This window comes from Diceros bicornis, chromosome 2, assembly GCF_020826845.1.
Source record: "Diceros bicornis minor isolate mBicDic1 chromosome 2, mDicBic1.mat.cur, whole genome shotgun sequence".
NCBI lineage: Eukaryota > Metazoa > Chordata > Mammalia > Perissodactyla > Rhinocerotidae > Diceros > Diceros bicornis.
This window is the reverse complement of record NC_080741.1, coordinates 40222804-40344699: the sequence shown is the minus strand read 5'-3', so window position 1 is coordinate 40344699 and position 121896 is coordinate 40222804. Positions and strand designations below refer to the sequence as shown.

At 36.5% G+C, this 121896-nt stretch overlaps 1 protein-coding gene across 4 annotated transcripts; it reads right to left on the bottom strand.

Annotated features, from left to right (window-relative positions):
• Positions 1–878: 878 nt before the first annotated feature.
• On the bottom strand, positions 879–117864 carry GOLGA4 (golgin A4). 4 transcript variants are annotated; one of them, XM_058554982.1, is made up of 25 exons: positions 117776–117864; positions 101297–101386; positions 89845–89910; positions 80815–81129; positions 77029–77076; positions 74532–74588; positions 68017–68115; positions 67515–67644; positions 66217–66404; positions 65846–65929; positions 63807–63954; positions 52839–53017; positions 49019–49147; positions 46570–46725; positions 40672–44915; positions 39990–40111; positions 39469–39599; positions 31519–31632; positions 29598–29618; positions 29348–29416; positions 26657–26732; positions 16051–16154; positions 11126–11212; positions 4382–4444; positions 879–1571 (listed from the first exon to the last, which is right to left on the bottom strand). In XM_058554982.1, exons 1-24 carry the CDS (start codon positions 117845–117847, stop codon positions 4415–4417), a joined length of 6759 nt encoding a protein of 2252 aa, XP_058410965.1. In that variant the 5' UTR covers positions 117848–117864; the 3' UTR covers positions 879–1571; positions 4382–4414. The 4 variants fall into 4 exon arrangements, with proteins under 4 accessions (XP_058410965.1, XP_058410974.1, XP_058410987.1 ...); XM_058554991.1 differs by lacking the exon at positions 4382–4444; XM_058555004.1 differs by lacking the exon at positions 65846–65929.
• Positions 117865–121896: the final 4032 nt, after the last annotated feature.

Here is a 121896-nt window from a genome sequence, read left to right as displayed (position 1 = left end):
ATATTATCTATGATTGTTTTTGTACTATAGTGACAGAGGTGAGAGGTTGCAACAGAGATTGTATGCTGGCCTATAAAGCCAAAAGTCTTTACTATCTGGCCCTTTATAGAAAAAGTTTGCTAACTCCTGCACTCTCTTTGATATGCCTGTCTCCATAAATGGGTTAAGCAGAAATTTTAGGAAGTTGTATACAAATTTCACTAAGGGTCCTCAATTTCTACTCTAGAAAAACATAAATAGGGTAAGAAGTCATGTCTGTTGTCAGAAACCTTTCAGTGGGACAAAATTTTGCCCCTTAAGTGAACTCTGATTTAAGAAAAAAAAATAAAAAGGTAAGAAGACCCTCTTCCCTTGCTGGAATAGTAGTCCTGAAAGGAGTCAGCTGTGGGTTATAGGAAGACCCGCTGGTCATCTACTCACCAGAGCTCCCCACTCTTTATCAAAATATAAGATATACCAGCAACGATAAGGTCTAGACTGTCTGAATAATTGAGATTCCTCCTTTAGGCCAAGGTTAGATAATACCTAGATATTGAATACTGTGTTTGTTAGAATATAAACTCTCTGAACAGTTCCCATCTCTTGGTGTCCAGAAATCTCTCTCTCACTAAATTTAAAAAGAATCACAGTATGGTCTACTCCAGAGAGAGGAGGCATCTCCAAGTTGGAAGAATCCTAAAACACACACCATGAAGTATTTCTTGTTTCCAAGCAACACTTCTAACTTGGTAATGCTAATTTTCAACATAAAAAAACCTTTCCAAATACTTAGCATTTAACTATCTTAGCAAATAGTTCCTTATTATATTCACCCAGATAGAACATAAATTAACTATTTTGAAATAGATTTCAACTTAGAAAAAAACACAATAAGCAAATTTTATATAGTAAATAAACTTTATTTATCTGTTCATCCGAGATGACATTGCCAACAGTCACAGATTTGCATACAATACAGTTATGTATTGACTATTTACAATTTACAGTAGTATTTTTTCCTTTGAAAAATATAAGTACAAAAGCTAAGTAAACAATGAGGTACTGCCGTTTGGATTTATCATAGGTCATAGCTTCAAGAACTAGTCTTTAGCAAATATTCAACAAATCAATCTGGATAAAATAGTCACTTAAATGCTCTAATTTATCAGAAAAAATCCACTAAGTTTCACCTCAAAATGTATTGCACAGTCTTAAAAAAAAAACAACCCTAAAAATAAATAGGAAAAGCAAGCAGTTCTTTAAAAAGAGGGACAAAAAGAATGGAAGAAAGGAACATTAAGTGAGCCCATAAATCAGGTTAAGTTATTCAAAATATCTTCAAACAACATAAAACCCTTCCCAACAAAAAAACTGAAGAAAAAAACTATCACCAGTTCTCCACTGATATAATCAATTTTAAAGGCAGTCTGCAATATATCTGTGGGCCAATGTCAGATTTTTCTTGGTCATTTAGCTACATAAGGGGCCCTGAATAACAGCTTCATTCTCAAAGAACAGCAAGTATGCACAGTTTTCCAAGCTTGCCCAATATCACTCTCCCCATTTCTTCAAGATGAAGACCGAAGCCATGACTAGAAAAGAAAAAGGAAAAGAGGATAAAGAAAGAAAAAAAAAAACTTATAAAGCCAACTTTTTGGGACATTTGTTTTTTCAAGTTAAAACAAAATTTTACAGGTATTCTATGGTCTGGGGACTTAAGTAGAAATATTCTAAATATTAAATCATAAAGGAATCTTCTAAAAATTAATGTTCTTGGAATGATCTGATGTATAGTTAATAATCCCAGAAAACAGTATTTTTGTGTGTGTGTGTGTGTGTGTGAGGAAGATCGGCCCTGAGCTAACATCTGCCAATCCTCCTCTTTTTTTGCTGAGGAAGACTGGCCCTGGGCTAACATTCATGCCCATCTTCCTCTACTTTATATGGGACGCCGCCACAGCATGGCTCAATAAGCGGTGTGTCGGTGTGCGCCCGGGGTTCCGAACCGGCGAACCCCAGGCCGCTGCAGCAGAGTGTGCGCACTTAACCGCTTGCGCAACTGGGCCAGCCCGGAAAACAGTATTTTTAAGTGAAATTTGGAACTGCAACCTTTCACCATGTGTTGAATGTTACCAGGTCAGAATTAGAGAAAGCCACAAGTAAACATGCTGATTGGCAGAATCTTGCAAGGATGCAGCTCTTCTGACTGGATTTAAACAGGGGAAAGAGTTCTTCCCCTTTCCCTAATGTGCTGATTTTTCTACATACTGCAATTATTGCAGGATGATATGCATGGCAGCAACGGAGAGATAGTATTTTGGTGTGAAAAGCTATGCTTCATCTGAAATTAACAAACAATTTTAAAAAACTTAAGATGCTATGAGAAAAGATGCTAAACCTTCCTAACAAGGTTTCTCTGATTAAAATGCTAAAAGTCAGTAGTCAGATCAAGTATGAGGTTAAAAATGCCATAAAAATAAATTATCAAAAAAGATTAATAGAGACAAATTATTCATACATATTTAGTGAAAAGAGAAACTTTTAAAGTCTTTTCAATTTGTAAATGGACAACAGAATCCACTACTCTGATGTACTTCCAATAGCATGTTATTTATAAAACTCAACAATCATATTGGTCCTAGAAGACTAAAGAAAATAAGAAAAAGATCTTCTGTTATATTTAAACTCTTTTGTCAGTTATTATTTTGAAACCTTCACTTGTGCTGTTGTGAGAAAATAAATTCATGCATGATTCAATAATGCTGCACGATGTCAGTGTCATGAAAGACACAAAAGGCTGGGAGAACTCTTCTAGTTTAAAAGAGACTAGAAACACATGACACTGAAATGCAACGTGCAATCTCTGAATGGATCCTGGAATTTAAAAAATTATGAAAGACTATTTGGAAAACTGGAAAAATGTGAATATTTTCTATATACTAGATAACAGTATTATGTTAATATCAAATTTCCTGAGAGTGATAATTGTATTGTGGGTATGTAGGAAAATGCCCTTGTTCTTAAAGACATTTGCTAAAGTATTTAGTTTATGTTTGCAAGTAACCGTCAAATGTTACAGAGGGAAAGAAAGGACAAGAATGAGAGCAAGTGAGAAAATTCGGCAAAATGTTAGTAACTATTGAATATAGATAAGGGTATATGGGTGTTCATTGTACTATTTTGCAAATCTTATGTTTAAAATTTTTCAAACTAAAAGTTGAGGAGACAATCAATCAACAGAAATGTTATATAATATACATTTCCAGTGATAAATGATAGTATTTAAATGTGATAATATAATAACAAGCATGATGCAGTATTTATAATATAAAAAAAGGAAAATGTTAAGACTTATTGGGTTAGATATGGATTTACATGACTAAAGATAGTTCTAGATAATCTCTAAGGCAAGTTAATTGATATATATTAAAATCAAAATGAGATGAATGTAGGCTTAAAGAACTTTTTAAGCTAAAAGGTTAAAAAAAGAAATGCTATATATTGGCATTTTAAACCTTGATACTGTCAGTTAAATACTAGCTGAATTTATAATCACAGAGAATCTTTATTTTAATTATAATCAAGCTCTATTAATTGCAATCCAGCTTATTTGTGATTTGTGAAAATTCTAGCACAGTCTGAGGCAAAGATGTAACCTAAATTTTTAGGGGGTGCTAAATCAAGCTAATAGAATGAATAATATGTGGAGGTGATGGGAGGGGTGATTAAATGGTGAAGACAGTCAACTGTGTTGAAACATTTTAGATGCCTCCACTTCACCGTAATAATATGTTAACTAGAAACAGCCACATGCAATTAAAGCAGACTGCCTAAGGGTCTGCTCAGGACAAATGTGTAATTTTGTTATACTATATGATCCCAGGAAGTAATAAAACTGCATTTATATTTAAATCAACTTCACTAGTTTTCATTATTTCAGACTAGCCTTGACTCTAAGTAGGTTTTACAATATTTTAAATTCTGGTTTCATGAAATCTATCACTTCACTATTATCTAGAAAATGATTTTTCATTTCTCCCTCACAATGTCTATGAACTTCAAAGACTATTCTTGGGGGAAAAAACCCACAAAGAAATATAAAATACACAAATATATTTTTGAATTCTTTAACGAAATTTCAAAGAGCAATTTTGAAACTTTCAACTACTATTTAAAGAACTAAAATTTCCTAAAATTATATAACTCTACTGGTGGTGGTGATTATTAATCTATATATTATTAATCTACAAAACATAATTAACAGAAAATATCTATATTAACCCATAGCTTAATCATATATTCATTACATAAAAGAGCAAAAGAATTCCAGCGAAATGGTTAGTATCATGCAATACATTTTATTTTTGCACAAAAGACAAAAGACATATTATTCTTCACTCACCACATGCTAACTAAGCACAGACTGATGGTTTACTCAGAAGATACCACTGCGAGGTGAAGTATACTACAAAGCCAGGAAGAAAAAAAGCTTATTGGGTTAGTTTTAAGACTTAATATAACACACAGCTCATATGTATATATGAACTTTGATTCAAAGTTAAAGATTAAACAGAATGTACTTAAATTTTTCTCAAATCTCCCCAAATTAAAAGAGCATAGGCAAAGTATAAGGAATCTGTAATACCTCCCTCCCAACCGAAGTAAATATAATACTATGTAGCTGAGATTTTACTTGCCAACTTTAATTTAAAAATTTAAACAACATAATTAAAGATGTACTTCACACTTGAAGTACATATTTATATGCTAGACTAATTAGGGTATGATTATTTGCTTTATAAAAGGATTTCTTTCATAATTTCATTAAAGTATCCATTAAAATTTGATTTACATAATCTCAGTTTACCATCAAAAGTTTTTGGGAAAATGTTGATGAATGTGAATACAGTAAGTCTAGATGTTGAACTGTCATTCCTAAAATATGTTACTTTATCACTGACTAACTCTCTTGTAACTCAAGAGTATATCAGGAATGGTTTCAGAAATAATAACCCACACCAAAATGTCCATTCAAAGGGACCCAATCGCAAACATAAGTTTTTACTTCTTAAATAAATTCTGGGACTTATTTAAGATGGCCAAAATCCAAGATTATTAATTAGCTTCCTGGTTTGCTTTAAAACAGCATTAGCAAGAATAGGGGTTGTTTATAAAATCTGAGTCTATTCTTAGATAGTGTGACCAACCTCAGAAGCATCATTCTATTTATCTTTTATATTTAATGAGCAGTTAGTAAGAAGCAGCAAAGTCAAAAGACAAACTAGAAAATAAATATTTGCAACACACACAACACAATAAGGTTAATATCCTGTTGAAAAACTTGCAGAAGTATGCAAAATATATACATATGGATGCTCGCTGTGTCTATGCTTGTAAGTACTGAAAAACTGGAAACAACCTAAGTGTCCCTGAATAGGAAATTGGTGAACTAAATTGTAGGACATCCATATAATCATACAATCAGCCATTAAAAAGAATAAGGTAGATTAATTTGTAATGAGGTGAAATAATATAAAACTATATTAAATGAAAAAAGCAAGCTGTTGTAGACTCTCATTTTTATAAAATAAATAATTAAGTGAAGGAATAATTGTAAATTTATATTTAGAAAGCTTAGAAAACCTAGGGATATTCACTACACTATTAACAAAGGTGATCTTGGTATGGTGGAAACCGCTGGGAAGCTAAAGATCATGAAGGCCTCACTTTCCATGTAATATGTTTCTGAACGTGTGCAATGTCTCTTTTTGCAATGATCACATATTAGGTAATTCTAACAAAATCAAGAGTTAAAACCACTTTTGGGATAACAAATATGTATTTTCCACGTGCAGTATTTTTCACTAGGCATCAGTTTTATTTGCATTTGTTTCCTGAATCTATCTTGCACGCATCTACTGAGCCTACACAAACGGAAAGGTAAATCTCTGCTGGAATGGAAAACTTTCATATCTAACAATGCTGAAAAGTTCTGACAATTTTATTTATTCAGAGGAGATTTTCAAAATCCCAACCAAAGGGAGAGAAATGAGAAACATTAACTTAAGTACAAGATTGTCTAGGGCAAAGACTGATCAAGAACTTGACACAACATGAAAGATCAGTGTGAAAGCAAAGCAAAAACAAAGTCAATAGAAGATTAATTTTTAAAAAGACTAGAGTGGATAGGGAATGAAAATAAGCCAAAGCTTTTTCACCAGAAAAGAAAAATCTCTTTTAATGCAGTCCTCAAGAAAATAGCTATCTTGGGCCCGCCCCGTGGCTTAGAGGTTAAGTGTGCATACTCCGCTGCTGGCGGCCGGGGTTCAGATCCTGGGCGCGCACCAACGCACCGCTTCTCCGGCCATGCTGAGGCAGCGTCCCACATACAGCAACTAGAAGGATGTGCAGCTATGACATACAACTATCTACTGGGGCTTTGAGGCAAAAAATAAATAAATAAATAAAATTATAAAAAAAAATAAAAAGAAAATAGCTATCTAGGTTAAACGTGTCATTAGGTTTGCTAGCACTCTAAAGAGAAAAACGTTATTTATTCTAGGAACACCATTTTTTTTTTTTTGAGGAAGATTAGTCCTGAGCTAACATCTGTTGTCAATCCTCCTCTTTTTGCTGAGGAAGGTTAGCCTTGGGCTAACATCCGTGCCCATCTTCCTCTACTTTATATGGGACGCCACCACAGCATGGCTTGATAAGCCGCGTGTAGGTCCGGGCCTAGGATCCGAACCTGAGAACCCCGGGCTGCTGAAGTGGAGCGCATGAATTTAACCGCTACGCCACTGGGCTGGCCCCTCTAGGAACACTTTTTAAAGGCGATTTCTATATAACTAAAGAACCTCTCAATTCCAAGAGATGATTTAGCACCTGATTAAAATAAACTTTCTTAAGGGAATTATCCTAAGTACTAAATAACACTCTCCTTTAAAAAAATCTGATGGTGTATTTCTAAGGCAGTTTTATTCGGCAAAAACAATTAGACAAGCCAAAAACGTTTGTATTCACTCTTGCTCCTATCCTGCTACTCAAACATACAGTCTACTCTGGCCATCTAAACTGCCTAAACCATCACAAAATGAAATATCAAACACAATAAGCTAAAAACTGAGAGAGGAGGAAAAAGGCTACTCTAGGGAAGACAGAGGCATACACATTTAGTGTGTGCATTTGCTTCTTAACTTCTGCCTATTGTATATAAAGCGATTTTTTTCCACTTGAAACAAATCTAAAACTTTAAAATTTACAATTAATTCAATACTTTAGAAGGAAAGAAACCTTACGGATAGAATAATCCAACATGCTCAGGTTACCAACGAGGGCCAGAAATCTGAAAAATGTTTGCTTAAGGTCATACCAGGGGTTGAACTGTTGAGATGTAGGCTCTCATCATAGCAATGCTGCATACGGTTGGCACCCCAAGGCACTGGAAGTGGAGATGGGGATGATGTTTTTTGAGCTGATACCATTCCCATAAATGACCTGTCCTACTGAGGTCTTTAATATTTATCTTACACACAGTAATATTAGTTCATCTTTCTAAGTCTCACTTTCTAGGAAAGACTAGTTCTACACATCGCTACATAGTGGCCAAGTAATCATCACCACCACGCCTACCATTATCACAAAAACCCAGCGGAGGCACTATACTCTGGTTCTCCAACAACCCTAAAAGATGATGTTAGTTTTGTGAAGAAACAGAGGCTTTTACACTTGCCTGAATCTCCACTACACGTTAAAAAGGACTAGGATTCCTTCTCTAGATGCCACAATCCTCAAATAAACCAGACTTTAATTATGCTTTATAATTTAATCTTACTTGACAGATAATGGTTTCTCATCTACAAAAGATAATCTGGAAATTAGGTTAAACTCTAAACCACTTATTAAGTAATAACTATTGTATTCTGTAATGGGGTCTTTCAAATAAAGAGTATAAAACTCACTGAGGGGAGGAGAGATATAGTAAAGAGGGGATATATTGAAAAGCACCTTACCAGCAGTCATGGAAAGTTTTTGATCAACGCCACCAAGCAAATGTATAACCATCAGAGTCATAAAGCAAAGTTTTTAGAATATATTCCTCCTATAATACCTGCTAAATAATGCAAACACTGACGTGGGCTGCACACTGTCAGCACAAAGTGCAATCCAACTCTCTCTCAAGCATCCCAAATATTAATGGATGGGGAGGCAGTTTCACAATGTGTTTGGGGTTTGTTTTGATTTACTTATACCAGCTTTTCACCCTCCAAAGCTAAAATAACAAAACACTCAAAGTTGCTGATTTTAAGAGAAGGGAAACTAGCTGCACATTCACAATAAATTACAGAAAAGATCCATCTGGAACATACACTCAAAGCTAATGTGACTAAATGGCTTTTTAAATGATTTAATAAACTAAAAATCTTTCTTTTCTATACATTTATATATCTATTGGAAAGACATTTTATATATTTATATTGAAAATATATTTACCTGTATTTCTACTGGATATTTTAACTATCTTTCTATTAGAAAAAGAGAAGTCACTGTTCTTTGCAGTGTTTTGCTCTAATCAGCTATAGCTCATCGGACAGGCGTATGAAATGAATTATAACTTCTTTAAGAGACTTGTTCAAAGACAGTGATTCTTATTGCTCATTTTATGAATGATAGCAATCTTATGGTAAATGTGACTCTTGCTTCAACTTTCTCATTGCTGATCTTAATTTTCCATCACGTACAGAAACAATCATGAGTCACTCTATCAAGTAACGAGAATCTCCTTATACTGCCAAAAGGTGACTCAAATTGATTTATAAGCCATCTTTGGGATCTCCCTTGCTTCATGCTCATTATAACTTATTTCATATTTTCTAAGCATCTGTTTTTATTAAATTATATAACTTAGGTATAACTTTTATTCATGTATGAATGAATGGATGCCACCTCTTTCCCCTAAAATTAAAAGTTCCACAAGGTTAACAACCATATCTGCCATGTCTTCAATTTTCCTGTATTCACCATAACAAGGAGAACAGGAAGGTGATTGTTGACTGAACTCGTTTATTAGGCAAAAGATAATGATAGATCACACTTTGCTTAAAGTAGTAGTGGAAAGAGTGGTACTTTCTTTCTGGACAGGTCAGCCTCTGGGATAAGGGAGGGCTATTTCAAGAAGGATCAGTCACCATTTCATTTCTATCTAGAATGAAAACCATTTTATTCAGAAATAAAGAGTGTAATGTTTTTCAAAGATTTCTTTATAGTTAAATTAAAAAAAAAAAGAAATATTTCCATCTGCTTTAAAAGGCTTTATACTGTTCACTATTTACAGGTAGCAATTCAATTCATTTCCTTCAAGGCAAACCAATGTAAGACCGCACGTGTGTGTGGGGTGAGGGGAATGTTTTGCCATAGCAGTGATTTAGGATGAATCTATACTGTAGAGTAAATCCTGATAAAATGTAGCCCAACAGTAAGAGGAGAGTTTGCTATACTCCAACATCAAGATGATAAAGAGGCCATGGGAGAATGAACAAAGATAATAAAAGCTTTTTTAGATCTTTTAAAAATATTTTCTTAAACTGGACCATAAGACAGAATTGTGTCAACAGGCTCAAAATGCACTGGAGATTTTTATTTTCACAACGACACAGTTATTTTACTCAGTGAAGAGGAAAACTACTCTGAATGACTACATGCTTATAGAATTAGATGTTTGCTATAATTTAAAACATTTTCTCTATTGATGAAGGGTATACATTACAGTGATATACTTCTTTATCAATAATATTTATAACCAGAAACAACTATAGAGGTACAGCAACGCTGTTTAGGCCACTAGATACCAGGGAGGAATGCTTTACAAAAAACAATTAAATGCTAACCAAAATAACTGCAATTGTCCCAGAAAATATACAATAAGTCTATAATACAATACACAGTGGAGTCTTGGGACAAAGGTCAGGGATTCTGGGATGACCTTAGAGGAAGCCAGGAAGAGGAGGTCAGAATGTGCCTGAGGCACTGGGATTCCTGCAGGACAGACTCTGTGCAATGAGTCAGAGGAAAGGAACTTCATAAATGGCTGATAAGTGCTGGGGGTACTTAGCCTAGAAAGGAAAAGCCTTCCATCTAGGCCATCTACAGATTTTTGGTTGAGTTCCATGGGTTAGAACCAGAACAAATTGGTGACCACTACAGAAAGGGAGATTTGAGCTCAAGATAAGCAAGAACTTTTGTAAGAAACACAAATAGTCTGTCAAGATAAGATGGGATGCTTTGGGAGGTAATTATTTATTGACTTAATCCTTCTTACTGGAGATACTCAGACACAGGCTAACCCATCACTAAGGAGAAGATCTTTGCTTGCTTTAGTGAGACGAGAGAAGAGAACAGCAGTACTGGGATCATGAAATAGGTAAAGAAATCGTGGGAGGAGGTAGAGGGTACTGCAGGGTACTAGCAAAACAAGAAAAGGAAACAGAAAGAGAAAGCTGGGGGCAAGGCATGAAACTTCACAAGTTTCACACTCTGCTTAGAATGGATCTTCTTACTAAATTACTGGCCCAGGGTAAAAAGAAGCTAGGCATGGGGAGTTCTGCATAATTTATGACGTATGTATTTGTTTCATTTCAATCACAGCTGACTTTGCACAAAGGTTTCTAATTATTCAGTTATCTACATTTCTCTTGTAGGGAATGTCAAAAGCTCAAAAATGCTTAAATTCTTTCACTCAGAATCATTGTATTAGGAAATTAATTGAAATAAAATAAAGAATTATAATCTATAAAACATCATGATATAATTTGGTTTAAAAAACATTGCTACTGGATATACCAGAACAAATGCCTTTTCTGTCCTTTCCATAGATAGCCCACGTTCTGGAAATCCCATACAGCATAGATGGGTGTCAACCTCACATACGCTATTGAATAAGACTGTTCTTTCCTTGAGAGCACCCATTCATATTTGCCCTTGGTTAAATCTTCTTAATGTAGATTTACTCTCATTTTTCAGGCTATAGTACAATAAAGATTAAAATTTTTAAATTTCTTTTACTAACTCAAAGTGTTTGTAAATGAGACAGAAAGGAAATAGATGAGATAAAGTCATCTTCTACCTGTAGCCTACTTTTAAAGCTTACCATTAGCCGAGCATCTTCTCTTTCCAAAATTTTCTGAGTCTGATCATCAGGGAACTTCAGTACAGTGGTTATAACCTTTGCCATGGTCTACAAGAAAAACAACAGATGATCACTAATAGACAGTAAAGCAGATGAAGTCTCACCCCATTGTGACATGTTCTGCTGGTGGGATTCTTTAGTGCTCTCAATGGAAGCCACAACCAAAGAAGTATGATGTGAAGGTATTAGTCAAGAACATAACAGTCAACACTAGAATTTCAATTTAAAAGGACTCCTCACAATGTCTGGGTTGATATTATTTTAAGAAGATGCATATACAATAGCATGAAGCTATATGAAGTCCTAATGCTCTTAGCCCTTTGTCTTATTAAGATGAAACTTCATTACTCATTCATTTTATGAGGCTTTTTATTTGTAGGAATCTATCTAGTTAAGTGATGTATTGCCAAAACACATGCTCTAAATAATCAGGATCAGATACTCCCAAGTTCAGCTTTAAGTAAATCACATCATATATCTCATAAACATGGGCTACTGCATGAACATGAACATGCTTAGTAGATATTTTTTAAGACATGCAGCACATCAGCCTAATAGAAATACAAATTACATTTTAAATAAACACAAGATGTTTTGCTTGGTAGAAAACATGATGAATCAAAACATTACACATGGTGGCTTGCAAAACAATATAAATTGTGCAGATCTAAATAAATATACCGTAAGTCAGACTGTCACCCATAAGCTTGTGGAAAATTCTCCTCAAAGGCTGAAATTCCCTATTTTGTATCAAGATGAGATGTTTTGAGGAAGACAGAGAGGAAAGAAGATACCACTTATGAAATAAGTAGGATAACAAGTTCAGTGCTTACATACAAATTCAGGTGGTGGTGCTCTCCTGAGGATTCCTACAGAGGATGGGAGCATCACCCAGAGAATTGACTCTACTATTCTTTGTTCGTAGTTACCAGACTATGCGTGTGTGTAGGGGGTGGAGGGGTGGACTGGAGAAGGTCACTGAGGAAAAGCTAGATACAGTAGAGTTAACTAAAAATGTTGGAAATTCACATCATTAGAAAAAAGTATAATTATTTCCAGGAAGAAAAGGAACTAAAATTTTTTAAATTCCTATTATGTGCTAAGCCTGGGCAAGGCACTTGACATATATCTAATGCTTATTTCAACTAATAGATCAACCAATACTGTTCCTCAACCACAAACCCCACACACGGCAAAATTTTTAGTTTCAGCCTCCTTCCTTCCTTTTATCTTTGCCTCTGCCATTCTGACGATAAAAAAATACCATTTAAAACAACTTAGTTCTTGAAAAATTCCAAAGGAATTTTACAAAAATTCTTATCCTTTAACTTATATTGTCTAGACAGAACAGAATCTTCTGTGCTAAACCAAGTCTAGAAACCAAGCATATATGTGGCATGAAATGGCAAGAGAAATATGAAGTAGTAACTATTTCAGTATTCTTTTTATTAATACTCTGAAGAAGTTTTAAATGGTTTCTGGTAAACTATCTAAGAAGACTATTTTAAGGAAGTAACAAAAATCTAAAATTCAGGGATTCACAATTATAGGGAGTATTTCTTTAATTTCAATAGCTTATAAAGTTCAAAGTACTCAAAGTCCATTTATATTCACTATGAAAACACATACACATGCATGTACAAGCATGTCTGTCAAAAAAGGAACTGGGGCTAGTTATTTCTTCACATTTCTAGACAACGTTAAACAGGAAACCCACCTCTAAATTCATCAGCACTCCAGAATTTGCAGCTGATTACTCAGTAAAGCCTTAAAGCTCTTTCCTGGCTTGACAGAAAACACTTTAATGGAGAAGACCAGGCTCTTTGCCATACCTTGGGAAAGAAATCAGACTGTCTACTCTACATACAATATCCTTAGGCCCTGGGAAGTAAGAAGTTTAAATGAGCTATTTGGTTTAGAAGTGGCCTCTCCTGCCAGATTTTCTTTACAGAGAGGCTTCAATAAAGGTTAGGATGAGAAACACTTTCTATTGAAAAGGAGAACAGACTGAATTTTAGTATCAATAATAGCATGGAGGATCAAAATCCAAGAAAAGTGCAAGAAGAAAGAAGGGGAGCTTAACTTCATACTATAAGAATGTGTGTCCTATATGTGGTCTTCTTAAAAAATCATCTGCCTCATAAAATAAGGAACACTGTCTGCAAAAGCAGATGAAGAAACACAGGTGGGATGACATACAGATCCTGCGGACAAGCAACAACTGCAGATGGTGATCAAATCACAAAGGCCACAATATACTCTGGCTCATTCTAAAACCACAACCTGGTCTCCATTTCAAATTCTTTGTTAATGTATAGAAATTGGACAAATCAGCAAAAGATATGTCTAAAAACAGCTCTGATCTTGTCAACCCCTGCTCAAAAATTTTCAGGGCTACCCCCAATACCTACAGGTAAAACTCTGAAAACATTCCAGGCCCTCCACACTCTGTGCAGCCCCAAGCAGAGTCACTTCCACCTCACAGATCCAGTGTTTTAGCTGGACCAGACTACTTGTCATTCCAAAACCCATACTCAGTTTTCTGCCTTGGACCTTCTGTCTGGGCTTTCCCTCCTGTCTGAGCTCATCTATCAAAATCTAAGCTTCCCTTTAAAGCCCTGTATACACACTTGCTTCTCCATGATGTCCTCCTTGACTCTCCCACTAGTAAATATGAGGACTGTGCCTCTCTTAACAGCCATTACTACGTTCTGCATTACATTATGCTTAACTGAGAAGAGCTCCACTTTCCTACTACATGGTAAACTCCTTAAAGCTAGCGATGGTGTCAAATTTCAAAGCCCTACCCATCATGGTGATAAACAAAGGGCCACACGTAGTAAGTGCTCAATAAATATGCAGTAAATTAAACTGAATATCTGCTACCAATTTTCAATACTTAAAATGTGAGAGCAGAATGATAGACTACTCTTCATTTTTAGTAACCAGAAAAGTACACTGAATGCTGAAGATAAAGACCAGAGAGAGCACTCCTCAACATGGATTCCAGTCAAGTATTAGATGGGGCTGCCTAGGCCTCCAGGACATCCCTTTTAGCAGTCTCCCAAGTCATACCCTAAAATTAACTGCAGAGCCCTGAAAGCACAAGCTTAGACCTGGCTGAACTGACACCGTCCCAGAACGCATGTTACACTTGTTCTGGGTCTTCCCTCAGAAGGATTCAAACTCTGTAGAGATCTCATCCCACATACGTTCGCAACCTCCAGAAGAAACAGATTGAGACAGTCAATTTCTTCATTTCACAGATCAAGAAAAGGTTAAATAATTTATTTAGCAAGAACACTGGGATCACAGCTTTAGATTCACAAATGAACCAAAGTAGCTCAAGTTCTGAAAGGCTTTTTTTAAAGAAATGCCTTCCCCCCTTCCCTGCAATAACAAGGTATCTTTAAACTATCTACTCTATCTCAAATACTGGTTGCTATTCAACAGACATAATAAGAAAAAGATGTATTTCATTAGCTTTGTTTTAAAAAGATAAGGAGAAAATTAGATTTAGCTATCCTTTGAATTTAAAAAAAGTCCTTAAGAAAAAAAGACACTGAATTAACTGTGAATTAGTATATCCCTCCTGTGATACATATTCAGTATCACCTTGGATATTACTTTAATTTGAAACTATTTGATACAATGAAATGAGATTTCTATAGATATCAAGGATTCAAATGACTTCTACCCCTGTAACTCCTGGTGCTTAGTTGAATCTACAATCCATAAATTCATAATATTCTTTTAAGAGATTTTCTGGGCCAGCCCCGTAACTTAGCGGTTAAGTGCACACACTGCGCTGCTGGCGGCCCAGGTTCGGATCCCAGGCGCGCAGCGATGCACCGCTTCTCCGGCCATGCTGAGGCCGTGTCCCACATACAGCAACTAGAAGGATGTGCAGCTATGACATACAACTACCTACTGGGGCTTTGTGGGGAAAAAAAAATAAATAAATAAATAAAATTAAAGAGATTTTCTTATGCTCTTACTTTTTAGGTTTTAAATATATTTGCCAAATCAATCCCTGAACTGGCTTCGCACCCTATGACTCAGTAACCCCCACAGACCCATAAGTTAAAACACTGATTGTTTCTAAGAAAAGAAAACTTATTACCCCATTCTCAGCCAAGGTATACAGACAACGTAGAAGTTTATGAAAGTGAAAAGTTGAAACAATGTCAGAAACAGAAATTGCTTTAAATGAAAAATTTTGTTTGAGGAAAGGCTCATGAATTTCCCTAAATGCATTCAATTTAATTAAGACATATTTACCAAATGTCCAATATAAGGTTCTTTTAAAAACACTGCAAAGGATACAAATAAGAATAAGACAAGAATCTATACTCAAGTAACTTACAATAAATTTAACATTCTAGAAAACAAATTAGCCAAGCATTATTACTTACATGTGTGGTAATTTTTAATGATCAATATTCCGTATGTAAAGAAATAATTTTATTACAGTGATTAAAGTAAAATATTTCTAAATATCCCTAAGTAGTCATTCTTAATTACGACCATTTCCAATACTATCCACGTTTTCCTAAAGTCTCCATGAAAATGAAATATATCCACCTAACTTTAAGATCTTTAGTCAAAAATAAAAATAGCCACATACTTCACTAAGTATTAAGTTAATAAAATTATAATTTTTAGTATTTACCCTCATCCAACAGTACTTTTTAAATTAACATTTTATAAGTGTAACAAATACAAGCAAGGTCTGCTAATTCACTTTTGTAAACTAAGAGCAATAACACAATTACCTCTTGCCTACTATTAGCATGTATAGTCTGCTAATAGTAAACACATGGCATCAATATGTGTATTCCTTTTAAATTAAGTCACATGCCTAATCACCAGAAAATGATTTATACCTTAGTCTCACGACCCATCATATACTCAAAAAGCACTTTTCGCAAATACTCAAACTCGGTAGGTTCTCCAAAGAGCGAGACATCAGTATGGTACAAACTGCCACCTGTCAAATAAAAAAAAAGATCAAATTGTAAAGACAAAACTAGATAAACTACCTATTACTTAGAAAATAGACAAACCGAAAAACAATCAAAGGAACAAACAGAGGCATCACTCTTGTATTAATCATATCGTACTATATGGTATTGTATTGTATATACACTAAGCATACCAATTGGTCTTTTCCTTGGAAGAGAAAACAAGAACTATTATAGCAATTTTATTTCTCACATCTTTTTCTCCTCCTCCTCCTCCTTCTTCTGGCATGACAATTTTAAAAGACTTCTTAAGGAACACAAAGATTCCTTAAAACTTGTATTTCTCTTCTAAACATCATGTGGCTGGCTTCATATATTCCACAATGAATAAAATTAACAATCATTTTTATTTTATTAAGAATTCAGTTTCTCAGAATATAGTTTTTCTAGTATTCCAAATCTAAAAGCAATTACATTTAAATCAAATTATCAAAACTATTTTGAAACACAGGATAGATAAAATAACGTCAAAATGCATGAAATATTAATGTCATTACAGTGGTTTTCAAATATTTTGATTCAACATCTTAAAAAGACTGCCATAAAAAGTTATAGTTCATCTGTTAATCAAGCTCCATTTCAATCTAAAATAAACACAGTTCAAGTATATGAAGTCACATTATGACAAACTTTGATCTGAATAAATTCATATTTATGTATTATGTAAAGTCTATACTTACATCCACTTCCAATATAGTATGGTAAACTAGGTAATCTGAAAAGCCCTCTGCTACCAAGAAACATCTGAATGTTGCATAAAACATGCTAAGATCATAGGAAATGCCCACAGGGGTAGAGGAACAGAGGAAAATGAAACCACAGAAGTACTGGGAAGCCAGATGGGAAACTGAGGATGCCTGGGGGGTAAAAGCCCATACTGAGAATTTCTGGCAAGAAACCAGAGACTAGGCTTTGGGCCCCTACAAAGTAGGAGAGCAAAAACACAGACTCTGATATAAAGCAGAGCAACTGCCTACCTGAAAGGGAACTTATTAGGAAACCTGTCTCTGCCTCTGCTCCAAGTGGAAAGAAACCCAAAGGTTCCTCTGAGAATGTGTGATGATAGATCTACTCTTAGGGTCCAGGGTACAAAGTTACAATACTCTTTCAGGCAAGGAATTCTAAAGCTAAGAAAATAAACTCGTTGAAGGCTGGTTATGCCCCTGGAATGTAATAGAAGCAAAAACATTTTTTTTTCCCAGAGAGAAAGAGAAAGAGAGAAAGAAATATTTAAAAGAAAGGTTAAGAGATAGAGTATAAAAGAAGAAGATCTAATAGTATGAGAATCAGAAAATAGAATAAAGGAAAGGAAATATTTGAAGAGATAATCGCTAAGAATTTTTTAGAACTAATGAAAAATTGGAATCCACAAATACAGACAGTACAATATATACCAAATAGAATGAGCAAAAAGGAATCCATAGCTAGATATACCATAGTGAAATTACAGAACACCAATGAAGAAAATATCTTAAAAGCAACCAGAGAGAAATACAGATTACTAACTGAGGAAAGATTATTAGCAAGATGCCCAACAGATGTCACAGCAACAACAAAATCCAGAAAACAATGGAGTAATAATTTTCAAGCACTAAGAAAAAAATCACTCTCAATCTAGAATTCTGTACCTAACAAAATTGACTTTTAAGAATGAAAGACTTCCAATTTTGGCCATGCTAGAATAATCTGAAATTCAAGTCCTACAAGACAGACACACAAAACAATCTATTCTGGGTAGAATAAAGATTTAAATATGATAAGCAAAACTTGGAACTCTGAGAAGAGACTATAGGAGGATAGTTTTATAACCTTGGAGAAGGTAAGACAAAAGGCACAAAAACAATAACCATAAAGGATTTTCTTTATGGTAACATTCTACAACATTAATATTAAAAATGTTTTTTAAATGTCTGCTCATTCATTCACTCAATGACTCATCTAACAAATATTTATCACATGACCAGCCATTTCACTCCTAGATATTTACTCAAGAGAAATGAAAAGACATATTTACATAAAGACTTCCACATGAATGTTCGTAGCAGCTGTAGTCCATAGCAGCTCAAAACTAGAAACAGGCTAAACGTCCATTAACTGTGACAGGATAAGAAATCTGTGGTTCATCATACAATGAAATATATGCAGCAATAAAAAGGAATAAACTTCAAATATATATAGCAAAACAGACGTGTCTTAAAAGCATTATGATAAGTGAGAGAATACAAAAGATACAGATACAAAAGACTGATTCCATTAAGTAAAATTCTGGAAAAGACAAAACTACAAGGGAGGAAAATCAGATTAGTCATTGCCAGGGGCTAGAGTTAGGAAATGACCACAAAAGAGCACAAGATAACTTTTTTGGGGTGATAGAAATATTCTCTATTTTTATTTTGTTGGTGGTTACATTATTGCATACATTTGTCAAATCTCTTTACGCTGTACATCTAAAAGCAGATGAATATTTCTATGTGTAAATTATACCTTGATAACCCTGAATTTTTTAAAACTTGAGTAAATAAAAAAATCACACTTGCAACAGGATAATACAAGGAGGCTTCTATTATAAGAGCTATGAACAATACATGAGCCTCTAAATGCAATCGTTGAAAGTAGCCTTTTATTGTAACTTTACATTTCTTTTGATTTATAATTTAAATCACCATTTATTTAGTCAAAACAAACAAATGAAACCTCATGAGGTATCACTTAAAAAGATGAGACCGGCAAAATCTTGAAAGTCATATAATACCAAGCATTGGTGACTATGTGGAACAATGGTAACGCTTGTGTACTGCTTGCAGGAGTGTAAACTGATAGAACCACTATAGACAACAACTTGATATTACTTTGTAAAACTACATAAAGAGGAAGACAAGCATATTCTATGACACAGAAATTCAATTCCTACAGGTACACCCTAGAGAAACACTTCATCTGTACACCAGGAGTCAACGTTCAGTTATACTGTTTATAAAAGCAAAATTGAGACAATTCAAATGGCCACCAACAAGAGAATAAATAAAGTGTGATATAAAGATATAAGGTATTATTATTAAAGTCAGCATTGAAAATAGTTAAACTATAGCTTCACACATTAGAATGAATCTCAAAATCATAATACTGGGTGAAAAAGAAGGTAAGAATACATAGAATACATACAGTATGATGTCATTTCTATACAGTCCAAAAATATAAAATTAATTTTTTTAAGGAACTGTATTTATGCTATAGTATAATAACAGTGGTTACCCTTGGGAAAGAACAGAGAGATACAAGATTAAAGAGCAGCAGAACGAGCCTCATACTGGCAACGTTTTATTTTATTTTATTTTTATTTTTTGTGAGGAAGATCAGCCCTGAGCTAAGATCCGTGCTAATCCTCCTCTTTTTGCTGAGGAAGACGGGCTCTGAGCTAACATCTATTGCCAATCCTCCTCCTTTTTTTTCCCCAAAGCCCCAGTAGATAGTTGTATGTCACAGTTGCACATCCTTCTAGTTGCTGTATGTGGGTCGCGGCCTCAGCATGGCCGGAGAAGCGGTGCGTCGGTGCGCGCCCGGGGTTCCAAACCCGGGCCGCATACTGACAACGTTTTAGATGGTGGATTCATAGGTATTAACTAGTCTTCATATTTGATATTTACATTGCATATTGCATGTATTTGTATGTTTGGAATATTTTATTTTTAAAAATGTATACTTTTAGAAGACCTAATTCACTCAAACCACACTAGGCAAATATAGAGTACCAAGAACTAAATAATGATAATATACTATTTATTTTCTCTTCAAAAAATATCTACCTGTATATCATATTTAAGTGTTTCATTCCTCCAGATCAACACAAAATGCAAGAGTTTACAATGTTTTTCACTATTCAGAAAATAAGTGATTTTACTGTTTTAAACATGTAGATTACTTATTTATAGCTACTTTCCTGGAGAAGCAATTAATACTGTTTTTCAATGCATGTACCCTTTCTTGTCTTTTTCCAAATAGTGGCATATAAAAGAACTTTCTTCCTCTTCTTAAAATTCTTATTTTGAGTTTTAAGCAATTGAGAATGGAAATTAGTTATCATTCAAATAAAGATGCTTGCCAAATTGTCTACCCATGGCTTCTTATGAGTCTTTCCAAACAACTTTATCTGGGTACTAGTCAGCATTTTTAATACCATACTTCATCTGGGCCCAATTCTAAAACGTGTAACTGAAAAATCCACTTAACTACATTTAACATAATCTTAATCACATAAGTGTATCACAGATAATTTTATAGTTAAAGTAGGCTTGCTGAAGTTTTCTTCAAAAGTGTACAAGAATGTCTTTTAAAAGTACATTTAATTGAAAAATAAAAATAAAAGCCCAATTTTATATTTATAATCACATCTAAGAATAAACATAATAAAAGAGGTACACGATAACTACTCAGAAGAATAAACATTATCGACAGAAATTCAAGAAGACTTAAGTAAATGTTGAGATATCATGATTACGGGTTGGAGACTCAATACCATATAGATGCCAATTCTCTTTAATTTTTCTATAAATTCAATACAATCCTAATCAAAATCCTCCTAGGTTTGTGTGTGTGTAATTTGTAATGAGATTCTAAAATTTATATGGACATTCAAAGAGCTAAGAATAGCTAAGACATTCTTGAAAAGGAAAGTCTCTTCAATAAATGGTGTTGGGAAAACTGGACAGCCACATGCAAAAGAATGAAAGTGGACTATCTGCTATCACCATTCACAAAAATTAACTCAAAATGGATCAAAGACCTGAAGATGAGACCTGAAACTATAAAACTCATAGAAGAAAATATAGGCAACACACTATTTGACATTGGTCATAAAGGAATCTTTTCAGATGACATGCCTACCCAGACTAGGGAAACTGAAGAAAAAATAAACAAGTGGGACTTTATCAGATTAAAGAGCTTCTACAAGACAAACGAAACCAGAATCAAGATGAACGGACAACCCACCAGCTGGGAGAGAATATTTGCAAAACATACATCTGACAAGGGGTTGATCTCCATAAAGAACTCACACAACTGAACAACAAAAAAACAAACAACCCGATCAAAAAATGGGCAGAGGAAATAAACAGACACTTCTCCAAAGAAGATATACAGATGGCCAATAGGCACATGAAAAGATGTTCAACATCATTAAACATCAGGGAAACGTAAATCAAAACAACACTAAGATATCACCTCACGCCCGTTAGAATGGCTATAATCACCAAGACAAAAAACCACAAATGTTGGAGAGGATGTGGAGAAACAGGAACCCTTATACACAGCTGGTGGGAATGCAAACTGGTGCAGCCTCTATGGAAAACGGTATGGAGATTCCTCAAAGAATTAAAAATAGAGATGCCCTATGATTCAGCCATCCCACTACTGGGAATCTATCCTACGAACCTGAACTCAACAATCCAAAGAGGCTTATGGACCCCTATGTTCATTGCAGCATTATTCACTACAGCCAAGAAATGGAAGCAACCTAAGTGTCCCTCAACTGACGACTGGATCAAGAAAATGTGGTATATACATACAATGGAATACTACTCAGCCATAAAAAAAAAAGACAAAATCGTCCCATTTGCAACAACATGGATGGGCCTGGAGGGTATTATGTTAAGTGAAGTAAGCCAGAAAGAGAAAGACAAACACTGTATGATCTCACTCATATGTGGACTATAAACCAACACATGGACAGAGAAAACTGTATTGTAGTTACCAGGGGCAATGGGGGTGGGAGGTGGGCACAAGGGGTGAAGGGAGACATATATATGGTGACGGACAAACAAAAATGTACAACCCCAAATTTCACAATGTTAAAAACTATTAAAACATCAATTAAAAAAAAATAAAAATAAAATAAAGAAAGCAGGAAAGCTTCCCCAACCAAACAGCAAGGCTTTATTATGAAGTCATCTTGGTTAACAGAGTGAAGTATTAGAGCAGGAATAGACAAATTGATCAATGGAACAGACTACAGGTGCCAGAAACAGACCCTCAAAAATACAGACTATCTAAAACCGGTAAAGAAACAAAATTTATCCTGCTTTTCCTGTATGAGCTATACCTCAAGGTAACCATATAGATAATGTGGGAAAGTTTCTGTCTATAGAACTGAGTTTAGGATATGCACAAAAACGTTCACACCCTAGGACCCAGCAATTCCACTCTTAGTTGTACAGAGAAAATATTTCACATGTGTACCAAGAGACATGTACAACAATGTACAAAATAGGGTACATTCTTACAGTATGTGGTTTGCCACCACATACAAAATAGAGGAAGACTGGCACAGATGTTGGCTCAAGGCTAATCTCCCTCAAGCAAAAAAAAAGGAGGAAGATTGGCAATGGATGTTAGCTCAAGGTGAGTCTTCCTCAGCAAAAAAAAACAACAAAAAAAGAATGTACAAAATTAATAAATGGAAATGAGTAAACCACAGCTACACATAACATGGATGCATCTCAAATCTTATCTCAAGCAAAAAAACCCAACAGGTCACACAAACTTACAGGATGATTGTATTACATAAAGCTCCAAAACAAAAAAACATAAAATACTGCTTAGAAATATATATATATATATATATCTCTAGTAAATGATAAAGAATAACAAGAGAATAATTAACATAGAGAATAATTAACATAAAGTCAGTATGAGGGGAGGAATAAAGATATTAGTGTAGAGGCATACACAGGGGTTTCTGAAGAATTGGTAATGTTTTATTTCTTCTTGCATGGTGGGTGCTCATTTTACTCTTACTTTTTTTTTTTTTTTTTTTTTGCTGAGGAAGATTCGCCCTGAGCTAACACCCGCTGCCAATCTTCCTCTTTTTGGATGTGAGCCGCTGCCACAGCATGGTCACTGACAGATGAGCGGTGTAGGTCCGTGCCTGGGAACCGAACCTGGGCTGCTGAAGCGAAGCATGCCGAACTTAACCACTAGGCCGCTGGGGCTGGCCCTTATTCTTACTCTTTAAAGAGGCAGCATGGTAAGGAGATTAACGTGCATATTAAACCAGACTGCTTGGGTTGTTGTGAAGATGAGGTAAGTTGATATACAAAATGTTTTTTATAACAGTCCTTGGCACTTAGTATTACGTATCTATGTGTTAGTTATTAAATAAACTGTACATACGTGATCATTTTACAATTTAAAACTGAGAAAAAAGAAAACCATGTGTGAAATTCTCAAGTTGAAACTAATAAAAAGAATCAATACTCTTCTCTATGCACTGCTGAGCACTGATTTAGCAATTCTATGCTGAGAATCACACATGTTGACTTAGCCATGGCAAAGAATCTTTGTAGCAGGATCTTCTCTGCAATGAGCCATAGGAAACTTCCAAATCGGATTTCTCTCCTTTTTGAAGAGTGTTTTCGAAAGAATCCAAAGCAAGTCCTTGTTTAATTAAAAATTATACAATATCTTATGTTATTCCATAGCAGTAAGTAAGAGTTTTCAAAAACACAAAGGAATGCAAAACGGCTTGGATTCATGCCCTAGTGCCTCCCATGAAAAAGGAGAAAGCTTTACAAAACATTTAGCAAAATAAAACTATTCTTAATGTAGTAAGGCAGTGAAACTGAGAATGGAAAATTGTTATGAGATTATTCATAGATCATGATTATCTCAAAGGAACAACTACGTGAGGACTCAAGCTCATCTTTAAAATCCTTTTTAAGTGGCATATATTATTTTTTTGTTTTATTTTTTTTAATTTTTGTTTATTGCAGTAACATTGGTTTATAACATTGTATAAACTTCAGGTGTACATCGTTATACTTTTATTTCTAAATAGATTACATCATGTTCACCACTCAAATACCAATTACAACCCATCACCACACACATGTGCTGAATTATCCCTTTTGCCCTCCTCCCTCCCCTCTTCCCCTCTGGTAACCACCAATCCAATCTCTGTCTCTGTATGTTTGTTATTGTTATTATCTACTACTTAATGAAGGAAATCATACCGTATTTGACCTTCTCCCTCTGACTTATTTCACTTTGCATAATACCCTCAATGTCCATCCATGTTGTCACAAATGGCTGGATTTCATCGGTTCTTATGGCTGAGTAGTATTCCATTGTGTATATATACCACATCTTCTTTATCCATTCGTCCCTTGATGGGCACTTAGGTTGCTTCCAAGTCTTGGCTATTGTGAATAACGCTGCAATGAACACAGGGGTGCATGTATCTTTACGCATTGGTGTTTTCAAGTTCTTTGGATAAATACCCAGCAGTGGGATAGCTGGATCATATGGTAGTTCTATCCTTGATTTTTTGAGGAATCTCCATACTGTTTTCCATAGTGGCTGCACCAGTTTGCACTCCCACCAGCAGTGTATGAGAGTTCCCTTCTCTCCACATCCTCTCCAACACATATTGTTTCCTGTCTTGTTAATTATAGCCATTCTGACGGGCGTGAGGTGATATCTCATTGTAGTTTTGATTTGCATTTCCCTGATAGTTAATGATTTTGAACATCTTTTCATGTGTCTGTTGGCCATCTGTGTATCTTCTTTGGAGAAATGTCTGTTCCGGTCTTTTGCCCATTTTTTAATTGGGTTGTTAGTATTTTTGTTGTTGAGATGCATGAGTTCTTTATATATTTTGGAGATAAAGCCCTTATCAGATGTATGGTTTGCAAATATATTCTCCCAATTGTTAGGTTGTCTTTTCATTTTGTTGATGGTTTCCTTTGCTGTGCGGAAGCTTTTCAGTTTGATGTAGTCCCATTTGTTTATTTTTTCTATTGTTTCTCTTGCCCGGTCAGACATGGTGCTTGAAAATATGTTGCTAAGACCGATGTCGAAGAGCGTACTACCTATGTTTTCTTCTAGAAGTTTCATAGTTTCAGGTCTTACATTCAAGTCTTTAACCCATTTTGAGTTAATTTTTGTGTATGGTGTAAGGTAAGGGTCTACTTTCATTTTTTTGCACGTGGCTATCCAGTTTTCCCAACACCATTTGTTGAAGAGACTTTCTTTTTTCCATTGTATGTTCTTGGCTCCTTTGTCAAAGATTAGCTGTCCATAGATGTGTGGGTTTATTTCTGGGCTTTCGATTCTATTCCATTGATCTGTGTGTCTGTTTTTGTGCCAGTACCATGCTGTTTTGGTTACTATAGCTTTGTAGTATATTTTGAAATCAGGGAGTGTGATGCCTCCAGGTTTGTTCTTTTTTCTCAGGATTCCTTTAGCTATTCGGGGTCTTTTGTGGTTCCATATAAATTTTAGGATTCTTTGTTCTATTTCTGTGAAAAATGTTGTTGGAACTTTGATAGGGATTGCACTGAATCTACAGATTGCTTTAGGAAGTATGGACATCTTAACTATGTTAATTCTTCCAATCCAAGAGCATGGAATATCTTTCCATTTCTTTGTGTCTTCTTCAATTTCTTTCAGCAATGTTTTATAGTTTTCGGTGTACAGATCTTTCACCTCTTTGGTTAAGTTTATTCCTAGGTATTTTATTCTTTTTGTTGCAATTGAAAATTAGACTGTATTCTTAATTTCTCTTTCTGCTAGTTCGTTGTTAGTGTATGGAAATGCAACTGATTTTTGTATGTTGATTTTGTATCTTGCAACTTTACCGTATTCGTTTATTACTTCTAAAAGTTTTTTGGATGATTCTTTAGGGTTTCCTATATATAAAATCATATCATCAGCAAATAGTGACAGTTTCACTTCTTCCTTTCTAATTTGGATCCCTTTTATTTCTTTTTCTTGCCTGATTGCTCTGGTTAGGACTTCCAGTACTATGTTAAACAGGAGTGGTGACGGTGGGCATCCTTGTCTGGTTCCTGTTCTTAGAGGGATAGCTTTCAGTTTTTCACCATTGAGGATGATATTAGCTGTGGGTTTCTCATATATGGTCTTTATTATGTTGAGGTACTTTCCTTCTATACTAAGTGGCATATATTATTTTAATGAAAAGAACATTTCCAAATCATCCTTCCCCACCTTGAATATAAGAATTTTTATGAAATTATTTTCTCCTTAAATCCTGGCTTAAAATTAGTAATTACAGCATTATTGTAATAGTGAAAAACAGAAGCATCTAAAATATATAACTCTGTGTGTATATGAGTGTATGTAGTACATAACAAATGTTTGCATACATATAGAAGAGTCTGAAAAAATGCACATAAATTGTAAACAAGGTCCATCTGGAGAATGGAGAGTAAAGTGGGAACTTGCAGTTTTACTTCTACACTGCAGCATTGTTTGATCTTTTTTCTACAACAAATATGCATTAAAATTATTTTAGATTACTACCATTCTTTCCATAAAACTAGCTATTATTGATGAATTACAAAGGTAAAATATATTCATTGTAAAGAATTAGAATAGCAAAGTGAAAAATAAAAGTCATCCATAAAACCAGCAATAAGATAACCAAGGATAACATGATATGAGAGATCATTCTTACCTTTGTAAGGTGTCCCCACAGTTGTTGCATATACATTCTTTTCATATTTCTTCAAACGGTCTTCTAAATTGTGAATCTAAAAATAACAAATATTCAAATCATATCATAAGATTCATATGGAAATTATATGAAAAAAAAAAAAAAAAAAGAACTGTTGTAGAACCAGATTTTTTAATGGTAAAGACAGAATATAGGGGTCGGCCCTGTGGCGTAGAGGTTAAGCTTGGCACGCTCTGCTTCGACAGCCGGAGTTCACGGGTTCGGATCCCGGGCATGGACCCACACCACTCGTCAGCCATGCTGAGGCAGTGACCCACATACAAAATGGAGGAAGACTGACACAGATGTTAGCTCAGGGCTACAATTCCTCAAGCAAAAAAAGGGGAAGACTGGCAACAGATGTTAGCTCAGGGCTACTCTTCCTCACCAAAAAAAAAAAAATGAGCAAAGGACTTGAATAGACATTGCTCCAAAGAAGATATACAAATGGCCAACAAGCAGATGATAAGATGCTCAACATCCTTAGTCATTAGGGAAATGAAAATTAAAACCATAATGAGATACCATTTCATACCAACTAGGATGGCTATAATCAAAAAACTCGTTGGCAAGGATATGGAGAAAATGGAATCCTTATACTTTGTTGGTGGGAATATAAAATGGTGCCACTATATAAAACGCTTTGGTGGTTCCTCAAAAAGTTAAACATAATTACCATATGATCTAGCAATTCTACTCCTGGGTATATACCCCAAAGAACTGGAAACAAGTCTTCAAACAATAACTTGTACACAGTGTTCCTAGCAGCACTATCCACAATAGCCAAAAAGTAGAAACAACCCAAATGTCCATCAACTGATGAATGGATAAACAAAATTTGGTACATCCATACAATGGAATACTGTTCAGCCACAAAAAGGAATAAAGTACCACATGGAGGAACCTTAAAAACATCAGGCTAAGTGAAAAAAAACAGATAAAAAAGGCCACGTATATATAATTCTATTTATATAAAATACTCGGAATAGGCAAATCCATAGACACAGAAAGCAGATTAGTGGTTGCCAGGGGCTCAGGGGAGGAGATAATGGGAAGTGACTGCTTAATGGGTATGGGGTTTCCTTTTGAGGTGATGAAATGTTCTGGAACTAGATAATGGTGATGGTTTCACAACATTGTGAATGAACTAAATGTCAATGAATTATGCACTTTATTTATTTATTTATTTATTTTGAAACATTTTTTTGTGTGTGTGAGGAAGATTGGCCCTGAGCTAACATCTGCCAATCCTCCTCTTTTTGCTGAGGAAGACCGGCCGTGGGCTAACATCCATGCGCATCTTCCTCCACTTTATATGGGATGCCGCCACAGCATGGCTTGCCAAGTGGTGCGTTGGTGTGCGCCCAGGATCCGAACCGGCAAACGCCAGGCCGCCACAGCGGAGCGCACACACTTAACTGCTTGCGCCACCGGGCCGGACATGTACTTTAAAATGGTTAAAATGGTCAATTTTATGTTATGTGTATTTTACCATTATAAAAATAACTAATACGCGGCCAGCCCAGTGGCATAGCGGTTAAGTTCACATGCTCTGCTTCGGTGGCCCAGGGCTCGCAGGTTCAGATCCTGAGTGCGGACCTACACACCGGTCATCAAGCCATGCTGTGGCAGGCATCCCACATATAAAGTAGAGGAAGATGGGCATGGATGTTAGCCCAGGGCCAATCTTCCTCAGCAAAAAGAGGACTATTGGCAAAAGATGTTCTTAGCTCAGGGTAATTTTCCTCACCAAAAATAAATAAATAACTAACTAATACAAAAACTGTCAGCAGTTTGAAGATCTGAGGATGCTAAAAGAAAAGAATTTTACAGCAGTAATCTTGAGAATAGACGAGAAAGGCTAAACCACTGGGAAGCAGAAAAAAATTAAGTAACATCAAGACTTAGCACCTATCATTATGAATTTTTTAAAAAATTTATGAAAATTTTCAAACATACTGAAACACAGAAAGTATAGCACAAGTAATGCTCATATACCCATCCATCACCTAGTTTTAACAATTATCAAGATTTTTATATGTATGAATTTTTAAAAAACTGGAAAATTCCTGGAGATTTAGCCTTCAAACTTAGCCTGCTGACTTGAGTCACTATTACTGCCGAGTTTGGAAAAAGACTACTAAAGATCATGCACCACAGATGCACATACACTGGTGTTTGCATGCTTCTGCATTCTACTAGGCATACACACATGGTCCTATTTAAATAGAATTACTGTACTGGATAATATATGGACAAATCATATTAAATCAAGACAATTTAACTACCATGAAAAAGTAGTAAAGATTGATGTCAATGTATTTTCCCCCTGACAAAAGCAAAAATAACTTCTTTCTTAGGACTTAAGTTATTACAAATTAAACAAACACAAACTGCTACCCAAAATGTTAAGCACTGGAAATAGAAATAACAGGATGCAAATGTTCTTGTTTAAAATATATGTGATCATGAATTTATAGAGATATCCTCTAGCACCTTCAGACTAGGAACTAAAATTTCCTGTGTAAGACAAAATTGCAAGGCCAACTATAAAATCAGTTCTTAAAAAAATTAGCTAAATGAGATCCAAGTACATACTAACATAAATTAAGGAAGTTAGTTTAACATAAAAAGCACCAATTAGACCTGTACCTGTTCTCTGAACTCTTGTTCTTTCAACTTTGAATCACTGATTAGAGTAGTCTTCTGTGCTAGTTGTGTCTGAAAGAACAAAAAGTCAGATGTGAAATGCATATGGGTTTCATCATTGTCTGGACACATTTCTGTACTGCTTGGTCAATTTTTCCTTGTTAAAACAGTCTCTTTATGTTTTAACTTAAAACACAGAATACTCCTGAAAACGTATTACCTTCAGTCAAATTCAATGAAGAACTAGTCTTACCTGTAGCTCCATAATTGTTACCTGAAAATGAAATAGAAAAAAATGAGTGTATACAATAACATCTACAAGAAACAACAAAATGGAGCAATATGAAATTACAAGGAAATAAGAATTGAGTGCTAGAGTGGTCAGAGTTGAGATCAGATAACTTCAAATATTTGCTTTTAAACCTGGTGTATTTTGCTATACAGACTATTATAGCGTAAACAGATACAAACACAGGTAGCACAAAGAAAAATGACTGGAAAGTCACTAACCATACTCATAACAAGTTTACCACTTGGGAAGGGGAGGTGCTCACCAAGAAAGGTTTATTCCATATAATTCTGTATTATCTGACTGTTTTACAAGAATATATTCATGGATTATTTGTGTAATTTTTCAAAAATTAAACATATTAACATCTATTTAAAGCCCATGGGCCCTGTAGGGAAACTTCTAAAGAACTATTTCCAGGAATTCGCACTGAGTTATTACCACAAATTAGTTTTCATTGAACTCAACAATGATATGAAATTTAACATGTCCCAGTAGCATCAAAAGATGCTTGAGAAGGAAAAAGATTAAAATTCATGAAAAATAAAATAGAAAAATATTTTTTAGACTAAAAATAAAAATTAAGGATGTTTTCACTCCCTTCTTATGACATAAGGTAAAGGACTCAGAAGACCTTCTGAATATTAATTTCATAATGTTTCAATACTCTGGCATCCTGACACATGTGAAAATGCCACTAATATGCAACTTAACACTTATTTTGATACCAAGGAAAAGAACATGTTAGTGAAGTATATGTATTCTTCTCATAGGAAGTAATATCTAACAGCACCCAGTGTATTCAAATCATGACCAAATGTTAAAAAAAAATTAAAAAACAAAAATTAAAACAACAAAACTAACTTAATAGCTATTAAAGAAACAGAGACACAGTCTGCTCAGCTTGCTTGGTTCTAATAATTAAGATATATGTACCAAGTGGCATAGCATAGTAAAGCCCCTTATAAAGGCGTCTTCTCTGCATTTTGGAAAAGTGATCCATGTAACTGGTTGTCTAAAAAATTGCTATTGGGTAACTGACATTCTGTAATGAATCCTATACAACCCTCGAGGATGAAGTGATGAACAGTATCCATCTACTTTCCTAAAGTCCTCTTGACAGTGCTATGAAAAGATCATAATGGATGAGTGAGAGCATTTTAGGACATAAAACAGTACACCATCTGGCTTCTCAAACTGGGTCCCACACGCCCTGCAGGTATGCACTTGTTGTGATGCACAGAAGAACAGGAAGCCACAGGGTAAACACGGCCTATCTTTCATAGCATCAATTTTACTTAAAAATTGAGATTATAAACATGCCTAGATATGCAGTGCCAGATCTCTTTGAATTCAGTCCAATTTTCCAAAATAATCCTATTGCATCTGCATCTGATCCATTAACCAAGAAGAAAAATAGAAATTTTCTTAATGGTATATAACGAAAAATATTTTTATGTGACTACAAATAAGGATATACTATAGAATATAAAATTTACATGAATTTTTAGCACAAAATATAAAAATCTAAAATGGTCATACTTTGGACCATTTTTGGCTATGCCCCAGCACTATGAAGTTCACTTTCCTAGGCTATTCTTTCCATGGAAAAGACTGCGAAGCACTGGTATAAGAGAAATGTCTAAGTTTTGAAGTCTGGCAGATTGGGTTTAAATTCCCAATACAACATTTATCCTGTTAGTGTGAACATTTTATTTAACCTCTTTGAACCCTAGTTTCACTATCTATAAAACAGAGGCAAGAATCTCTCTCTTCAAAGTTTCTGTTAGGATTAAATGAGGTAGGTATATATGTTAGCAGGTGAGTCAAACAACAGAAATAATGTTTTCAAGAAACGTGTGAAGCAAAGTCAAGTTCCTCTCACTTTATCATTGCCAGGATTCTCTTCCTGCTGTAACCTTTGCTGATATTTCTTCTGCAGCTCCTCAAGTTGAGTCTGCAGGTCTATTACTTTTGCAGTCATTTCTTCTTCACGAGCCTTTAGGATAAAAAAATATGTTAGCAAACATATCAACAAGAACATGGTAGAGAGGCAACACAGCACAGAGAAAACTGCCTCTGAAGGAGAAACAAACACATATATTTTTTGAGACACAAACCACTGTTTTTATTGTAATTCATTACTGTGCTCTAAACATCTTCCTTCATACCCCACTTTTAACTCGAAGCCCTTTTCTTTTTTTGATGAGGAAGATTGATCCCGAGCTAACATCTGTTGCCAATCTTTCTCTTTTTGCTTGGGAAAGATTGTCCCTGAGCTAACATCTGTGCCAATCTTCCTCCATTTTGTATGTGGGACACCAGCACAGCATGGCTTGATGAGTAGTGTGCAGGTCCATGCCCAGGATCCGAACCTGTGAACCCCAGGCCACCGAAGTAGAGTGCCCAAAATTAACCACTATGCCACCGGGCCAGTCCCCAACTCCAAGCCCTTTTTAACGCTGCTCACAATTCCTAGGACAGCATTTTTCCACCCTCACGCCCTCTGTCCCCCATCCTATAAAGCTCATCACGCCATTTCCTTTCCCTTAAACTAAGGTTCCCACGCTTAAGCAATAATAGGTGTACGACAGCGCTGCGACAGAACTATAATACAGAACTCGTGTTTTAAGACTTTGGATTTGACGTCTAGAAAACATCCATTAATATAAACTAGTAGATATTTTTATGCACAGCACTGTTCAACCAGCTGGCAACTTACTGATCACAAGAAGTTGTAGAGGTTTTTTTCCCAGCTGCTTTGGACGGGCTATATATATCAAGAGATAGTTCTTTGTCCTAGTTCAGCAAATCTGCACATCTCCTACACATCTGCCCCCAAACCACACCAGCAGTTCTTTGGGGATAAAATGTCCAACTAAAATCTATTTTTGAAAAAAAAATTAGTTACTGTATAGTGTATTGGTAACCAATGTGACATCTCCATTTGCCCTGAACTTTGCGAAAAACAGACAAGACTGCAAAAGTAATGTGTGACTTATTGGTCCAAAAATCCTACTTATGAAATTTGGCATACAAATCATTTTCTCTTCTGTTTTGACTGCCCTGGTAAAAAGCTGTTACCCCTCCTTACATTTCTTCATTTATCTTGATAATTGCCATGATCTACTGTACACAGCAGAGAAGATCTCTCCTTGCTCTTATAAATCTTGCAATAACCTTTGTGCTAAAAGAACATTTGGAATTGGAATATCGATTAGATTTGAGTAATGAAGACAGGACAAGAGACTAAACAGGAAAAACAACCACAAACAGGTATCTGATTTAATAGATGCTGACTTGCCAGAACCAAGAAACATCATTCTCAAAAACAAACAAAAACAGATAGGCACCATGGCACAAAATAAGGCAACGAACCATGCGACACTTGGAAAATCTAATTTTAAATGCCATTTGCCATGAAACTTAGACCAACTGAAAAAAGAACAAACTCCTTCTCCCAACATAAGCAAAGCAGAGATCTCTAGCCTCCTTACATATCTCTCCACTTTAACCTAGCCACCACCCTTAAAACACCATTGACCAGAAACTACTGAAAATACATTATTGCCCGTGGTCTTGATTTACTGTTTTTATTCTACCATTGCATATCCCGTGTGGATATCTGTGTCAATATGGTTTAGCCTTGTTCAAAAGGATCACCTCCATACCTACTTATTCAGTTAGGCCCAGATTTTAATATGACAGTTGGCTATGTCCTACATTTCCTTTGACAGTTGTGGGATACCAATCTAAAGCAAGCCCTCTAAGAATTAGTAAAGAATTCTTGATGTGTTATTTCTAATTTAAGAAACAATCTAATGTTAGACCAGATGGACTTAACAGATATATACAGAACATTCCATCCAAAAGCAACAGAATACACATTCTTCTCAAGCACACATGAAACATTTTCCAGGGTAGATTGTATGTTAGGCCACAAAACAAGTCTTAATAAATTTAAGAGGACTGAAATCATATCAAGCATCTTTTCCAACCACAATGGTATGAAACTAGAAATTAATTACACAAAGAAAACTGGAAAATTCACAAACGTGTGGAGATTAAACAACATGCTACTGAACAACCAATGGGTCAAAGAAGAAATCAAAGGAAAAATCAAAAAATACTTTGTGACAAATGAAAATGGAAATATAACATACCAAAATTTGTGGGATGCAGCAAAAGCAGTTCTAAGAGGGAAGTTCATAGTGATAAACACCTATCTTAAGAAAGAAGAAAAGTCTCAAACAACCTAACTTGACACCTCAAGGAACTAGAAAAAGAACAAATGAAGCCCAAGGTTAGCAGAAGGAAGTAAATAACAAAGATTAGAGCAAAAATAAATGAAATTGAGACTAAAAACACAATAGAGAAGATCAAGGAAGCTAAGAGTTACTTCTCTAAAAAGATAAACAAAATTGACAAGCCTTTAGCTAGACTCACCAAGAAAAAAGGAGAACTCAAATAAATAAAATCAGAAATGAAACAGGTGATGCTACAATTGATACCAGAGAAGTACAAAGGATCATAAGAGACTACTATGAACAATTATAAGCCAACATATTGGACAACCTAGAAGAAATGGATAAATTCCTAGAAACAGACTAAATCATGATGAAAGAAGAAATCTGAACAGACTGATTACTAGTAAGGAGATTGAATCAGTAATCACAACCTCCCAACAAACAAAAGTCCAGGACCAGACAGCTTCACTGGTGAATTCTACCAAAGATTCAAAGAAGAATTAACATCAACCCTTCTCAAACTCTTCCAAAAAATAGAAGAGGCGGAAATACTTCCAAACTTATTTTATGAGACCAGCATTACTCTGATACCAAAACCAGAGAAAGACACCACAAGAAAAGAAAATTACAGGCCAATATCCCTGATGAACATAAATGGAAAACGTCTTAACAAAATATTAACAAACTAAATTTAAAATACATTAAAAGGATCATACACTTGGATCAAGTAGGATTTACCCCGGGCATGCAAGGATGGTTCAAGACCCGCAAATCAGTCAACGTGATACACAACATTAACAAAATGGAGGATAAAAATCATATGATCATCTCAAAAGATGTAGAAAAAGCATTTGACAAAATTCAACACTCATTTATGATAAAAACTCTCAAAAAATGAGTATAGAGGGAACATACCGCAACATAATAAACGCTATATATAACAAGCCCACAACAAACATCATACTCAGTGGTAAAAAGCTGAAAGCCTTTCCTCTAAAGGACAAGACAAGGATGCCCACTCTCACCACTCTTATTCATCATAGTATTGAAGTCTTAGCCAGAGCAATTAGGTGGAAAAAAGAAACAAAAGGCATCCAAATTGGAAAGGAAGAAGTAAAACTGTCACTATTTGCAGATGACATATTATACATAGACAACCCTAAAGATGCCATCAAAAAACTGTTAGAGCTAGTAAACAAATTCAGTAAAATCGCAAGATACAAAGTCAATACACAAAAATCTCTTGCATTTCTATACACTAATAATGAACTATCAAAAAGAAATCTTCCAGTGAGACTGCTCTGAGGTTGGGACTAGGCTATTAGGTAAGCTCCCTTACTTGTGAGTACTCAACTCCTTTGAGATGTTACCACCCCCTCTTCCAAAATGAATTTTTCCCACCCTACAGTGTGTCACCTCCTTCAAATTTACCAAGTGTCAGTATGTGCCAAGCACTTGGCTAGGTCCTCAAGACTAGAGATGAACAACAAAATCCCTGCCCACAAGATGCTTACAGTCTAGAAGAGAGGACAGATACATTAATACTTTCCTACACACTTAGGTATGTATGACAAAAAGTAAATGTTATAAGTGAAGTAATAAATACAGATTGAGTACCAAAGATGCAATTAATTCATGCAATTAATTAATGCAATACAGATGCAATTAATTCTATTTAAGGGGTTTTAAAAAACTGTAAATGAAAACAGTATGATGCAGATAAGTATACCCAAAAACTAACTTTTGGGTAGGAAAGGAAAAAATAAGAATACATTTCATTTTTGTTTCTGTTTGCATAAGGAAATACTGGAATATTACATAAGAAACCAATGGTTACCTGTGGGGAGAAGAGGTACAGGACATAGAACATAGAGAACAAGAATGGGTGTAATTTTCATTACAGACCATTGTCCAATTATACTTTTTTTTTTTTCTTGTGAGGAAGATCAGCCCTGAGCTAACATCTGTGCTAATCCTCCTCTTTTTGCTGAGGAAGACCGGCTCTGAGCTAACATCTACTGCCAATCCTCCTCGTTTTTTTTCCTCCAAAGCCCCAGAAGATAGTTGTATGTCACAGCCGCACATCCTTCTAGTTGCTGTATGTGGGACACGGCCTCAGCACGGCATGAGAAGCGGTGCGTCAGTGCGCGCCCGGGATACGAACCCAGGCTGCCAGTAGCGGAGCACACGCACTTAATCGCTAAGCCATGGGGCTGGCCCCAATTATACTTTTTTATATTATTTTGATCTTTAAACCATGTGAATACATTTGACTCAAAATATTTTTTCTAAATAAAAGTTAAATTTAAAACTTTTTTTTTAAGCCAAAAGAGAGATGGTAACAGCTGCACTAATTCATGAAGTTTGAGAATGTGATCTTTAGACACAGAAAAGCAGGAGCAAAGGCAAAATATGATGAAGAACAAGCTAAAGCTAAGTTTTTTTTTGTTTGTTTTTTGTTTTGTGAGGAAGATCAGCCCTCAGCTAACATCCATGCTAATTCTCCTCTCTTTTTGCTGAGGAAGACTGGCTCTGAGCTAACATCTATTGCCAATCCTCCTCCTTTTTTTTCCCCAAAACCCCAGCAGATAGTTGTATGTCATAGTTGCATATCCTTCTAGTTGCTGCATGTGGGACACAAGCCTCAGCATGGCCAGAGAAGCGGTGCATCGGTGCGCACCCGGGATCCAAACCCAGGCCGCCAGTAGCAGAGCGCGCGCACTTAACCGCTAAGCCACAGGGCTGGCCCTAAAGCTCAGTTTGACTGGAACGCAGACTAAACTGGAGGAGGTATCACTGGGACAATGGGAAGCCACTGGAGGTATTTAGGAGGAGAAATGATATGATCACATCTTTGTTTCAAGATAGAAAATAACTCTGACAGGAATAGATGAATACCTTAGTACCAAAAAAAAAAACCCAGCAGCAAGTAGATCAGGTGGGAAATTAATGTGACAGACCAGACCACATGAAAGATGGTAGCCCAGACTGTGGCAGAAGTGGTGGAGGTAACAGGAGAGGAACATGCAATATGATTCAATGAAAAACTATGTTCTGAATGTCTACTATATGTTGGATATTGTGCTGGAGATATACCATTAAAGGGAGACAGATGATTTCTCTGCTTAGTAAATCAGGGAAGATAGCAGATTTCACGTCCTAAAAGGTGTGTAGATGTATATGTGTGAGGGCCAAGGAAGACACTAGGTGTGAATCAAAAATGACAAAAGTTCCTAGCTTCTTCAAATAGGGGAAAGAATGATACAAATGTTATCTAGGATAGTAAAGGCAGGAAAATGAAAATGTCTGTGTGCTCCAATTTGCTATTAACAAATCATGGAATTATTTTAATAGATGACAAAAACTCAGCATTCTACAATGTCATCATTAAGACAAATCATCAACCTAATAACAGTTTTTCAGAGAGGGGAAAAAACACCACCTCATAATACCTACAAATCCCATATAAAACTCTAATTCCAGAAATTTTTAAGTGGGAGAACGGAAGAGAATATGTCTCAGAAACAAAGCAATATGGTGTTTGTTCTCTATGGTGTTTGTTGAGAACTGCTAATACCCCTCTCAGTAATTTGCATTTTAAAAAGAAATTGTTCAAGACAGAGTATGTATTTGGGTGTTTAAATGGGGACTGCCAACTTAATCAAAAAGTCAGCCCTAGACCTGGCAGTTGAAAGTCTAAGGCCACACTGTCCAATATAGTAGCCACTAGCCACCCTAGAACCACGGCTATGAGCACTTGAAATTTGGCTAGTCCAAACTGAGATGGGCTATAAATGTGAAAATGCACTGAATCTCGAAGAATTTATATATACACACACACACACACACACACACACACAATTTTATATTGACTACATATTGAAATGATAATATTTTGGATATAATGAGTTAGTTAACATATTATTAAACTTAAGTTCACCTGTTTCTTTTTATTCTTTTAATGTAGCTACTAGAAAATTTAAAATTATATGAGTGGCTCACATTTGTGACTTGCATTACATTTCTAAATGACAGTGCCGGTCTCAGGCACAGGAAGGGGCTTGGGGAAGAGACCACCTAACTCCTTTGCCCACCCTCCACTTCCTGCCCACTTGCTTTACTACTCCAAGTCTCAAGCTTGGAGGACCATTCCCTTAATTTCCCTAAGGAAACAGCAGATTTTCAAGGAGAACCACACCAGAGGTTAACCTATCTGTCTATTACTGTCTCCCTGTTCCCTGACTCCCCTACCTATGAAGGTTTGTCATACGCCTTGGAACATCTACCATCTACTACCCTACACATTGAGACAGAGAAATAGTTCACAAAAGGGAAATTTTAGAGCTGTGGCACAGTTTATCCCCTGCAAATGAAGCTCCTTAACTTACTTATCCATGATAAATAACTGTTGGCTTCCCCAAGTTCCTTTCTTATGGAGAAGTCTTTATAAAATACATGAAAGCTAATGAGTCACTGCTCTACCACTCACTATGTAGTTTTAGAGAAATCATTTAACTATGCTGAACTTGCTTTTCCTTCTGCAAAAACAAAAAATAGAAGATGAAACTAAACTAGCTTTAATATATCTTCCAATTTCAACATTCTCTAGGCATTCAAGAAACAATAGCATTTTTTTAAAACTTCACATATATACTCTACAAAAGTAAAAGAAAATGAGAAATTATTCAAATCCTTTCATAATGAGATTCAAAGCTCAAAAATTATCCAAAGTCGGCATTTATACGCATGTGCCATACCCTGGAATTTCAGCCTTTTCAATTACATTTAAAATAATAATTATTAGAATCTGTTCCTGGCTCAGACTCCTATTGCTGCCATAGTCAGTTGAAGCATGAGTCTCCGATTTATGCATTTTTAATCATGAAATGGTTCTTGGCATATACTGAAGGTTTGGAGTAACTAAAGAATCTGCAACCCAACCATGAATAATTTACATTTGAAAATGTTGAGTCCAAAATACTCACTAACATTCATGGCTTATCTTCATACACAAAAGTGACAATGCTAATCTACCATTAGTGGAATTAAGCACATTAAACTAACCTTCCAATAAATATAAAGATTTGGCTGAGCACTCCATTTTTTTTTCCATCTTTTTTCTCCCTTGAGACCGACAAAAACCATGCAAATTGGTAGGGATGGAGCAAAATTAACTGGCCCTCCTGGAAAGATCCGAGCTAAGCTAAGTAACTACACACTAACTATCCCATTACTTCACCCAAGCACAAGCTCTCAATTCTTAGTTCTCACACAATTTAGTCTGACTCTGAGAAAAAGACAGAGAAAAGAATCCATTCTTCCCCTTAGTAACTCACTGTCGCTTCTCTACCCACCAAGTGGACTTTACTGCCTGATTAGTATTATCTGCTCAGGAAACTACAATCTGGCAGAAATCAATTAGACTCCTTATAAATCTGCATATAGTGTAGAAATAATGATTTGAATAATATTGAGCCAAAAAAACCCTCTACATTAGAAAAACAGGAAATTTGACAGCCAATCTCCTTTAGCACTACCATGAACTCTATTACAGCTAAATTTCAAAAGAGAAAGAGAAAATAAGGTACATCAAGGATTTCTTCATATCTTTTGGCTGTTCTTTTTAGATCATCTTCTTTCTCTGCAATTTTTTTATATAACTGATTTGTCTCTTCTTGATGGCTTTCCAAAAGTTCAGCCTCCACTTCCTGGGCTTTATCTAATAAATAAAAAATGGACATAAACAAGAAAACACATTAGGTAAGAAATAATATCTATATCCCAATTTCAATAAGAACCTTTGTTCTAAATCAAATTTGATAAAAATAAATTGACCAAATGTACCCTTCTCACAGAGCAGAAGTGTCTTTATAAGGTAATTAATTAGCTAATGCTTTCACGTTCTTTCACCTGCTCCTCCCCTCCGTAAAACGCAAACCACTGCCAGGAAGCACAGGTTCCCAGTAGAGAACTTTCTTGAGCAAGAATAATTTTTTCTCCAGTTTAATTACTTAAAGCACTTAGCACAGTGTGAAAAGAATAAGTTTAAACTATAAATAGTCTCTGCTAATTCTGATTTGTTCTTCACTGAATTTAAAATTTTACTTACCAATGGTTTCTTTTATGGTCATTTCCAGCTCCCGTTCCTTTTGCGCCAGCTGTGCATGAAACTCCCTCATCAGCTGTTTTAATGTGGAATTGTGCTTCAACTCAAGATCTTCCTGCTCCTGTCTGAGTAACAAAGATATAAAGAGTTAACTGTTGTCATACAAAAAACAAGCTGTAAACAGTTACCTGGTCTTCACAACTGTGTATATAGTATAATCTCACTGGCATAAAAACATTTTTAAGAGCGCATACGTGTACGTGTACGTGTGTGTGTGTGTGTGTGTCTGGGCACAGAAAACTTCTGAAAGGATATGTAAATTATGACTACCTCTAGGGAATGGTCCTGGGGATCTAAGAATTTTTCTTTTCCACTTAAAATTTTTCACCAGACACATCTATTATATAATAATAATGCTAATACTAAAAATAACACAAAATGAAAATAATTACTTGGATAGGTACCTAATAACCATCTTAATGCAAGAAAAGGTTTTTTCCCCCCTAAATGGACATGGAATAAAACTGCCTCCGCCTTAAACTGTTTTTATTTCTCCTCAGTATTTAACTTACTAGATGTATGTTTAATACTTCAGGTAGGTGAAACTTAACTGTATTAGGCACGAAAAAAGAGTCTTAATTAAGGAGGATTGCCTTAAAAATATTTATGCTGAAAAAAAACTTACTTGATTTTCTCTTCCATTTCTTGTTCATATTCTTTCTTTATTATATCCAATTCTTGCTGATGCTCCTTCCGCAACATTCGAAGATCTTTCTGCAATTTATCAACCTCTTTCCCCAGCTTCTGCTTCTCCTGCTCTGCTCCTGCCAATTTAAACTCCAGGTCATTGTGCTCAGGCTCCATGTTACTAAGTAATTTGGGTTGGACCACATGTGATTTGGACTTTTCTTCAGCACTTTCTTCCAAAACTTCTGTGGCTTTACTCTTTCCATCCATTTGTTGTTGTAAAGTCTGTAATTTTTCATATTTTGAGGTCAACTCTTCTATTGCAACTCTATGTCCTTCCTTCTCTCTTACTAAGCAGGAATCCAGCTCTTTTATCTTTTGTTCCAAAATCTGACAGGTTAGTTCCTTCTCCTGGAGGGTTTTCTGGACATCATCAACCACATTTTCCAAGTTTTGCTTTGCCCTTATGTTATTTCTATCTCCCTCTTCTTCTACATCCTGAGATCCTATCAAGTAATATTTCTGGTTTTTTTCTTCAAGTTCTTCTTGAAGATGATTTATCATAACTTGATCTTCATGTTGCTTTGCTTCAGCATGTTCTATCTTTATTAAGAGCTCCTGGTATTTGCACTGCATTTCAGAATGAGCAGACACTGTCTCTTCTTTTTCTTGCTCTAACCTCTGCAATAGCTTTTCTTTTTCAATTAAATTTCTTTTTAAAACACTGATTTTTTCTTCACATGCCTTCTGCACACAGCCTTGGGGATCTGCTTCTTCTTGCTCAGTACAGGCTGCCACATTTTTTGTTGATCTGGGTACAACTGATGTTTCTGCTTGCGGTGAACTTTCTACCGACTTAAGTTTTTCTTCCAAGATGTGAATTTCTCTCTCTTTTTCCTGCAATTTCATATTTAGCTCACTCAAATTACTTTCTGTATCTTTTTTATATTGCTGTTCTTTCTCTTCCATTTGAGTTAACAACTGCTTCTTGATGGCAGCAATTTTTTGTTCAGCTTTTTTCTTCAGTTCTGCTAATTTTGCAGTACTTTCTAACTCAAGTCTATCTTCCAATGCCTTTAACTCCTCTTCTTTGCTTTTCACACTTGAATGCACATGTTCCAATTCTTTCTTCTTAGTTTCAAGTTCAGAGTTCATGGAAGACACTTGCTTTTCGAGTCTTAAGACTTTTTCTTCAGCCTCTTTAACCCTGTTGTCCTTTTCTTCTCCCAATTCCTGCATGTGTTGAAGTTTCTGAACCGTTTCTTTCTGTTCGATATCCTTTTGTTGATTGTAATTTTTAAGAACTTCATTTAAGGACTCAATTTCAATTGTTTTCTGAGTAACATGTTCCTCTAATTCCACAATTCTTGCTATTTGAGTTTTTAACTCAATCTCTAAATTACACTCCTTTTTCTCCATCTTGCTGTTCTTATCTTCCATTTCACCCTTTAAACATTCAAATCTTTCATTTTGCTGATCAAGGTCTTCCTTCAGTAAAGTTATATGCTCATCCTTTTCACTGGCTTCCTTTGTTTTTAACTCAAGCTGCATCTGCAATTCTTTAATAGTATTTTGATATTGTGTAAATCTTGACTGTGCTTTCTTCTTCCATTCTGAGAATTTGTTGGACAAGTGATCTACCTGTTCAAGAGCAGAAATTTTTTCTTTACTCAGAGTTTCAACTTTCAAAGATAAATCTTGCACCTGATTCAGCAATTCACGTTGTTCCTCATCGTATCGCTTACTTAGTAATGAAATGGTTGCTTCTTTTTCAGTTAGGCTGATACTATTCTGAAGTTGTGCATTCAAATCAGTTAGTTGTTTACTAAGACTGCTGATTTCAGATTTTTTTTCTTTAAGCTCTTCTTTCATCAATGTAACAACATTGATGTTTTCCGATAACTCTTTCTTCAACTGTGTGATACAAGACTCCTTTTCAGAGGCAGCCTGTTGCTGACTGCCTCCTTCCTTCTGTAAGGCTTCTTTTTCTGTTACAAGATCTTCAATATCAGCCTTCATGCTCTTAATTTGATTTTCTTTTTCTTCTAACTGATGGGTAGCCTGTTGAAAAGAACTATTTAGTGTATTTTGCTCTTCTGTTAGCTGTTTAAGTTGTGCTTCTAATTCAGAAACTCTGCAAGTTCTACTTACTAGTGCCTCCTTAACTTTAGTCGTGTGGTGTTGACAATGGGCAATTCTAGAGAGAATGGCATTAATTTTACTACTACTAATGTTGATTAGTTCATTTGTTTTAGCTTGTAATAAGGCTTCAGTTTTATTAGAGTAAATATCCAGCTGAACTGCTAGTTCCTCAGACAGTTTTTTGAATTCCAAGCTTTTGTCTTCTAGGCTTTTCTTACTCCTTTCATGTGAGGACTTCAAACTCTGGACTTCTTCATCTGTGGTTTTCAACTTGTCAGTCAACTCAGAAACTTGAAGCTTATCTTTTTCTGCCAGCATCTTCAGTTCAACTACATGCTCTTGAAGACAAGTATTTTCCTTCAGAGAATGATTCAAGTCAAGCTCCAGCTTTTCAAGCTGTGCTTTCAGTTTCGTTTCATTTTGTGAGAGAGAATTCACATGAGCAGACTTCTGGTTTAACTGTTCCTTTAACTCCTTTAATATCGTATCCTGCTTAACACCTTCTTCCTTCAGCCATGCTATTTCCTTGTTCATCTCTTCTTTTTCACATCCAAATATGAGGATCTTTTGCTTCAGTTCTGCTACCTCTTGTTCTTTTTCCTGTAATTGGATTTCATGTTTTTCCTGAAGTTCTTCAGCTTGCTGATTAAATTTCTTTTCCCAGACTGATATAACATCATTGAGTTCTTGCCTGTGCTTCTCAGTAAGACTTTCTATTTGCTCCTTTTGGTTTATTTCCAGTCTTGACACTGCATCATTGATTCCAGCTGAGTTAGCCTGTGCCATTTCCAAAATTTTGGCATTGAACTGTTTTTCTTTCTGACTAAGCTCTAGAACAGTATTTTCAAGCTCTTTTTTAAGTTTGGCTTCCTGATCCAACAATTTCTTCTTTAATGTTTCTTGCATCTCCTTTGCTTTCTGTTTAATTTTTTCCATCTTTTTTTCTTGATTTTTAAATTTGGTTTCATATTCCTCATGCAAAATACTAATACTGTCCTCCTTGGCTGATAATTTCTGTTTGAGTATTTCAATTTCTTTCCTCTGTCCTTCTCTCATTTGTAAAATTACATTTTCCTTTTCTATCAAGTTTTGCTTTGTCTGTTCTTGCTCTATGTTATTATCTTTAAGTTGAGACTCATAGAGTTTGGTTAAAGATTTTACTTTTTCCTCCATTTCACTATTTTGTTTTTCAAGTTGCTGCATTAAGTCCTGTACGTGGATTTTGTGAGCATCTAACTCAGTACAAACTTCTTTCTTTTGTGTCTCAACTTCAGCTACCTGTTTGGTAAGAAGAATTCTTTCTGTTTCCAAATTCAACAACTGCTGCTGCAACTGGGTCAGCTGCTCCTCATATGCTTTTGCCAGCTCATGTGTAGTACTCTGGGATGACTGAAAAAGATCCAGCTTAGCAGATGCCTGCTGCAGTTCCCCTTCAAACCTTTTAATATCTGCTTCTAAATTTTCCACATGAACCTGATGCTCTTTCAAATGCTTGTCCTTTTCCTTCAGAAGAAGCCCAAGTTGATTAATTTCATCTTTTAATGCCTTCTCAGTTCTCTGGATAGACATCTCCTGTTCTTTAATGATATTGTCAACTTGTTGCTGGTGATGACTTTTCTCTTCATCCAGCTTGGCCTCTAATTCCTGCTTCACTTTATCTGCTTGATCCTTTAGTACAGAAAGTTCTTCTTCAAGCTTGTCACGGGCTTTTAATACTTCTGACAGTTCAGAAGACAAGGATTCCAGTTCTGTTTGCTTCAGATCAAGCTTTTCTAAAGTCTTTTCATTCATCTCTTCTATGTGGGCCTGGAAGAGACTCTCTTTGTCTTTCGACAATGTTTCTTTCTCTTGTTCACATTTTTCTCTAAGTTTTTCCATGTCAGTCTGATGCTGTTGCTTTAAGATTTGGAGTTTTTCAGTCCAAAGGTTATCCTGCTGATGTTGTAGGCTTTCCAATTCTGTTTTGTGTTTTTCAACCATGATTGTAATTTCTTTGTTGTGCTTATTTTTTTCAGCTTCCAAATGAATAGCTAAATCTTCTGATTGATTTTTGCTTTCTTGCAAGCTTTTTTCCAAAGAACTTTCTAATTCAAGAATTCTCTGTTAATAAAAACAGACATATTTTTATTAAAGTACAGATCTGTTTATTAGCAATGATATACATGACATGATGTCTACATCTACTTAAATTTTTAAATTTAGATAAATAACTCTATGTATCACACCAAACACTAGAAAGGACAAAGAATTGCTGCTCAATTCCTAAAGGAATCATATAACAAAGAAAAGATTCTATTTTTTTTTTTTAATTTTATTTATTTATTTATTTATTTTCCCCCGCAAAGCCCCAGTAGATAGTTATACGTCATAGCTGCACATCCTTCTAGTTGCTGTATGTGGGATGCGTGGCCGGAGAAGTGGTGCGTCAGCGTGCACCCAGGATCCAAACCTGAGCTGCCAGTAGCGGGGCGCGTGCACTTAACCACTAAGCCACAGGGCCGGCACGAAAATATTCTATTTTTAACACAATTCAAAATTCCAGATTCTCTCTAGCTATTTGGGTAACTATTTCAACCACCTATATATTCAAGAGTATTCTGAATAGACAGTCAAAAAGAAATAAATAATAAAGTAGATAATAGTAACTATTGGTAGGAAAATGGGTATTTTCTTCTATTTGTTTAAATGCCTATAATAGTATTCTATTACTTTCATAGTTTAATTTTGGAAGAAAAATAACGTATCTGGTTTTTCCACCATAAAAATTATTATTTAGAAGGTTTTTTGCAAAAAGAAGGAACTTATATAAACTTTACCAAAGATTACTATTATCTCATGAAAATATCAATCTTGATTCTGATGGAAAAAAATCTAAGTAAGGCACAGCCATAGAATGTCAGAGCTGGAAAGGTCTTAAGGAATTACCAAATCCAATCTCTTCATGTGACAGGTGAGGAAATTAACATATAATTAATTTACAAAGCTAGCAAGTGGAAGATCTAAGCCTCCTGAGTACCCATTTCCTTTCACCATGCCACCCCACATAAATGTTGGAAATGGGAAAATAAAGCATAGTTTAGAAATATGGGTAAGAAGTGTTGACTGTCACTGCCTAAATCAGAGCAAAAAGTCTAAATAAAATAACCTCAGCTAAATAAAATAACCTCAGTCCATTTATTCAAAACAGGTCATACATTTCATATACTGCTGAGGGAAGGGCCAGAGGGCCTTAAAAATGTGCACACTGAGACATATATACAGATACATGCATTATAGGACTATGTTTAATACGGGAAAATTGGAAAAAACTTAAATGTAAAAGCAGGGCATTGGCATAACTAAACTGTGATATAAACAGAGAATGAATTATGTCCAGGACGCGCTATGAGATGAAGCTGGAGAGGCAGGAAGGTGCCAGGACAAGTGCTGCCTACAAAGTGAGGTCATTCCCTAAAGATCAAGGGTGAGTAAGCAATGAAGTGGAGATGCTGCAGAGCCTGAGTACAAAGAATCAGAGTGAGTGGCTGAGAGAAATACAGCCAGCTAAAAGAAGAGTCAGGAGCACCATGTAGCAAACACCAAAACCACTCCCATGAATAGCTCTTACCATCTAAAAATGAAGTGCATGCATATGTAAATCTAACTCAGTAGAACAAAAGCTTCTCTACAACTTTATACTGACTGGAGAGATAACAAGGGTTTTCACATACAAATAATTTCACAGCTCTGGAACCTGAATATTATTTAAACTTACAGTTCTGTAAGTCTCTGCTTCTTGCTGAAGGTCCCGAAGTTTATTTTCACTCTCTGTGAGGATTGCTCTTTTCTGCAACTCTAACTCTTCCAGGGCCAAAGATTCTTGCTGTTCTTTTTCTTGGGTGATCTTCAGATATTCTGATTGACTTTTTTCCTGTGCCAATAACAGTAATAACACTTTAGACCCACACAAATCTTCAGCATTCCCAAAGCATTTCCAAAGGAATCACTCATTTCATCTGATCTGCACATCAGCCCTGCAAGCTAGGCAATATCATCATCTCTCTCTTCCCATGCTCTAGTCTGCAGAAACAAGGGACTGTGGCTTTTCCATTGTGGTCTGGCCAATCTCTGCCACAATTCCTATTAATATAAAAAATTTTGTTCCAGTAACCCTGCTATGTCTGCTATTTTTCCACTACTTTAAATATTTTGCAAAACATTGCTGAAGATGAAGGGTCACACAATTGCCACTACCTCTTCCCTGTACTCTAGAGTTTGTATTTCAACTCTAGGCTGAGAAACTAGATTGTAAGTTTATATAATTTGTGAGAAATACCTCGTTATAATAGGGAACCCACATGGAAAACCAAATCAAAATCAGAAGATTACATGTGAATATACGGGTTAGATCAAGGAAATATCTAGAAAAGCCTATGTAACTCTTTTCAGATAATCTGGGCTCTTTTACTGCCCCATCAATCCTGAAAAGCTTCTTCTTTGATTGCCCTTATTATGTACCAACATTCATATTAACAGTGTTTACTGTTTTGAAAAGAGAAGCTCTAGAGAGCACTTTTAACATTTAGTGGCCTTAGACTCCAATTAAGTATACTTACGCATACCTATTGCTTAGAATTCATGTTGCCAGCAGCAATATTTTCAGTTCACTGTACTCTGGTGAAGCATATTGTTTTAAGGAAAGATTCTATACCATATTATAAGTAGACTGATAAGAAAATATTAGTTTCTATAACACCAATTTTAAAACATCATTTTAAACATATTGTTTAATGTAAACTATACTTTAAATTTATCTTTATATGCCCATAAAAATAAGAGAAAATATTTTGATAGTCTGTTGAATTTTGACTATCAACTCAAAGCTAACTTCTTTGAGAAACTAGGTAGAAAGGGCAGTGGAAGGGGGTAAGCACATGTACACATGTGTGTGCTTTCTGTGCGTCTGTGTCCTGCTCTCTCTACTCGGAATATCTCTGAACGTATCAGTTCCTAGAACACAGTTTTAACAAGGCCAATGTTCAAGGCTCAGTGCCCCCAAAGGCCAATTATTCCAGCATGAAAACCTATAAATAGGTCTTTATGACAGGCATTTATAGTGCCATTCCCAGCTTCATTTTTGTCCTGCTTTGTTCCTTAATTTCCATGCCCCTATTTTTAAATTTATGCTGTCCTGTTATAGCTTAAATATTCTTGTAAACTACTTTAAATACTTTCTGGACCAACAAAGAACACAAATATGTGCCCATACACATGTACATTTCACAACCAGAGGCTAAACCCCCTTAACCTCAACCAATAGCACTATAAATCCATGTGCCTATTTGCCCCACAGAGATGAGAGAACTCCAGCAGTTCAAGAATCACTGCTGCTGGAAATTCCCAGAGCCCCAGATCCAACTGAGAGTGACAAAAAAATGTATAAAAGAAAAGAGATTAAAATTATAAATACTATTTCTCATCCTTTTGCACTGAAAGCATTTTTAAATTATACAAATTATCTTATGAATAATAACTTCATATAAAAACAAACTACATTTTTGGCATTAACACTTCTTATGGTAACTTACATAAAAGGCTTTTCACAATTCAACAAAAAATTTTTTTTTGTTGTAAACTTTCAAATTACACTATTCCAACAAATCTTTCTTATCCTTGCTTTTCTGGTTATTGTTTTGGTTAATTCAGTCAGTTGTGTTTTATTTTACTTTGCTTTTTTAAACATCATATGGATTGAAAATTACTACTGAAATTATTCTACTTAAAATGAAAACTAATTGGTCATTTTCATTTTTTCTTCTTTAAAATTCACTTCAGACAAAACTTTCTGAGCCTTGCGCTCTGGTACATTCAGTCTGGTGAGTTTTTAGACCTTCCTGAGTTATGCAGTTACTGATGCACTGCTTCAATTAACCTGTCTTCTCCTTTACTTCTCCCTAATCACAGCCTACCGCCAGGGTGAGAGGAATGATAACAAACGAATAAACTGATGAATGAAAGCTTGTTAGATTAGAAATTTAATTTTCACACAATACTAAGACAACAAGCTCTGACAGCCTCTTTCCTGCCCATCTCCTAACCTCTCTGTATACTCAAAGGTCAAGCCTGCCAGTAACCTGACCTCAAACTGGGAGGCAGGGGTGAGGGGATGACAACTTTATAATGCTGTGAAGTTTATCTACAGCAAAAACAAAATAGGTACTTACAAGAGCTACCTTCATTTGCTCCTGAAATTCCCTTTCTTGGGTCTGAAACTTCTTGGTCAGTTCCTGCTCTTTGCTGGCCAGCTCTTCTTCATGAAGCTTCTGTAGTTTAGCAATTTGTTCTGAGGATTTCTGAAAATCACCCAAATAGTTACAGTAAAACACCCAGAATAAAATTTGCAACTCTACAACTAAATAGTACTTTATTACAGTTCAATCATCGAGCTAATAGTTTCTTAAGGGCAAAAATCAGATCATATTTCCCATATAAATTAAAAGTCACCAGAGTCTCAATAGTTAAAAGAAAAACCAGTAAAGTTTTGCTCCTCATTTAAGGCAAGGAGAGCTGCTGCTGCAGTAGTCAGTCCTATGGGGTTGAAGCTCCATTTCCACAGTCAGGATGGGGAAGCACAGCAGAGGGAAATAAGGATGCTATCAGAGAGGGTGTTCCACCATGGTCAAGCTGCCCTGGCTGCACCAATCTAATTACACCTAGCTTTCCAGGCATGTACGACTTGTTAAAAAGTATTGGCCTTGTTGTTTCTTGAATAGGAAGACAATCTTATAAAAATGCCAAACCTCCCTAAATAAGTCTAAAAATTTAATAAAATCAAATAAAACTACCAATAGAAGGGGGTGGGGTGTCCATTAAACAAAATAAACAAGCAAGAATAGCCAATACTCTTTTGAAAAATAAGAGTAATAAGAGGAGGCTACCAAACAGTAGAACATACTATAAAACCAGAGTAATTATAACAGTGTAATAATAGCACATGGTCATAAAAAGCAATGGAATAGCACAGAGAATCCAGAAAAAAAAACCTATATCTAGCACTACAATAATTTAGTATGTAACAAAGATAGTATGTCATATCAGAGAGGAAAACATGGATTACTAAATAAATGATTTGGAGACTACTTGGTAGTCATCTGGAAAAAATTTAAATTGAACCCCTACCTCACTCCTTACACCAAATAAATTTCAGTTGTATCAAAGATTTAACCATAAAAAATGAAAGCATATAGGTGCCAGAAGAAAAAGTAGAATTTTTTTTAATGATCTCAAGTGAGAATGTTTTTAAAGCAGAACTACAATCCAGATAGCATTTAAGGAAAAGAAAAATTTCTGCACGGCTAAAAAAAACCCCCAAAAACCAAAAACAAATCATAAACAAAGTAAACAAATAACAAAACAAACTAAGAAAATTATTTGAATCAAAGCAAACATATAAAAATATGTTTATTATACTGGTAAGAGATGCACACTGAAACTACAGTGATGTCATTTTTTTAACTGATGAGTTTGGAAAGATAAAAAAGTTAGGTAACACCACCTTTGTGAGGAGGGAAACATTCTAATACATTGCTTGTGTAATGTATAAACTGTCTTCCCATAGAGCTTGTAGCAACTATGCAATAAATAAAAATAATCATAATCTTTGCTTGAGTAATATTCCACTTCCAGGAATCTATCCTAAAGAAATACATATGAGTAAATATAATAAGGATATTCTCAATTTGCAATAGCAAAAAATAAAAACTTGAATATCCATCAGTAGAAGACTCATTAAATTATGAGACATTCATACAATGAAATCCTGAGCAGTCTTTAAAACAAATGAGGCATCCAGTCTTAGTCAACATAGTATTGGAAGTCCCAGCCACACAAATTAGGCAAGAAAAAGAAAAGGGATCCAAACTGGAAAGGAAGAAGTAAAATTGTCACTATTCGTAGATGACACAATTTTATGTATAGAAAACCCTAAAAAATCCACAAAAACTAATAGAAATAATAAACGAATACAGTAAAGTTGCAGGGTACAAAATCAACATATAAAAATCAGTTGTGTTTCTATACCCTAACAATGAAATAGCAGAAAGAGAACTCAAGAATACAATCCCAGTTATAATCACAAAAAAAGGAATAAAATATCTAGGAATAAGTTTAACCAAGGAGGTGAAAGACTTGTGCACTGAAAACTATAAAACATTGTTGAAAGACATTAAAGAAGACTCAAAGAAATGGAAAGATATTCTGTGCTCATGGATTGGAAGAATTAACATAGTTAAAATGTCCATACTTCCTAAAGCAATCTACAGATTCAGTGCAATCCCTATCAAAGTCCCAATGACGTTTTTCACAGAAATAGAACAAAGAATCCTAAAATCTATATGGAACAAGAAAAGACCCCAAATAGCCAAAGCGATCCTGAGAAAAAAGAACAAAGCTGGAGGCACCACACTCCCTGATTTCAAAAACAATGAAAGCAGACCACTATCTTACACTATACACAAAAATTAACCAAAAATGGATTAAAGATTTGAATGTAAGACTTTAAATATAGGCAGCATGCTCTTTGACATCGGTCTTAGCAGCATCTTTTTGAATATGTCTCCTCAGGCAAGGGAATCAAAAGAAAAAATAAACGGGACTACATCAAACTACAAAGTTTCTGCATGGCAAAAGAAATCATCAATAAATAAAAAGACAACCTACCAATTGAGGGAAGATATTTGCAAATCATATATCTGATAGATGGTTAATATCCAAAATATATAAAGAACTCACACAACTCAACAAAAAGGCAAACAACCTAATTAAAAAATGGGCAGAGGATCTGAACAGACATTTTTCCAAAGAAGATATACAGATGGCCAACAGCCACATGAAAAGATGTTCAACATCACTAATTATTAGGGAAATGCAAATCAAAACCACAATAAGATATCACCCCACACCAATCAGAATGGCTATTATTAAAAAGACACGAAATAAAAAGTGTTGGAGAGGATTGTGGAGAAAAGGGAACCATCATACACTGCTGGTGGGAATGTAAACTAGTGCAGCCACTATGGAAATCAGTATGGAGATTCTTCAAAAAATTAAAAATAGAACTACCATATGATCCAGCTATTCCACTTCTGGGTATTTATCCAAAGAACACAAAAACACTAATTTGAAAAGATATATGTACCCCTATGTTTACTGCGGTATTATTCACAATAGCCAAGACTTGGAAGCCACCCAAGTGCCCATCAACTGATGAAGGGATAAAGAAGAAGTGGTATATACATACCATGGAATACTACTCAGCCATAAAAAAAAAAGACAAAACCTTGCCATTTACGACAACATGCATGGATCTTGAAGATATTATGCTAAGTGAAATAAGTCAGATGGAGACAGTCAAATACTGTATGATTTCATTCACATGTGGAAGATAAAACAACAGTAACAACAAACAAACACACAGATACAGAGAGTGGATTGGTGGTTACCAGAGGGGAAGGAAGGTGGCAGGAAGGTGAAAGGGGTAAAAGAGTACTTTTGTATGGTGACAGATAGCAAGTAGACTTGGTGATGAACACAATGTAGAAAATGTACAGAAGTTGAAATATAATGACGTACACCTGAAATTTATATAATGTTATAAAACAATATTACCTCAATAAAAAAATTAACTAAAAAAATGAGGCATTATTACCAATTTTCAATGGTAAGGAACAATCTCCAAGACAGATTATTAAGCGGAAAAGCAAAATATAGAACACTATATACAATACGCTTTTTCCAAAAAAAAAATTAAAGACAGGATTATAAAACATAAGAGAAATTATATACAGAGATTATCTCTGGGAAGTATATCCAAAAAGATATAAATTCATTTCTCTATCAAAGTACTTTTTTCCTATATCCTGAACATCATGAAATGGTCAAGGACTAAAGTATACATTAACTCCTCTTTATAGCCAAAGATTGTAGGAAAAGCATAAGACTTAAATAAAATTCCTGTAGCCCATTTCAACCCAGAATTATTCTTACTTTCATTATATCAATAACCTCCTGTTTCACCCGACTTAATTCCTGCTGAAGACAGATGCGTTCCTCCTCACTTGTTTTTTCGATAGCTTTTATTTGTTCATCCATTTCTGCCTTCATTTTTCTCCGCGATTCTTCTGTTTTTTGTGCTGTACTCAAGGCTTTTTCAAGTTCCTCAAAAGCTATAATGAAAACAGCAGAAAACAAGTATCTCAAGAAATACCATCATTGAGCTAGTATTTTATATTCAGTTTATGGGAACTAAGAGCAGCAGTAGCAGGACAGGTTAAAAAAGTCATCACTGTCTTAGGCCAAGATATTTCCAAGTAGTTCAACAAAGCCACAAGAAACGTCCAGTCACTGAAACCAACTTGTCATTGAGTTCTGGATTTGAATCTTAAGACTGCTTATATGAACTTAAGCTCAGAAGTTTGAAAAAAATATTAAATTACTAAAGGTTCCCCACTACCCCCACAAGTGTCCTAATGGAGAGCAAATTCAAAGAAATGAAGACTTGTAGCTACTTCTGTACTATATAAACATCAATTGCTTTTTTGTTTGCTATGTAGTTCTTATCTATTATCAATAATTAGGTAATACTATTATATTCTCACTTGGACATTTTTAAGAATGGAAAAATTAATTCTTTGGCCAATCTTATTTTTAAAAACCTCTTAACCATATGATAAAAGAGAAGAGTTGTTTTTTTTTTTTAACATTTACTGGCTGAATTACATATTTAAGCAATGTATTTTGAAATGAAACCTACTACTTGTGTAAGTTATACCTCTATAACTACTAGAGCCGCTAACAAGAAAGAAACCTTTACCTGATTCAACTGTGTATAGTAAAGCACTACCAGCAGGGAGTCCTTAGGCGAGATAAGGAAGAATTCAGGGCCTGCAAAATCAATCATCTAGGCCAGAGTAGTAAGATCTTTAAGGAGGCCAAAGAGCTCAACCAGCAAAATCAGATAGGATGGGTATTAACAGCTGGGTAACTTGGCACCAAAAATATGTGTGTGTGTTTATGCATATTTGTGTGTATATGTGGACATGTGTATTTGTGCATATGTATGCATGTGTGCATTGTATATGTATGTGTATGCACGTGTGCACACGTGTGCATGCGCACACACACAGCCTTGCTCTCTCTCTCTCTCTCTACTGGCTTAATGATACCCTGTGAAAATCCTACTGCTATTACCATCCTAGATTATTTTTTTAGCCTTCACAGAAGAGAAGACACCAGACTTCCCTTTACCATAGAGATAGACTATAAATATCAATTTTCAAGATGGGTTTTTAATCCTATCAAGAAATTATGTCCAGGGGAGACAGTTCATTGACATATGTAGCATTTTCACTCCCAGTGGTATAACAAATGTGGGACTTCAACATATGACATCTCAGGAAGAAGCCCTTTTATTAACCACAACCTTATTAACAGTGGTTTGGGCACAGCAACTGCATACCTGAGGACAAACATCTGGTCTAACATCTATAGCAAGTTGCATTAGGTACAGAAAAAGGCAAGAGAAAGGCTGAATTCTGGTAACAGCTGGGAACCACAACTTACTTTGCTCATCACTTAAAAATATAACTTCTCTGGCAACCATATATCTTTGATATAAAAAAAATTTTATCCAATTTATTCATTTTGCCCAAATGTATATATGGCCCAAATGGTATAAATGTATATACATATGCCAAAAGTATAAAACCAATGCTCAAATAAGGTCTCAATTTTAAAGAAATATTAATTAGCTGAAATTATTTTTAAAGATTTCTACTCTAACTTTACTGGTATTTGCCTGCAAACACCAAGATGATAATCTTTAGATATAAATATGTTGGAAAATAAAATATTTAAAGAAAAATGTTGTCTTTTATTTATATATTCTTTTACTACAATTTTTAGCATCAAGCATAAAGAACTATCTCTTGCTACTAACAAATTAGTTTCCTAATTTCTTAAAAAATCAGTCAAGTAAAGTGATCAATTATGGGAAAGAGATTCTGTAACAGAGTGCTCACTGCTTAGTTTGTGCTGAAGCTTTAAACCTGGGAAAGAAAAACATGGAAAAAGGAACAGTAATATTTTTTAATCCTTGGCTGTCATTAGCGTCTTTTCATTACTGTTATTATTCAGTATGTAAAATTGTGTCTCAGCACTTCTAAGCACTAAGGAATATCGTAAATCAGGCTCTGGAGAACCTGAAGATAGTTTTGATATTCTTTCAGGAAAATAGAGTTTTAAATGAAAAACTTTTGTCAATTAAAATAAATAAATAAAACTAGGGGCCAGCCTGGTGGCGTAGTGGTTAAGTTTGCACACTCCACTTCAGTGGCCTGGGGTTTGCAGGTTCGGATCGCGGGCGTAGACCTATGCACTGCTTATCAAGCCATGCTGTGGCGGCGTCCCACATACAAAATAGAGGAAGATGCACACAGACGTTAGCTCAGGGCCAATCTTCCTCAGGAAAAAAAGAGGAGGACTGGCAATGGACGTTAGCTCAGGGCTAATCTTCCTCACCAAAAAAAATAAATAAATAAAACTGTATATAGTCCATATCAAGTGAATTTTCTTTGTTTTAACACATTTTTAAAATTCCAGAATCCATTATAGTATAAAAATAGATGTAGTGCTCTCTTTTTTCAAACAACAAAAAGTCCACGTCGCAATATTCCTATTTAGATATAATTTTCCAATAATTAACTTTTCTAACCACACTCAGCAAATTTTATAATATTCTCCTGTATTATATACTAACTTTAGTTTTAATCCACTGAAAGAGTTTTCCTAAGTCACTTAATTATCCATCACATAATGATTCAAGTAACATAGATCTGGTTCCACAGTTCTTTTCACCTAAACTTAATCCTCTCTCCCACTTTCTGCCACCATGTCAGAGAACCATACAATTTTATACCTAGAAAGAAACCTGTGAAATCTTTTATTTCAACATCCTTATTGAAATGCAATAACTGAGGCATCCAACTTTTCCTTCAGATGATAAATCAACTTGAATATACAGGCTTGATGGTAGAACTTTATATTGGATGTAAGAAACAATCCTTACCTTGCATTATTTTTAAAAACTAAGAATGCTGGCATTAATCAAGCTCAGCTGAGCAATAATATATCCTACTAAACCAGAATTTATGAACCAATCAATTACTGATGGCTTCTAACTCTCAACAAAATGTAGCATGTTACACCTCTAACAGACATACAAAAACTCACTGCTTTCCATCTCCACCCTGCTTTACCAAAGTATTAAATACCAAAAAAAAAAAAAAAAAAGCAGTAAAACACACTGCACATATCCACATATAGAAAACATATTTCAAACCCATTCTGGATTTTACACTGTACCACAAGTGAAGCCACTTCCTGACAGGAAGTCTGTCTCCAACCATGAGTCCCATGTCAATGCTGAAAGAGGATATACTGAGAGTTTACTAACCAGAAACGTCTCACCTAATCTTGCAACCACCAGAACACACACAGTAAAGTAGCATCCATAGACTATAACAGTCTAAAAGTGAATTCCTCACTCTTTCCAAAATGAAATTATGCTAGCATTTTTAAGGTGAGTACTAAAGAAGTATGTTCTGAATGTCTACATAATTTATCTTCCAATTACCAACAAAGGATAAGTGAGTGGGGAGAAAGAAAGCATGCATCAGCCATAGCTGATAAGTCTTCTACCAACATGCAAGAGCGCACGGGAAAACCACGGTTATAGCACACATCAAGGGGAAGGCTAAGCACGAACTGCCACCAAAAGTTGCAAGAACACACTGTGTTCTTCCAAAGCAAAATTCAATGTATCTCAGGCAATTTTTATTAAAAAAAATTTTTTTTGAAAATATTTGTAGGCAAAACTTTAATGAACCTTAAGAATGGTCCTCTGTCAATAGTAAAATGCAAGGCAGGCCTTTTATTGCTAGCTCCTCACTTTCCACTTCAGACGAGGCTCACTCACATCCATGGGAATTATAAAAATGAACAAATGCTCACTATAAGAGTTACATGAGAAAGGTTGGCAACCTACAGCTCAATAATCCAACCATTCGCTCATCAAATATTTACTGGATGTTTGCCATCTGCCAAGCATACACTAGGCACTGGGTGACATAAAAAAAATTTTTCACAAAAAGACAGTAGAGGCAGTAAGAGGGAGAGGGAAATAAAAGAACTAATCCTTAGGTAAAGCTCAGAAGAATGTGGCATTTGCTTTTGCCACTTCACCACCTTTTCGCCTCCTCATCCTCAATGTTCTTACCAACTGTAACAACAAATGCCAGAATTCTGAGATTCCAGGTAGCACTACCGGAATTTGTTGCACTGCCCCAGAGGACACTTGACTATAAGGATAACAAGACCCACTTCTACTCCCACTGCAGGGAATAAACAAAGATGCAGAAGTGTGGAAAGGCTGCCAACCTCTAAATTAACTGTTGATCCTGAGAAGCTAATTAATAACATCAAGAATGATGGGCCGGCCCCGTGGCTTAGCGGTTAAGTGCACAGGCTCCGCTGCTGGCGGCCTGGGTTCGGATCCCGGGCGCGCACCGACGCACCGCTTCTCTGGCCATGCTGAGGCCGCGTCCCACATACAGCAACTAGAAGGATGTGCAGCTATGACATACAACTATCTACTGGGGCTTTGGGGGGAAAAAATAGATAAATAAAATCTAAAAAAAAAAAAAAAGAATGAATAAGTGCCTATGTCTTTATCCAGCAAAAAAGCTGCTAAAATGCACGTGGTATTAAATTAAAAAAACACAGGTAGTACTACAAAATGAATGAAATGCAAATTAACAGAAAAAGCAACAAAAAGACTTTTGTTTATTAGAATTCCCACCCAATCATCAAGCCTCTTGGGAATAAAAGCAAAAGTTTTCAAAGTATCGTCCAAAGATCCTAGGGTCCTGGGACCCTTTCAGAGGGTTTATGAGGTTTCAATCAAAAAACATATCACAACAGACTGAATGCAGAAACAAGCATGAAAATCCAGCTATCTTCTACTAAGCCAAATAATGAGATAAGCAAAAATGTAAAACGAGGCCACTCTTCACACTAAATTTTGTTTTGGAAAATATAGGTATTTTCATAAAAGTATTTATACTAATATGCAATAGGTTTATAATTGTTATCTTAAAATGAACTAAATACTTTTTAAAATTTCTTAGTTTTAATTTCTAATGTAATAAATATCACCACACATAACCCACATAAACAAAAGCTCTTTGGAATCCTCAGTAAGTTTTAAGAGTTTAAAGAGGTCCCTGAGATTAAAAAGGTTTGAAAACTATTCATCTAACGTTTACATAAATGAAAAATAAAATAATACTACCACCTAGTGGCACAAACCAAACAGTACAATACTTATACACAAATTGAGGCCTTCAGAAATTTAATATCACAGTTGCAATGGAAATCTACTTTTTAAGCCACTTTCCAAAATATATAACAAGATTCATTCTATAGATTGACTATGCTTTGATCTTTAAAAACTTTACAGATCTATCCAAAATGTCATGCACCTTACATTAACTATGCAAATTTATCTATTAAATACCTTGAAAATATCAGGCTGATCTTGAAAAATATTAGGCTAAAGCTAAGTAAATTTAATTAAGTTGAAAGTATGATTCTGTAGCAAAGAAATGTGTTCTTCCAGGTGCTGATGTTTTCCAGTAACAGTGACGTTGCCAGGGACAAAAATAAGTGCAGAGCAACAATGATGATCTAGATATATAGATGCACAACTACTACTGTAGAAATGTATCAAGCACCCACAAATGAATGACTATTAAATACATGAAAATCTAATTCCATTTAAAATAATAAATTTTTCCATCAGGTATTCATTAAGTGCCAAAATATGTACATATTACTTATCTAACATGGCAGACAAATTCTACTTTAACTCATTTAATTCTACTTTAACTTTTTTGCCTGAGAAACATGGAATTTTCTTTGTAAAGCTTATTCTAAATACCCATGATAAGAAAAAAAAATAGCCCTTACCCCAGTCCTGTTCATACAAGGCTTGGGAAAGGCACCATGATTCACTTATTGGCATGTGTGGATGCACAAAAATAAGATGTGTTGTGAGACTTAAGACTCCAAGAACACTTTGTTACATAAATTATCAGCAATTAACAAAGCACTTAAACACACATGTGATTTTTGTTATATAAATATGCATATATCTTATACATTATTTAAATACATAAACTCTATTTTAAAGGGTCCTTCAAACATCAAATAAATATGTTCCACTGAATGTCTCTGGTATATCTGGCCTATATTATACAAATGAATAAAAAACTTATTCCCTGCACAAACACAACATGGCAATAAAAAAGCAAAGAATGTTATGAATTAATCTAAGTTTTTAAGTGCAGCCAATCATAAAAAACACATAACTTCAGCAAAGACAGGGTACATGAAAGGGAAACAGGGTTAACAAAAGACAGTGCACTCTGGCAACTTTCCTAATCCAAACAGAATATTTTATTCATTCTGCATAATCGTAGGCAAGAATATTTAAGGTGGGGGGAAGTGTGGTAGGGGTTCTTTTTTTCCTAATGGCTATATTTAAATCACTTAAAGGTAATGAACAAACAAGACTAAAAATATATGGGTAAGAATTTATCCTAAGAAAAAATTCAAAGATGGAATAAGCTGTATACAAAGTTGTTACAGTATTATTCATAATAGTGAAAATATAAAATAATCTAGATGTTGATCAATAGGGAAATGGTTAAGTAAATGATGTACATGCGTTCTGACACAGCCATTAAAATATGTTAGTATTCTAGCAACATGTAAAAGTACTCCTAATATAATGCTCAGTGGAGAAAAAAGGAGCATAAAAAATTGTAGGTACAATATGATTACAATAATAAAGATTGAAAAAAGACTAAATGGAAGTATACTGAACCAACAGTGATGCGTTTTCATTTTATCTATTTTCCATTTTTTTTGGTAATATACTGCATTAATAACTAGACAGCTACTCCCACCTCCTACCCTAATTCAAACATACACACACAAACACACATACACAAAACAGCCAAGATCTAGCATGAACTTTAGTAACATTAACATTCTACCTTGGTGCTGCATTGAAGAGAAAATATTCTAGACAATTAGTAACAATACCTAGCACCTAAAATACAGCATTGTGCACTTAAGCTGAATCACCAAACTTCTCCAAGTTTAAAATCTGGTTATTTGACAATATGACCATCTGTTCTTAAATAATACCTAAAAAGGAATGCTATCAATAGTTGCACTAAAATGCTTGTAACAGATATATTTATTTTTGGTTTTCTTTACCGCTAAAATAAATAATTTTAACAAAACAAGAGTGCTATAGTATCACACTTCAAAAAACATGCCTAACAATTCCACTAGAGAGTAGAATAAGTACTACAGGTTGATATAGCATTCTAAAGTAGGCATGTCACCGTATTCACAGTCTCAGCATTTTATGATAGAATTGTTCTTTTTAAAATCAGACATTCAGATTTCTTTTGTCCTCCAACACATGGGAGACATCACAGTTCATCTACAAAAACTATGAGGAGCAGTACAACAGACTGTTTTCCAAGAAAAGTAGTGGGGAATGTACTTGAGCCAATCTGACCTCCAGAAAAAACGAGCCAAAGAAATTAGTTATTTGTCTACTAATATCTACATGTCAAGAATTACTAAATATACCAGAGTTAAACTTTTTACAGTTGAAAATGCATTAGGAAGGTTCATATTCTCTGATAATTGTTTTACATAGACACATTTGACAACTGCAAGCTTTAATGATGTTAATGTTTCCTTCACATGGCCAGCTCTTAAGTGTTTAGCCTTTGAATTTTAATTCTAAGAAAGAAAGACAAATATTTAATAGAGCAATTAAATTCTCCAAGAGCCAGATGATGTTCACGGAAACTCTACTTCCTTTCAAAGACCTTTTTTTACTTTTAGTACTAAATTAGGATTTTTATGTCAATTAGCATATGCATTTTATATTTGAACTAAGAACCATTTTATATTTGAACAGTTCTGTTCAGACTCAACTAAGACCATTAGATGAAATGTGCTTGGTATGCAAAACTAGTTTTCATTATAGATTTAAAAGTCAGCATCTTCATGGTAGAACGAGTCTGTTACAATTTTCTATCACAGCCCTCAATATAATGACTAAAATAATAATTATGACTACAATGTAATTTTTAAATACCTATAAAAGCACTCATAACTGTGTGGTCCAAAGACTTTTCAAAGTGAATGTACATTAAATAACTTTAAATCATAATTCTCTAAGTATGTATTAATTAATTTTTAATATTTTGACAGTCCTATTAACAAAAGTTTCTCACAGGCTATCAACTTTTTACAAAAATAGTTTTATGAAAATCACATTTAAAGACAAAATATATCTGTTTTGGAGAAGCAAGAGAAGGAAGGCTCTACTATTAAAGAGCTGACTGGAAGAGTTGTCTGGGAAAACACTATCCTACATGTGAATTAACTCTATATTTTGTCTACCTTTTCATCATTTACCCCTTTCAACTTGATATTTATTCATAGGTTTCTACCTCCTCACAAGATGCACCCCAATATTAAAGGAAATTTAATCCCTTAGCCAGCATTATTTTCTCTTGACTGGGTATATTAGTCAACAAAAGCAGTCCTAAACATGGAAAGGCTAGACATGAGAAGCTGAGACTATGCATTAGGTGTTCTGTTCACTGAAAGCAAAACTGTTGAGCAATGTCTCACAACTCTCAAACTGCTTCAACTAAGTTTTCCGAGATTATATTCTGAGGGAAGTTGTCTATTAACATTCTCTGAAGAGAAATTTTCTTAGGTTTATTGGGAACAAATTCATTAACTAAATTCTCCAGCATTATCAACAAAACAACTGCAAGGAGATGGGGAGATATTTACGAGCACATCTGGTGTCAACTAACTACCTCTCTCATCCAGACCCATTCCCCTCCTTAAACCTTACAATCTGGTTTCCAAAATCACTTCTGAAACTGCATCCTGTGAATAAAGTCCTCACCAAATTCAAAGAAATTCAAAGACCTTTTTTAAAGTCTTGCATCCTACCTTCCCTACTTCTGGAAATGCCTTCTATATTCCCCCAAAAAGCATAACTATCCACAATTCCTATGACTTTTTAGGTAACTTTTTTTCCTCATTTATTTCTCTCTGCAAAACTCAAGATCTCTATGGTTAAGAGCACAGACTCTGGACTCAAAACGCCTGGATTCAAATCCTGACTATACACTTACTCCCTGTGCATGAATGTAGGCAAGTTACTTAACTTCTATGTTCTTAGGTTTTCTTATTTGTAAAATGAGGATAATAATAGTACCTATTTCATAGAAATTGTGAGGATTAAATACAAGTACACACAAGTAAATACAAGTAAAGCATTTATAATAGAGTCTTGCATAAAATAACGTAGTGTTGGCCACCAGTAGTAGTAGCAGCAGCAGCAGCAGCAGCAGCAGCACATGCATGTTAAGTGTTAGCAGTAACAGCTGCTGCTGCCGCCGCTACTACTACTACTGTAAAACTTAATCTTTTGGAGAAATCAGCCTCTCCTACAGATTCACCATAGGCTTCAACCTTAAGCTAATGACTCCCAAAAGGTGCTCCAGTTTCTTATTTCCAAGTTCCCACAAGTCAATTTCACTTGGAAAGCTCATGATTGACTCAAATTCAAAGTATCTAAGCAAACTCATCATTTCACTCCATTCTTAAATTTCCCCATTTAGATCTCCTATTCTGACTTCACACTATTTAGTCTCCTAAGCTTAAAACTTTGGAGTCATCTTAGATTCCTACTTTTCTCTGGCCCCTCCAAGTTATCAGATACCAAATTCTGCAGATTATACTCTTCCTATCCTTCCCAGATCCATAATCCTAGTCAATGTGGCCAAAGCTCTAAGTCCCTCAAACCTGGATTTCTACTTTTGCTTCTAAGTTTGACTTCCCACTTTATGTCTTTTCTACACAAAACACTAGCCTCTATCACATTATGTTTTCCTATTACTGGTTTCTTTTTGTCTTGTACACCAAAGTGTACTCACCTTTTACGATTTTAATAGTTTCTTCACAATCCATTTCCCACTTTAGCAAGAATGGTTTTCAGTTGATTCACACACCCACTATGGTCAGTGTGCCTGTTTATGGCATCTGAAATGTGTGCTACCCCCACCTCTCTGTTTGGGTTCATTCTATTCATTATTTGAGGCCCAACTCAAAACTCACATCCTCACCAACCTAAAGGCACTAGTTCATTATGCTATCTCCACTTTCTAACATCCCTCCTTTCTTTCCTAGCATTACCCAGTATTGCACCTTGCTGGTCTCTATACTTTACAGCCTAGCATTTATTTTGTCAAAACACAATGCTATTATGTATAACAATGAATTATTCATTATTCCCTTAAAAAAGCAGAGTATATCTTATACTTTTTGTTTACACCAGAGCATCTAAAAGGTAGCAGTTATTTAATATGTACCATGCTGTGCCTACTTGGGAAGTTCCAAAACTGTAAACCTGAATTTTGATGCTCTAAGGCAATGGTCAGCAAACATTTTCTAGAAAGGGCCGGCCAGTAAATATTTTAGGCTTTGCAGGCCACATATGGTCTCTGTCATATATCCTTCTTTTTTTCAACTACTTAAAAATGTAAAAATCATTCTTAGCTTGAGAATCCTACATCAATAGGCCATGCACAGGCTGAATTCGGCTCATAGACCATAGTTTACCAACTCCTGCCTCCTCTAAGCAACAGTTCTATGTCTTATAAAGAGTCTCTACAGTTAAGCATTTTTATCAATATTTAACTAATTTTTCTAAGTGTTGGTTGGTCAAGCACTTTACATGACTTTTGAGCTCTAACATAAAACAAGTAACCCCTGAGTTCTTACCAGCTCTTTCAGACTTTTCTTTCTGTTCCCGTAATTCTTCTCCTTGGGTAGTCATCTGTTTGATGCGACTACGAAGTTGGGCAATTTCTTCTTCTTTAATTTCCAGGGTTTCATGCATCTGCCGTTTTGTCTCTGCTATTACCATTCCCTAAACAGAAGTGCAGACTCTGAAGTGTTTGTATAACAAAACTGCATCATCAATAGCACATATCAAACTTACTTTGAAAAGGCAGAAACCATAGTATTTCTATAAGTACAGCGTAAGAATTATTTCATTATTTCACAAACTGTGAAGTCTGTGTTCTGCATCATATACTACATACTGGTATTAGTATGTAGTACTACTACTACTGTAGCTGCCATATACTATACTATATACTATACTAATATCAGTTACCTGATATTAGAAATTAGGCACCCCCATTCCTCCAATTTGCTAATTGTTACTATCTTCCCACTCTCTGGATAATCTACACAGGAAATAAAGGTCACTAGGGGGAAAAAGATAATCAAATATTATATATTAAATCAGTCATTCACGACTAACTAAAAAATGGGGGGGTTCAACTTGTCTCTTGAAAAATAAGACTTTGTGACAGCTATTTTACGGCCTTAAGATTATTACCTTACTTCCAGGGTTTGTCAATCCCTGTTTTAGGGTATGACTCTTCCAGATGACTAATATTATAAAAACCAGGTACGTGGGGCATTATTATACAAAATTTCAAAACAAAATCGTGGGCCATCAGTTTCTTCAAAAACCAAATCACAACAGGAAAAAAGAGAGAGAGTGAGAAAGAGAGAGGGCAGTGGAACCTATACATTAAAAGCAGTTTTAAGAGTCATATCAACCAACCGCAATGAAAGAAACTTATTTGGATCCTGATTCATAAAAATGGGGAAAAAAATGTATGAGACAAAAGAGAAAATCTGAAACTTACTAGATAGTTGATCACATTAAGGAATTATTAAATTTTTAGATGTGATCATGATAATGTGGTTATATTACAAAAATAAGGAGTCCTTTATTTTAAAGATATATTAAAATACTTATGGAAGAAATGATAAGATTTCTTGGATTTGCTCTACAACAATCCTGGGTTGAGGATAATGGGGTTTGGGAATGTACAGATGAAACAAGATTAGCCATAGATGCTAACTGTTGAAGCTGGCTGATGGGTTCACAAGAATTCATATTATTAATCTTTCTACTTTTGTAAATATTTTAAGTTTTTCAAAATAAAAAGCTGGTTTTTTTTTTTAAAGTGGGCCTTCATACAGCTTATGGAGTAGAATCTAGCAAAATGATATTAGAGAATGAAAAGAGTACCAATACATTTCAATAACACAACAGCTATGACATGCTCTTAATTACATGGCCACTTAAAATACTATAACTACAGAACAGCATATTAAAGAAAATGGTGGATGGTGTGTTACTACCCGAGGCTGCTTTAAAAAAAGGAACCAAGAACTTGGGGCTGAAAGAGTTAGGTCAAAACTATGTGCCCATGAATTTTTCAGTTGTCTTTGCTGCCATAGCTATAGCTGCTGATCCACCTCTCAACTGCCAATCTCATCTACTATACATTCTAAAATTCATTTGCAGAAATTTCTGTTTATGCTAATAGATACAGTACCACTTCTTTACTTTTTAGGCAATTTATCTGAGAGATTAATCTGTTTCTATTATATTTGAAAGATAATACTTATTCACAGTTAGTAATGCCTTAACTATTAATAATTTAACTTTTCTCTAACAAGTATTTATGTACTATAAATAGATTTCCTTTGCAACAGTTATTCTAATCTATAAATCAAAATGCTGACTGGGATCAAGAAATCTCAGAGAATCAGCTTCACATGATACAAAACTAATGCTAATAGTTATATAAATCTAGAAATTAAAACAAAAAGATTTTTCATGGAAGCAGCTGCAATAATTTTGGAAAGCAGAAGTCTGAATGCTTTCAACTGCTTCCAAAAGGGAATTCTGCGCCCCCTGACAAATTTTAGTATCGTAAGTGTTGTTGTTTTACCTTATCTTGTTCAAGCTGTTCAATTAAGTTCTTTGCATCACGCAACTGAGTGATAAGTTTAGTCTTCTCAGCCATATGAAGCTCCTAAAAAAATTTTAAAAATTCATTTCCATCTCTAATAAAGCTTCTCCTCAAATGAGAACTCTAAACATTTTATCTAATTTGGATACTTCTCATAGTCTAGTAGGAGAAAGTACACAGGATGTCTCAAAAATATGGTAAATGCTAAGAAGCCCAGGGCACTTGGGTGCCCTCTCCATGCTGTCCACAGAGGAAAGGAGAAGGCTTTCCAGAGGAGGTGCAGGCCACACTGGGGCCTGTGGATCTAGCTTTATAGGGCTACATTAAACTAAACTCATTTGCTCTTTTACCTTCATCTTTTCTAGTTCTTGAAGTCTTTCATCTAGTTGTTCTTGCAGTGCTTCTTTTTCACTGGTTAACAGCGTACATTGTTCCTTGTGCGACTGAATTGTTTCCTTACAACGCTGCAGTAGATTCTCTTGACGCTTAACTCTTTGCTGAAGTATTTCCAGTGTTTTAGCAGAAGGTCCATCTCCCCCTATTAACAATAAGGCAGCATAAGCAGGGGCAGTCAGTAAGGAATATAAGGGCTCCCTGCGAACGGTTACTCTATTAGTTCACAGGAGTGTATTCTTATCTCAACACTCTGCTATACGCTGAGCCAGATCAACAAGAGAGGGGCACCCTTTCAAACCTCTACTCTCTCACTATTTGACGCTTATCTGAAGAAGCTGAGTAGTGCATTTACCTCCTCTGTGATTCAACCCCACCCCAAATGACCCACAACACTCAGTAGTTAACTAACATTAACTGAATCCACCCTCCTTAAAAGTCAGTTATGATGATCATCTTTTGTTATTCAAAAGTGCCCCTTTTGTTGTAGCTCCTATCCCAAAAGGACTAATAAAGTATTCCTTCCAACACACTCCAATCTCTTTCCAAAACGAGTTCTGGTAAGTACAGCTTTCTCCATCTCCTTACACTTATGAGTGAAGGTTTCACATTCCAAGGGAATTTCAGGACCCCCTTACAAGTTGGTCACTCAGATAGACAGCTGCTCAGCACTTTACTCTGGCCCTGGCTGGACCAAAAGTTTATCAAACTCTCCTTAAGAGAAAGAGCTAGTAAATAAAAAGTGGGAATTTTACTGAATGTGTACCTCAAAGCTGCAAAGAGTAGGGAGGGCTATAAATGGATTTTAAGAAAAAACTATTCCTTCTTTTACAGTTAGAAAGCAAGTAATAGGGCAAATACAGGCATCTTTGAATATAGAACTATTAACTATGTAAACTTATAGCCAAATAATTACCAACAGCATATTCACTAATCTTGAGCAGAACTGACCTGTTTATACGAAATCTAGCTACTGCCATTATACTGTTTTATTAAACAGTATAATAAATGAATTTCAATACAATGAAAATGCAGTGCTACTCACGGCCTTTCAAGTCTTAAAACGATTACTTAGATACTTTCTACTGAATAACAATGATAATAAAGAAACAAAAAATCTCTTCCATCTTTCTGGAAATGTTAGGATCAAGGACACTTTACTTCTATCTCAGCCCATGTCTACTAGCTTATGCCTTGGAATCTCTCAACATTCTCCTCTAGTTTTTAAATTAACCTTTGACAAGATGAAGCTTACCTACTGGCTCTACATCACTGTCCGTGTTCTCTTTAGTGTCGCCTTCAGCCTGTAGTTCCATCTGTGAGAGTGGTTTTGGTAAATCAATATTCATCGGACCATTTCGTAACCGTTGCTTCAGCAGAGAAACCTAACAAAAAATGTGCTTCATTGGAAAAAATGATTCAAAAGAAACTACGGCAGTAGTACTTTCTTTAAAACAGAGAGAGGATAAAGTAAACAATATCCCTTTTGCTACTGGGGGAAAATTAAAATAAAAAGTTTACTCCCAATGCAGCTGATTTTTATATTTGCTATTTTCAGTGTTACCGTATTAGCCAAAAGATACAGTAAATCAAAAATTATCCTTAAAATCAACTGAAGAAAAGCAAAGAGTTTTAAAAATAGGCCTTTATTTATTTATTTATTTATTTTTACCATCTGGAACGTATGAGATATCCCATCAAAACTCATTTATTTTTCTTTATCCAAAAATTCCACACTTTTTCTTTTCATCTTTTACCTGAGTCTGGAGAACACTAATATACTGATCTTTTTCCTCTAAAGATGCATCAAACTCCTCTTGGAGATGTTTCTTCGCTTGCTGGTCCATTTGAAGCTCCTAAAACATAAAGGACTTTATAGGTAGTTTTCAGTATAAAATAAAAAATACAAACTTGAAGTTTTGCAAGTTTAAAAACATGATCCAGATTTGCATTTCTCTTAAGATAATGTATCAGCAACAATAATTAGAGAATAATCAGCATTTAAAACATTAGTATTTACACCAGCAAGTAATTTTGTTCCTTAAAGAACATGAAGACCCAAGAAGAAAGAGTGTATTTTTGAAGCTATAATGACTGCTGAATTGATAATAATGTGGAGAGAATAAAAAAAATTAATTACTTAACATAAAAGTAAAACTTTATCTTACTTTAAGATATTTTACTACTCGTGCTACCTTATATTCACTTGATCTAAAACTAAATTGTTATATACCAAACAGATAGCCAAAAGAGCCTTCCTCCTCCCAATACATGAAAGTGTTCAATAGCCAAAATCAGAAGCTTCCTCATCTGTAAAGTTAAAAGGTTGAACTAACTGATCACCAACAGTAAAATTTCAAGTTCCTGAAATTACTTAAAATGCTGCTTTCCTTAGGTCATTAATGAGCCCTCCTAACTAAATCCAATTCTCTCTCCCTCTCTGCTATACCAGTTGGCAATAATTACCTCCTCAAGTGCGGTACCTGCTTTCCGTGGCTTCAGGGCTCCTGTCTATATTCCTGTCTCTTACAGTTTCCTCTGTGTCCTTCATCAGTTCTATAGGCATCTTTCCCTCTGGGCTCAGTCCTGTATCCTCAGTGCTTCTCCCTTACACTTACTTCATCAGAATGCTAGAGATTAACATCTGGAACATTTTAGATATCCTATCAAACCCTCTCTATTTTTCTGGGATTCCTACTTTTCTAATTCCCTAAGCTCAAAATATTCAGTCACATTACACTTACCTTTGTTGATCCCTGCATATAATCAAATTCTTTTATTACTTTCTCTACAATGTTTAGGTCCTATCTTTTTCCACATCCATAACAATCTTCCGGATCTCTATAATTTTCGATGATTAATTTCCTTCAGTAGCCTTCTAGAGAGAATTCTTACCTCAAGTCTTCCCCTGATTTAATCCAACCCTCACACATTCACTAGAAAATTTTCCTCAAACAACATTTGCAAGGACTTATAAGCAACGCCCTGTCCTTGCACTGTTTCAAATTTACTAATTCTCAAACCACTGAGGCACTAACTGTCTGGCACTAACTGTCCTCTGTTCTCCCCCACACTGCCACTGCCCCAAGATCTCTAAGCACGTTATTTACGGTTCCTTTTGCTAAAGACTCCTGGCTTGACTTCCCCTCACAGCAGTCTCCAAATGCTGGTCTTTGAATCAGGACTTGCCAGAACGAAGTTTTCACAAACCCATAGTGAAACAAGAAACAGAGACCAATGTAGAGAGTCTTTCTTAGATCTAAATTTCTTTCATTTAAACAACTGTACTTTATTCTGAGAATATGTCCTTCCTAATTTTTTTATTATTAAAGAACACTTTATTTCATGAAAAAATATCAGTAAAAGAATCTGGCTCTTTATTCTCGATGTCCTTAGTTGAAAAAATACAAGTTAGCAGCCCTATGACAATTATCCTTTCCTCTATTTCTGGAAGGAACTGGAGGTAATATTTCAGCCTATGAAATCCAAAAGTCTGGAAAGCACTGTCCTCCATGACTTTGCACAGGCCAATTCTTTAAGTCTGAAACAGCTGTACCTCTCCTTACCAGCAATGCAGTCCTTTACTTTCTTTAAAATTCATTTCTTATACATAATTTTCTACACCCTACCGTACTAGACTCTGTTGTATGGCATCCCTAACAGCCCATAAAAACTCTCCAATTTAGGGCCGGCCCTGCAGCTTAGCGGTTAAGTGCACGCGCTCCGCTGCTGGCGGCCCGGGTTCGGATCCCGGGCGCGCACCGACGCACCGCTTCTCCGGCCACGCTGAGGCCACGTCCCACATACAGCAACTAGAAGAATGTGCAACTATGACATACAACTATCTACTGGGGCTTTGGGGACAAAAAGGAGGAGGATTGGCAATAGATGTTAGCTCAGAGCCGCTCTTCCTCAGCAAAAAGAGGAGGATTAGCACGGATGTTAGCTCAGGGCTGATCTTCCTCACAAAAAAAAAAAAAAAAAAACAACCTCTCCAATTTATACTATAGTTTTCAGGTTTTGAATGTTTTCATCTCCTCATCTAGATAAGAAGTCCTTGGATACAAGGGCAGCATCTCCCTCCTGCTATCTTACACTATTCTACCACTAAGCACTCCATTAACAATAAAGACTATAGTGATAAAGGAACTTAGGAGTTGTCTACTTAGATCCCAACTATAGCCCACAGGCTGCCTGGCCAACTCTCCATCATATCCATAATAGGGATCTCACTAGCTCCAGAACTGAACCCTGGTATCTGGAGTCACTTCTCACTTTCAAAAAGTTCTTCTGATTAGACCCTTGGGGTCATCAAGAACAAATCTAACACCTTCTTCCATATGACACCACTTCCAAACTCTGAAGTCAGGCAAAATCAAACCCTGATTTTTCTCCCCCAAAATCTGATTTTCCCCCACTATTCCCCATCATCTCAGCAAATGACACCACTACTCACTGTCACTCAAGCCAAAAACTCTGGAGTCAACTTTGACTCCTCTCTTTTTTCCCCCATGTTCAATCATCAGCAAATCATATTGGCACTACCTTCAAAGTAGGTATCAAATCTGACCATTTCTCACCACCTCTATCTCTACCACTACTACTGATAGAAGAGTCTTAAAATTGGCTCCCATTTTCATTCTTATCCCCCACAATCTATTCTTCAAAGAGTAGCCAGTCTCTGACCACCCTCTCTAAGGCCTCACTCAACCTTCATCCCTTTACGCTTGCTTTATTTTTCCTAATAGAACTATTTACTACCTGACAGTGTGTTATGTATGTATGTACGTCTTACCCATTAGAAAATAAGCTTCATTAGGTCAAGGATTTTGTCTTATCCACCCTTATATATTCTGTATCTAGGTATGTGTGTATAGATAGATAAAATAATCCAGGTATTTAGTAGGTCTGGCATAATAAATATTTATTGAATAAAAACAATGTTCCTTGGTCTTCTCACGTAACATATCCCCAGCTTTTCCAACCACTCCTAAGAGGACATGATTTCAAGTCTCCGTACCATTCTGGTCAGTTTTTTTCTTTTTTAACATTCTATCAACTTGACTAAACCCTTTCAAAAAAAAGAAAAAGACAAGTGATGCCAAGTACTGATTCTAAAGTCCAATCTTAAAATTCAGTATCTTACTGGGGAAAAAAGTCTGCATGTTAGCCACTTATAGACAAAAAAAAAATGTTCAAGATTTAGTATTATCTGACAGTCTACATATCAACCTCAATCATCCAAACTATTTTGTGAAAATGTAAGCTTATGGAAGAAAAGTAACTCTTTCAGAAATCTAAGCAAGCTGTATTTCCAATTTAGGTTTAAATCAGTAATGATTTAGAAAATATTTTCAACTTAGTTTATCTGCCATCAAATATAGTCAATAGGCTCCCCTCCAGTTAACTGCTTAAACTAGGCCCTCTTCAAGTCACAAGAATAAGACACTGAAGTGTAATGAAATTGAAATTTTTAGCACAATAATAAATAGCTCTATAATATTACTAAATATAACAACTAATTCAATAATTCTCCTATTGTTGGCCATTTAGACTGTTTCCAAATTTTGGCAAACCCTAGGATTAACGTTTGTATGCATAAGTTTTACAAGGTCTTTCTGATTACTTTTTTAGAGAGAAATTCTGAAGAGTGGGATGTATCAAATACCTTGAACTGTTTCACTATTTTTTATCTCAGTCCTATGTTACCCATTATGTTCAGAGGTGATTTCAAGTTGCCAAAAATGAACCCTCCCTCACTGAAGTTAGCTTTGAGAACAGCAATTGCTTATAATGAACTGCATCTGAATGAGCCAGGAAAAAGTACATGCCAGGCACGAACAGAAGAACAGAGAAAGGAGGAAACATCAAAGACAATGTCTTCATTTATTCCCCATTTAACTGGCCTTAAAAGGAAAGCAGAGAACTCTCTCTACTTAGATGAGCTCATAATTTGCATAGTATAATTACCTTTTCCTCAGTATGATATTCCTGTTTAATATCTGTTCATGTTATAAGATTCAAATCAGGCAAAGAAAATTACAGGTATCTGTTGGAAATATTTTTATTTACCTTTTTATTTCTTTATCTGATTCATTAAAAATATTTAATATGCCAGATATTGACATTAGACATAATATTTGCCTGTACAATCATACATTGCTTAACAACGGGAATGTGTTCTGAGAAATGCCTCATTAGGTAATTTCATCATTGTATGAACATCATAGAGTGTACTTACACAAACCTAGATGGTATAGCTTATTATACACCTAGGTTATATGGTACTAATTTTATGGGACCACCGTCATGTATATGGTCCATCATCAACCGAAACATCATTATGCAGTGCATAACTGTATAGTGCTACATTTTGTCCTCCAGAAAATACTAGGAGAGATGTTCATGGATTCTATTGATGCATATGCTCATAACCACATGGGGAAGAAATAAAATACTTTAGAATACTTTCTGAATATCTTAATATAGCAAAATAAAGATATTATACTCAATTTTGGCCTGTCTAAATCAAAGTACTAATGAAACTGTGTATAACTTCTATTTAGACTTTAATCCCAAAGAAACAAAACATTTTATGATTTATATTATCCTGAATGTTTAATTAAGTGGTAATCATGATTTTATGGCTTATATTATTTAGTTGCAGGAAATTTTTCTCTTCATGAACAGAATTAAAAGTATTTGGAACTCTCACCTATCTTAGTACTTACATATATAAATTACTGAATAAATTTTTCTTTATGTAACTGGAACAAGGGTTATAGTTCAGACATATATCTTAGCTACTACTAAAATAGTTTAGATATGTACCAAGTGGGAATTTACTATATAGCCTCTAGACCCCTTGTTTCTCCTCCTTTCTCTTATTAGCTGTCTCCTGGCCTCATTTTTTGGTGAACATTAAATATACTTATAGAACAAATATACCACAAGGGTTAAAAGGGAAAGAATACGGATGTAATGGCTTATGATCTAACAATATAACATTCTATCTAACAGAATGGGAATAGCATGTAAAAATTTATTCTTTTTAGGGGGCCAGGCTAGTGGTTAAGTTCGGCATGCTCTGCTTGTCAGCCATGCTGTGGTGGCAACCCACATACACAATACAGGACGACTGGCCACAGATGTTAGCTCAGAGAGAAACTTCGTCAAGCAAAAAGAGGAAGATTGGCCATGGATGTTAGCTCAGGGTGAATCTTCCTCAGCAAAAAAAAAAAATTAATTTCAGTAATCATAACTGATGGTAGTAGTAGTAGTAGTATTCCAAGACTGTTGTGTTTATAATTTGGGATAAGACAAATGAGTAATTTTGGATCTTCTAATTTATCATCAGATTCTACAACAGATAAACAGTAAGGAAAAGAAAGGGATGCAGGGATGTGTACATTTAGAGGCTTAAAAGATACATCAAAAAATTTCTTACATGGGCAAGACTATAGTGTATAGGGGTGTACACTTAGGTGTTAAAACCTTAAAGAGACACAAGAAAATACAATAAAAGTCAGGATAGTAGAATTTTTGGAGAAAGGGAGAGGCTTATGATTGGGTTGGGAAACACAGAGGGGCCTTTGGAGTGGCTGGCAACATTCTATTTCTTGACCTTGGTGGTGTTACAGTAGTGTTCACCACATACATGTAAGCTATATAGTTTTTGTGCATGATTTTCTATATCTGTTTTATTTTATAATTAAAATATTTAAAAATGTTTATGATAAGTGATATAGCAGAGATACAGAATGCTATCCTCCAACCAATATAAGCCAATATTCTCCACCCTTCTCAAGACAGAATAGAAGCAGAAATTAGTAAAGCATGATTCCAAATGATAAATATTTGCCTGGATTCTAATACTTCACTGTACAAATTACCCCCCCAAAATTACAATGAACATAATTTTTATTTTATTTTACCAAAAAGATTGTTGGCTAGGAAAAACAAAAAGAAACTAAAATACTTAATAGAAGGGACAGTTTAGCCTTGGAAGTTACCACTGACTGTTCATGTGGGCAAATGATCTTCTATTGCTAAGTAAGACATTCTTATTTCACTAATTCTACCAACAACATATATCTTAGGAGGACTACAAAAATAAAACTGTAAGAACTGATCCCTGGTCTTATAGGCTGGGCTGGTTAGTTATTACTGTAACTAATGAAGTGCATATGAAACTATCCCAGAACATACAATAGTTTTGATAAATATGAGAGATTTAATCACTATTCTCAAAGTACTAATCACCACAACTTACCTCTCTTAATTCTGCAATTCGCCGAAGTGCTTTATCCTGACTCTGGCTTAATATACCCTTTAATTAAAAATTAAAAAAAACTGATTCAAATAGCTGCATGACACAGTAATACAAAGCAAGTCAAAAATAATTATCTTTACAATATTACAACTGTTTATCCAAAAATAACCTGAGGATGGAGGACAGGACTGAAAATGTTAAGGATATGACCATGCGGAAAATTTGTCAGAAGTTAAATCATGATGTTACAGAACAGACTGCATTGTGGCTATCGTAGTGGTTATACAAACCACAGTAAACCAAACAAAAGTCAATGTTACAGTATGTTAATTTTAAAAATAAAATTTTTTTATACTTAAATTCCAAATGTAATTTATTTCACTGTAGCCTATAACATGTGGAAGAAGTCAATGACTAGCCTGTTCTAAAAATTTTTGTGACTTAACAAAATAGTCCTTTTCTATATTAAAAAAAAACATTGTCCAGGAGAAAACTGCAAAGAGAACTATACAGATAGCTAAATTAATAATCATATACAAAAATAAAGAAGCTAAAAGAGTAATATTGAAAGACAAAATGACTCATCCTTTCCTGGGAGCAGAGGGTGCTTTTCACTAGTAGAGGAAATTAAACCTGGAAAGTTATCGTCTAGGGGAAACAAAGTAATTGTATATTCATGCACTGTATAAACATAGAGAGGTAAAGAAATGGGGTAATCTGGAGCCTGGAGCTTCTCTGGCTTGTGTGGACTCACAACAAAAAAACGGAGATACAGGTATGCAAATGGTTTGCTTATGACCCAGGCGAGTGTAACTGGGTTGTATTTGTGGGGCCTTATAAGAGAATAAAACAAAAACCAAAGGCTTTTTTTTTACCCCTAAAGCCATGAACACAGGTTTTGTTTAGTTTCAAATACAAATTTTTAAACGTAGGAAGATACAATGCTGAGAAGGACGAAAAATTGCAGTGCATTATTTACAAGCACCCACTCTGCAGTCTAACTGCCAAGAAGTGGATCCTGGCTCTCCACCTCTTACAAGCTGTGCAACAATAAAGAAGTCCCTTTCCTCACAGGAGTGGTTTAGGGACTAAATACACCATAATGCCTAGCACACAGTAGGAGCTCAATAAATGTTAACAAGTATGAACAGCACTGGTAATAGTGTTGGCAGTATTTACATTTAATTTCATTGCATCTATTAAAAGCACATTTGCCTATTTAATAAAGAGGTTTCTAGGCATGCACACATGGGCACGTATACATGTGTAGGAAAGAATGCAAACCATTGAATTTTATCTCCAATACCCTTTATATTTGGGACTATGCAACCACAATTCTCTACTGCCACTTAGTGGTAGAGTTACATACATCTAGAAATAAAAATCTATAAACAATTCATAGAAACACAAGCAAGGTACTCACAGAACTTAGGAATATGACCTTTTGAGAATGAATTTATGGAAAATTAATAATACAATGGATTAAATCAGAACTATCCTCCACTTTGATAGAACTCATGGTTAAGAAAATATTATCAAACTAAAAACTCTATTTGTAATAATCTCATTTCCATATTTGTTATGGACAATTAAAACACTGAATCAGAATAACTGCTGTTACCATTGTGAAATGATTATATTCCCAGACCAAAGCCAGAAAATTTAATGTTGTACTTAATGGAAATTAATATTTATGGCAAGTTAAATATTTAAAAATAACGTATATGGGGAAAATGACTAATTTTACCAAAACTCGTTTTAGAAACAACTTTTGGTTATGTAATTAGTGTCTTTAAATGGGACAAAACACTAAACTGTTTTAAATAACTTTTATGTAAAAAAATAAGACTACATTTTATAAATAATACAGCAAACTGCTGGCACCATTTGAACTGGACTGGCTATTTCCCCTTAGCTTTGATGTGTGAATTATCACCTGGGATACCTGGTGGGAAATTTCTAGCCACAAACAGGATGACATAGTGGGGTTGGGGTGGGTCACCCAGAAGAACTATAATAGCTTCTTCTCTCTACACACTTAACCAAGAGCTTTACAAGCAGCAGCCTCAAGGAAATAGAAGAGAGGATGCTTGGGCTTGGACTCTGATATACTGATAAGAAACAGAGATGTCTTGCAGGTATTTTATAAGTAGAAGGGAAAGTTTAGAATGTTGTATGTCTCTTTACCACTAAAACAAAATGCAACCTGCAGACTAAGACACTAAGAAACATTCTTGAAAGAGGCAAACATGCCTTAAATCCAAACATCTTAAACACTGTAGGGATCCCAAACTCAAGGCTTCATTCCTATCAGAGGTAAAATCTCTAGATCTGTCACGCACTCTCTTTATCAAATCTCCAGTAATGGTAAAGCAGGTTAAATACTTAGATCATATGGAGAATTATTACAAGTGATGGTTAGAACTATCTTACTATAAGATCCTTTCTAATTTTAAAATTATGTATGAATCAATATCACAGCCAACAAATCACTTACTTGTAGCTTTTTCTTCTCTCTCTGAAGAGTCTGATAAGCTGTAACAAGCTAAAATAAAGAAAAAGTCACCAATAACATTAGTCATTCCTAAATAAATGCAATTATTCTAAACTCTGCTAAAACATCTCATTGCAAAAATCAAAAAATAAATCAGAAGAATCCTTTCCCAGACAATTCAACCTAATTGGATGCATATACAGTCAAAACTAAATAACATGGGCCGGCTCCATGGCTTGGCAGTTGGGTGCGCACGCTCCACTACTGGTGGCCCAGGTTCCGATCACGGGCGCGCACCGACGCACCGCTTCTCTGGCCATGCTGAGGCTGCGTCCCACATGCAGCAACTAGAAGGATGTGCAACTGTGACATGCAACTATCTACTGGGGCTTTGGGGAAAAAAAAAAAAGGAGGAGGATCGGCAATGGATGTTGGCTCAGAGCCGGCCTTTCTCAGCCAAAAAAAAAGAGGAGGATTAGCATGGATGTTAGCTCAGGGCTGATCCTCCTCACAAAAAACAAAAATAAAAAATAAATTAAAAAAAAAACTAAATAACATAGGAAATATATTTCTAAAAAATAAAATGTAACTTGACTCTCTAAATAAAGATATTAAATCTCTATTTGATTTCACTTTAGACACATACCTCTTTAAATTTCAGTACCTAATTCTTAGGTGGGGATTACAGCCAACTTGCCTAAAGGCAGGAGGCTACCCAAACTGTAGTCACAAGCAGCACCATCAGCAACAGCATCACCTGGGAGCTTGCTAGAAACAGAATTTCTTGGACCCCACCCCAAACTAAGTGAATGAGAATTAGGGGAGGAAGGGTGGAAAGATAGGAATGTGTATTTTAACAAGCTTTCCAGGTGATTTTTTTGCTTTGGGCTATAATAGACCATGTAATTGATCTCTAAAAGTTCCTTCTGGTTGTAGAATCTGTGACTATGCCTGTGTAAAAATCTGAAGAAAAGAGGGGCCGGCCCGGTGGCGCAAGCGGTTAAGTGCGCGCGCTCCGCTGCGGCGGCCCGGGGTTCGCTGGTTCGGATCCCGGGCGCGCACCGACGCACTGCTTGGTAAGCCATGCTGTGGCGGCGTCCCATATAAAGTGGAGGAAGATGGGCACCAATGTTAGCCCAGGGCCGTCTTCCTCAGCAAAAAAAAAAAAAAAAAAAAGAGGAGGATTGGCGGATGTTAGCTCAGGGCTGATCTCCTCACAAAAAAAAAAAAAAAAAAAATCTGAAGAAAAGAACCCATAACCAACAGATGAAAACCGGTAATTGAGGTACTAAAGAGATGTTTAACCACTTAACCTAAATAGCATATTTAAACATTCTAGTACAATTTGATGAAATTATGAATTAAGAAATCTTTTTAAACCTGTAAATTACATAGCATTACTCATCTGAAGGCTAAGCACCCAGCTCCAACGAATTATTTGGACCCGACTTTAGAAGTGTTAGTGGTCTCTCAAGAGATAGGCTGCAGCTTTAGGAGGAAGCGCTCCCCTATTCTGAGCCTTGCCATCTTCCTAGGAAGGCTGCTGTGTACCCCTAAATGCCTCTATTGGTGTCTTGCGTCAAGAGGCAGGCAGCAATGGAAGGTGAGTCCAGCAACAGAGATAAAGAATACAAAAAACAGAGCCAGCCTAGCGCTTAAAGTTCGGCGCACTCCACTTCAGCGGCCTGGGTTCGGTTCCTGGGCACAGAACCACACCACTCATCTGTCAGGAGCCATGCTTTGGCGGTGGCTCACACAGAAGAACCAGAAGAACTTACAATTATACACAACTATGTACTGGGATTTTAGGGGGGAAAAAGGAGGAAGATTGGCAACAGATGTCAGTGTAGGGTGGAGCTTCCCCTGAAAAAAGAAGAATATAAAAAACTAAGTTCTGCCTAAGACCAGGACCCTCCCTTATTACCTTAAAACTAGACAGGAAAACGGTGCTCAAAAAGGAGGTAGTGGTGGAAGAGTAACTCGACAATCAGAGGTCACTTACAGCACTATTTCACCCTAGGGACCTACAGTAGCAAGGGAAGGTAGAGACAAAGACTACGGGCTCTTTTCACCCCTAATAAGCTGCATGACTCTAGCTGAGGTAGCCAAGAATAGTAGAAACAACCAAGAAGACCTAGAATCAAATCCAGACGCTGTCAACTGCAACCCACGTGACCTTAAGCACGTTACTTAATCTCTATGATTTAGTCTCTATGAATCTCTAATCTCTATCCTACAAAATAGAGCTAATTAATATTTATTTCATAAAGATGGTGCAAAATTAAATGGCACTATAAATATAAAATGCATAGTGTCTTGCACACTTAAACACTAATTTTACTGCTGCCCTAGCTTCAAACTTAAAAGTTAGTAAGTTAGTGAAAATAACATAAACTGAAACAAACAAAAAAAACTCAGGACCGTTATTAACTTTGACAGAAATAAAAAATAAAACGGAAAAAAAATTAAAAAAAAAAAAAAAGGCACCTGATTCCACAAGTGCCTCATGAGATGCATGAGACACATGGCTTTCATGTCTCAGTTACATCTCTGGGTTCTAGCCAGTCAATAGATTTTAGCCTAATAATTCCTTCCTATTTTGTCAGTACTTTATAACCTTAAAAAGATATTTTACAGGGGCCGGGCCAGTGGCGCAAACGGTTAAGTGCACACACTCCGCTGCGGTGCCCCGGGGTTCGCGGGTTCGGATCCCGGGCACGCACCGACGCACCACTTGTTAAGCCATGTTGTGGTAGTGTCCCATATAAAGTAGAGGAAGATGGGCATGGATGTTAGCCCAGGGCCAGTCTTCCTCCACAAAAAAGAGGAGGACTGGCATTGGATGTTAGCTCAGGGCTGATCCTCCTCACAAGAAAAAAAAAAAAAGATATTTGACATATTTCATCCAGGGGTTTTTTGCTGTTTTTGGCTACAGGGTAAAACTACTCATATTGTAGTCATAATTGGAACTAGAAGTTGTGGCTACTTTATATATTAACCTTGAACTTTATTATTCATTAATTAAAATTAACTATAATGCTGATTTACAAACTGTTAGGACAATAAAACATTACACATTCTTTAAAAAAATAAGCCATGGGCAACTTGCTCCAGAAAGGCTTTCCCGAGGAAGAATTGTTTTAACTGCACAGGACAGGGAGAGCAACATACATAACTCAGCCCAAAGGGAAGGTGCTACATTCCTGAAGGACAGAAAAGACAGATGGAGCACCTCTATTTCCTTCCTCTTTTAGACCAAACAGGGAGTGTCATCCTCAAGGGGTTTAGCAGTTAAAAGATTCATTTAAGGCAAAGTTTAAATGTAGGTACAATGAAAGTGAACCAAATGTGTCAGAAAATCAGACTCCCTAAAACATAACTGGAGTCAGTAATAACGGGAATTTGGGTGGCAGAAGTGGTCATTTTGGAGCCACAGCACTTAACGGTGAACAATAGAGGGGGTTTGAGGAGGAAAGACAACGAACTCTGCACTGGGCGTCCAAGTGACCTTGGAGAGAGGAGTTGGTAAAGGAAAGGGGCATAGAATGTGAGAACCAGAAGGCTACAGATAACAATCTTCTCCAAAATTTTACTAAGAGTCTTGCCAAAGGGCCCCTGTAACACTGAAATTCTTTAACTAGATATTGCCATAGATTACCCACCATTAGTAACCAGCATATCTAGGGAATCAACAGTTTACCCAACCACAAGAGTAAAAGCCATACAATAATATGAATTAGAGAACAAGAGGAAGAAATTTTCATACAGGCAAAAAAGTCAAGCTCTTACCTCAGAACATTTGCCTTTGTAGCTATTCAGCCTTCGTTCCATTCTTCGCAACCACTGAATCAACTGTTCTTTGTTGAGACTGTCTAAATTCCCTAGTGAGTCTTCAGCCTCACTCTCCATATCAGAGGGTGGATCAAAAGTGGCAGCAGAAGAGTCCAGGTCAAATCGATTCAGGGACTCTCTGGAAGGTGTTCGTGCCAAAGACTCTTTAGAAGAAGATCGGAATAGAGACTCCTTTATTGGACTTCGAAACAAAGACTCCACAGAAGGCACCCGGAGTTGGAGCTTCTGTGCAAAAGACTGTGTGTCATCTGACTGCAAGCAAAACCAAACAGAACATGTGTGTTAAAATACACATTTAGACTTCTATTATTCCCTATCAAAAGCAATAATCTCTTAAAAGCTCTAATAAATTTAATTTATATTCCTGACATTTTACATAATACACTGTTTTCTGAAAAACAAGAGACACCTGGTTATTTCGGAAAGAGCACTGGACCTGGAGTAAGAGGACTGGGGTAGCTCCCAGGTCTGTCACTGAGCAGTGGAATGAACTTCATTAAGTCACATCCCTTCATTTTGCACATCTTTAAAAAAGAAAGAAGTCATACTTTCCCTGCTGATCTCACAGGTGTGCTGTGACCATTCATCCACTAAATTGTAAGATCCTTGGAGGCAGTGACCATCTGTATTGCCAGTATACACCCACTGCCTAAAATGTGGGTATATATGAAGTGTGAAGTGTGTGGCTGAAATCAAGTAGGCTTTATCTGGAGTCTTCATGGAGGCGCTGATTCCTGATCACTCTTCTCAACAAAAGAGGGGAATGGAGGCAGAGGGAGGGTAATGTATAGTGAGCCCATTTTGTTCAATAAGAGAATGCCAGGCAGCGTTGGCTAGTGACATCTAACTCTGATCTACTTACCATTCTGTCTACTGGGAGTAAAAATAGCATTAAAAAATCACGACGGACAGTTGAAAAGTCTGAGCTAGAGTCCCTCCGCACAGATCAATAAGTCCGATGTTAGAAACAGTGATAAGCAAGAGCCACCATTCTCTTAATTAATTTGAATAATAACGCATTAATTTGAATAATAACAACGAAATATAACTTAATTCAACAAACTGTTCTAAGCTGCATTATTTTGTTCTAGTGGCAATAGTCAGTATTTATCAGGTATTTCCTAGAAGCTCATTCTCATTAGTGCAACAGGGTCACCCACAAGATCTCAAAAATGCCAGGAATGAAATGCTCAGGGGAGACTGAGGTCATCTGTAGGCAAACATTACAGGAAAACAAAAAATTCCCTTTAGTATACAATTAAAAAAATCAAACCAGGAATACTTTACTCATGGATTTTAGAGATTTAATAATAGTTTTAGGCGAGGCGGGAGTAAGTAAGAGGGGATAACATGCCCCACCTCCTTCATATGCACGGAGATTTATCATAGGTTGTTTATAACAGTAAAAACTGGAACAACCCAAATGTTTATACTAGAGGATACATTACATAAATTAAAATACATGGAAGGAGGGTCAAGACATACTATTAAATGGAAAAAATCAGGTTATAAAACAACATATATATTCTGAATTAATTTTGATTTAAAGTACAGTCATGCATGGCTTAACGACGGGGATACATTCTGAGAAATGTGTCATTAGGCGATTTCATCGTTGTGTGAACATCGCAGAGTGTACTCATACAAACCTAGATGGTATAGCCTACTACGCACCTAGGCAATATGGTACTAATTTTTTTTTAATTATTTTATTGAGGTCATATTCGCTTATAACACTGTGTAAATTTCAGGTGCACATTATTATACTTCAGTTTCTGTGTAGACTGCATCAGTAGTCTAGTTTTTCCGTCACCATACACACATGCCCCTTCATATATGGTACTAATCTTATGGGACCACCGTCATATATGCAGTCCATCATTGACCAAAATGTCATTATGCAGTGCATGACTGTAATTACATATACTTTTCAATTTATATATATTTACACAAACACCTGTAGAACCAGGTCATTAAGGACAAACACCAAAAGTTAACAGTGAGTGGTTCTGAGTGGTAAGATTTTAGGTGATCTTTATTTTCATTTTTATATTTTCCTGTTCTTTCTATTTTTCCTTCATAATGTACAAGTTTTACCTTTATACTGCAGGGGTGGAAAAGGTCTTAAGGAAGAGGAGGGACCTTCATGCTCAAAAGCTTTAAGAACTGCTTTACTGCTATTCCATTACCGGCCACTTAAGACCCATGCAAAAAGTGCTTTTCAGTTTACATAGTCTTCTTGGAAATTGCCCTAGGACAAACAGGTGAAGCAAGTTGAATAACACTAGAAATAGTTGTTATTTTAGGGTCAGCCAGAAGCTAATGAGCAATGTCAAAGACACGTATTTGCAGAAGGTGATAAACTTAATAACTGCCACGTCTACTACGTTCCGGAGTAACATGTTTGAGTGTAGTGATTCAGGCTGTGGCTGTCTAGTAAGGCGGCCTAAATTGAAATCCGACTCCGCCACTATGTTCTACATGACCTTAACCAAGTTACTTAACCTCACTAGTCTTGTTTCCCTCTCTGTAAAATAGAGATGATAAAAACAATAATGATGATAATAATACTAATACCACCACCCACCTTACATGGATGCCACAGGACTGAATGAGTTAATATATACAAAGTGCTTACAGTGTAGCAAATACTCAATAAATGTTAACAATTATCATTACTATTAGAGAAAGGAGACTAAAACAAAACAAAAAACAAACTTATAAAGAAGAACGTCATACACAAGCTTATGCGGCAGACTCTTCTAGGTACATGATGCAGTAGCTAAGAGCACAGGCTACAAGTCTTACTTCTACCACTTACTAGCAATATGACCTTGGGCAGTTTACTTAACCTCTCTGTGCCTCTGTTTCTTGATATGTAAAATGAGAATAACTACAGCACTCACCTCCAAGGGTGGCTGTGAGGAGTAATAAATTAATATATGTGAAGTACTTAGAACCATGACTGGCCCAAGGTGAACAATAAATACTGGCTATCACTCGATATCCAATCTTCCCTTCTTCCTTTCCACCAGACCCCAGTTTGGTTCAGGGTAACACATCCAGGTAAAAACATTCACCTTCCCAAATACAAATTAAAGCCATCATGAGATACTACCACACATGCACTAGAGAATGGCTAAAATTAAAACTATGGAAAATATCAAGTACTGGTGAGGATGCGGGGCAACCCACTTTGAAAAACTGTTGGTATTTACTAAAAGTAAACACATGCACAGTCTCCAAACCAGCAATTTCACTACTAAGTATATGCCCAATACAAACATGTAAATATGTTCAACAAAAGATATAAACTAGAAAGTTTATAGCAGCATTATTCAAAATAGTCCCAAACTTGAAACTGCTGTTGATGCCTATCAATAAAACAATGGATAAATAAATTATAGTCTGTTCACCAATGGAATAGTAGACAGCAATGAGAATGAATGATTTACAACCACAAGCAAGAATACACATGAATCTCACAAAGTACCGAGCAAAAGAAGCCAGACACAAAAGAGTACCCACTTTTGATTCCATTTACATCAAGTTCAAAAACAGGCAAAATTAACCTATAGTGTTAGAAGTCAGGATAGCAGTTACCCTTGGGGGTGAGAGGAGGGAATGGAAGGGAGCACAAGGGTTTCTGGGGTGCTGGTAATTTCTTTCTCAATTTTGGGTACTGGTTACAAAGGTGTATTTGGTTTGTGAAAATTGAGAAAACTGTAGAATGAATATATCATACTTTTCTGTGTATACATATTATATTGTGATATATCATATTACATTATATTACACTTCAACTAAAGAGTTTTGTGGGTTTTCTTGTGAGGAAGATCAGCCCTGAGCTAACATCCGATGCCAATCCTTCTCTTTTTGCCAAGAAAGATTGGCCCTGGGCTAACATCCATGCCCATCTTCCTCTTCTTTATATGGGACGCTGCCACAGCATGGCTTGACAAGCAGTGCATCAGGTGCGCGCCCAGGATCTGAACCTGCGAACCCCGGGCCGAGGCAGCGGAGTGTGCGCACTTAACTGCTATGCCACCGGGCTGGCCCGAAAGAGTTTTTTTTTAATTAGCATTTCCCAGACTCTGTTTCAGCTAGGAGTGGGCTATGTGACTAAGTTCAGTCAATAACATACATTATAAGTCAAAATCTACAGGATGGAACCTTCTAGAAGAGATATTATTTTCCTGACAAAAAGGAAAATATGCTGTTTGTCCTTGTCTTCAGTCTCCTCCTGTTGAGAAGGGAGATGTAATTCCTGGAAGCCAACTTTTATAATTGTGAGGGTGAAAGGCAGTGGTAAGGATGGGGAAAGGAAAGCGAGTGAGGGGACAAGAAGCTAAAGGGAGAAGGGTCCTTACTGACTGTTTATCTCCAGACCTTCTGATAAGTGAAAAACTAAACTTCCACTGGCATCAACTGTTGTCAGGTTTCTGGTATCACAGACATTCACTAATTCATAATTCATTTTTTTAAAAACTGATGGGGGTTAGAGAAGGAGAAATGTGTTAAGTAAAAATAAAGGAATATATCAGAGTCACCTTTAACTCCTTTGTCTCCCCCATTTAACCTTGTTTTCAACCCCTCCTTTTTATTTCCCCAACACTGTTCTTGTTAAGACCTTTATCCACTATCAGCTGGATATCTGCTGCAGCCTTCTGTTCTCTTGCCTCAAATCTCTTACCTATCAATCTGCCCCTGCCACACTGTCCCCAGGATTGTCTTCTTAAAATATAATTCAGATAATTTCATTCCAATTCTTAAATTGGACTCCCATTTAATATAAAGTTCAAAATCCTTAGCTTATATTCAAGGTTCCCACTTCCCAAGACCCATTTCTCTGTAAATTCACCCTTCCATGCACTGAAAACTTGAGTCGTAATAGGCAACTTCCTGTTCCCAGAACAACCCCATCGCTCTGTGCCTCTGCACCATTGCCCATACTTTTCCTGCATATGGAAATCAAGATATCCTTCAAAACTCAGCTCTTACAGGAAACCTCAGATCTCACCCATCAGAAATAACCTTTCTTTATGGCCTAAGCACTTTATCAGGACCACTACTGAAATACTTATTGCATTCTGACTCACCATTAGTTACTTACATGCTGGTACAACAACTAAATTGTTTATGGCCCAGAATAACTAGAGACAATACAGCACAGTTAAGAACACAGACTCTGAATCGAACTCCCTGATTTGAATCTCAGCCTTACCACTTACTAGCTTTAAGACCTCTGTGTTTCAATTTCCTCTTCTGTAAAGTAGAAACACTAACAGCACTACCCTAGTAAGATTGCTATGATGATTAAATGAGTGAAAACATTTAAAATACTTAAAATAGTGTCTTATATGAAGTAAGCACTAAATAAGTTTTTCTATCATTATATCTGCTGGGCACACACACCCCCACTCCAGACTGTATGCTCTTTTAGATCGGGATCTATATTCTCTATCTCTGTAGCCATGCCACAGTGCTTTCCAGAAAGTAGGTACTTTGTATGCATTTGCTCAGCTGAACCTTAACCTGGCAATATGATGATGATCCAAAGGGAGATATTTCAACACTCAACGCTTGGTCAAAATGCTGTGTATCAAAACACATCATTTTATGTATATAGCATGGTTATTCTAGAAACCATCAAAAGGTATTAGTACATAATCAATAGCACTCAAAAATTAAAAAGAAGAAATGAAAACATACATGCACAAGATGATTTCAACAATAATGTTCACAGTAGTTTTATTCACAATAGCCAAAAACTGGCAACAGCCCAGGTGTCCATTAACAAGTGAATAAACTATAGAATATTCATTCAAAAGAATCCTACTCAGCAATAAAAAGGAACCAACTACTGATAACCACAACAAACATGGATGAAATTTCAAAAACATTATGCTGAGTGAAAGAAGCCTTCCACAAGAGTATATACTCTATGAGGCCACTTACATAAAGTTCTAAAACAAGCAAAACTAATCTATGGTATGGTGGAAAAAAATTAACAGGTTGTCTCTGGGAGGAAGGGCCATAACGCAACTTTCTGGAATGTTGATAATGTTCTATAACAATCTCTGTATGGGTTTGGCATATGGGTATGGCCATTTGTCAAAACTCAGTCAATGTACACTTGAGGTTTGTACATTTCATTTTATATAAAATTTACCTCAAAAAAGAAAATACAAATATTGAACTCTAGCTAACGATATACATGCTGAAACATTAGGGGGAAGAGTACTGCGGCCTGCAACTGACTCTGAAATGCATCAAAAAAGTAAAGCGGATAGAGGAATGTATAGATGGTCAAATCTGTGATAAAGCAAGCATAGTAAAGTATCAATGATAGAATCTAGGTGGTGGGTATACAGATATTCACTTTAAAGTCCTTTCAACTCTTCTGTATGTTTGAAAATTTTCATAATAAACTGTTGAAAATAAAAGAAAAACGAACAATATTCAAAAAACAGCAACAAAAAATTCAAAATTCAATTTTAACACTATAATTTCTTTTATATTAAAAATTTCACAAATGATTTTCAAAACAAGAATTTTCCCCATAATTAAGAAAAACAATAATAGCATATGAGAATGGTCATTTAAATCCCTATGTTTTGCTGTATTGAATTTAATGAAATTCAGTTCTCATTTTGTTTTAACAGCATATAAATTCAAATAAGGCAATACATGGCAAAAAATTACACCTGGATAGAGTGATATTTTGTGTGAGCAAAAAATTTACAATTTCACGCCTGATATTTCATCTACACAATAAGAGAGTAACACTAGATTCTAGATTCATCTCAAACTATGATCCAATAAAACTATTTTACAGCTTCTCAGATAAAGATAAATGCTCAAATATGCCTGTTTTGCAAAATGTATTTTTCCTTATTACCTGGGGGTGGCATATACTAATTATTTTCAAATATCTGAGTTTTACAAGTCTGCTTGAGGTAAAACATCAGCTATCTGCCTTCTCTTGGAGATGAATGAAAAATCATTTTGATTAGCTGAATTTTATGAACTGCATTAAACAATTTCAAAGTTAACTGTATTTAACAGACATTTTTCTGCAATAGATATACACTTTTCTGCCTTCCTAAATAAGGACAATGAATAATCCTTTTTAATGACGCCCATGCCACAATAATTACATTGTGTCCCAAAATCTATTGATTTACATAGGATGTTCTACCCAGTAATAAGGGGGCCACAGGCAGCTACGCTTTATGAACTCTTGGGCCTGCTTTTACCATCTCTTCTACCTTGATGTCAACTCTGAGTTCCTGCAGCTGTCAGGATGCCCAACCATTGTAAGTATTCTAGCCTCTTCATGGATATACATTGTTCCTAATTTGCTAACACCAACCAACTTGTCAGAAATTTGTAAACAGACTCTGAGTGAAGGTATCTCCTTGTTATGAGAATTAAATGAGATCATATACATAAAACGCTTAGCAATGCCTGACACACAGTTGACACTCAATAAATATTATTTTTTTATTTTTTATGAAAATATTTGTATTTTTTAAAAGAAAGTTCAAAGTCTTTAGTGGGCTTGTTCATTCTTCACCTGAACTAAAACTTAAATCTCTCCTGAATTCGTTACAAAGCTGGTTATAGTTCATTCTAGTTTTTGCATTCACAACTGTATTTAGTCTTCTTGGACTATTCTATAAAAGAAGAAAATAAGCATTCCAAATAATATTCTTCAATAATAGTCCTTAAAGATCACTGGATCTGTCCAATACCATTTAGATTGATGTCCCCCAATATTTTACCCCTACCTCATGGCACGTATAAAAAATGATGCATTTATAGATGACTTGGGATTAACTGAGGATGCTGTTCAAGGTCAGAGTCAACAGGCCAAGGGACATGGACTGTACCCAGAACCTGACCAGCCTCCCTGAAAGGAATGAAGATCTCGGCTCACAGGTAACCTATTTATAGAGTTTGGGACACCGTAATTTATACATTTGATAGACAATACTTTAGAATGTTTAGTCTACATAATTTAGTTCATAAATCATTTAGCTCATAAATTGTCCACATTCATGCTCCAGGTTCACAGAATTAGAAATGTTATTGCCCTACATTAGAGACTGCTGAGAACAACTGGGTTAATGATAATAATCATCACTAAAGCCAAAGTAAATAAATGCTCATCTCAGACACGGATACCATTATGATTTTTTTTTTTTTTTTTTTTTGTGAGGAGATCAGCCCTGAGCTAACATCCGCCAATCCTCCTCTTTTTTTGCTGAGGAAGACGGCCCTGGGCTAACATCTGTGCCTATCTTCCTCCACTTTATATGGGACGCCGCCACAGCATGGCTTACCAAACAGTGCGTTGGTGCGCGCCCAGGATCCGAACCAGCGAACCCTGGGCCGCCGCAGCGGATTGCGTGCACTTAACCGCTTGCGCCACCGGGCCGGCCCCCCATTATGATTTTTTTAATGAATTTTTTTTTCTTTCTTTTTTGGAAGGAGTCAAAAGAATGTCATTTGAGCCCCACTCTCCAAATAAATTTTCAAATCAAAAATAACCTAAATTCTCTAGCAGTAAAATACTCTGCATCAGAGCAAACTTTAAAAGAAATCCCATTTCCTTCATATCCCCCTTCCAGATTATGTAACTCAACATGTCTTTCAATATGATCTCCTCCATAATCTTTTACAACTATAAAGTCAGATTGCTTTTTTTCTAAAAGTTTTCTCTTCACTGCCATTAATTTTTTAAATAAGCAATAATGGAATCTTATATCACTGGTGTATATACATGAACCACTTTCATTTAAAACTTTTTCCAAGAAACCATCAACAAACCTGGATTTTCCATACATACTGTATCAAATGTTTGGACATCACTGTTTCGATGTAAAGTCAAATGCTAATAATATAAATTCACCAACACTCTAAAATGACTTGCTATTTTTTAAAATAACATTAATAACAGACCTGAGGAGTCATTGGTTCACTTCCATTAACACTGTCTGGAGATTTCGTGGCTTGGATAGATGCATTCTAAGAAAAAGAAAGAAACATCGTAAAGAAAAGGAACAGAAAATTAAAGTACTAAAACTGTTAAGAACAAAGGCCAAGTACCAAGACCTTTCGATACATTTATCTATTAAATAAAATTAGTAACTGTTATTAGAACATTTTCATGCAAGGCAAAACTAGTATGATAAGTATTTTAGGAAATTCATTTTGCCGTGATATATATAACTAAATAGCAAAGATTAGTATGCAGCAAAATTTATTTCAAATTAATCACATACCTCTCTCCATTATAATGTCCCCAATTCTTCCCCCCATGACAAAATTAGCATCAGGGATTCAATAGAAAAACTCATTCAAATACAAAACTATTCAGAAAAAGAAGTACTGTCAATTGTTTCCTACAATAAAATAATATTCAAATTAAAGTTCTTTGGGCTAAGCTCTGAAAAATATCTTGGTAACAAGAAAAAAAAATGCCTCATTCATTTGAAGCCAGCAGTCTAAATGAAATGGTTATGACAATTTTCAGAAAAATTTATAATTAAAAATATCTTCTTCCTCATGTGAACTCTTTTTGTTTTGTTCTGTTGGCATGACAAATGCTCCACGTTAAGGAACATTTTACTGATTACATCATGCTGGCACAGGCTCCATGGTAATGGATGAGATTCAAAATTCTATATTGTATTCATGACACACTAAGTGTCTAACTAAAACTAGAGCTATAGAAGTAGCTCACGATAAAATAACTTCCATGTTTTAAAGAAAAGCATTGGACCAAACACTAGCCACTATGTTTCAGTAACTTGGTAGTTAAACAGTACATTTCCCCTACAATTCTACAGCTGACCAAGAAAAGGTCAAATATCTGACCTTACTTATTCTTAAATATAAGTGGAGAAAGGGCTCAGCTTTGCAAAAGTGTTCTCAAATTTTTGAACTCTCATTAGGTATTTGATACTATGAAATTATTAACTTTTAGGTGTGATAAACGTATTGTGGGTATATATTTTTAGTCTTTTATCTTTTAGAAATACGTATATACCAAAACATTTAGATGGAATAAGATTTCTGAAATTTGCTTCAAATAATCCAACAGAGATAGAGTGGTAGCTGCATGTGTGGTAAGCGTGGTAGTGGTGTGGTTAGGGAAGTGTAGGACGATGGTAATAAAATACGATGGCCACTAGTTATTAATTGTTGACACTGGGTAATAGATATTGGGGGAGGGGGGAGAATTCTTATACCACTATTACTATTTCCACTTTCGTAATATGTTCGAATTTTTCTCTAACAAAAATTTAAATACCTTCTCCTTCTAATATAAAAAAGTAATCAGGGGCCAGCCTGATGGCGTAGTGGTTAAGTGCACGCGCTCTGCTGCTGGCAGCCCGAGTTCGGATCCCGGGTGCGCACCAACACAACGCTTGCCAGGCCATGCTGTGGCGGCGTCCCATATAAAGTGGAGGAAGATGGGCACGGATGTTAGCTCAGGGCTGATCTTCCTCACACACACAAAAAAAAGAGTAATCAAATTTTATCAGTCCAAGACATTTCCTTAAGGTTACATAGAGGAGAAAGGTTGGGGGAACATAGGAATTAACTTTTATCTTCCTGTTCTCTGGGATTTCAAAGAATTAGAAGTTGCAGACATGGCATATATTTATGTGGCATTATAATTAATGCTTTTCAGCCCTAAAAATATACTACACTACAAACTATAAAATAAAAAACATACTTTATAGAGATCAACAAGTCTCTCAGCCAGTCAATACAGTGACAAGGAATAAACAGTTAAATTATGAAGAAAGGAAATGAAAGGGGTTCATAAAATATTTAGGTTAGAAAGAAGAGTGGCAAGAGAGTCCATATTATTTTAAGTAAATTATTTCACACATTATTGTGGTCCATACAAAAAAGCTATTCTACAATTGTTTGAAATATCACTCTATCAAACAAACAGCATAATATTTGAAAACTTTCCCTCCCTGCATATATATTTCAATTTATGTGTTATACTATATATCTAAATAAATTCAGGACAGTTAAGGAAATTATTGGCCTACATTACCCTGTAAATTTAAATTAGGAATCTCTAGAAGCAAAATTAGAGATTTTATCACTACCTGTAACACCTTCTTCATTTCTGCCCAGCAAATTCTTGTTCATCTTTCAACTTTCAAATGCCCCTTCTCTTGTGAAGCTTCATATGACTTGCCTGAAGGGCTAACACATTCCCTATGCCTGTATTTTCTTCTGTGAAGCCTTAATTCCTTTGTATTGTGTTTGTTGACATCTTTGTCCCCATACTAAACTATAAACTCTTGGAGGGCAGGAACCCTGCATTTTCATCTTGGTCCCCAGGACCTAACATTTTGCCTGACTGGTAGTAGAGGCTCAGCAAATGCTTGTTAAATCCTTACGCAGTTACTTCCTTCAGCGTAAGAAGACTTCTGAAGGCCTTCTCCCTGAGAGAAGCCTAAAGAATTAGCTCAACACACGTCAATACTCAACAGTCACCAATACCTTCTCCTGGAGACAATTCTTAGATAACAGGAAAACTTTTCTAAAGTGCATTTCATTTAAAATCACACACAGGTTCCCTGCCAGATTTGTCTTCAATTATGTTTTGCTCAATCTTTCAACAACTATTTATTGACTGCTGAGCACGAAGGACATAGCAACTTTCAGAATCTGAGTTAAAGAGACGCATTTTTCAAAAAACTGAATTAAGGAAAAGTCAGCAGCTGGTGAATCCATAATGTAATGAATTAGACCCTCACTAAATTTTTCTTCTACTATAGGTTATGCTACGTTTCCCTTTGCTACGTGGGAGAAATAAGTTTTTATCAGAACAAAACTTAAACATATTAATGAAGAATTTTAGCCTCCATTTTTAAATTATTAGCATTTTTCACAACAGGATAGGTACTCAATATAAATTACTTTTATGTACTTATGGAAGTGGGTCTAGGAGAAGCTCTTCTTTTCTTTAAGTCGCTATTACTACTACATGAAGTGTAAAAGCAATACCATTTTATGTTTTTAAAGTAAGTTGGTAAGTTGTCTCTAACTGGGACTCCTGTCTCCCTCTCAAACCAGTTTTGAAAATAGTGAGGTGTTATTTATGGCCAGAACCAAGGAGAGATCACTTTCCCTGAGATCCAAGCTGAGGCATCATTAGAACTCTGAGCTGCTTTCTTTTCTAAAACCAAGTTTAGAAGGTAATTTAGGATTTCTACTGGCCCTATGCAGACCAAGTCTTTACTGGCTGCATGGATTAAGTACAGAAACGTTCTAATTTCATCACCAGCTACTTAATAAGTTAAACCAATTCTCATTGTTTAAAAAAACCTCAATCCTAGTTCAGTCAGTGTCCAACCTAACACCAAAAGCTATCCTTACTGGGCAATCAAACATCTCTAAGTTTTAATTTGCTAAATTAAGAACTTAGATACTTTAGGAAAAAAGTCCCCTTTCCCAAAGTGAAATTATATACAAGATTCAAAACTGTATGAATTCAGTCAGTTGAAAAATAATGAGTTGATTATTTCCTTTCAGATGTTTAATACACAGAAAACTGGTACTCTCACAAAATAAGAAGCAATTATTTGTCACAGTAGAATCTACCAACCTACTAAATGGTAATTATAGATTTACATACGATGCATTTTTTTCCTAAAAATGTGAGTCATATCTCAAAATACTGTCTTCCTACCAATACTAGAACAGACATTTCTAGCAATGCATACCTTTTTCAGTTAATGAGCAAACATTCCCTAGGGAGAAAACTTAAGCATTTAGACCAAGTGAAGGTAGTCTTCATTACATTAATGAAAACAGTGTTATTTGTTGCTGTTAAAAATCTACCACAAAACACACCAGCCATCAGAATTCAGCAATTTACTCTCTGATTTTTTTAGAGCAGGGTTAGCAACAGGGCACTGAAGATGTAAGTGACAAGCAACATGAGATTTGCTTCTAGAATTACCAAATTACTTTGCTTCCCTACAAAGGGAATGCAGAAAGCGGTGGAAGGACTCACCACACTGTCTGTCTGTGTTTTAGGCTGTTTGGAGGAATCCAAAGCAAAGATAGTATACTCAGAGAGAAAAGCAGGCTCTGCTATCATCCCGGCTAGTAGCTGTCTCATTCAGTATAATAAGCAGAGGTATAAAAATAAAACAAATGATGAAAAACAAATCATAAGGGCATGTTGCAAAGTGTTCTCACCATACAGCATGCACAACACTATAACAGCCTTGCACCACCACTGCCACCACCACCACTGCCACCATCACTCCACCCATAGAAATAATAAGTTGCTGGGAAAGATCAGGAAATGGAGGTGAGTTGAGCTGTTTAGGATTTCAAAGCCCAACTTTATAAACAACTTGCTTATGGCATACAAATGATATATGCAACAGGCACCACAGCACACAGCATATCTGGCAATTCGGAATAAGAGGTTATACCAATAAGACCAATACGTAGTAAAGAACACAAAGCCCTTCTGTAACATAAATTTTGAGCCATTCATTTTTATACATTCAAAAAGATAGCACGGAAATTTATGGGGAGGATAAAACACATAATACTTTAATCATTTATTTGTACGATATACAAAAATAGTTTTCTCCAGTACATACAGAAGAAACTTTTGAAACTGAAATTTATAAGTTTTAAGGATAACTTCTATTATACTAGTTCTTTTGATATATATTCTCTTTTGTGCCTCAGTTTTCTTTCAGAAACTGTACACTATATATCAAAATACTAACAATCATGAATTAGATGTATAAGAAATTATAATTAAAATGAACTTGTTTATGGTGGTCACACAAATACACAGATGTGATAAAACTGCACAGAACTACACACACACACACACACACACACACACACACACACAGGATAAGTGCATGTAAAACTGGTGAAATCTGAACAAGCTCTGCTGACATCACAGAGTTTACCAATGTCAATTTCCTTATTTTGATAGTGTACTATAGTTATACACGATGTTACCTTTGGTAAACTGGGTAAAGGGTACATGGGGCCTCCCTAAAAAAAATTTTTCTAAATCCTGAGAATCTACGATTATTTCAAAATAAAAACTGTAAAAAATGAAACTTTTGAAGGATTAACTTAGCAGTTAATGTACGTTATTATATTATATATTAATAAAGAACTTATATCAGAAAATAAATGTCTGCAAAAGCTTAAGAACTTACACTTTTCATCTTACTACTGTAGAGTTATGGATACTAACTAGAGCCTTCACTAACTCTTCACCTGCCCCTACATTAGAGACCATCCATCCTATAGCTAGGACACATTTTTTAAAGTCTTTCTGTTATGTTAACAACTGGTACTCCTTGGGTAGGATTCAAGAATTGACTTCATACTAAATTTTAAAATTTAGTATTAGTAGTGTACTAAAATAGACCAAATGCCTGTTTGGCTCTAGGGAATCATCCTATCCAAAGTTTCTACTCTTGCTGAAAATCTTACTCTTCCAGGAACTCAGAAAGGTCATCCTTCGAATGGATGTTATTTTAAGTTAAAGGCTATACAAATTCACTCTTCTTAGGCTTCCAAAGTTAATTTTTGAAATGAAGTCACTCTTGCCCACACAAGGAAATAATTTAAAATTTCACAGTTAATAGTATATTTGAAATTTTAAGAGAAAAACACAAAAGCTGATACCCAGTATAGAAAAACACATTGACCAAACATTTCAAAAGAAGATGCTAACAAACAACAATTTATATGCCAGCCCTGAACCCAAGTAGAAGCAAAGTATATCAAAATTAGTTGCCACTGACAGCTACCTCAAAGCCTAAGGAGCCTTTCTCCCCACTGTTGTCCTTGTCATTTGCTTCTTATGCTTGTGAAAGTCTCACAAGAATCAGTTTCCAAATATTCTCAATAAAAGTCTATCTCAACTCAGTCTCTTTTCAAACTGTTCAAATTCTAATCCAAGTCTGCTAAGAATTTAATTCACCCCTTCTGTGTGGTCCCTCATTGAAGCCATCAGTCAAATTAACAATGATTGAAGTTTTATGTGTCTGAACATTCAGGAAGACTACCTGCAACTCCTATCAGATGTGTGTTGAAAGCTTTCAATCTATTCTTCATGTCTCACTCTCATACATATTTTTTTCCTTAATCTCTATCTCTCTGTGTTTTTGGTGGGATTACTCAGTATTCTTTTTGAATTCTCTACTTTTCCCTTAAACTTGGACCAGTCTGAGTTTTATTCTGATTTACATTTTTATATCAATTTTTTTCTCATTTCTAGGATTTCCAATTGGTTCTTTTTCATATCTACCTAATCTAGCTTTGTTTTGGCCTGTTTTCTCCCCACAATTTTCTGTTCTTTTTAAGGAAATTATCACTTCATTTATCTTACTGAAGAGAGTTGTTTTAAAGTCTTTCCCAGATTGCTCTATTATTTTAATTTCATCTGGAGTAAATTTATACCCCAATTCCTGTTTAAATTGGCTGTCTTCTTAGCATTCATTTTAGAATTTTCATTTACAGGCTCATTTTGAGGAAGGTATTATCTTTATCCTTTCTTCTGTGTTCATCCCTCCTTAGGTAGTCAATCTGATTCCCTGAGCCTCGGTTTGGGTTTCCCGTCCTATGGCAATACAAGCCAATGTGAGGTTTGGCTCAGTTCTCGGTCATGAGGCCTCCCTAGGGACAGCAGCTTCTCATAATGGGCCACAGAGAGATCTAGGCAGCAGTTAGCAAAAGCTTTTTTCAACCTTCTTTCATCAGTGCTGGGAGCCCCACTTTAGCCCCTGGCTCAAAGCACTAAATCTAATTCTGGCAGCACAGAACCCTACCAGTACTTCTCAACCAGAGTTCAAAGAGAAAATTAAGTCCTAATGCCTGCCCTAAGGCATCTGTTAGTATCTGCTATACGTAATGAATTAATGTGTCTCCTATGAATCAATGTATCTCCTATTAAGGGAGAGATCCCAAAAAGATTAGTACCATAGCAAGTGTGTAAGTCTCTCTGCCTTGAATAGGGGAAGTCCTGTTTCTATCTTCCCAGACACTGTTATACACAACTGTCAGTGGCAACACTTACCATTTTGGGTCAGTTAAATTCATTCTATTCTTATTTGCAACAATGTATACCTTACGAAGTACTTGTGATAATATACTCTGCAGGACATACAAGAATAAAATTGTCTACAGCAGCAGCAGGTGAGGAAATATGCAGTACAGACTGCGGGTAAATCATTTTGAACAAATTCAAGATCATGACTTAAGGCCTTATTTTGTCTATATGGATATTTCCACTACACATTAAGTCTTTAAACAAAAAAGACAGCAATAAAGGACAAGGTGGGGGCCAGCCTAGTGGTGTAGTGGTTAAGCTCGTGCACTCCACTTTGGCGGCCTGGGGTTTGCAGGTTCGGATCCTGGGCACGAACCTACACACCGTTTATCAAGCCATGCTGTGGCAGGCATCCCACATATGAAGTAGAGGAAGATGGGCATGGATGTTAGCCCAGGGCCAATCTTCCTCAGCAAAAAGAGGAGGATAGGCAACAGATGCTAGCTCAGGGCTAATCTTCCTCATCAAAAAAAAAAAAAAAAAAAAAGGACAAGGTGTCCAAACTTGCCTAGCCTTAATCACCACTGAAAAAGACCAAGGGTATATAAAGATGGGAACAAAAGGATATCAGGCCAGGAAACCAGGAAAATAGCAATACAGATTCAAGGAATTTTTGCTAAGTCCCAGGGGACCTAAGACTTAAGAAAAATAAGCCATCAAAGATCAGCTTGCAACTCCAATTCTGAGGATGTTCAGCACACTCAACAAGAAAGTGGAACCAAAAGTTGCTTCTTCAAAAAGATCAACAAATCTTTAGTTTGACTACAGAGAAAAAAATAAAAAGAAAACTCATATTACTAAGATCAGAAATGAAAGGTGGGAAATTACTACTGCATTTACTGAAATAAAAATGATTATAAGGCAATACTATGAACAACTGTACGCCAATAAATTGAATAACTTGGATGACATAGACATATTCCTAGAAAGATGCAAATTACCAAAACTGACTCAGGAAGAAACAGAAAATCTCAATAGAGCTATAAAAAAGTACAGAGATTGAGTTAGTAATCAGTGTATCTCCCACAAAGAAAAGCCCAGGATCAGATGGCTTCACTGATAAATTATACCAAACATTTAAAGAATTAATATTAATCTTCACAAACTCTTCCCAAAAAACATAAGAAGGAACATTTCGTAACTCATTTTATGAGGCCAATATTATCCTGACACCAAAATCAGACATCACAAAAAAAGAAAACTGCAGACCAACATCTCTTATGAATATACACACAAAAACCCTCAACAAAATACTAGCAAATCAAAGCCGGTAATACAAGACTATACACCATGAACAAACACAATTTATCCCAGACATGCAAAGTGGGTTTAACATCCACAAACCAATTTATATAATACACCATATCAAGAGAATAAAGGACAAAACCACATGTCCATCTCAACAGATGCAAAGAAAGCATTCAACAAAATTCAACACTCAACAAACTAGGAAGGAGGGGCCAGCCTGGTGGCGCAAGCAGTTAAGCGCTCACACTCCACTGCAGCGGCCGGCCTGGGGTTCGCCGGTTCGGATCCCAGAGTGCACTGATGCACTGCTTGGCAAGCCATGCTGTAGCGGCATCCCATATAAAGTAGAGGAAGATGGGCACGGATGTTAGCCCAGGGCCAGTCTTCTTCAGCAAATAAAGAGGAGGATTGGCAGATGTTAGCACAGGGCTGATCTCCTCACCAAAAAAAAAACCCAAACAAACAAACTAGGAAGGAAAGGGAACTTTCTCAACATGATAAAGGAGATCTACCAAACACTCACAGCTAACATACTTAATGACAAAAGGACTGAATGCTTTCCCCCTAAGATCAGGAATGAGACAAGTATGTCTGCTCTCACCACTCCTGTTCATCATTGTACTAGAGGTTCTAGCCAAGACAATAGGCAAGAAAATGTAATAAAAGGCAGCCAGACTAAAGGAAGATGTAAAACTACTTCTACAAGGTAGGAGTGCTATGGACTGAATGTTTGTGTCCCCCAAGATTCATATGTTGAAGCCCCAACCCTCAATGTGATGTTACTTGGAGGTGGAGCCTTTCGGAGGTAATTAGAGTTCAATGAGGTCCTGAGGGTGTGGTCCTCTTGATGGGATTAATGACCTTATAAAAAGAGAAAGAGACATGAGAGCTGCTCCCCAACTCCTCTCACCCCTCCTTCTCTTTCTGGTTACATGCATCAAGGAAAGGTCATGCTAGGACACAAGAAGATAGCTGAATGCAAACCAGGAAGTAGGCCCTCACCAGACATCGAATCTGCTGGCACCTTGATCTTGGACTGCTCCAAAACTGTAGGAAATAAATTTCTGTTGTTTAAGCCACTCTGTTTACAGACTGGCTTTACACTTTGTTATAGCAGCCTAAACTGACTAAGACAGGGAAGACCTGCTCTACTAAGGGCAAGATTTAATACAGAACTACAGTTATTAAGACACTGTGGTATTGGATTAAAGACAAACAAAGCAAAGAAACAATAGAGAGCCCAGAAACAAATCTACTCAAATGCAAACAATTAATTTCTGAAAAAAAGGTAGCAGAGTAAAGCAGTATGAAAAGAATGGGACTACTGGATAGCCACGATGGGGAGGGGAAAAACTTGATCTCTACCTCACACCGTACTGAAAAATATCATTTCCAAATGAAGTGTAGATCCAAATGTGAAAAGCAAAACAGGAAAATACTCTCAGGATAAGAAAAGAATTCTTTAGTTTTTGTTTGTTTTGTGAGGAAGATCAGCCCTGAGCTACCATCTATTGCCAATCCTCCTCCATTTTTTCCCTTTTTCTCCCCAAAGCCCCAGTAGATAGTTGTATGTCATAGCTGCACATCCTTCTAGTTGCTGTATGTGGGACGCCACCTCAGCATGGCCAGACAAGCAGTGCCTCGGTGCACGCCTGGGATCCGAACCTGGGCTGCCAGTAGCGGAGTGTACGCACTTAACCGCTAAGCCACGGGGCTGGCCCCAGAAAAGAATTTTTTAGTAAGAAACAAAAAACACTAGCCATAAAAGAAAATATTGATAAACTGGAGTACAAAAAAACTAAGAACTTCTGTTCATCAAAGGACACCATTAAGAGAATAAAAGGCAAGCCACAGAGTGGAAGAAAATATCTGCAAGGCATATATCTAGTAAAAAACTCCTATCCACACTATATAAAAAAGAACTACAAATCAATAAGAAAAGGACAAACCAATAGAAAAATGAGCAAAATACTTAAAAACAAGCACTTCACAAAATATGAAATGGCCAATACACAGATGAAAAATGCTCAATCTTATTAGTCATCAGAGAATGTAAATTAAAATAACAATAAGAGAACACTACACACCCACCAGAATGGCTGAAATTAGAAAGACTAGCAAGGATGCAGAGCAACAGCAACTTTCATAAACTCCTGGCAGGAAGGTAAAGTTCTCCAACTACTCTGAAAAACAATGGGAATTATCTTCTAAAGTGTTAAAACTATGTATATCCTTTGACCCAGTGATTCTACTCCTAAGTACAGAGCAAAAGAAATGCAGGTATATGTGTACCAAAAGAAATGTACAATAATGTTCACAGCATAATTTACAATAGCCAAAAACTGGAGACAACCCAAATGTTAAACTATAATGTTTACCATAGGAAGCATAATTCAGTGGTACTATGTAAAGAAAAGGAAAGAAGCAAATAACAAAAAGTCAGGATGACAGTAATCTTTTGTGGGCGTGGGCAGGCAGAGGTAGCACTATAGTACTGGCAGTGTTCCTTTTCTTGACCTGGATGGTGGTTACACGGGGATTCACTTCCTAATAATTCACTGATTTGTAGACTTATGTCTTACCCTCTTTTCTATATCTGTGTCATACTTCACACAAAGAAAGAAAAAGTTGAAAAAAATCTCATCTGAGCTATGGCGCCAGCTGCAAGTCACATGGAATCAACTGTGTTACTTCACAGTTGCCAATCACCAGCTTGAAAATACAGGACTTTTCCCCATATGATGCTATACTGAACGAACTGTTATCAAATTATTCTGAAAACTTCAAATATTAAAGGCCAAGTATATTATCCTGTCAAATTAAGATTCTCAAAGAAAACACACTTTAAAAAAGCATAACTACTATTTGCAAAAAAAGAATAATTATGTTACTAATAAAAATAATATCTAGGAATTAAATAATTGACCTGACAAATTACTTTCCCATTTTGTTATCAGTAGTAGCACTACATTTTAGATCAACAAGCTTCTTGTGAGAGGTTTATTAAAGAAGAAATGCCAAACTTACCTCTCTATTGGGAGTACCTTCATCAGGTTGCTCTGTAAATGAAGATGTCCTGCTCCTGGTTCTTACGGGTGTTGAAGAATTGGAGGAAGCCTAGATTAAAAAATTATTGCACAAATTAGAAGACTACATCGACTAGTGCACTATGTACAGGTAGTCCTTCTCTCAGTCCACGCCCAAATAACCCAGTGAAAGAAAGGAAAAGAGCAAACACATGAAAAACAGAAAAAGATAACTAAAATATAATCATCTAGAAGACCCAGGCTACCTACTGGGTCCTCGGTCTGACTCTGCCACCAACTAAAACTATGATCTTAGCTAACAACTTTTTGAGAGCTATGTGTCCTCATATTTTAGCTTGTGATGGTAACATAAGATCACAATATTAGGGGAAACTGAAACCAGGTGAGGAGTATATGAAAACCCTCTGTACTATCTTGCTAATTTTCCTGTAAATCAAAATTATTCCAAAATAAAAAGTTGATTTAAAAAAAATAAGGTTGTCAACTCAATCTTTAAAGTGCCTTCCAGCTCTAACATTCAATACTATGAAATGCACAGGTAAACATCTCTCTAGTCAAAGGCCTTGCTTTAAGCCTACCTTGCACACCACAGCTAGATACTGAGATGCCAGTACATTTAGTTCTGTAAAGGACAGCCTGACTCCTATAATCTTCAGGGAAAAAAAAAAACCTCAGTAGAAAGGACCCAAAATTTAAACTAGGAGCCTGAGGTCTACACTAAGGTGAACTAAAAACAGTCCTAAAAGTATAAAGCCAAAACGTCAAGACCCTCCCCCACCCATAACAAAACTCATCCACTGATAGAAGTAAGTTTTGATGTCTTACCCTTTTGTAGTCTGTACAACCCTACATAAATAAAAGGCAATTGATAAATATTTGTTAAATAAATGATTGAATGAATGAACAAATGGAACTCTGATCTGTCAAGGTGGCACATACTGCTGTGGCTAGGTTGGAACAGAGAGATGATGAGAAACAGTGTACACACATACACACAATCTATACACATATATATATACATACATACACACATATACATATTTAGTTTACAATAAGTGTAACACTTCAAATCAAGACAGACGTTCAGTAAATGGTGTTGGGACAAATGGTCATCCATATGTGGGGAAAGACACCAATCAGATCCTTCCTTCATACTTAAGCTATATTAAAGATTTAAATAATTTTTAAAAATTGAAATATAGGGCCAGCCCCGTGGCTTAGTGCTTAAGTGCACGCGCTCCGCTGCTAGCAGCCCCGGTTCGGATCCTGGGCACGCACCGATGCACCGCTTCTCCGGCCACGCTGAGGCCGCGTCCCACATACAGCAACTAGAAGGCTGTGCAACTATGACATACAACTATCTACTGGGGCTTTGGGGGAAAAAAATAAATAAATAAAAATTTTTAAAAAATTGAAATATAAAAGAAAATATAAGTCTATTTCCATAATCTCTGAATGGGAAAGAGATTTTTTTGTCAAAAACAAAATCAAAAGGAAAAGTTTAATTGGGATGAGGGGGAAATAACATCAAAAAAAATGATGAAAGTTTAATAACTTTTTTTTTTCCTAAACAGCTTTTATAAGTTAGAACTCAGAAAAGTCACTAACCCAGTCTTCTTTTCAAATAGGGCAGGTGACCTGAGCTCCATCAGTGAACATACCCACTCAGAGTCTCATAAGTGAGTTATCTGAGAAAACAGACATGCAAAATTAAAGTTGATCATCTGGCGAGCATGGAGACAGAGCTTCATGCAGTTGTGCACATGAGCTGTGCAGTGGAAGATGCAAGGCTGGTGCTAAGCTGAGGCAGCGGCAACGTTTTCATTAGTGCAGTCTCCCAGTGTGGCTGGGCATAGCAATCTGCCCAGACTTTCAGGTCTGCCTGGAAATTCTGTAAGCTACCAAATATTTCTTTAATAAATTCTTTTTCTGCTTAACTACCTACACTGACTTCTGTTGCTTACAAGTAAGAACTCCAACACACACATACCATACCGTCTAAAAGATGAACCAGAAAATCAACATGTGATAGATTAAATTAGCTATGTGCAGAAGTTACCTTAAGGGATAAGATATCCTTTCTCATTCAAGATAAACAGGAACTTGGGGCCGGCCCTGTGGCATAGTGGTTAAGTGCGTGCTCCGCTGCTGGCGGCACGGGTTTGGATCCCGGGCGCGCACTGATGCATCACTTGTCAGGCCCTACTGTGGCAGCATCCCATATAAAGTGGAGCAAGATGGGCACAGATGTTAGCCCAGGGCCAGTCTTCCTCAGCAAAAAGAGGAGGACTCACATGGATGTTAGCTAAGAACTGATCTTCCTCACGAAAAATAAAATAAAATAAAAAGATAAATAGGAACAGTTAAGGACTTAAAAATTTAAATAGGAAAATGGTTGAATGTGAAATAAAGCTGAGGCCTTATCAACGTTTTCAATGTCTAGAAAATGTATGACTAGCAGTCAACATTGCACTTAGAAAATGGGAAAGGAAAGCATAGTCACTGGACATTGTTTATCCGGGACTGAGACTAAATTACAAATGCTCAGAGCACTTCAGAAAAAGTTTTCACTGAAGTTGAGGGAAATTCAAAAAACCCTTCCCACACCCAGAGCCATAATTTTCAAACCATGCCAGCTTCAAAGGCTGTAGATGCTTCAAAGGTTGCCACTATGAGGAGGAGGAGCTCCATTTCTATCTACCTTTAAATGGTTATGCCAGATCTCTTTTAATAAAAGGGCCATTGAAACAGCAAAAAGCTAGGAAAGTAATTAGAAAAGTACTACTAGACTAGAGAAAATAGCTCCTGACCAACCCTCTCTGCTGTGATTCTATCATCTCCAAGAAATATCTCGATTATTAATTCAGCTTTCCAAATGCCCAGATGCCAAGAAAGGGCTACCCTAGACAAAGGCCATCCAATCACTTGAAAAGTATACCCCTACTGCGAATTTTAACAATTGTCACTATGTCTTTATTCCTTGGCCTCATGTGAGCCTAATAAGTAACAGGGTGGCTCACCAGCTCTGGATAAACTGGCAAAATCAAATATTGGGGTTTACAAAGTCGAAGAATAGGTCCTAAAATACACTGTCCTCAGAAAAGTAGTACCACCTGGCAAGGCTTGGCCTGACAGCTTGTAATTTTTCCCCTGGAGCTGCAAGAGTAAGCATCACACGAGGGAATGGATATGACTACACAACATAAAACATGCATAAAAAATTAACTGTTTATCCAAAGGTCCTGGATCTTTAATGAGTTATCTTCACTTCAAAGTATAAAGGGATTTGGATTCCTTCAAACTAAACTTGGTCTAATTAACTCTCATAGCTATGAGAAATCTGAAGACAGATTTCTAAGCTATTTGTCAAGAAACGTGATGGCTATACCCAGGCCCACAATTAACATTTTTATTGCCCACTGATGGATTACTAACTGACCATAGGCCTCAATTTCAGTATAAGAAAAACCATTTTAGTCACTGTGGTAGGCAGAATTCTAAGATGACCCCAAATGACCCTCACCCTGTGAATATGGTGAGATCACTTCCCTCTTACATTATCATCTTTACATTATCTTACATTACATAGCAAAAGGGATTTTGCAGGTATATTTAAGGCCACTAATAAGTTGACTTTGAGTTAATCAAAAGATTATCTGGATGGGTCCAACGTTATCACATGAGCCCTTCAAATATGAGTCTAGAGTGCAGAGGCAAAAGGTAGAGAGATGCACTCCTGCTGTCCTTAAAGAAAGCAAAATGCCTATGGGGGCCAGTGGCAAGGAACTGCGGGTAGCCTCTAGGAGCTGAAAGTAGTCCCCTTCAACAGCCAGCAAGAAATAAGGACCTCAGTCCTACAACCACAAAAGACTAAATTCTACCACAACCACAGGTGCACGGAAGAGGACTCTAAGCTCCAGATGAGAACACAGTCTGGAGGACATCTTGATCTCAGCCTTGTGAGACCCTGAACAGAGAACCCAGTCACACCATGCCAGACTTCTGACCTACAGACCATGAAATAACAACTGGGTTACTAGGCACTAAAGTTGTGGTAATTTTTAGGCAACATTAGAAAACTAATACAATCACTTTTAGGAATAACAAGCCTTGAATGTCTTGTACCTATACCATCCATGACTTTTCATCATCTATCAAGACTCTGTTCAGATGTCACCCTGATCCTCTCCAGAAATGCCTTCCTATAACCACAGCACCCTGGGCACATTACCACCATACCAGGAGTATTTGTGTCTCAACCCCATGGTACAGAGACTACATCCGCCCTTCAAGACAAATGTAACACCCACCATAACGCATTAGCAGACACTCAAATAAATAAGTGCTCTATAATTAAAAATGCTTTCAAACACTTCACCTCTTTTGAGCCTCGCAACCCAATATGAAAGGTAAGCAGAAATGGATATTATCATCTCCAATTTCCTGATGGGAAAAGAAGAAGCTTAGAATGTTTATGTGGCTTGCCCAGGTTGCATATGGCAAGAACTGGATTAGCTCACAGGTCTTCTGATTCCCTCATCCATTTCCTCAGTATTCTTTAGATCAATGTTTCTCAGATATTTTTTCACTCAGACCCACAGTCAGAAAAAAACCCCAAAAACATGCATTTCTCACAGAGAGTTCTAAAACAAAAGTTTCAAAGAACTTTAATCTTTGACATAAGATGCATATTTTCTGATCTTATTCTTTCATTTAAAAAAAAAACTGATCCCAACCCATTGATTCCACAACCCACTTGAACTGCTTTTACCATACCATGTTGTCTTTGTAAGAACAGTGGTGATAAACATGGCCACTAACTCTTAAACCTAGAGTACACCAAATATATCTAATACATTTAGTGAGGAAGACTGGCCCTGAGCTAACACCTGTTGCCAATCTTCCTCTTTTTGCTTGAGGAGGAGTGGCCCTGAGCTAATATCTGTGCCCATCTTCCTCAGTTTTGTATGTGGGACGCCTCCACAGCATGGCTTGACGAGAAATGTAGGTCCGTGCCTGGGATCTGAACCCAGGCCGCCAAAGCAGAGCGTGCCAAACCCCACTACAGCACCAGGCCAGCCCCTAATATATTTTATTTATACTGAAAAATAGGAATTAAAAAGCATAAATCCTAGGTTGAACAACACAATCTAAAGATAACAAAACACACAAATTTTGGATATTCATATTACTGGGAAGTTCCATATGAAAGTCAGAACTATGTTAACCAAAGTTTATTCCATTAGAGGCTCTATTATCTGGGAGTTTTCATAGAAAAGATTATTCAAGATAGCTGAACTGTTAGAAAGATTTAGATAGATATACATATCTATCTAAGGTTATAGAATCAAAATGGTTAAAATTCATTGACACCTGAAGGGATCTGGAGATACCAGTGAGGTTTAACTATTTTGAATCTACAACTTTCTAAAATCAATTAACAAATTCTAGTTTTCAAAGATAAAAGTAAACTGAACATAATTTAACATTCTCTAGGTCAGTTGTCACTCTTGTCAATAGGCTACTTGTACTAAGTCTTCTCTACTCATTTTAGCCTGCTACTAGTTTAGAAACTAGATAACTACATTTATTGTAATTGTAGATAAGCATGAGGACGCTCTAAATGAGGGATTTTAAAGTTTTCTTATGAATAACTTACATTAGCTATGGAATGTGAAGTTGGTGACATTAAAATTTTGACTGCTCAGAGGCCTTTTGACTTATTTCCCTGTTCTTAAGTTATGCCCCAAACAGATGAGATGTTACTCTTACACAAGCATAACAAACATCTGGGCTTCATTCCTCCCTCCCACACCCATGGATAATCAATCATGGCAAGGACATAGCCATAGAATCCTTCTCATCACAGCCTTGCTGAACGTCTCTGCCAAATCTATTTGACATTCCAGCCCTAAAGGAACAGCCAAAGAAACTTGGAGTTAAGTCTTCACACAGACCTTTATATTCCAGTTACCAAAATTATTAGAGCTTTTTATCATGTCCTTAATAAAGTACCTTCTACATCCTGCCATCTAAAATAATGCCAGAAACGAAACACTGCTCTCATGTTATAAATGCTTACCTCTCAAAAACAGCGTTGTTTTGGTTTTTTGGGGCTTTTTTTTTTTTTTGAGGAAGATTGGCCCTGAGCTAACACCTGTTGCCAATCTTCCTCTTTTTCTTTTCTTTTTTTTTTTTCTCCCCAAAGCCCTAGTACACAGTTGAATATCCAAGGTCCTTCTAGTTCTTCTATGTGGGACACCGCCTCAGCATGGCTTGATGAGTGGTAAGTCCACGCCCAGCATCTGAACCAGCAAACCTCGGGCCACCAAAGAGGAACGTGCAAACTGAACCGCTACACCACCAGGCTGGCCCCGCACAAAAAACAGCCCTTTAATACAATGAAATTTACTCATACAAAAATAATTTAAGGAAATTTCCAGTTAAACATGGCAGATGGACTACATGCTCCTATTATCTCTCCCTTGGTAAGAGTTAAGGAATTTCAACCAATTTTCAGAAGATTGGATGTGAATGAAAGAACAGTAAAGGAGGTAGCAGTTGAGAACACTACAATCCCAAAGACCTACAGACGGGAACATCGATGTGAAACAAGCCTATTTTCATCCCCAGAACCCTGAAAAGACTTAGGACTTAGGGGGCATGGCTGGTGGCATAGCAATTAAGTTCATGTGTTCCGCTTCCATGGCCCAGGGTTCCCTAGTTCAGATCCTGGACACAGAGCTACTCACCGCTCATCAAGCCATGCTGAGGCGGCACCCCACATAGAAGAGCTACAGCTCTACAACTATGATACACAACTATGCACTGGGGCTTTGGGGAGAAAAAAGAAAAAAAAAAGATGATTGGCAACAGATGTTAGTGTAAGGCCAAGCTTCCTCAAAAAATAAATAAATAAATATTAAAAATTAAAAAAACAAAAAGACTTAGGACTTAAAGCAAAATGTAATGTGCAGAAGTGAAGAGGTAGGACCAGAATTAGGAAGATTGGCTGAAAGATCCCCAGGTCCTCTGTCCTACATTACTTAGTCTCTGAAGAACCAGAAATTTATTTTCTACAGCCAGTGAGGCTCCAAAATGGGCGAAACCAAGCAGAGTAAAATAGGAGTGAAGCTCAAAATGTGTTACTAACCTTAGAGGGATTAAGTGATACTCTGTACAGTGAATAGTGGAACCCTAAGCCCACTTCTTCAGCCCTACTTCCAGAAAATTGGCAGCTTGGCTAATAACCTCTCACCTCTTCCCCAAAACACAGAATGCTTCTCTGGAGAAATCAAATGACCTCTTTAAAAAGACCTCTGACCAGGGGCCGGCCCGGTGGCGCAAGCGGTTAAGTGCGCGCGCTCCGCTGCGGCGGCCCGGGGTTCGCTGGCCCGGCGCACTGCTTGGTAAGCCATGCTGTGGCGGCGTCCCATATAAAGTGGAGGAAGATGGGCGCCGATGTTAGCCCAGGGCCGTCTTCCTCAGCAAAAAAAAGAGGAGGATTGGCGGATGTTAGCTCAGGGCTGATCTCCTCACAAAAAAAAAAAAAAAAAAAAAAGACCTCTGGTCACCACGTAGGTCTTTCCCCCAATAATAAAGCCAATTTACAGCCTATCAACCAGCAGTGAGCTGTCACATGCTACTTCCAAATAGCATGAGACTTTTAGTGCTTTACCCTTAAATATAACTAGATAGCCCAGAGTACTCAGTAGTTAAAGAAAGTTTCCAATGTAAAAGAGTGCGCCAAAAACAAGCAAAAGAAAAAAAAAAAAACCTAGAAAATATAAAAACAATAAAGAATAAAAGAAAACTTCAAAACAAAAGAATAAAAATCCCCATTATTCTCAGAAAGATAAAAGATATATCTGTATAACAAGAACAATGCTATAAAAAGCAAAAGACAATAAGAACTAGCCCTTGGAAATTTAAAAATAAGATAGCCAAAATTAAAAATTAAATTGAAGAGTTAGGTAAACTGAAGAAATCTCTCAAATGTAGAAGAAAAAAATAAAAATAGAACATAAAGGGCAAAATAATATTAATAAAAAATAAGAGAATCTATCCTCAACGCACAAAAGCTAACTAACTGGAGTTCCAGGAGAGAAGATAAAAAATAAAGGTGAGAGAATTATCAAAGAAATAATACCTAAAAGTTTCCAAGAATTTAAACACAGGAGTCACCATACTTAAAGTGCCCACTCAGTGTCCAGCAGAATGCATAAAGAAATCTATACAAAAGCATATTTACCAAGAAATTTCAACTACAAGATATAAAGGAAAGATCCTAAAGCCTCCAGAAAGAAAAAAAGAAGCAGAATGACAACGGACTTCTCAATAGCAATACTGCAAATGGAAAACAAAGAAGCAATGCTTTAAAAATCATCTACCTTGGCAGGAAATCAATAGATACTGTTTAAAATGTACAAATCAACAAATAGCAAAGCAACAAAAGCTTATTATTTAGAAATATGAAGTTAAATATCTGGGGAAACAGAAATGTTGAGAATAGGACAAGAGGACTGGAGGATTGGAGCAGAAAATGGTTTTTTGCATAACAGCCTTTTAGTAGTACTTGACCTTTTAAACTATGTAATATCTCATTTGATATTTTATTTGATAAAAATAAAATAAAAGCAAAATTTTATTTTAAAATTTTAATTAAAAATCATGAGTATTTAATATGTTCAGTACAAGGTATCCAATAACATTTCCAAGCATGATATACAGATTAAAAGACGATCTAGGGCCGGCCCCATGGCTTAGCGGTTAAGTGCGCGCGCTCCAATGCTGGCGGCCCGAGTTCGGATCCCCGGCACACAGGCGCACCGCTTCTCCGGCCATGCTGAGGCCGCGGCCCACGTACAGCGGCTGGAAGGATGTGCATCTATGACATGCAGCTATCTACTGGGGCTTTGGGGGAAAAAAGTAAATAAAAATAAAAATAAAAAAATTTTAAAAAAAATAAAAATAAAAGACGATCTATTTTTCATCTTAAATCTTATCCAATAGTTGATAATGGGGCCGGCCCCACGGCTTAGCAGTTAAGTGCGCTCGCTCCGCTGCTGGCGGCCCGGGGGGCACGCACCGACGCACCGCTTCTCCCGCCATGCCCAGGCCGCGTCCCACATACAGCAACTAGAAGGATGTGCAGCTATGGCATACAACTATCTACTGGGGCTTTGGGGGAAAAAAATAAATAAATAAAATTATACAAAAAAAAATAGTTAATAATGAATAAGTGGATTGATATTCTCAACACTTCACACACTAGCTACTGTTAATAGAATATTTCAAGACCAGTCACATGGTACACGCTAACTTAACCAAATGATTTCACAAAGTAAATAAGATAGAAAAAGCAGATAATATCTTTACTAATGTAAGGAATATGCATTTGTTGAGAATTCATAATTTAAAAGTCAAATATTTCAGAAGATGAATTTATGTTTAAGTACAGAATAGTGATTAGGTTTCCAGTACAAGAATGCAGACTGAACACTATCATTTACTTCCTCTCCCTCCCCAAAAAAATCATTAAATCTAGGTAAAAAAAAAAATTAGAAAAATATATAGATTAATTAAAACTCTAGAACAAGAGAGAGAACATCAATAGTAAAAAGATAATGACAAACTTCTGAAGAATCAGAGGCAAACTTCTGAAGAATCAGAGGCAACAGAAATCAAACTGGTGGAGAAGTCAGGGCAAAGTTAGCTATAACTACAAACATGCACAGAAGAAGGCTGCAGGACAGGTGGCAACAACTTTTTCCAACAGGGAGGAAAAAAAAAATCACAGGTCTGGAGTACTAGAATGGGAGACTATTGTTCTCATTATTGCTCTCAAGGATTAATGATTTGTGCGACAAACAGGTACTTGGGGTCAGCTTCCTCCAACCCAAACACATCTCCAGACACAAGTAACTGCAAAACATAATGAACAACCTGCCTTGTAGGTGTTAGAGCTCCAATAGTGGACTGGTGCCACAAAGGAGCAGGGTAACAATGCACTCCAGTTTGCCCATGACAATCCCAGTCTCACCCAGCTCATGCTAGTTTATGTTCTAAGACAATTATTAGTAGCATCACCTTTCATTCTCAAGAATGTTTGGATGATAAATTATATGGTCACCTTTCAAAGTAGGACACTCTTCGTTTTGGCTGGCAGAGGAGAAATTCTTGTCTGACTGTTCCCTTCCCAACCCACTCCCCACATACAAATTCTAGCCCTCCACTCAGGAGAGAAGTAGGTAAGAGCAGAGAAAACCCATGTCAGCTATCAAAATAAATCACTCTCCAGGACTTCATAAATATAAATGAACAACCAAAAATCACAAGACATTTTTCTTTAAAAAAAAAAAAAAAAAGCAAAATAAGATGACCAATATGAATAAATATAACAAGCATAACAAGTGACTAATAAAAATCAGATAAATCAAGAACATAACTTAAACATGTATGTATATATAATACAGAATTTTGAGAAGCTCTAGTTTCTATTAAACAACCACAAGCTGCTACTAAAAACTAAAACAAAGCAACAAGCATAGCACAGTGGTTAAGAGAATGGGCTTTAGAGCCACACTGCTTAGGTTCATATCTCAGCTTTATCATTTATTAGCTGTGTACCACAGACAAGTTACTTAACTTCCCTCAGCCTCAATTTCTTATCTGTAAAATGGGGATAATACAAGTCCATATGTTACACTATTTCATATATTAATTTAGATAATACATGCAATGCATTGAAAAAGTACCTGGCTAAAAATAATTACCCAATAAATGTTAACTAATATTATTATTATTTGTGGAAATTAAATATATAACTAGAATAAATTCAACAGAAGAAGGTGAAATAAAAATTTAAAGAAATTTCTCAAAACAATAGAATAAACAGAAAAAAAGAAATATATAAAAAGAAAGTTAGGATACACAAAGGATCTACCCAGAAAAATTAACAAGATTTCAAAAAGGGGGGGGGGCTATAAAAGAGCAAAGATATAAAAGAAGAAAACTAGAAATTTTCTAAAATCAAGGGAAAAGAGAAGATTCAAAGATTAGGTTAACTACCAACAAAGAAAGAAAAGATCTGGAATTGGACTTCTCATCTGCAACACAGGATGCTAGAAGAAAAGGGAGAAATACTTTCAACAATCTGAGTGAAAATTTTCAACCTAGAATTTTATACCCAGCCAAATATATGTTTAAGTAAACGAGGACATCCTCCTAATAGTTTGTGATTTAGAAGGTGAAGAAACTAACCACTGTTAGCTAAAATCCTATGTTTTTAGAACCCTGACCTGCATTAACACATTAACTGAAGTTCTACATCAAAGTTTCCAGCCATGCTTTCTCACCTGGGTCAAGCAGGATGGGCTTTGAATGTGCATACAGCTTCCAGTGGGATGTAAAACTGAGGTACGTATAATTTGCAACCATGTCTCAGGATCTTTGAATCTCACAATTTAACAGACTGGGTTAACTCATCCCAAAAGCTAGGAAGACAAAGCTTCTCTTAGAACTTTTTCCTCCAGCTCTTACTATCAAACTAAGAAGCAGATGAAAGAACTTTGTATAGCCCTTGCCCTATTCAAGTTTCATGGCAGATTTTTGTTTTAATCACATAAACAAGGATTGTTTTATTACTTAAAACACGAGAACTTAATACATATTCTATATAAAGCATTATCAATAGCCACTAAATGCTCCCTGACCAAAATACAGACTATAAACACTTGAGATATATTCTGATTCTTCTAATCTAAAAGTTCTCTCTGGGAGTTATGCTTTCCCCAGTTTCCAGACTGAGGCTAATTATTTGGTAAACTTGGATTTACAATAAGGCTATGTTCCTTCAGAAAGGGACTTTTTTCCCTGCTATTTGTGGAATTTTTTTTTTTCAATTTCTATCACATAAACTATCATTCTGGGATCCCACTCTAAAAAAGTTATGATTCTTCAGGTTTGAGGTGGGGCCCACATTTTGCCTTTTTTAACTTAATTTGTTTATTGTGGTAAAACACATAACAAACTATCATTTTAACCATTTTTAGGTATACAGTTCAGTGGCATTAAGTATATTCACATTGTTGTGCAACCGTCACTATCATCCACTTCTAGAACTTTTTCATCTTTCCAAACTGAAACTCTATTCCCATTAAACAATAACTCCCAGGACCAGCCCAGGGGTGTAGTGGTTAAGTTTGCACATTCCGCTTCAGCAGCTCAGGGTTTGCCAGTCTGGATCCTGGGTGCGGACGGACGTACTCACTGCTCATCAAGCCATGCTGCAGCAGTGTCCCACACAGAAGAACTAGAAGGACCTACAACTAGGATATACAACTATGTCCTGGGGCTTTGGGGAGGAAAAAAAAAAAAAAAGAGGAAGATAGGCAACAGATATTAGCTCAGGGCCAATCTTCCTTAAAAAAAAAGAAAAAGAAGAAGAAGCATTTAAAAAAAATACAAATCTTCTAAAAAAAAAAAAAACACAGAAAAACAATAATTTCCCATTCCCCCCCTCTCCAGTCCAGGGCAACCACCATTCTATTTTTTGCCTCTATGAATGTGACTAATCTAGGTATCTCATATAAGTGGAATCATACAACATTTGTCCATTTGTGTCTATACTTTTATAATTTTTAAGTTTTAGTAATATTTGAAAAAGGCTGAAAATGTTAGAAAATATTTTTATTCATGTACTACATAAATCCCAAGACAGTACAAGGTATTTTATATTACTTTTTAATGTTTCTTTTATCGAATTCATTCTGTAAAGAGCTTAAAAATCCAAAATAAATATTTGTTGTTAAGAAATAACATTAAGTGAACCTTGCTTTGAAATTTTTTTAACTTTATTTTTAACTAGTGATTAAGCTTAAAGTCATCATCAGAGTTGAACAAATGATTACTTAAAATAATATCTGCCAAGGAAAGGTTCACATAATCTTAGCACCAACAAAACAGAAGTGACTGGGGACTATTAGAAGGCTGTCTTGCTTTTATTGAATAATTTCAAAACCTTAAGGAATCCTATACTATATCACTATTACTATTGTTTTGCAAATATTGTGATGCAAATAGTTCATCTATCCCAGAGTTATCTACACCTGACAACTCACTCTACTTGAAACATACCTATCAGGCAATCTCACCTACGTAAAGCAAGCTAAGAACCAGGAAGTATGCACACAAAGGCCTCCAAAAAGTCAAAACTAATGTCTCAAAATTTGTGTTAATACACCAAAATCCACTAAAGAATCCCTCAGGAACTTGCCCTTATTTTACACAAAATTTTAAAAGTATAGGTGTCTTGATTCAAAGCCCATAGCAGTTCAAAAGCAGGAAGAACAAAGACATAGAGCAGATAGCAAGGGAGGCTACAAAATAATTACAAGTAGAGCAAGGCGCCATGGCCCAGTGGTTCAAGTTCCGCACACACTCCGCTCCGGCGGTCTAGGTTTGCAAGTTCAGGTCTTGGGCGCAGACCTACTCCACTCACCAGCTGTGCTGTGGCAGTGTCCCACATATAAAGGAGAGGAAGACTGGCACCAATGTTAACCCAGGGCTAATCTCCCTCAAGCGAAAAAGAGGACTGCCAACAGATGTTAGCTCAAGGCAAATCTTCCTCAGCAAAAAAATTAAAAATAAAAATAAAAAAATAATTATAAGTAGTCCAAGAACAAACAAACAAACAAATTCGCTTGAGTGGGTAAAAGGGAACTGGCTTTTACACCCCATTAAATTCTTGAGGGCATGGTGCCTTCGAGACAATTTATACAAAAATGAAGAAATGATAATATACAAATTCAAGATCTTTTGCTTAAGAAAACAAAGATACGTGTAATCTGTTGCAAAAGAATTGTCATCAAAAAAGGTTTTTCTGGGGCAGGCCTGGTGGCGCAAGTGGTTAAATGCGCAGGCTCTGCTGCAGCAGGCCGGGGTTCGCAGGTTCGGACCCCAGGTGCGCACCGACGCACTGCTTGGCAAGCCATGCTGTGGCGCATCCCATATAAAGTAGAGGAAGATGGACATGGATGTTAGCCCAGGGCCAGTCTTCCTCGGCAAAAAGAGGAGGAGTAGCAGACATTAGCTGAGGGCCGATCTTCCTCACCAAAAAAAAAAAAAAAAGGTTTTTCTATTTTGTTTTTTAATTCATGTTTGAAAGAAATCCTTAACTCTGAAAACAATAATCCAGAACTCATCCTGAAGGGTTCTGAATAGCTGAGGATCTGAGACCACAAGAGAATCAAGTTTCTATCAGTAGTTCATCACTAACAATTTACTTTTGCATTCCGGATAAATATAAATATTATCAAAGAAGATTGTTTTAAATCTTTTGTACACAAAGTTATTTGACCCAGTTGCACTGTCTGACCAGAAGCATCAACCTATAGAAACTGAAAGCTCTCATATGTTAGCTTGTAACTATAGCTTTTTTATTATTATTCTAAAAACAATCTCTCTTTGCTAACGTACAAATTCATTTTCATGAAGAAAAATTTAAACATCACAAATATGAAAAAGAATACTCATAAGATCTCATCAGTACCTTAGAGCATCTCCTTCTTAAACTATTTTCACTGTCTGTATATATACTTACATACGTATTTTTTCCCACAAAACTGGGATCACACTTCACATGCTGCTTTTCAATCTGTCTTTTAACACAAATATCTTTGCGTATTAATAAAACTTTTCTGTAGGCTCTAACACTAGCTGTGTGACATTAGGCAAGTCACTCAACTTCTTTGAGCTTCACTCCATAAATGAGAAACTACCTCATGGGTTTATGTCCGAATTAAATAAAATAATCCATGTAAAATATTAAGCAAAATGCCTGGCACATAGTAAAAACCCAATAAGTGTTGGCATTTTTTAAGGCTGCCTAATAACTGACTACTTGATGTAACTTATTTAATCAATTTTCTATTGTTGAACATTTTTAGCCAGTTTTTACCTATTAAAACAACACTGAAATGAAAATCCATGTGGCTAAATCTTTAATACATCCTAAATTTTCCTAGAATAAATTTCTAGAGGTGGAATCCTGGATCAACGATATTTTACACATTCCCAAATGTAAGCAAGCCTTACACTCACTAACATGCTCATTCCCCACATGCCTCATCCGTACCTCAGTTTTAAGCTTTTTCTATGTTTCTTAAATAATCGTATTTTGTAAAGTTTAAAAAGCCTGAAGTAAATGGTACAAAAAATAAAATATTTACTATTTAAATTTTCATCGTTATTTACATTTTACATGGGAGAATGAACAAGCCTTCAGCGTAATGCTCTGATGTATTTCAAGCACTGTTTTACTCTACACGAGCTTAACAGAACTTCAATATACAGTTCCAGAAAAAACTCAATGCAGTAGTTGTTTAATAGTTGTTAATCAGTTGGTTAACAGCTGTTTAAAAGTTGCATAAGACAAATATTATGTTAAAAAATGTTTTAGAAATGCCTCCAAACCAGTTAAAACTCAGTCTTTCTTGTAGAAACTCTAAAGTTAAGAGATTTGCTCAATCTGTTGAGACTCAGAAAGGCTGGGAAGAAATTCTCTTCGCTGAAGAGACCACGCGCTGCCAGACCCAAAACACACATTCATTGGCGCTTAGGAGACTGTTTCTTTAAATTAACACTACTCACACGCTCCCTTTTTCCTGGAAACTGTCATTTCCTCAAGCAGTTCTATTCGTGAAAAACAAACGTTACAAGACTCTTGAAGAAGCAGAAGTCAGGCTGTGGACAGGCAGCAGCCGGGCCCGGTCTCGGAGTATCAGCCCCTCCGCCTGCCCAGATCAACCAAGTTATGCGAAGGGACTAACTCGTGACAGCCTCAGGCGCTGGACGCCGGCCACACTGTCGCCTCTTTCAGGTTCCAACGCTCCTGCAAGCAGCCTGGCCTGGAATGGCTCGACCCCTGGCCCTCACCCCTGGACGAGGGTTTGGACTTAGACTTTCGCCACGGGACAGGAGTCCTGCGGGATCCTGTCTCCTCCGTACTCAATTTCGGGTCAGGGATGAGAGGGAGGACTTCAGTGAAGAGGTCAGATATGACAAGGGACCCAGGTTTTCCCATCCCACACTCAGTCTTGAGTTGGGGTTTCGGATGGGCGGGGGAACCTTTGATATGGGTCAAAAATCACGCCAAGATCGGAGTCCCTCTCACTGGTTCTCAGGCCGGGGTGGAGCATCAGTGGAAAACTCGAACAGAGGTCAGATGCTACCAAGGATCCGGCCGCCCCCACCCACTCTCCCGAACGGAGTTTCGGGATGGGGGACCCCAGTCAGGAGTCACGGAGGACCTAGGCTGCCCTGAGCTCATTCCCAGTCCTGGGTTTGGGCGAATTACAATGTTAGAGGTCAAGGGTCACGGAAGAACCTCCCCTGCTCTTCGCCCCCGAGCCGGCGTCAAGGAGTGTCCGGAATTAGGGGAGAGCGGCGGCCATAGTACCTGAGTGGAGGCCAGCGCCTGCTGGAACTGCTGCTGCTCCTCGCTGATCTTCTGCTTCAGTTTCTTGAACATGGCGCACCGCGGGGTCCTGAGTGTGAATGAGACCTGAGGGGCGAGTGCCCAGGGAGACCCCGCCACGGAGGCGACGGCGGCTTCTCTACGCCAGGGACCGCGGGGGCCAGGCCTCGCCTCCTCCTCCTTGGGCTCGCGGGAGGATCGGGACACTCGTCCTGCGGGTGTCGGCGTCGCCGCCGCCGCGTCTCTTTCTTCTGGGTGCCACTGGTTGGCCTCGGCCCCCCATCCAGCCCCGGCGGCAGCGGCGGCGGCGACAACGACAACGGCAGCAGGTGAACGATGTGCCAAAAGCGCCTGCGCGGCCTACGTGGAGCTCGCCGAGGGAGCTCTACGGAGCGCCGGAGGGGACAAGCACACGAAGTCGGCCAGCACATGCGCGCTCGGGGTATCGCTCCCGAACGCGAGACGTGAAGGAAGACGCAGAATCCTGTGCTGCCTAAAGTCGTTGCGTGCAGAGAAACCCCCAGAATCCAGGCGAGGAGTGGTTTGAGCGCTTCACTGACGCACACTTGGGCTTCAGCGCTGCGAAGTCAGGCGGGGAGGGTGGTGCTGTTGAGGACGGCGGGGCTGACAGGCCCATAGCGAAGAACCAAGTATGTGAGCGTCCTGGGTGGGAGAAGGGTGTTCCAGGGAACCTGCCTGGGGCTCTGAAGGATAGTGTCCTTCTGTTCAGTATTTGTGGTGAGGATTCTGTATCTTCAGTGCCTACTACTCCTGCTGCTCCCCAGAGGGGCCCTCTTTCCTCTCCTGGACTCTTCCAGGGGTCAATAAGTACCTGACGGGAGGCGCCAGGGTCCAGATGTTTCAGGCCGATGTTGTAAGATCTCAATCGTTTGGACATCTGCCTTTATTTTTTATTTCACCGAAATCGTATATTTTCACATATTCATTCAAAAATTTTTATCATTGTGAGTGCCAGGTCTTTGGGGATGTTAAAAGAATTCACAGCCTGATGAAAGACACAGGTTCCTGAAGAGTTCAGATTTACCCCTAACACCTGCAGTCGTCCTAAGAGATGTGCCTGACTCATCAAACACCCCGAACTTTGGCGGTCTGTGAACCCTCAGATCCAGCTCAGCAACCTACTTCTGCATGCTGTACCAAATTGCTCCACATCGCCTCAGATATCAGAACCTGAGAGAGTATACGCTGATCTTCACATTTTAGCAAATTTTATTTACTAGCAATTATAGGAGCAAGTTGCTCTCTAAGATTCCATAGCCTGATCCCTAAATGTGTTAGAGCCAGAGCAGGGCCTGGTCTGAACACTGCATTGACAACTGGGCTAAGTCCTCTCTAGTCTCATAGTGAACACCTATGTAATAACCAAGAGTTTGTTTTTTCCAGGGGTCTTTCTCTCTCAAGATTGTAAAGGCAATAGACCTTCGGCTGCTCCCAGACTGCCGATGCCTGATATGCATCCTCACCCCAACGTTCACAATTATAAATCAAAGGTTGCCAATGTTATACATATGTATATGTGTGTGTGTGTATATATGTATATATTTGTGTATATGTGTATACATGTAGGTGGGCCCTATCAAAGCAGGCCATAATAAGTAATAAACAAATGATAAAAAGAGATCCAAAATATTACTTAGAGAAAGAAAAAGACCAGAAGAGGGCTAATTATGTCCTTGCTAGGACACAAAAAAGAGAAGAGGAGGGGCAGGGTTGAAACCATCACATTTAACCACAATTTTGTTGAAACATTAAGCCTCCTCACAGCCCATTTGGCTTTAGGCCTCTGCAAATTAACATTCTCTCATTGTCTGTTCTAATTAAACCTATAAAATATGCTCAATTCTTCTGCCACTCCTTGATGCAAATTACCTTCTGAAGGCTCTGGCCTTGGCCTACTTCTCAGAGTCCTGCACCAACCCAGCCAGAGCACCCTGCCTGCCCTTGTTTTCCATGTTAGTAACTTGGACTCATCTAACCAGCTGCCCAAGGACTAGCACACCTTGCATGAAATGGGTTGCATCCAATCATAATACCAGAGGCCTCATGAATTTATTTCCCCAGTGGAACTGGTACCTATCTTTTTTAACAAAAAGAAGCAATCTTCATAATTATAGACCAAACCTAATTATCATTCTTTCACTCCTTCCAATGGCAGATACCATCCCCATCTCCATATTTCAGGAAATTTTCAGAATAACATAATCACTAGGGACTGTGCTTCACAAAACTATTGTATATCGGGCCGGCCCCGTGGCTTAGCGGTTAAGTGCATGCGCTCCGCTACCGGCGGCCCGCGTTCGGATCCCGGGTGCGCACTGACGCACTGCTTCTCCAGCCATGCTGAGGCCGCGTCCCACATACAGCAACTAGAAGGATGTGCAACTATGACATACGACTATCTACTGGGGCTTTGGGGGAAAAAAAAAAAGGAGGAGGATTGGTGATAGATGTTAGCTCAGAGCCGGTCTTCCTCAGCAAAAAGAGGAGGATGGATGATTAGAGATGAAAGAGCATGGATGTTAGCTCAGGGCTGATCTTCTTCACAAAAAAAAAAGAAAACTATTACATATTATTAAGTTCCTTTCCAAGCCTTAGCTAAGAAAATAGTATGTCAGAAAAGACATAGCCAAAAGAACCAATTACAGCTGAAACTTTTAACTCTGATTTCCTGCTTTCTACAAATGCCTTATCAGCCCTTTTGCATCACCACACAACACGCTTTCTTAACCCTCATCAAGAATCCTGATACCTGCCACCCACAGGAGTAGAGCATAGCCGTTAAGAGCATGGTCTTTGATGTCACGCAGATTTTGGTTCAAATATAAGTCAGCCATTTTTTTGGCACTGTGACCTTTGACACTTAGATAAACCACATATAAAGTCAAATCCCTGAAAGGAGTAGAAAGGTTATGAGTGAAACACATATGATATAAGACAATGGACAATGAGGGAAAGTAACAAACTAGATAGTGCAAACCCATCGAGACATTTTTAAATGACTGCAGCAAAACAGCTCTTAGAATAAAATTCAGCTCAAAGGCCAGATTGTGACCTCTGAGTCTCAACTCTCTGCCCTTCATTTTCCTCATCTGTAACATTTTAACGTTTCATGGGAATGTTGTGAAGCTTAAATGAGATGATGTACATAAAGTATAGCTCATAGTAAATGATATTTATAAATTCTAAGAGTTTCATTCTCTTTTTACTTGTAACACTCTCCATCTATATGTTGAGAGCTCTAGCTTAGGCCTCCCCCTGAGCTCCTGATTATAGCATCTCCACTAGGCTTTCAGGTTTGGGAGGGCAAGAGCCATACCTGTCATAAAAGTCAGCCAGTGCGTGGTACAGGGCCTGACACTAAATTTCTGCAGAATTACCTAGTCTTGATACATCCAACTGCCTACTGGACAACTCCTCTTAATGGCCTATAAGCACACAAATTCAACATGTCCAAAACTGAAATCATCCACTACTACACCCCCTACCATCACCATCAGATTGGCCTCTTCTGTGTTTCCTCTCACTTCTTGCATCTTCTCCTCTTGACAGGCTTGTTTTACCATCTGTATTTTCTCGCTTGGCTGATGTCATTTCCATCTGCCCAAGCTAAAAGTTTGAAAGTGAGTTAAAACATCCCTCTCTCATTCTTCACCTATATCCAGAGAATCACCAAGTCTTGTGTCTTTTACTCTGAAATACTTCTCAAATCCATCCTCTTTCCTATTCTCTCTGCCACTCGTTTTAGTCTTCAGTATACCTCACCACTTAAATGATCTCCCAGTTTCCAGATTTGCTTCTTTCTAATCCATCTTCTACATAGCTGATGTTACCCTCCTGCTGAAATCCCATCAGTGGCCTCCTTGTCCTGCAGAACACTGTTTAAATTCCCAGGCAGTACAAGAAGCCCTCGGCAGCCTGGCTCCTGCTTTCCCTCTTACTATACCCTTTCCACCCTTCACACTTCAAAGCTCCAGAAATGTCAAATTAACTTGTGGTTCCCTTGCACACTGCTTTTGTATACGTCCTTGCTATTCTTTTTTTAGTCTACAAGTTATACATAGTAGTTGTGAAAATCTTAATGA

What these genes read in the sequence shown, in the direction of transcription:
- GOLGA4 (XM_058554982.1), bottom strand. Translation starts at nt 117,847, where the DNA reads ATGTTCAAGAAACTGAAGCAGAAGATCAGCGAGGAGCAGCAGCAGTTC. An exon ending in GTGAACCAATGACTCCTCAG is followed by an intron (nt 81,130 to 89,844) that starts GTCTGTTATTAA and finishes TTTTGCTTGCAG; the next exon opens with TCAGATGACACACAGTCTTT. An exon ending in AGAATCCTGGCAATGATAAA is followed by an intron (nt 29,619 to 31,518) that starts GTGAGAGGAACT and finishes TTTCATTTTCAG; the next exon opens with GTAACAATTATGGAGCTACA.